Raw genomic sequence first — 144,179 nt, 5'->3', positions numbered from 1 at the left:
CAGAAATCACCATGGAGCTCACTCGTCCAACGAGGCTTCCTGTTTGCACCCGTCTCCTGCTTCCAGATGTCCACCAACCAAGACACTTGTTACACACCATCTCAGAAACGCATCCTCACTTTTGAACCCTTGTCTGAAAAACGGCATTTCTTGTCCGAGAAGAAAACTCGGCGGCCAACGATTCTCATCCGGAAATTAACTCACCCCGTTAACAGTTCAGCGTTCAGCCGTCCTGCACGAGAAGATCTCTGCACGGCGCTTTATCTCTCCATCGAAATTCACTTTGGTGGTCAGTCAGCGCAGTGATTGAACCGCCGGGCTCAGTGTGGCTGACAGCAGCAAAACACCTCGCACTGAGGATACAGAGGCGCTGGAATGAACCACACAGTGGTCTGAAGGGGGAGCTGAGTCCAATCAAATAATAAACGCTGCGTTTTCTGGCCATGTGGGAGACTGGTGTGTCTGATTTTTTTTTTTTTTTTTTTGAACCCGCGCTTCACGTGAGGAAGAGCTTTATTTTCAAAGGCACGCGGTGTGGGAGGGGGAGGAAGACTATGCTGTTCTTGTCAGAGTTTTCGTGCAGCTCGGAAAACATTCCCTCTTTGTAACTAGTCGTACTCTGCAGCGATCAGAGGTTGCTCGAGGAGACGCGGATCCTCCTGCTTTGTGATGGATGATTCTTCCAATGCCACTACCTCTAAAACTCCCGCGATACCGCCCCGTCTCCTGCCAAAGTGATTAATCCCTATTTAGCCCAAAGTGATTCAAATCCCATTTGTACTCGGGACCGCGGATCTGTCCAACTTGTAATCGAGTTTTTCTCCATTGGGCTCTCTGGAATATCTAGTGGGACAATCCATTTGTCCAGGGAAACCGTCCCTAAAAATGGCATGAGCAAATCTCCCTCACCTTGAGACTCTTTACAGGCTATCTGTCCATTCAGAATCTGTTTTGGAAACAAAAGTAGTTTTCTTCTTCTTTCTTTCTGTTTTGTTCATTTCATGTTGATTAATATTTTCTTCCCGGTCCAGAATAATAACTGATTATAAATCCATAATAATAGCCTACATATATTAACCTCTTATCATCAGCTTCAGTTCTTGTTAAAATTCAACGTTTTATTTGCTCTGCTCTCACTGATTTGAGCTCAATTACATCAACTTTGAGTAACTGATATTCTGAGTAAAACAGATGCAACATATTGTGCTATTAATCACAGACTACTTTATGTCATCACATTCATGTGTTTTGAAACCATTTAAATGTTTTAAATAACAAATGATACAAAGACATAATAAGTAGCAAAGGGACAGTAAAGAAGGGGACATAGGCCCAAACTACACATGAAAACTTTACAATATTACAAAAATCACGTCTGACACATTAAAGGAACAATATCAACGGCAACAGCATTTCTAACAACAAGTGTCTGTGTGTCTGTCTGGGAGTGTATGCTTGTGACTAAACTCAGTTTTATACACTAATCGACATCTCATCCTTTCATTACTAATGAACACACCCCAAATTTAATGAAAATTTACAAACAATATTGTGTGTGCTCAGCTGCCCTGTGTGGACGACATCATGGAACCTTTGGAACAAATCAATTTCTTTCAGGGAGAAAACCAGTAAATCAGTCTAATTTGACCGGGACACAATGGGAGGGTTTACAGACCTGGAGCCACATAAAAACCTGGATGGATGGAAGAGGCAGCAGCAAAAAGATCTGATTGCTTTTAGACTTTATAATGTCAGGCTGTGAAGGTAACCGACATCCTGTTGTCCTTTTAAAAATAATACAACAACACCGCAGAGCAGCGCCCCGACTATAAACACTCTGTTCTGTATCATAGAGACAGCATGACCCCCCATTGTAACTGATATTCATTTTCCCCTATCAAAGTTGTGGTTTCAGCACCATGGTCAGCGCCAAAGGATGCGTTGTTCATTACCAGCATGAAGAAAGCCCATTTGTTTCAGCACAACCTGCATTAAGTCGCATGTTCAAATCCCGCACCCTGTTGTTGGCTTTTCCTCTGCAACTGCAGTGTTAACGTAAACACACACCATCCGCCTCCTTGGATTCGGCAGCCTGGGAAGGTGCAAAGGGTGTTTATCTAATTGCTGCTTGCGCTAACGCTTACTTCCTCTTAATCCGTGGAATTTGTTTGAAACATCTGCTCAGAGCGGTTGCGCGGTCTGGTAACTAACCATGAAATATGCGACTGCACACATGCAGAGGCACACTTGCTGTTTATGACAACATCCTCGTTGCTCAAGGAAAACATTTGAGTAGCTTTGGTGCCCCCTGCCTTACTAGTCCTTCACCCCACCTTTAACTCACTCATACAGGTGTTGCACAAAATCAAAGCAGCTTAGCTGTTGCCACAGCAGTCACCGGTGAATAACCTGATTTGCAAAAATCGTCTCTTGCTTACTACAGAGCTATGAAGGCAATAATGCAACCCACCTAAAGTGACACTGCAAAGTGCTCATTATTAAAACAGATGACTTGCGCTTCCAGCTGTTTAGTCCCGAGCTGATGAGAATACTCTGCCGTAGGCTCGGTTAAAAACACTGGAAGAGCTTCTGTCGTGCTGCGTAGTGTCTGTTTTTGCAGAAAAGTACATGCGCTAATCAAGCTCGGCATTTAACTACGTCGGTATGACGGGGAAAATCACACCGTGTCCTGTCTTGAGCAGCTGTGACTCACCTTGCTCGCACAACATTTAAAACATCCCACTTCCTCCGCTCCGTTGTCCAAGCAAAGGGGCCCTTTCTATTTTTCCCCCCTCGTTCTCCGGGCACTTTGCTTTAAATTACATCTCTGACCTTGCCAGCCTGGTCTCATCCCCATTCACAGCCAGTCATCAATTATTCCTATTACTACCAGAATTTAACGCTGTCAGCAACTATAAATTTACATCGCGGGGCCTGGGAAATGGCTCGAGAGAAAATATGATGCCGTCTTGGATCAGTGGCTTCGCTGGTAAACCTGCCACATAAATCACAAACACTCTTCCTCTATCTTCAGTTAGCTGTAATTGTGCAAAGACTGATTGAATGTTAAGCACAGATAAGTGTGGAATTTCATTTTAGTGCACGTTCTCTTCGCTCTCACATCCCACAAGGTCACACGCGAGACATATGTGTAAAACGTGTCGTACATGCAAAAACCCGCGCTGCTCTGATGGGGCAGCGCAATAATTTATTGAGTCTTTCAGAGATGTTACCGGGTTTTCCATGTAGAAAAATAGGACAGAAGAGCAGGTCCCCGCCATCTCGGTAACTGCAGCATTGAGCTGTTTATTGGCTTCTCAGTATTCCTTTACACACTTTCACATAATCTAGCGCGCAGATTTTACTTGGCTTCCATCCAAACAACGCAGTTCCCAAAGTGGCAGTAAATGATGTGACGGACTAAATGCCCTGTAGAATAGAAATGGCTAAACTTTTTGAGCAGAGATTCTTCCTTTATTCTGCACACAAAGCTGATACTGTCGAGCTCCACTGTCGGCTGTCCCCGAAAGATAATGATATCTGTCCGCGCTGCACCACCCACACCTAATTACAGCATCAGCGTGTGTCAGTAGCTGGCAAAGCAGGAGTAGGTTCAGACAGGCAAGGTATGAGGCTAAGATGTGCTGAGGCAAGCAGCACTGGCCCACGAGGTGAAGGGGAAAGCAAGAAGTGGTTCAATAAATTGAGAAGATGGAGGAGTGGAGGTCCTTTTTAACAGGCTGTTGGCAGAGTAAACATGCCGGGAGCAGAAATCCCTGCTCATGAATGATCAGTCCAATTTGTGCTGTATACTCAAAAAATACTTCTTAAGATTGACTAAGTGTGAAAATGACCTCAGGTACAGGACGCATACCGAAGAGTGGAGCACACTATCTTTCACCAAAAGTATGTTCTTTTACCTGCACACGCAACATTTTACAGACAGTTTAATGCTGTAGGCTTAGACATAAAACATATTTCCTTTATACGGAAGGATTATTTATGTAAATCTGTGGCAGTTAGTGGGGGTGTGTAACAGATTATAACATCTTTCTGTTATTTTTGTTCCTCCTTTGCGCACCTTCTGTTAACCTGGTAGCACCAGAACTGAGATTTACTTTGTGAATTGATGGGGTCCAGCAACGTTTCATGGGGGATTGTTTCGTAGATTTCGGGTCAGCGTTGACCACCGTATGACGTATGCTGTGCGCCTGGAACTTACCGAGCTGTAGACAGTGTGAACAGAGAGCCACGCCATGTCGGTAAATCACCATCGCAGGCTTCGTAAAGTCAATTTAAGGACACGGGGAGCATCGCTCTTGTTCCGGCTTTAGTCCCTTCATGTTTGCCCAGTGTTGCTACAAGAGTTTGTATCACATCGTTCAGCTCTACAACAGTTGTCATTTGTTGGAATTACGTTTCAAGATAATTGCTTGACTTCAACGCCATCACATTTAGCCACCACCCACCGGTGACTGATTGATTTCCCCTTCAGAGTAGATGAGCAAACCTTCATTCAAACAGGGTTTAAAATTACAATCAGATCGAGAACTGACACTGTGATCCGTAGGTGGGCGGAACCACGTTAATAGTCCCCTGTTTCAAATTTATATTTATACTTCATTTTTTCCTTTTCTTTTAAATCAGCAAAAATGTTGACACTATAAATACAAAATTTGTACAGTTAACTGCACGTTTAACAGGTAACATTATTTACACACTTGTTTTAACCTATTGTTTGCAATTTTTGACACAACATACACTGACACAAATAATTTAAAACATTATTAAGAAAGCAGCTGAAAAACGACTTCAGATGAATTGAACCAATTTTGCCTTCCAGTTTTTGTCATTATGATCGTGCTGATGACTATAGAGCTACTTAAGTTAGTTTGTTTGTATCTTCTTGTGCAGTGTGTAACGTTGCGTGTACTATTACGTTGTGTACAAGTCACGTGGATTATATGACATTCTAATTTGTGAAGATGACACGCGAGTGTAGCTGTACTTTCTCTGTCTTTATGTAATTATGAGGTCGTGTGAAAGGTGTTGATATGCAGGATCACGATGTATATTATTATATGGGCCCCGAGAGGATTAGTTGTAATATCACATCTGATGGAGCGCCAAACAAACACATTTCAAAGATCATTGTTTTAATTGCTTGTTTGTGATTTTGTTTTTACCTTTAGCATCTCATATTTAGTTGTTATGGACACACAGTCTGTCATTCCATCTTTGTGATCTTCCCTGAAATATTTGGCTGCTCGTTTGGAGTCACGCATAACATGGAGGACAAAGCTGTCCCTATTGTACAGCAATCATCTTGATAAATGACTCCGTCCCCGTGTGGTGCTGTAAACTAGCCAAGAATGGAAATGCTGTAGCAGCCTGTGTTACTACAATGTCAAGCTGCTGTAAATGGCAGGATAAGGATCTTGTTGTCTTTTCCTCAAATGTAATGTTCGGAGTAATATGAGGGGAATGGTCAGGTTGTTAGTACAAGGCTACATGATGTGTTGCCGTCAACAATCACAGTCAGTATACAACACCTTTTTCGTGCAGCACTTATTTATTTATGACCTCTCACACAAGCTAACTGTGTGAATGGGACAGAGATGTTTTTACTGTGCGTTGTCAGGGGAATAAAATGGATCTTTAAATTGCTGTTTTCCCTAAAGGGTGCTCCTGATTTCTCTGGCTTTATTTTTTGATTTTTTTTTTTTAAAGATAACAAAAAGATCTCCTCTATGTCAGTGAAGGAAGGAGTTTTCTACCCTATTTATTGTTGTATTTATGCTGGTCACAATGCAGATGATACATTCAGTCTTATTCACACGTTGCCAAAGATGACACACTGAGTGCAATTCATTTCAAAACACAGTGAGTCAGCACGAGAATTCTGAAGCCTTGGTCATTTAACTCTGTGTCTCTGTCGAACTCTGTCAACACATGAATCCACGTGTCTTTTCTCGACACTCTGCGCTGAGAATCTGATTGTTCCAGAGGAGTTTATCATCTTTATGAATACGGCCTCTAATTCAAATGGTTAAATGCCAGTTAGTGTAAAGCGTTTTCACAGCATCTCGAGTTCACGACGGGATTATTCTGCACAATAATCTTTTCTGCATTTATCTTTTTAAAGTGCTGTCTTTGGTACTTAGAATTGAATTTGAGGACAAAACCAGCAGAGCTGACTGGTGCAGCCGCTTCTATTTTTCAAACTATCCTGACGGGATCGGATGTTAACCAAATATCTTAAATAATTTATAATAATTGAAAGGAAAGCTTTTATAACAACGAAGCTAATTTGATCATTGTAATTTAATTATTCCTCAACAAAAAAATGTATAATTGAAATAGTTAATGAACTGTTTAAGTCTTTTTAACTGGAAATTGTCTAATTTCCGATCTAATGCCTCAAGTGATCCCCTGACTCATCTTTTAAGTGAATAGCCTGAGGTATTGCCCTAAAAAAATAAGGAAATTAATAAAGCACTCAAGGTCACATGCCATGAAACTCTGTGAGGAGCCATCCATCTGCTGCTCCAAGGGACCATTCAAGGTAAAAACAGGCTAGAGCTTCATATTTCTTTAAAATGACATTAGCATTTTAAAGTAAAGCTGTGAGACGTATGCTTTAGTGTTGCAATAACTCATCTAATTTTGTTTTGCTGCAGCCAGTAAAGTTTTTACATACACACTTTGATCTTAGCATCTTTGATCTTAGCATCTTTGTATGAAGGGGCTGACACACACACATGCATGCATGCACCGTTTTTCCTGTCTGGACATAATTTCACGTGTCTGCCACCTTTATTCCAATCCTCTTCTCACTTCGCTCGGTAACAAATAAATAGTGCGAGGAAGCAATCGAGCCTGCTGCCCTCCCACAACATACAGGTACGCGCGCGCGCACACACACACACACACACACACACACACACACACACACACACACACACACACACACACACACACACCCGACCCCACCCCACCCTGCGCATCACATGTCACCTCAGACACCAGCCAGTGTGTCGGGAGCACTTGTGTAACAGTATGAAGGGCCCTTTAATCTATAATTTGCTGCAATCAGAGACACTGGACCTTTGGGGTACAATGAGTCATATACTTCAAATTGATCCCTTGTCAGACACCATACAATGAGGGGATACTGTCTGTTTTTTCTCCCTGCTTTACCCTGTCGGTAGTTAAATATGATGTCACCAGTGACACTTCTAATTTAGGAAGGTGAGTCTGGCTTTTCTTTCTCAGTCTGACTTGTGGGCTTCAGAGCAGGTTTTGATCTTGTAAGTGACGAGAAGTCCATAGTTTAATTGAATTCAATTTCTGCCACGCTGACACCGCTCGAAGCACTATTTCAAAATAACATTTTCTCACCCTATACAATGTGCTATTTACCATATTTCTTCCGGCTGTAGTAAAATTTCCCTTGACATTAAAATGCATTTTTAGCATGTAAAAATGTATTAAATGCAGAGTGGAAATCTGCATGCAAGTGAAATGGCAAATTCAGTTCAATCAGAAAATGTATTTTCATAAATAAGATCAACTTTAGAGAAATATTCCCATTCAATCAGAAATCAATCTCTCCTGGGAACAACACAAATGCTCAGAGGAGAACTGAGTGAACATGTACTGTGTCTGTTTGTTACCTTAATTGGCTTTGAAGGCAAACTTCAAGAGAAGCCCCTGTTGTGTCAGTTTGGGCCTGCTGGGATGCGCTCATTCAAATACCAAACTGCTTTTGGTGACATGCAGCATGTGAGTTGATGTTTTGCATGTAATGAGGCTAACATCAGGCTGCTGGCTGGTAAATTGCTGTTTTTTGATTTCATCTTACATCTTGTCTGCTGCTACCTGCTAATTTCTGGTCATTCTGTTCTCTACATTCACTGTTTATATAGAAAGGATGTTAGGATGTTGTTTGTCGTGTGAATTGTGATGCCTCTATGCTGCTAAAGGGGTTACATGCCCTGTAAGTACGAGTTCTTAGTATCTTGTGTTGTTGACTGAATTGGTTTGGCTGTATAGTTTCCTCGAGGTTGCTGTCATTGTTTTGAGGCCTTGCGTAGAGAGTATGAAGTAATATTGATTGAAGGGGTGTAAAGATGATTATGCTGCTCATGTAGAACATTTTGATAATTATTTCTTAGTGATAGTCTTGTGAATGAAAATAATTAAAGACCTATTCCAACTCAAAATGTTTGATTCACATGACAGCCTGCTTTACTATTCTTTCTATCATATCATTAACATCTAAGCAGGTGTTCTGTGGTTTCGGCTGCGGTATGTACTCATCGTTATCTGCTTATACTAACGTAACATTTCATGAGAAAAGAATGTCTGCTACAAGCTGCAAAAAAAAAAACTTCAAAAAGTTTAAAAATGTCATGTAATTTTAGGGCAGGTCCTTTGCTGGACTATTTTGGCACAGAAACATGAGAAGTTAGGCTACCAGACTGCTTAACTTTAATCATAGACTTCTCTTATAATAAACAGTTACAGAAGCAGTAAATAGTATTTTTCAGTTTGGCTTTTAATCATCAGCTTTCATGTTATTAGTAATTTTATATCAGTTTGTTGCCGTCTTAATAAAATCATGTCAAGGTGATGCTGAAACAGTGACACACATGAAAGTGCAAACACTTGTTTGGGTTTGCACGAAGAGTCCTTGTATTTTGAAATCATTTTTCAAAATCAAGTATGAAACAAGGCTTTTGAAACTCCCCTTTAGTTATTTTATTGTGCTGCACTATAAGTACAAGGCATCTTAAGTTTGTTTTTGCTGCAGGCATTTTTTTTTTAATGCTAGCTTGTTGAAATGCACCTTATAAACTCCTGACTGTGCGTGCTCCTTTTTTGCGCTTATATTTCAGAGTCATGACTTTATCCACCATCTGCAATGGCTGTTAAAGAAAACTTTTTTTTATATGTGTTGACACATTACAAGACAGTTATACAATATAGGAACAACAAGCTCAGTGAACATAAGTCAAAGTTAGATAAACCTGCTAGAAATATAGTCACCGATCCAATGATGCAAGTAAGTGAAGTGATAAGAAGCAGTTGATGCAGAAATCACAGATGAAGGAATCGATAACTATATATCTGTATTTAAATCTATGAACATATCCCAAGTTGTTTAAAGTCTAAAAACGTCAATCGTCACATCTTAAGCTCCTCAGACTGCTTATAAACATGTTGCAGTGAATTATATTTCTATCTTTTTAAAGTCATTTACAGACCGCCGGAGAACCACGTTCTCTATAATTATTGCTCCCTTAATTACAACTGTAAATTAAAGTCTATATCTTTTGATTAACATCAACATGCTCCTTGTTGGTTTGAGTGTGTCCTAGAAGACATCTGTCGATGTTCATCTGCGCTGACAGAAAAGTACCGCCACTAATTAGGAAGATCTGGTTTAAAAAAAAAAAAAAACATCCATTTAAAGGAATAATTATTCCTACAGATTTAACACTTTGGTGTGTGCTGTCCCCATATCTGGACTGAGTGGGTTTGTCTTAAATATGGAGCAATAGGACTCAGGGATTATCAGATAATTAGTGTATGTGTGTCATGGGATTAATTAATTCACAGCATTTACATATATTCTAATTGTCTTGCTAAAATAATTGGCATCACCGTGCCACAGTTGTAAAACTGAGGACTGTTGAAGTTTGTTTGCTTCCAGCAAAAGCAAATGTGTCAACCTTGTGCATGCTGTTGTTGCTCCATCAGCTGTTTTGAAATGCACACACTACAGTGTGAATACCAACAGAAAGTCATTTATTCAAAGCCGATTCATCACATTCAAATGCAAGATTAACTGTACATACGGTAATGAATAGTAGGTATTATAAATTGCTTTGTGTAGTGATCATTTTATATTGAGCATTTTGAGACTTCTGTAACTATAATGCTGCTCAGAAGTGAGTGAATGCATTATCTAAATTGAGCAAAATAAATCTAAAAGTCTGTTTTATCATAAATTACTAAATGGCTCATTTTAGTGAAGGAAAACAATGGAAATAGGTTTCCTGAATAAACTGGTTCATGCCAATTAAAAAAAAAGTCTTTCAAGCCAGAGATGGGTGAAGTTTCCGTCATTTATAGTGGCAGTTGAGATTTTCAAACTGTTTTGATCTTTTTAATAACTTCCTTTTTAGTCATTTTATGAACAAATCCTTCAGACTGGGCCTGAGACATTTTCATATTTTTCTCAGTACCACTTATCATCCATTCCTTGAACTCCCAACCATATTCAAAAGTATAAGAAACGCCAGCTTTCCTCAGAAAATATAATCAAAGGAAAATAAGCATTCTTTGATTGTGATCACAGATCTACTTTACGATTCCCAAATATACTGTAAATATGAGTTGCTGGTTTTTTTTTTTTTTTAGCATATTGCATTTGTGATGAACAAAGACTTTAAGTTAGTGAATTGGTTTTTTTAAAAAGCTTTTAACTGAACTTCGGTGATGAAGCATTAGTCATGGTCACAGAGGAGTGCAAGTTGCTCAGAGAGGCCACGTTCACGGCTGCGTTCATTAATACATACTGAAAATGGGGTCATGGTTCATGTTTACGGACTTAGTCACTGCATTTGAACCTCCACATGTATTGACTTTTACCACGAACTCACTGTTTGTTGATTCCAACCACTGAAGACCTCTCGTTAAAAGGTTAGAGATAATTGATGCTCATCTGTGTAGCCGTGCATGTTTCAATATTCCAAGCTAATTTAGCTGTACCCTGCAGAGGTAGGGGGCTTGAGTGGGAGGACAACTCGGCACAAGGTAAGACTTCTTTTCCAGACCAATCTCTTTTCTCTGCATAATTATATGAATTAAATTAATTGGGAATGCACATTTGCATATCTAGGTTATTTCTCTTATGGAGAAAAAGGTCTTTGGAGAGTATAGAAACAATTACAACGCTGCCAGACAGTAAAATAACTCCATTTCTTGCTTCACGTCTGCAATTTCCACCCTGTGTTTTACTCCAGGGAGGATTTGGCCTCAGTACTCTGGAGGAAAGATGTGATAACGCCACAGTGCAATATGTGCAGGAGTCACATCCATGAAGCAATTTAATGGACTTCACCTGACATCTTTAAATGACTTGTAGGTATTTATATTAATAAAAAAAGGAGCAATTTGTTTTGCTTTGAAGGGAGTAGTTGAAGTTAAGTTTAGAAGAAAATTTGATTGGACCTTTTTGATCTGATACTGGCTGGTAAATGGTAGAGGACAATCTCATTTTCTGCTCTTGCCTGGGATATTTGTTTTACTTCTGTAAGAATAATGGGCCTGAAACCAGTTCTATTTTTAATCTACACAAAGGTGAAACGACTACTAGAACATCCTGCTAAACAGGAAGGTGCTGAATATTTGTACGATAAAGCTTTTTTTGTGTGTTTAAAACTCTTGTAGAAATTTAGAAACAATATTTGGAGTATCAGTTATTATACCTCACCACCAAAAGGCATTTTGACTGTAACAATTTGACCGCACTTTCATGCACAATTAATCTATCTTCTCTCATTATTCAGTAATTCAACTAAATATATAACTAAGGACTGTTTTGATTAGCAATTAATCTACTGATTATTTTCTCAATTCATTTTTGGTCAATAAAATGTCATTAAAAGGCAAACAAAAAAATCTAATTAAATTCCAATTTACCAACTGCAGAGTAAAAAATCTTGAACTATATTGTGCCGCCAATAATACCAAATCAAATCATATTCTCTCTTATCACTGAGAAAGAAAGAAACAAACAAAAAAATTCACATTTGAATAGCTGTAACCAATATGTTTTTGTAAAATTAACTTCAGTGATTAATTGATTAGTTGCTTGATTAATTATCTGTTGTTCCACTCATCAATTAAGTGACAAATTGTTCCAGTTGTTCTTGAAAACTAAGCTTTCTCACAGATTTTGTTACGATGCTAAAGAGGTGTAAATCAAAATCCAATGGAAAATCATCCTGACTGTCCTTCAGCATCATCACTGCAGGCAACCATCTAATTCCTGCATCTATGTCTAATATTTCATCAAAATCTATATTTTTGGGAGCAGATATATACACCAAACTAAATTACAGTGCTGTGATTTGTAATTAGTGATTTTCCAATTTGTTCCAACTCAGCCTCTACTGGCAGAAACACTGAAAGCAAATCAGTTGTGCGTTATGAAGCTGGAGATGATAATGTGCCACCGAATTTTCTCTCAAATCAGGCAGTCAAATAAATTGCCAATGTGAGTTTGTGATAAGGTTCGGCGACACTCGTCCACTACAGACGGCATTTTTGCAATCTAATTTCTGTAAACACCAAAACAACACTTCACCAACCGTATGGGAAAAACAAAATTATAGTTTCTATGCAGTTTGTTGGAAAATGAATCAATGATTCATGGTCCAGATAATCAACAAAATGTCTGAAGGACAAACTGTTTCTGCTTCTTACTCAGAGCCCATGTGAATATGTGGAAATAACCAAACAATAGCCACATTGTATGAAATTTCCTTTTTCGTCCCGCTGAATGAAACCATGGAGACAGATTTGCTCAGCTGTGTGGTTAGCATGTCTACACATGGACACATAAATTTGATCCCTATAGTCTCCTCCTATTATCTGATGTTCAGTTCTTTTCTGATCAGCATCCTCATCAAAGGTCGTGCTGCTCTTCCCCACCATAAATGTGCATGCTTGATATTCCATTCTTTAAGCTGCATCAAGAAAGAGGGTACTTAAAAACTTGAGCATGTGTGATTATCTCCGTGGTATCACATCAGACACACAGTGAGAGACACAGACAGGGAGTGGGAGACAGTGGAGACTTATTTAATTGTTCACCAGCTGAAGAGATTTTTTTTCATTTTTATTAGTAGCAATATTTTTAAACACAGCTAAAATATTGTTATCCTGATCCAACGCACGTTAAGAGTGCATTAGGATTTCATGTTATTTTGAAAGACAAAGCTCAAATTTGGCCCCATAACAGCGTGACACACTGAACAATATTATCTGTATTTGTTTTGGATGCTTTGGACTGTTTTTATTCATAAAAATCAGTTTGGCATTATATCATCTGTGAGGACAAAACTGGAACCACTGTGCCACCTCCTGGTACAGCTCAGGTCTCTTTGTCGTTTCACATTCCAGGTGTTAGGTCGGTATATGCTGCCTCCTTATGGCGAATATTGTAAAGTGCACGCTTGAAAATATACCCATTTGGGTGAGACCACAGTGATATACACTTTCATTATTTTATCCACAAAATTATAGATATTATAGCGGTTTTTTTTTCTTGACCAGATTTATTTGTTATTGATGCCAGTTTTGAAGTTTGTTTTTGATGTTTCCTTCCGGCTGAAACACTGTCTCAAGGCCTTCAAGTTTCATGCACGGTTCCATGACAAGAGGTTTGCTTGAGTTGTCCTTGTACAAACATGCAAGTAGCAAATGGCCCAAGCTCATGATGGTCATCAGGAGCATAAGGAACCCTGAAAGTAATATAAGTCAGGGTGAACTTCCACAATAATAATTCAAACCAAATAGATTGTTAAATATAAGGTGACATCTTACCGCAGTAGATCGTGTTTGTGCTGAAGTCCTGGAGACGATAGATTCTGGTGAACATTGCGCCCACGCCCAGAACGAGAATGGCATAAATGCTGAATGTGTAGCACAGGTACTTGGTAAACAGCATGATCTGTAGAATGAACCTGAGGGGAGCAACACGTTTTTTTTATTTTTTATTAAATGTTTACATAATTTTGCTTCATAAACAAAAGGACAAAATTAAACTTGAATTAAATCTTCAGCACTTTTGTCCTTACCAGATGATAATGGACAGAGTGACAATGACGAGGACGATCATGCTGACTTGTGGGTCTGAAACATCAGCATTGTACTTGAGCACGATGCCGAGGCCCACTACAGCATTCAAGAAAGACCACGAGGCGAACACAGCCAACCCGTTCTGGGTCTGCCACAAATCATAAAGCATGAATTCACTTTAGTGATACAACAACTGAAATGTTCGATTTGACCGTGTACTCCAGTAGAACTGACAGGGAGGGAACATGGCTTTCATTTTGTCTGAATTTTACACAATAAAAATGAGATTTTACTACAATTCTGATCTCTTTGTAAACAGCTTGCCTCACCAGATAACGTGTCCATGAGATCACACTGGGGTTGTTGATTTTGAGCCAGACTTTGTGCTTGTTGAGGTTGGAGTAGGACACGTAGAGCATGTAGAAGCTGAGGACTGGTAGAATCCATCTCAGTAAGACAGCAGCGAGTAGACAGCTGTAGAAGGCAGCGGGCGCTTTAAATTCTTGTGTGTACGTTTCACTGTGGCTGTACATGTTGCCGTGGTTGTGTGTGCTACATTATAAGAGCATTGTAGACAACTTACTGCCTGTGCCACAGAGGCATGCTGCACATCCTAGCAATGTTGATCATGGTCCACATGAGATAGAATACTGGAGGGTGGATTTCTGGATTGCAAGACTCGGGACCAAGCACATTTCTACAGATGGTAAAACAACAACAATGTAGGCTGTGATCACACTCGAGCTCTGGTAAACCACACGTCATTCTGTCACTGAAGATTTACAGACACCGTCCTTTGTACCTTCTATAAAGGCGGACCACTGCATCCACAAGCCAAGCCTTAGACCACAAGTCAATCAGAGTCCAGTAATTTTCTGACCACCAATCCATAGTCACGTCCAGGGGGAAGGTCTCTGACACATTTCTGATTGAGTTCTGAAACAGAGCTGAGGGTGCAGAACAAAATGACTGACCTGTAGTTCAGGTTTCAGAAACTGACGCTAATAGCTGGAATATTAATGCATCTGTAATCAGTGCTTTATTAATCCAAGTAAAAAATAAACTCTGAAAATCACTGTATAAAAGCTGCATCATCAGTCTAAAGTCGTGAGGTGTGTCTTTATATGCCGTAGTGCCTTCCTTTGGCCTCCATCCAAAATAACAGCTTGTAAAAATGCCATTTGTTCATGACTGGCGAGGCAAAGGTCTTTCAGTAAGAAGTGCACAGGATTACACTCATGTTTGTATTGCTACGACTTCAAGATTTCAATATAATGATTTCCTTATTCAAACCACTGAATTCTGTCCACAGTGGCTTTTAATACAGCTGTCCGGTCAAATTACATGACTGAAATCTTCAGTCGATGTCGAGTCACTCACCATTTGGCACGTAGCTGTCCTTTGCCAGAATGAAGACGATGTCTGAGATCACCTGAGCAATGGCTGCCAGGACGATGCTTCCAGCATGTATCAGGAAATGGTTACTGGTAGTTGCTGAAAGGAAAGACATCCTGGATCTCTCCATGTTGTTCTGACTGCAGCTCAGAAGGCTGTGACCTTCTGTGATTTGATACCGCAAGCTAATATGTTGCACTTTGGATCATTGTACAGAGCAAATTTATGGTCTCACCTTGGTTACACCCATAATGCTCTGTAATCATTTAAATTATCATATCATATGTAATGTATGTGTGTGTGTGTGTGTGCCCGTGTGCTTTTTCTTCCCCTCTGCCTTCCCTTCTGTTAGGTGTTAACATCAGGACAACTCTCTGATATATTTGTCACAAAGGCTAGTGGTGAAACAATTAGTCTAATAATGTTGATATCGGATACTTGTTGTTATTCCTTATAAATGAGTTTAAAACTTTATTCATTCACTTTCTTTTCCTTTTATTTAACATTCAAAAAAAACTTTTAAAGTGACACACATGACAATACTGAAAAATACAGCAGAAAAAAAAATCCTGATTAGTAAAACCTAACCTATGCACAAATGTAAACACATCACATCATGTGATCGTCTAACAACAAAAGTCTGACTTATTATTCATAAGAAGAGTTGTCTTTGCGTCAAGGCTATTTCTATTGGTGACATACTCGGTCCATAGTCTTTGTATAGCGGCCTTTTGTAATGCCTCCAAGTGACCAGGGCGATGTGTATCACAAGCATGATACAGGAAATAGCCAGGATCAAGACTGTGGAGCAAAGAAGAGATTAAATAGTTGAATCTGAATTAAAGAACATTATACAGAGAATCAGTCGCTTGCAGTTAGATTTGCAATTTCCTTCAAGGCCTGTGTGAAACGGTACCTTCAAAGATGTACAGATAACTGTCAGGAGATTGGAAGTTGCTCAGGGTCCCTGTCAACCACAGGATCAGAACGGGGTAGATGGTCACGATATAACGCACATGCTCATCAAGGTAGAAGTTCTCGAACAGAAACCTGGAAGACAAAGACAAAAGATTTGGTTTCTTCTACTTGTGTCATCATCTTTTGTCTTTGTCTTACAAAGCGTTCTTACGCGTTCTGTCATTTCACTGTTGGTGTTTCAACACCAACAGTGAAATGACAGAACGCGACAGGGAGTCAAACTCACCAGACTAACAGCTCCATCAGAAGCAGCAGCAGTGTCAGCATCATGCAGTTACATCTCGATATTTCTGTCTGATTCTCTAAGAGTATCGTCAGGTTCAGCAGGGTGGAGAGGGTTCCCCATGTTGTATATACTGCCACTCCATTTTGAACCTGATTCAACACAATGCAAAAGGACTTCAAACACTTGCCTGCAATGCAGATGTCTGTTTAAGCGAGACAGAATTACCTCTAATCTCTAGCTCTAATTATCCGTAGTATGTGGGAGCCTAAAATGTATGTATACTACAAACTGATTACAAGATACAATTTTAGTGCAAGTAGCTAAGCCTGAAATTTACAATTATTTTTTTAACATGAATTTATATTTTTTTTATTGTTTAGCTAGTTTATAAAATAAATGAAAAATGGCCTTGTTTTTTTGTTCAACCATCAGCCTTAAAAGCTTTTACTTTACAGTGATCTAAATCAGAGAAAATCTGAAATTTCAAACCTGGCGTTTGGTATTTTGGTTTGATAAATGCTTTTTCTGTTATCAAATTTGCTGTCAGTTATTTTGCTGCTGTTGAACTAATTGTTTCAGCACTGCAAGCAGCTAATTTGAAATCTGTTAGCAGCTCCTCTGGCAGCTGGCAATATCCTAATCCTGAAGCATTTGCCAGATTCTCTATAAGCTTTAATTTACTGTACAGGATGCTGGTGCGTCACATCTATCGCCTCTTCTCTAATGTCAAGTGCAAGTCAAGATAGGGACTGGAAACCTAACTCGACTGCTTCTAATCACTTAATCTGATCCCACAGTCGCCTGTTGCACAGACTCTGACTGGGCATTTTGGTGCAGGTTCATTCTTTGGAATCGAGTGATGGAGCAGCGAACAGCTTTTGGATCAGTTGCTGGCATATTTGTGTGTGCCATTACTGTGAAGTGGGACAGGGATGCTCGTGGTTAATATATGAAATGTGTCTTTAAAAAAACTGTTTGACCTTTTTGGAACAATGTCTATTTTAGTATATGTTCCTAAGAGGAAAGGATGAAAATGAAAGATAAGTTAAGGTTCAAATATATATGCTGATTGAAGCCAGGAATAAAACATGTGCCGTTACAGTCCTATATAAAATGTTATTTCGATAACTACTGTATTGACACTGAAAGAACATTGGATTCTCCCCCACCCTTCACTCCAAAGAATTTTTTTTAAATTTTTTTTTATTTTTTTTACAAGCGTTCTACTTCCTTCCTTGTTTATGAGTTCCATAAAACACATGATGTATTCCTTTTGTTCATAAACAGAACGGAGCTATGATATAGTTTTACCAATACTCTGAAGAGCCAGAGGTCGGTGTTGTGATATTTGTTCAACCAGGCTCCATAGATCTTCACTCCCTGACAGGTGAAAAACAGGATTATGTAATCGGTGAGCGTCATTAATGCTGAGATTATCATCCCTGGCAGCAACAACCTACACACACCCACATGGAAGAGCAGACATATAGACAGTCAGCAACGACAGCAGAAAACACAGCTGATAGTCTTGTTTTTCAAATATATAGGAACATGCTCGGATGCTCTACCTGAACTTGTGCACTTACTCTCTGTCAAACAGAAACAACCACGTAATGTTCAAGCTCGCGTGTATGATAACGGAGACATGAAATCCATAGGGAAGCACTGCAGGCGTGGTGTACATCCAGTCACGAGCACTGCTGCGGGGAGGAAGGATAATGTTATTAGATTCGGGAGGAAAAACACACTACCGGTAAACAAATTGTACCTGTGGGGAAAAATAATCACACTCTTTCATGCAATGTCGGATCAATTTGCAACATGTAAAGAGAAAATGACTGCACAGAGGAAGGGTAAATTGCCTCTGGACAAGGCGGAGCGATTTTCCTCATGCAATAATACAAGAGGGTTAGATAAAAGTATTAAGAAATAGACACATTTCCGCTGCCTGATGCAGCTATTAAACATCGCCATCTCTGGTGAATTATGCATGAAAGTATGACAAATGGCGCTTACCTTCGGCAAAGTCCAACTAAAAAGTATATAAACATGGCAAAAACCCAAGTATATATGAAATCCCACACAAAAAAAGTCCACTGAGCGGGAGTGAAAGGTGTCATATACTTAAGCATAACATCCTCTATGCTTTGCTGGAAGACACCTGTAGCAATATAAGCACAGTTTTATTCTTTACTCCATAATTCAAAAAAACGAAAAAGCTTCAGATGATTTGATTTGTTTAAAAAAAAAAATATAAATACTCACCTGATTCAGCACCAAATTCTGAAAGATAGTTTAATGTGATTGCAGCTAAAAAGATAAACAATCCAATAAACATAAGTACAATGCGGGATGGGCTACGATTTGCCATGAAAAAGGTCTGAGAGTAAAAGTAAAAAAAATTAAAATTAAAAAAAATCAGTCATGACAATAAAAAAATATCTTCTTAACACAAAAAACGTCGAGTCTACGGCTGCTTGTTTGCTCTTCGTCTGTTTGTTTTTTCTACAACAAATGTATGTATGTATGTATGAGCATCTGCAGGTCTGAAATAGGGAATGACAATGCTTATCCTAACTTGTGTTGGTGTGATGCATTGTGTCATAGTGTGCCCTTTTTTTATGATTCAGCTCAGAGCATCTGTTATCTTCCCTTGCCATAAACAGTCTGCTGTTAAATTGTTAAAAGCAGGGTAAAGACTAAAGACCAGCTTGTGAAAAGAAAATCAAGACATATTTGGAGGCTTGTGAGATTCTACAACTAAACAAAAAGCAGGTCAACCTGGTAAAGAAACAGCCTTTAGATTCAAAAATAGAATCATCTCAGCCTAAAGTGTGGATGAGGTGTAACCAGGCTTCAAATTCAGAAAGCTGAAAGCTCCCTTGCTGTTATTTCAGTGTTTGGCTCTTGGATGGTGAGAGTTCAGACCAACCAGGCCACGATTCTGTAATCTATTTTATTGATCTAGTTTGATATGATCCCTGTTTAAATATTGGGAAAGAATGATGAGTTTATGTCTCGGCATCATTTCACCTGGAAATCATCACTCAAATTTATAGTGTTTATGCAGGTATTTGTTATACAGTTAGTCATGAGTAGAATTTGTAATGTCTCAGTGACGGCGACAGCCATGGGCGGCTGCTGATTATGAAAACATTCCTCACAAATGTCTAATTGGATAAAGTATGATGACATCTTATATCCAAAAGGTCAAGTGTCAACTTCTCTTTCGTGACATAATGTTCTGCAAAAACCCTTTTCTGGCCATTATTCAACACCATAACTCATAAACAGAGGGGGAGACTGTGACCTTATTTCATATTTAGTCAGATATTGAATTAGTGACACTAATCTTGGACATCCACACATTGTCAACTCTCAAGTCTGTAACTTTGTGTTCTATTAGAATCCGCTTTATTGGCTTACATTATATAATTGTGACGTAAACTGCAACTTCACTGGTTGGTGAAGGCGTTCAATGGCAGAGCAGTAATTGTAATTTTTTTTTTTTTTAAATCAAATTCAGCTACATTTCCGCTGATGTTTATTATCACTGTCGTTTTTTCCACTTCATAAGCTAATTTACATACTTATGTAATGTTATAGTATCAATAGTATGTTTGACGTCTAAATGGTTTATTATATACCATCTGCATTTGCATAATAGGGCTGAAGAAAACGACTTTAATTTTGTGCTGATTTATAATGTACATGTATGTAAGGCGCTTTTAAAGTTAAATCCCTGCACGTTTTGTGTGTGCAACTTTCTTCCACACAGTGGCACCATTGCATGATACTGTGGCAGTGTGGCATTGTGTGGCAGTATCAGTGTGGAGTATGACATCAGCTTACTGTGCATGTAATCCATATGCAAATATAGCATCAATTCAAAGAAAAGTACAACTACTGAATCCCAACTCTGTTTTTTCAGACCTATTAGTGTAACTTGAAGATGCACGGTCCCGTGACTTTAAACTAAGGTAAAGCCTTAGTTGTGCGAGTGTTTCAACCTGCACTGTGACAGCTTCTTCACTGACCAGCTACATGAACAGTCTACTAAACCGTCAATAAAATTTGATTTAATTGTCCTGTACAGTTTAATGCCAATTTTTTTTTTTTTTTTTTTTTTTTATACATTCTGATATCCGGCAGTGCCGGCCAATAATATGTGGGCTAGACTACATGCAGCACTGCCTTTGGATCCTTCGTATATATATGAAGGCAATTACAATAGAATATGGTCGATCTGCCACAAATAAAAATTACTATAAAGAGAGAAACTTACAGAATGTGAAAACACAGAAGCAAAAATGGGGATCATAAATGATCAAAAATGGGGTTAAATTTGATCTTATCTTATCTTATCTTATCTTATCTTATCTTATCTTATCTTATCATGAGACTATTTAGTCAAAAAAATACTTTTACATATTTCAGAAGCTTTTTTTAGGGATGAGTTTTATGTAATAGTACAAAAGCAAATAGTATAAAGTACATTCAAACTCTCACCTCTGCGTGAGTTTTAACTACCACTGGGAAAAACAGTAACACTCCAGCCGTTAAAGCCACATAAAAACAAGCACTTTGTGTCCATGTGTGTTATTATCCATATGATTCAATTATTCTGCTTCTGAGGACTGAGTTTATGGATGGGCCGTGACACGGCAGCACAGCTGAGGTTAAAGGGAGCACTCGACCCAGGAAACCTCCCCTGCCAGTTTCCTCACCCTGTACCAGATGTTGCATTGTGATGCATTCCATTTAACGCTGTGCCATAATTAATGCACAGCTCCTCCAGCAGAGCTCGGATTAAAGGCTTTATGGGCTTTGGCACACAGATATACAAATGCAGTCATATACCCAGGTATGCTATACTAGAGGTGAGTCACAACACCTCATACATGTGGGAGAAATATAAGAGCTCACTATTGATGCTTATGAACACTTACAGTTCTTCATGACCATTAAGTGAAAAAGCTCTTCCCAGTGTTTGAAGCTAAATATAACAGAAAAAAAAATACTTTTACAGCAATATACAAAGCAATATTTGACTGCCTTTCTGATGTTGTACTCCCACATTGTGTCTGGATGACTCTTTCAAGTTGACTGACTGATTGCTGTGACCCAAACCGCTGGCAGAGGACAAGGCCCAATTTGTCGGCTGTTCATCATCTAATGAATAAAATCATATCCAATTACACGCCAGCCTTCATTGATCTCCGACATTATGAGAGATCTGTGCATGGTGGGTATTATTAAAGATCTTTGTCACTTTGGTAGTACATTATGACTCACTTTATGACTCATGTAGATCTTGGCAACAACAAATCCTCAAAGGCTTTCAACATCACGCAGTGATTACTTCCAAACACCGTTAAACATGAACATATTGTCAACATTTGTTTTGGACACCAGCACGAAAAGCAATTACCTTGAAGACAGAGATTCAGATTAACAGGAAAAATGTTTGTGGCTGGAAATCTCGATCAATTAGAGAAATACTATATTTGAAAATATCTTAAATTTCAATAGTTTTGCATTCCAATCGCTTCTCTGGCATCATTTCTGTGCAGACTAGATTGGACAATTGGGACATTCCAACATGAACCATTTGGTAATTAGAGACCATGACTAACAAGCTCTGTGTATTTGGACTGTTTATCTCCTCACAGCCCAGGCTATGTGACTTTCACGCTGCATTTGTAGACGACATTTGTGGATCCCTCTGGAACCAAGTTGCCTCTTAATGTCACAATTACACTGCCATGACCAATAGAGGTGGCTGTGCCAACTAGATTACAAATGAGGATGGCAAAGGACAACAAAGGTGAGAGTGGAAGGTATTAGCCTGCAAGTGTAATCAAGACTTACTCTGAGTCCCAGAGCTATAATTCAGACTTCATTAGAAGAGTATTAAAACAACACATCTGGTTGACTCTCCAGAAAAAAGAAGATATTTAAATCTCCAAAGCATATGCTTGCACAAAATAATGAGTAACACCACAGTGGGGTTTGTTAGGAAACTAAAAATGATTCGCCTCTTTTGACCGGCAGTAGACACCTTAATTCTAGGTTTGATGTACATTTCACAGGGATCACATCCAATCTTTCTCCCTCCTATCACCACCTCCTTGACTCAGACAAACCATCACAAGAGATAAATCTCCACATATGAAACCACTTTGGTCTGTTAGAGGCTGTCAAAATGATACTTTCAGTCCTCCCAAGGACCCTGTTAACCACTGCAATGCTGCGTTATCACTGAACAAGTTTAGATGCAACGCATAGGATTCTTTTTTTTTTTTTTTTTTAGAACTCAGGGTGTGCACAGTATAGAGTTACAACCTTTCTCAATGCAGCTGTTTTTTTTGTCACTCCAATCCTGGGAGCTGCAAATGAAGTATGGAGGTTTGAGGTGGAGGGATTGAAGGACCAAGCCAGGTGATGGTGGGCTAAACCTGATATTGTGGATGTGCAGCTCCTGAGTCACCTCTCGTCAGCTAGACTTCGAATCGCAATAAGCGCTCAGTCTCAAACTCACTGCTGTGACAAATGTGTTAATAGGAAATATGAAAAGCCTTTATTGTTATGTTGACAGTTCAGTGCCTTGCCTGGCACAGTGGAATATTTCATATATATAGTATATTTATATACTCCTGCAGTCAATGAAGTCATGAATTAAATGAAGACTGGTTGTTATTTAGTGACATTAAATTTTGAATTGCGACTCAATTTGTGAATAGTAAAGAAAAAGTTAGCTTCCATACTCTATAGCCTCCACAGTCAAACAACCCATTTGAAAATCTATGAGGAATTTTGGACAGATTTGTCAGACCCGTGGTTTCCGACCTGTCGGGCAGCACAGGACAATCTGAGGGCCAGGGACATAATCAACTGGAGATTAAAGCTGGAGTATGCAGTTTTATGGAAAAGGGGGAACATTTTTTTTTTTTTTTAAATGAAAATGCAGCCCACCTCCTGCAGCTTTCGCTCCCGCCCTTCTCTTTGCTAAGCCTCCCCCACCAGACGAGCACTGGTACATGCATTGCTTCATAACAACACAACGCTTGCCGGCCTGCCTGCCCGCATCTGCGCAAGCAGCTGTGTCCTCCTTTGTGGGTCTCTTGCACGGTCTGCACTAAGCGGTGCATGCCGGTGGTGTTGGTTGGTCGTCCGCCCCTCTAGCTTTCGTGCAGGTCTCCCAAGATATGCTTCAGTGTACTGTCCGGTGACACCCGGTCCTGGCCTACCACTCTGAACCCCTGTGCACCTTGAGAAAGGAGAGTTGAACGGGGGGGTTTCAATGTCTCCTAGTTGTTCCCAATGCTAGAATAGCGCATTTTTCTCCATCATTTTCTGCCACTGAATCAGGCTTAATGTCTGAAGGACTGTGCACGTGCATCTGCATTTGTAGAACATCTAGTAGGAGTGCTCTTTTTCTGACATAATTGGCTTAAAGTCTCCATCACGAGCTAAATTTTCTAACACCTAAGTGCAGACCCGGAGGAGTTGCAGAAGCTTAGTGTTCTCTCAGACATTTGAATTACAACCTGCCTAAAGATTATTATAGAATTTCTTCCCAATGACACCAAAAAAAAAAAGCCCACCCAGTTTTAAGGTAGAAATATGATGGAAATGTTGATTGGTCAGTTTGTAAGTCGAGATTGAAATATCTCAACAACTGTTGTCTGTATTGCCATGAAATTTGATACACATATATACGTTCTTGTTTGGATGCATTTAATCACCCGACTTTTTGTCATCAGGTCATATCTGAAATGTTTCCAATACTTCGGTTTATGACTAAATACTCATTTGTATTTAGCATGTTTTCTTGTAAATTACTGATGGATTTCACATCTTTGGGGCTGTAAAATCTATTCAAACAAAACAAGAGAAAAACGCTCCTCAGTTGAGGTGGTCAGAGATAGCATGTTGGCAAGTCATAAAAAAAAAAAAAAAAAAACAGAAAACCACTGTGTTAGAAAGAACGCTCTACCACCATCAACAAATTACCTGAGTAGTGAATATCTTTTCCTCCCTCGGGTAGATTTTCAGAAACTTGTAGGATATCTGCCAAAGAGCATTGTAGCTGTTTCCCGAAGCCTGTCATCCTGCGAAGACACAACGCAGGTTATTGTCAAACTTCTGAATGTGTGCAGTCATTCACACTTTTCCTCACATACTCAGCGATTTCCAGGTTGATTCCAATTGCCTTCTTGTCATGCAAATCTGCTACTTGTTCTTACTTTAAACGGCCTCATCCATCATGTTCAACTTGGTATGGAAAGCACAAATTCTTTGTCCTCAAATTACCCAGCTCGCACTACAGGTGATGCAAAATTTAACCAAACGAAAAGCTAAATGAATATAAATGAAATGTTTAATATGCAGGAGACAAAATGGCAGCTTCACAAACATGTCAAGTCTATAACAAGCAGTAAATACTGACAGATGTATAAGACGAGGTGAGCTTCGCAGTTGCTTGGCCCCTCTGGTCTTTGTAATGATTAATTATACTATATTAGAGGACACACAGTATCTCATTAGGGTACACATAGTGAAACTGTAATTACTGTTGATGGTGGATGTAGAGTAATGATCCTTTCCTGATGGCCTGGCGTCAAAGCTTTCCCTTTACAAACTCACATTTACCAACACATGTCCGCCCGCAGCAGCATGTCTCTCATTTGCCAGCTTTCTTTCTTTCCATCCTCCATGATTTACTTTCTTATCCCCCCGCCCCCGCTCTTTCATCTCCGAATCCAATACTGTCAGAGCTATAAACTCCCAGCAGCAGAATACACGGTGGTTTAGTGGCTTTGTTAGAGTGTCTCAAATGTGGAACTGCTTGATTCCAGGGAAGGTTTGCATGGGCTTGTTTCTCACAAAGACTTTTTTTTTTTACTCGTGAAACTACCTTTAGGAAACTTCCATTCTTGGGAAGCTCAGGCGCTCTTAAATTTGATCATCAATTTGTATTATTTTGTAATGAAATGTTATAATAACCATGCCATGTCTAATTCTGCTACAGTTAGTTATTCACCACATTTCCCAGCATTCACTGTGACGACCACCAGAAATATGGCTACTCTGGCTACCTTTGGTTCATGTGGAGGGTGATAATGATAAGAATTTAAAGAATAAGAAAAAAAAAATTCCTGTAAAAGAAATAAGAAAGTTAGAGCTATTTAAAACACATCTCCTGCAGCTGCAGTGCATTATGGTCTATTGAAGGTGCTGTCAGCAAAGAAATTCACATTTTTCCCTCTTGTACAATGGCTTTCAGTAGATATGTATCTTTAATTCATGCAGCTTTCTTGAAATTAATTGACAGGCTGGCAGCTAGAACAGTGTGACAGCCTTTTGTAGCCAAATTATTTCATTACCTTCTTAAAAACCCAAGAATGTGGCTAATGTATACTGCATTTGAATTTCAATTTGAAACCTACACAGTTTAACAGCTTCACTTGAACTTCGATTATGCTGACTTACATGAGCAGAATGCACATTGCTGCTTTCGTGACCAGTTTGGAGAGTAGAAAGACGTCCTGATGAATGTGACACAAGCTGACTCTCTTCCAAGGTCGCAGTTTTTAGTCAATATGAGAGAAGCCCTTCTGACATCTGTCACTTCACTCGGGTTAGAGTCAGAGAAAAAGAGAAAAAAAGAGATGGAGAGGGCAGAGAGCGAGAAAAATGGAAGAGAAAGCAGTGCAGTGAAGCAAAGATAATGTAGTCACTGTTTGGTTCTCTCCGCACCTTCTACCTGTCAGTGAACAGTTCAAGCAGGAATTGCTCTGCCTGTCTCAACCAAAAGGACATGGCAGATACACTGTGACAGAAAGTAACAACACAATGCTACGGTGCCAATATTAAGAGTTTATTCCCAGGAGCGGGAGCTTCTCTCATATCAATTCATAGCTCTGGTGTAATGAAAGCCCACTGGAATGTATGAAGCATACAGTGTCAAGGTTGCACAGTGGTTATTAAGTAGACCATCCCATGCCTTCTCCATAACTGGAGGGTCAGCACTTCAATTTGTGCTCCAGCTCCGTATTAATCTGCAGTTGTCTCCTTTTCTGTCAAAATGTTTCTGAGCAAGACATAAAACCTGTGCTAGCTTATGTTAACACACTCAGTATTTTATTTTGCCCGGCCACAGTTCCTCACGTTTTTACTGCTTTAGTTTGTACGGATTAAACTGCTTGGCGCCAGATTTTGTTTTTAGCCGCTTCTGTGATTCACAGTTTTCAGTTTTTACACTAAGCCAAGCTAAGATAACCACATCTTGGCTACAGCTCAAACTGTTCCTTCAATCAACAGAAAATGTATGGACCACAAATATTATCACTGATTATGGTTTAAGTCCTTATCAAGAAAAAATTGTTTGGTTCCAACATCTCAGATGTAAATCTATCTATATCTATAACCACTGTGGGTGTTTTCTGGTTTTCCATCCATCCCCTTCTTGTGAATGTGATATCTCGGATACACCTTAATTCAATTTCTTTAAATTTGTCACAAACATTCACTTGGACCTGATTATGAACTGATGAAAATATGGTGTCCAAAGGTCACTGTGACCTCACAAACAACGTTAACATCTATATTTGAATCTTTTTCTACTTACATAGCCACAACTTTGTGTTCTATCAGTATCAGCTTTATTGAAAACATACAAAGACTTTTTTCCTTCTCAATGAATTTAAACACGAATACAGTGAACAGCAGAACATGAACAACAAAGATCAACCTAGTCGAATCAGCTTTATCTTCTATATCCATACAAATACACTTAATGGCTTTTATTTTATTAGTTCAAGATCATGCTGCACTGATTGTCTCCCTAAAACAAGGCAATAATGATGACGTAGCTTTTTACATTTTAGCTGGTTCAGCAGTCTGACTTTACCTTCATCCACAAATCTTGTTCTGTCTTGCTCGTCCACTGTACCGACAGATGAGCACTGTAACGCTCTCGCTTGTGCTCTTCAATATTTAATACTTCCCCATGAATTTCTTTTGTAAAGTTTAGGGAAGTGTGAAAAGCACTAGTCCCATGGAGGGAAGTGGAGGGGCTAAGGATGGATGGAGGAGGGCAGTTGCATGAATCCAGGAAATAGAAAAGAGTTAGTGCTGCCTGCTCTGTTCAGGACACTGAAGCGTTAGATTTGGGTGAACAGAAATGTCTCCACCCATTTCAGTATGCATGGGACACATGGATACACTCAACTGAATGTAAAACAAACAGAAAGAGGAGCCAAATGAAGTTGAAAAGGCTTCTATAAATTGTGGGCTGGAGTTATTTAACAGTAATTCTTGGCACATCGTCACTCATGAGTTATTCATACAGAAATTAACTAAATGCTAATGAATTAACTTGAGCCATAGAGGGTGTTGATATTATTAGTTCATCCTCTTGGCCTTTTTACAGTACAACCAGGCAACTCAATAAATATATATGTCTACATAAAAGCAAATATACAACCCACAAACAGATTCCTCACTGAGTGCGGTATGCTGTTGTGATGTCAGCATTTTGAAGACTTATTTTTTATTTTTTTTTATTTTTTTTAAACTCATTGTGTATTCCACCTCCTGCATCTGAATTATTCAGCTTCAATGCCATTTCTATTCTTAGTACTTTTACTAGTGTTTGGATGACTGCAGAGGAAACATCAGCACTCAGTAAACAACAAAAGCAGAATATGTTCAAGGGTCTGTACAGATTATAAACTAATTGTACAGCTCTGTTCATTTTTAATTTGAATAGTAAGATGGTTTTGTTATGTGCATGAGCCCTTGTAATGAGTGGTAATGTCCTCAGGCTTAAAGATGAGCAGCATTACCTATGCAGTTTGAAAATGCAACATGTTTACTGTTGTTTAGTGCCCACACTATGGCCTTATATATATATATATATATATATATATATATATACATACTGTGTATATATGTGTATATATTGTTTTCATATAAACGTGGCTATATATATATATATATATAGCCACGTTTATATGAAAACAATACACAGGGAGGCTGAAATTATATGTATACACATCACTTTTCAGGCTAGAATTAATTTGCTTCAAGACAAAGGGGGCTGAATTAAATCAAGTTGAAAAGCAATAGAGTCTTCAAGGAAACATCAAAGCTTTGCACATGTCCCTCTGGGCTGTTTCATGAGCATCGATCGAAAATGCTGGGTGGGAACGTACTTACAGTCTCCTATCCAGCGAAACTGATTTCACCCAGCCACGCCTTGTGGCTGAGATCTGCTAATCTCTTGAGTCTGAAATTGTACCGAGAGAAGCAACAGAAGAAGGGTGAGTGGCAGTGGAGCAAGGGATTGAAAGGTAGAACTGAAAGTGGGTGACATCTGCTGCCTTACTACAGCTGCAATCAATACCCTGCCACAAATAGAAATATGATTTGGTGTTTATTTTAGATGTTATGAAATTCAGATTGCTTTAATTATTCAGCCAACATTCGCCATGCCATATTCAAAGGAGTCTTTCTTGTGTAATTTTATGTTTTGGTCTAATTTTCCAACACACTTATTAAGATTTTCACTGTTACAAGGCTGTCATTGCTGTGGCAGCATCAGCAGAATTTTTAATGATAGAATGATTAATAATTTACATGAATATGGTCTGTGCTTCATCTGGCAGCATCAGAAATTTAATTAATCAAATAAACTGAAATGTAATTATAAACCACAAAATTATTCTGTTGACAGAGTCAAAACATGAAAACCACATTACAAAGTGTTTGTACGACATTGAAATATAGAAATCTTTATATATCTAAGAAATAGGCCCACACTAAAATGGCTCCTTAGGAGTTTTTTGTATGAGAGCTGAAGATGTTGTGTTTCTAAAAAAACTCTCATTGTATGATTTGATGGTAAATGTAACAACAGAGTAATCCAGGAGTTATTTTGCACTTTGTCATTTGTCATATGTTTGCAAACCTCCTTTTGCATGAATTATTGATTAATGGCTGGCTGTTGCATGCTGAGCCTGAGAGAGAAGCAAAACCAGTACTGGATTCTGTAATATACAGGATCAACAAAATGCTATAAGCAATAAACTATGTATTAATAAATGCTTCGATGACGTATTTAAAAAACATTTTTTTACAACAAAATCACAGAAAAATATGTTCAGAGAAAGTTAGTTTATTATTTTTTTTTAATTTTTTTTTTTTAATTTTTATTACAGTTTTTAAATATATATGAATATAACTTCAGTCGTGGTAAATTGCTTTGTTGACAAGCCTCAGGGTTCTTGGGATTTTGTTCATTTTCAATCTGCGCATTTTCCTGTCTCTCGGTCTCAAGGAGTTTTGAGAGGCAACACACTTTGATATGGAGGCTATGTGCATCATCGGTGCTGTGAAGCAAATAAGATCACGCACACCACACACAGAAAACAATCCTGAAATAATAAACATACACTCCCTCCTTGTTTAATCCTATGGATAGCTGTGCTTTTTTTTTTTCTTTTTCTTAAAGGACAGCTCACAAAGATTTACTGCGAGCAGCTTCGGGGGAGATTTTAGTTTCCCCTCGAGACAAAATCAGTCATGATGTTGGATCAGGCAGGATTAAATCATTACGCTGACAATGAGCGTCAAGGCAGTGAAATGGTAGAAAACTTGCCGGTGCATTTGAAATGAGCACAGTTTGATATGAGCAGAGATTTGTACAAATCTATTTCACCTCAGTTCATTGAAAATGCTCCAATAGCGACACAGTTAATCAATCTTATTTGCATAGAGAGCAAGTGTGACCACTCATTATAGCTCTATTTATTTTTCTCTGTCTCCCTCTCTCTCTTGCTGTCCCTGGGTTGTGTGTTGGGGGAAATATTGATTTCACCGACACTTTCAGGGAACGCCATTATTGACTGACTGCCACCAATAAATTGTTGATTGGTAGTTGATGAAAAGCCTTTAGGCTACAGTAAATCCCCCTATAATGTCTCAATGGAGATATTTTATTATGCATGTGTCACATCCATACCAGAGGCATGTATCATATTGCACATGGATAACCGATTTGGTTAAACCCTGCTCCACACTAACAGCCAAGGGCGAGTTCAGTCTTTGGTGCTGCCTCTGCTGTTAGCAGGGTTATGCCATCAAAGTATGCAACGTTGTTATTAGAATGAGGCTGCCTGGCGGGCAGAGCTGTGGCCGGGCTGCTTTGTTGGTTCTTGCTCTTTCTCAGCAGACTAGCCTCCGGTCATTCAAGAGCATCACTGCTAGAGAGAGACAGAGAGTGATGAGAGAAGGCTGTGTGATGTGTCTGCGTGCACTGTGTGGCACGTCTATATCTTTTAGTGTGTGTGTGTGTGTGTGTGTGTGTGTGTGTGTGTGTGTGTGTGTGTGTGTGTGTCTGAGGGACTGATTTTCACAATCAGGACCAAAATCAGGTTTAGTGGCCCAGTGTGTTTATTACAAACAAGGAATTTGCTTCGGTATGCAGCTGCTCTCAGTACACATTCAACAACAGACATCAAAATAAATGAAAAACATGCTGGAGTAAGAAACATGATAGGACAAAGACTGACAACAAGACAGCAACACAATTACATTTGAATAAGTAACCTGCTATGTACAGGACATGTGTAGTAGCAGGTTGTTATTATGCCTCATGAACACATATGCAAATGTTTTTAAATCAAATATTTAAATATTTTTTGGCCAAGTATGTCTGCACATGCAACACTTCAGGTCTAGTGTCTCAATGTCAGTCATACTGTTCATATAGATTTTATACAACTAGTACAAAGAATGAAGTGTGCTTGGAATGCTGAAATAAATAAATATTGGTGTACTGTATAGTGATCTGTAGGCCCCACCCGAGGGGAGAAAGAGGAGCAGTTTATGTCCAGCATCTGCGGTGTATGTATTAAATTGAATCTAATTTCCAAATATTGATAAATAAAAGAAGAAAAAAAAAATCTTTCAATTGAAATGGTTACAATCATTTAGTAACGCCTTCATAAAGTTTTATGTACAGAGTAAAGAGTTGAAGCTGGATGAGTGATGAATCCAGGCCGCAGCAGACTCCATGTCGGACTTTTGCTTTCTCCGTTCATGTGAAGCGCTGTTTCATACGTTCAGTGATGCCTCTGCAGCCCACAGACTGAGCGATACAGGAAGATACTACAGTCTATGGGACTTTACCATCCAAGTGACGTCCTGTATGATCAATCCCGACTTGCAATCATCTCAAAGCAAAGAACCAATTTCAGCGGAATTCCCAGGATTACTCTCGAGGCGACTGTCGGACGGCCACTGTTGACAAGGTAAGGGTGCAAATGCGCAAACTGTTACCTCGTTTCATTCATTCTGCAGGGACAATTTGTTTGCACTTGTCATCAGTTAAAAGCGATTTCCTCTTTTTATCAAAACAATGTTTTGAGAGCCACTTTATTGATACGCAGTCCTTAGCGAAAAGCTTCTTTTGTCATGTTGTCACATTTTGCATCGACTGCAATAATTATTTAGATTTTAGTAACTTTCTTTTAAACCTAGGAAGCCTGAATAAATCGGGTAATTTGTTAATTTGTTTAGACAGAGTTTATTTTATTTTTTTTGTCTTTGGCACGTTGTCAGGTGTCCATACACTCAGTGATAATGAGGCAGGAGTAAAATATCCAATCACCCTCCATGCGCTTTTGACGGAACAACCGCGTCTGCAATTGCGTCTTTGGCATTTTCATATGAGGGCAAGCTGCTGAATTTCGCCTTTTTCTTTGCGCCATAAACATCTTATTCTGTTGTTTTTTTTACCTGCTTAAAAACAATCCGAACAAGCTGCTGCCACTTGTGGGACTGTGTCAAGGATGGCCAACAGAACATGTGCCATCACTCTCTACGTCCAGAGCTGTGAAGGTGTGTTAATCCGGGCCACATCTTCATTTCTATCAAACACTACAAACTGGATAACAGGGGCCACACATGCCTTCTTCCTCTTGCTCTATGGCTTCATTCAGGCTCCTTTTGTCACCCAGTCTCCTTGGAAATTGACTTGGTGCATGTGTTCTGCACCAATAAGCACCACTCCAGACTTCAATGTGTGATTCTGGTCATTAAAACACTGCCTCAAGTAGTAGTCTGTGCAGTTCAGCCAGCATAAACGAACAACATTACATCTGTAAATTACTCTCTAGACTACCTCCAGCTGTGAAATGAATGGATCACTTGTCTGATGGAAGTGCACAACTAGTTTTGTCTGCGTGAACAAAAAGATGTGTTAATGGCTCCTGGTGTAGATGAAAATTATAGGCTATTAGAATACACTCAGTAATTATCATGCGTGTGTGTGTGTGTGTGTGTGTGTGTGTGTGTGTGTGTGTGTGTGTGTGTGTGTGTGTGTGTGTGTGTGTGTAAATCGGGGAGGGAAAAATGGGCAGTTGTTGTGCTGACTCTAGCAGAGGTAGAGCAAGACTCAAGGATGACTGGAAGGGATCGAGGCGAAGAGGTCAACAGAGAAGCGATTAGTAGCCTACCAAAATGAGTTAAGCACTTAAAATAACACGGGAATGGGAATATTTACTCACACGGATCTTCCAGGTTTGAGGCAATGTGCTTTAGAACAAGAAGCATATTTAATGATTTTTTTTTTTTCCCCCCTCCTCATCTTATCTTCCCCTTTCCTCCCCCCATTCCAACTAAAAGTGAAAGGCATTGCAGGGCAGGCATTTTTTCCCAGCACATTTTCTTATCTCAGAGACGCAGCGAACAATCCCTCAATCTGTTGATCTTCCCTCGGTGCCCGTGTCACTTCCTAAAACCACAAACGTGCCTGCTTTTCTCAACACGGGGCCCCAGCATCTGCTCCCCATCCCCCCCCCAATCAGAGACCCTCTGCATCTTGCTCATATTTGACTGACTGCAGTGACTTCATACTACTGTGGAGGTTGACTGTTGGAGTGATCATTAGCTGGCTTTCATCATTGCCTGTCAGATAATGATGGACTCTCTGCTGAGCTCTCAACCTTGTGTTTGTGTTTCATTAGCTTCCTTTTTGTCTTAACACTCTTATCAGCTGTGGTAGCCTCCCCCTGTATCATTTCCATTTACTGAGCCACCTCACAGATGATACAAATATGAGAATCCACTGACTTGAGGTTCAGTTGAGGCTGCCACTTCTTAATTCCATGTCAATTAGAGGAGGGCTTATCCCTCTCTTGTTGGTGTCGTGCTCTTCTTGAGCTAAGCAGTGCCAATTTAGTTAAAACACGATGAGATCTGCTCTGCTACAAAATACCTGTAAACACTGCTTCAGCCGCTGCTCTCCAAGTGCTGTCTGTGGAATATTAAGAATGCTTCTGAGGGAGAGATAAGGGCTGTTGAATATTTTAAAATCTCTGTATGTTTTTCACACTTCTTCCAGAGCCAGCGAGTCTCACTTAATTATGCCGATAATGCCGTCCAGATGCGGACGTTGTCATCGCAGACAGTCCAAATGGCCTCGCTGGCTGTTCTGTGTTATATTGTCTTTTGTAGCCATGGAAGCCTGAAATTAAAACAAAATTATAAAGCGGCCATCGGAGTTGAGAAGCCCAGAAGGCAGAAAGTAGGCTAAGACTAGCAGTGGCACAAATATTGCTTTCTAACACCCCGAGGCTTTACAATAAAAATAAGGGATAATGACGGCAAAGAAGGGTTTGCAATGCACAGTGATGACATAGCTGTTACTCATAACTTGTCCCCCCTCAGGTTTTATTAGGGAAGGCCAGAAGTCACAGTCGTGTCGTAATGATGGTCGTGGATGACAGCAATGATGAGTCAGTTATTGCTGTGTTCTCTGATGTGCTATAAATCCAGGCTGTGTTCTTTTCTTTGCTGAATTTTAATTACGCTGCACTGTTCAGCAGAGCTGAGCCCTGTCAGATCCCGCTTCGTCTTCTTCCTCTTCTGCGGTTCACTTATGAGAGCAGGACATCTTCTGTTTCCGACGCTGCGCTTTCTCAATAAGAAGAATTTACCAGTTTGGCTTGAGGGGACTCTCCAAGCACTCCTGCACCGGTCTCGTAATCTCAGCCTGCACACTGTTTGGCGCACTTAGCTGGTCAGATTGGTGGTTTGGGAGCTGTCAGCAGGCCAATTTAATTTCTTCACTTTTTCTCGTGAGAATCTAGTTTCCAAGAGGAACAAGCTGTGTCTTACCTCAGGGAAGCCACTGGAGAACCCTCTGTTTCTGTGATCCAAACTGTGAGGTTTCAACAGATCTGAACTTCTTTATAAAGCCTTTTCTTCACTGAAAACTGTGAACAGGCCCTTATGGAGAGTGTGTGTGCCAGTCCTTATTAAACAGGCCTCAGTGTATCCCGGCAGATTGCTGTTGAACATCAACTCAGTGCTCCAATAACTGCATTAATGCCGCTCTTCTAAGATTATCTGCCTTTTAGGAAGTTTTAGGCTGAGAAAAAAAGCAAAAAAACATTTTCTGATCCCTAGGATTTATTCTTGAAAACATGCCTGATATAACATTTTTTTATTTTTTTTTTAATCTGTACTCTTGGATGTCAACAACTGCCTTAATGTGTTCATTTATCTGAGATACTCACTCAGCTGAAAAATATAATTAATTTGTGGGTCAAAGTCACTACCCTGATATCAGGCGGCAACTGAAGCATGAAGCCAAGTACATTACACGTACGGATGATGTCACTTTGCTGGATATACTGTACTCTGCTGAGCGATTTCTGTGTGCGCAGCAGCTTTTATGTCACAGCTATTGAATGTCTGATGAAGAGCATTGTTTACCATCTTCCCTTCATGCCCTCTCATGCCTGCAGGTCATACTGTGGTCTCTGCCTCGGGCTGTCTCTCTCTCCGTCTTTCCGTGCTGATAGTGTGTATCTCTGTACACAATATAAACACAAAGTGGTGTGCAGTATGTCTTATCACATCATTATCAGCCAACAATCCTGACAAGGCGTCTGTGTGGACACGACTGTCTTGGTATGTGTTTTTGTTATTGGGGAGATGCTAACCACTGAAGTTTCACCCTTTTTTGTCATCTCACACATGCAGTTCATGTGTGATACCATGATGCACACTCTTTAGTGTGATAGCCTGCTTTTCTATTTTCCTTGCACCAGAAACTAGGACACTCTTTTGTTGATATAAAGACATACTGTAGACAATGTTGATTCTGGTGGGATAACGAAGGGAAAGGGGAAGAGACATGTTTGTATGCCTTTGAGCTATTGCAGCATGCTCCAACTGTGAAAGGCCACTGCCATTGTTGGGTAACATAATCCACCAGGGAGGCCGTCGGCTAGACACTGGGGAGGACTGCCTATACAAACTCTCCCTGGCTCTCTCAGTACAGATGCACATCCCTTTTAGTGCTGGAATCAGCTGCTGAATGCCAAGCAATTTTCAAGTATTACTGAACTTGTCTGTTTGTGCGTGCGTGCGTGCGTGCGTGCGTGCGTGTGTGTGTGTGTGTGTGTGTGTGTGTGTGTGTGTGTGTGTGTGTGTGTGTGTGTGTGGAGGGGAGGTGGGGGGGGGGGGGGGGTGATGGCGCACACATCCCATTAACGTTCCTATTCTGAGCAAAAAGTCTCCGTTTGCAGCCCAGCTGCAATTTAAACAGTCTTACTGATAGTGGTGGATTTTGATAGTCTCCATTGATGGCGAGGGGCTGCGTGGAGAAATGTACACACAAATTCCTTCTCTGGGAAAAAGTCATCCCAGAGATAACTCTATCTGCGGGATTTTAATGAAGTATTGTGGAGTGTATGGTCACTTGCAGAACTGATGCCAGTAACAATGTGGCTGTGAGAAGCTCATTTGTGGCTTGCTTCGGTATCAAATTCCTTGCAATCTAATAAGTAGAAACGTCTCTCCACCACAGAGGCTCAGGCTCCACATGCAAAAAAGCACATATGCGCATGCAATAGAAGGCACTTGAGGGTCATTTACATGGTTGATCAGCCTGTTATCTGATTGTTGTGTAAAAATATGTACGCTTGCTTTCGTGCTGCGACAATTAGCCGATTAGCCGTCTGCTGATCAATAGAAAATTAGGCCACGACTATTCTGAGAAGTCATTTTTTTAAAGAAAAAAATCCTCAAATTCAGTGGTTTCAATTTTCAGCTCGCTGGTTTCCTTTTTCTTCATTAAATTTGCATAAGATTGTGACTGATTGTTATTCATCTCTATCTCTCTGGTACTTAATTTCAAAATGTAGAATCAATGGCAAACGGGTAGGAAACTACTGAGGCTGTGAGTGGCCATAGAGAGACGCATTTTTTAATTGTGCACACAAAATACTAAATCAAGACCACGAATTACAAAATCGATTGCATGAAATAGCATTTTGTTCGCACGTTTTTAATCAATTAATCTGCACGTTTTAATCAATCCGTGCGGATGAGATAAGTTTATGTAGAGAGACAGCACAGCACAACAGGCTTTCTCCTATTAGTATAAAGTGTGCTGCACCTGCTTCAAGTGTCAATTAATCCACCACAAACTCTCAATATCATCGTTATTGCCTTTTGCTAACAATAATCCTTCGCATCCCTTGCATTACAGCTGTCCGTAGTTAACACAGCTGTTATTAGCCTTGTTTTTAGCCTTGCCTAGACTTAGTATCTCACGGCCAAGATTTAGCATCTCGTGGCCTTGATTTAGTAATTTGTGTGCACGATTTACATGTTTTTTTCTCTCTACTGACACTCCTGGGCTCCGTAGGAAACAAAAGAAACAGCTGGCCAAAAGAATTGATAATTATTGTTATGCTGTCTATCAGTATGTAAGGTGTCGGTCTGATTGGTCCAATTTTAAAATCCAAGCAAAATAAGGAACCGATGGATATATCCCATGTTCCACATTTCCATGTCATAACGTATACAAATTGTGTTTTTACCATTACATTTACCTAGACCTGCTATTTTCCTATATTCAAATACCAATGGAAGCTGAAATCAATGCTCAACTTAACAACTGAACATGTACACTTTGAAATATTTGTTCAATTACATTTCTTCCACAGTAAATATAAATCAGGAGTCAAATGAATTGATGAACCAAACAATCCACCCGGAACATCCAAAACGTCGCCCCAGGATAATCGGACTTCATTTCCATACAAAATGTTGTAAAGTTCCCCCATTTCTATTTCTAACCATAGCAAGATTATCACATTTCATTCACAGTCAAATAGCAGTCATAAAAGGTGCAAACATGTTCACTTTTCTCACTTAATATTTCATATTCTTTGGCTGTTAAAATCCCTTTGCAGCTGAGTGAAACCCCTCATTGTGTCTGCTTGGGATTGGGTTATGTTTGTTGTTGAAATAGCTCTTTATGAAACAACATTTTACTGGCATATATGAAAGGCACATATGTATTATAGAGCAATAATGCTACAGAAATGGCAATATGCTCGTGTTTGTACAAACATCATGGGTATTTCTAAATGGGGTTTCCCTCTATAACAAACAACATAAAATCTGGAACTCTAGCAGCAGCGTTGCTGCACACAACAAAACCAGGGTCTCTTACATGCATGCTGTGGCTTTAGGAAGGTCTCGATAGTGTGTCTTCTAAACTGACTGTGATAAGAGGAGGGTATTGATTGATTCATCTTTTGAGAAGATTCTGACCAGATCCTTTTGTTTGACATGAAGCACTAAAGTTTGCGATTTCAGTGAAACAGTGGAAGGTTATCCTGAGTAGTTCTTTCATTTTCACATATAATAGTCACAAGCACACAGCCTGCTTGAAGCTGAATTCATATTTTGCCAGTTTTCCAACAAATAATAGGCCATTTTTGTGTCCAAACAATACCAGAAGAAAACAGGTCATAGCATGGATTGTCTGGTAATGAACAAATAGACACTCATGACTTTTGCCATCAGAAAATTGTCTAGACAGCCTAATAGCTCCTGTTATCATCTCCACATTTTAAAAAGGTGTTTTTAACGTGTGTCCCATTCCTGCGGCGTCGGGTTGAATTTATTTCATTTGGAATGATATTTTCATGGCAGTCATCCTCATCAAACCGTATTCGCCTCGATGGGATGATCAGTGTGGCCACAATCAGTGTCATGTCAACCTATTTAACCTCCAGGTGTCACATCCTGCAGGAACAAATTAATGTGACATTTGCACCGTTCGCTGACAGTGATGAGGGATTTTGCAATCCAAACCAGATGCTTTTATTATTTCAGTTTGAGACATTTTGACATAACAGAAAAATGATTTTAAATAACAAGACAGGCAAATATTTTGTCAACAGCAGGGCATGATTTTTGACCTGCTTTTGAAAAAAACTGAATGCTTGTGTCACACATTTGAGTCACTTGAACCCACTATTGTAAGATTATGCTGTGATTTTGACAATTCACCAGTCAGCTTCATGGAAGTGCAGCACTCCATCACTAAAGTACCCCATCACTCCAGTACTTCATCACTAAAGTACTCCTTTAACTGTTGCTGCACGGAGAATTTATATGAGATAAGCCACTGAGGAGCTGCAGAGATGCATGTAGTTGGACTGACAGATGTTAGAGAAGTTATTATGGGGAGCAAAACATCATGGTTATATAAATCAAAAAATAATAATACTACTTGCTGAATACTGTTTCTTCAATGGAAAATATTGCTTTTTAATTCTAAGTGGATTTTTCTTCATAGATTACCAGCATTTTTGTCTTTTCTTTCTTTTGTAAGTTTTTCCAGGAAAGAAAATAATTTTTTTTTAAATTAAATTGTTAAATTTGTTGCTGTCACAGTTGCTCATTCAGCTTGTTCATTTACTGTCTCAAATGGACATCAGTCAGAAAAATACTGAAAATCATTATGTCTCGTTTATTAGATGCATTTTTTGCTGAACTGTCATGGACAGCATTGACCTCTGTGACTAATAAATTGTGTTTGCTGATATTGCTTCACAATAAAAGCCACCACATGTTTTGCTAGTTGATTGCTTTTAATATGCAGCAGCAGCAGCAATAAAATACAATCAGTTTGCTTTCACTTAATAAAGGTCCAATATGGCTATAAGAGTCATCAATAAAGAGTGGGGTTATTAAAACTGGATTACACTTTATGCACACTTTATGCATACTCCATATGAAGAATCCTGAGCATAAATATCATCAGTAATTTGAGTTTGATCAGAAGAAAATCTTCAAGATTCAAACTTTTAAAGAAAAGTCCACTTTATTTAATTTACTCCAGTTTCCATCAAGGATTTCCTCCTTCCCCCCCTCCCCACACTCACTGTTGTTCCTCCCAGTGTCAGTGTTGTGAGGATTGGCTTGGGGGAGCAGTCAGGGGGCTTCTCTTGACCTGCCAGCCTCCCTCCATGCTGCAGCTTTCTGCAGTGCCCTGTAGCAGCTGGCCTGGCCACCTCTCACTAGCTGTGACAGGAGAAGGAGGATGACGATGAATCAGGGGCATGACGAAGATCTCACCAGCACTGACTGCTTTCTGTGTTGCTGCGCACTGTCACGCAGCGAGAGAGTGTGATCGTAGTTAGATTCTTTCATTTGAAAGCGTGTAGGCAAGTCTGGCTCCGCAAACCTGACACGCATTACTGTTCCACAGGGCTCAGTTTTATGTTCCGTCAGCTTTTATGATGATGAAGAACTTTACTGTCTGTTAATAATATTGTTTTACTGAAATCATTTAACCCCTTATGTATTGAAGTCTTGAATATAATAGATTTAAACAACCTCACCTCCCTGAATAGAATACACAGCGGTTGGCATTAGGGTGTCATGTGACATGCCTGTCGGTCCCCGTGGGAGGTCCAGACTGTCATGTGACCCAACATTGAGAAAAGCCTTCATGAGCAAAGCTCTTGTGTATTTAAAGCAAGGAGATTTATTTAAGAGCCCGTTACACAAGATAAGCTGTAAAAGGTACAGCTCTAAATGGAATAGAGGAGCCTATTTGTAAATGTCCGCAAGTGCCTGACTTTAAGTGCCTGGCGGAAAGATGAATAGAGGTGATAAGCAGTGGAGGCTAATTTCAACAATGGGTATTTTAAAGGGTAGATATTTTGTGATGACAGCCTTTAATTGATATCATCACTTTTCAATAGAGCCGAATATGTTTTTTTTTTATTGCGCTCATCTAAACGCTGACAGCTCCAGCTAGAAGAATCGCCTGTGTGTCCTGAATGTCACACAGGATTTCTGATGTACGAGCCGCTGAATGTTTCTTTTCCCTTTATTTCCGAGCCTTACATGCACAGTACATGGGCTTACTTTGATCCCATCTTTGACTATAAAAGCCTGCGAGAGATGATGTGAGGCAGTGCTGACTGTGTAGGGAGGTTTGACACAGTTGTTTTGGATCCAAAATGGCGTCAGTGCAGGCTGAAAGCCCCTTAGTGTTCTTGATTTTAATTGAGAGAGAGACCCTCAAGCATACTGCCAGTCTTCCCAGTGGAGGAAACCCTACAGGGAACTTCTCCTGCAGTGAAATGTTGAACTACTCATCGTCCTTCTGAGCCATTTTACAGGGCTTGCAGCTCTTCTACCTCCTCCTATTGGGAGCGATTTTCAGCCAGTATACTTTTAAAAGCATATGACTGATATTTGAGAGGTTCGATATGACGCTTACATACAGTATGTCCCTCACTGCTAAGATATGAAGTGTATTTGTCTCGTTACGTGTGTACATTACAGTGATACAACACTCACTAATCTTGATATGGTTGCATGATCCATAGGATTAGTTTGGATTAGCAAAGATAACTTTCACATGACAACAATAATAATCTGTTTTTGATCCAATAACTGCAATCATGTTGGGAAAATATGTATTCCCACTTCCCACTGCAACACGTCTCTGAGTTGAGCAATTGATAAAGTAAAGAGGCGGGGGGTCTAGATGTAATCATAACATGCGTTGGAGTTTTATATAGGACCCATGTACTGTGGAATGCCCATGTGAGGAAAGGCAGGGCCCTAAAACTCTGCCAGATTTCATTTCTCGCTCCGCAGAGCACAGCCTCTGAGACGGTGACATTTACATGGCCCTCTATACCACCGCCAGTTGCTGCAGGCCCAAGGCGCTGGCTAAATCAGGCACAAGGGCCAATGAATGAGGAGGCAACGCGAGCGCGAGAACAAGCAGGAGATGGCTAAAGTGTTGTACGGAGGAGGCACACAAAAGCCCATGACTTCATGTTAAAAGGACCGTAATGCATCACCATTATCCTTAATTTCAAAGACCTTCCTTTGGAGGTACATGTATTATTTGAAATGTGTAAATTATGCAGTGTTAATTCATCATCCTTGGCCCCTTTCTAATTACTAAAATGTTACATTATGTAGTATCTGCACCGTGACCAAGACCTTTGTTAATGATTATGGCTCCTGTGTGCAGCACACATGCAAATCCATGAATTCCCTCAAACATAATAAAGAAATTAATTTAGGAAAAAACAATTATCCAAACAAATAGTACTGTATGTGCAGTGCCAGTGTTGCCTGCTTGTGTGTGTGTGTGTGTGTGAGAGTGAGAGAGAGAGAGAAAGAGTGTGAGAGAGAGTGAGAGAGTGTGAGTGGGGTGAAACCATTGTTCAGTCTGTAAAACCATCTTTTCCAGGGATTATCTGCTCCAAAGATCAACTGGTCATCTGTCAACCTAAAGGTCATCAGGCTGGTGAACCCCTTCTGCTCCACTTCAATAGACTGACTCTGTCCCTCTCTAATCTAATTGGGTCTCCATCTCTACGAGCTTAATGTTGTGCCCCAGTCCTTACTGAGCTCTTTTTTTTTTGGATGATGCTCCCGCTTAGAGGTTTCCCAGTGGGTTGAAATAAACATGCAGAGCAGCTGCAGATACTGAAATGTTTCTGGCTGCATTCAAAGGAAACCCTTTGGCAATAGGAAAATCTATCCTCTTCTGAAATGATGGTAGAGTGTGTTCACAGGTCTGCCGGTAAGCTCCTTAAACTGTATAAAGACAATGCAATTTTTTTTTTTATGTAATAAGAGCGCAGGGCGACTCATGCTGTATCATCTGCGAGTGTTCTGCTGTGAAGCCAGTTTGGCGCAAATTCTCTCCTCCCTTTGGTATCCTGGCTTTTGCTTTTGTTTTTGTTCCCTGGCAAGTCACTTTGCTATGATATTTTTTTTTCCCAGGCGGTATGAAACTATAAAGGTGTTTGTGTATGTGTAAACACATCAGTCAGCCAGTACTGATTGGAGCCTGTTCAACTCAGAAAGCTGCTGTACACGACAACCTTCCATTTTATGCAGAAATGTTTTATTTAAACATATTTCAGTTCAATGTTGAGTCATAACTATTACTGCAATATTATCAGACGTAGAAGGGCGACGAGGCAGATGGACATAATGACGGCAGTAGCTCGAGAGCAGGTGGAGGTCAGCATTGCTACCACGCAGTCTCACTGGTATGTTCGTCATGGTGCGGTGAATCAATGCGACTGTCAAGCTGATGAGTCCGCGCTGCCGGTCCATTAGAAAGTGGTAAATCTAGCTCGGGCACTTACTAACTGCCATAATGAGGTGGTAACAAAGTTATGGAATCATTAGTGAGCATGTGTCCCAGCAGGGCGGCGAGGGAAAGGGAGCTTGGGGAGGTTACAGCGTGACAGATGGTGACTGTATGTGTGAGTGTGTGAATGAGTGAATGCTTGGTGCAAGTGCTCAGGGTTGTTTTTTTGCACAGAAAACAAGTGAAAGAGGAACCAAATGTTGTTTTCAGTTTGGTGATGTTGATGATCGCAGGGCCTTGAAATTAATGGCAGTATTGGTTTCGTTCCTGTGTGATTTATGAGGAAGGTTTGACAGCAACATGATTCCAACGTTGTTTATAGTTGGGAAAATAATTCGTTAGTAGCTGTTTTCTGTCTAGGTACGGTATTGTCAGGGTTTATGTGGCATAGACAAAATTTTGTGTTGTGTTTTAAAAATATAATCCATAACAAATCTTTCTTTTATTATTTTCTACAATCTGTGGTGGTTTGTATCGTCTACCTTTTATTCCGTTTATCCAGATTGAAGGCTCCCTAAACAATAACTGAAATTGAATTAAACCAAATGTCATGTTTGCATTAATTCCTGGATTATCTCATGGTTTATACAGACAATCATTTGTCAAATTAAATCCATTATAGAAGCCAACAAAAATTGACTGTTACCAACATTTGTTTTCAGGATTTCACACGAGACCCAAAGTGTGTAAAACATGTCACAGAAGAGGTGTGGAATAAACATAACTCTTTGTGTGGTGTTTTTAAGTTCAGCCATAAATCGTCATGTTGCGTGTTGGCTGTAAGGGAGAAAAAAGGGGGAGAGTGGTGGCGGAGAAGGAGGAGGAGGGGCTGAAATGGTGGTACCATGCCAAAACACGACCAATGCCAAAGTGGCAGGCATGGAAGGAAGTGTGAGATGGATAGAAGATGAGAGGGAAAGACCTTCTAAATTCAATCTAATAAGCAGCAGAGATGGATGCTGAAGGACAGAACACCGTTTATGGCCAATCATCTAGATTGCTCCCAGATTACATTTTTTTTTTTCATACGGTCAGAGGTATAAGGACTTATTTTTCTGTACTCAAAAGAGGCCCCTTCCTTTCATTTATTTTTATGAAACACATTTCGAAATGGCTCGAAGTACATAACAGTCCACAGTAAGTAAGTTCTGAACAACTTTGGGGCTGATGCATCACGCACACTTGCTCACTGTTAGTCATTTCACACCCACAGAAGGAAAGGCAAAATTGGTCACGTCCAGTTTTTTGTTTTCTTTGCCGGGGCACCCGGGTCAAAATCAACAAATCGGTGAATGTTGAAAAGTAGATATATACTAAATGCAGACAGAAAAAATGGAATACGGTTTGATGAATTAGGAAAATGTAAGTCAATACTGTACATTGTTCTTGCTGACCTTCTTTGGCACCGTCTTCTTACTCCAAAGTTGACTTTTCTTTAAGTATTAATTCTAACTTCAAAATGTAAAACCTGCACTTTTGCTGCTGTAGCTTTTTTTTTTTTTTATCTTTCTTTTTTAATTCCTATGTGACTCTTTACAAGCTTAAATTGTCCTGGCAACTGATTGATAATGAATTTTGCAAGAGCCAGGAGAGATACAGAGGACCCTTCCACTGATGTCACCTTGATCCTCGCGTGTCTCTTCTCTTGATGCCCACATCCACTCTGTTGTGACAGAGAAATTTAGGGTCTAGATTTATTAGTAATTTGATTAGTGGGGAAGATAAAGGTCACAGGCGCTGAGATCGTTGCGCATTTGCGACAGGGAGGGTTCTTTGCTAATTGAGCACAAAATGGACAGACAGCTGGAGGTCGGGCATCAGTCTGGCCCTGTGGGCTGGGTGATGGGGCTGCTGTGGAATTAGCTGGCTTCTCGTCCTGTTATTGGTTGTCACTTTTTCAGGTCACCAGCTACGCCTCTATTCTCGCTGAGCCTTTTCAGGGACATGCCATTTTTAGTATAGATAATCTAGATATACATAATAAAAGTGGTTTTGGATGAAATTCAGGACAGCAGATTTGTAGGGGAGATCAAAATATGTTTTTTGGCTAAAACTAAGTGATGGTGAGTGTGTGTGTGTGTGTGTGTGTGTGTGTGTGTGTGTGTGTGTGTGTGTGTGTGTGAGTGTGTGTGTGTGTGTGTGTGTGTGTGTGTGTGTGTGTGTGTGTGTGTGTGTGTGTGACAGAGAGATAAAGAGAGAGATGAATGAATGTGCCTGATTGAGAGCAAGCTAGTGCAGCTTGAAGGGACAACTTCAGCACCACGGACAGCGACTCATGCTCCTGCATATCACAATGCTCCTTTATCTTTATTGCTACACTCCATCTGTTTCCCCCCCACACACACACACTTTCGCAAACATTCAAAAGTGAATATGCGTTTATAGATTAATGAACCTTGGAGTGCAGCAAAGATCTAAGGACCAAGTTTCTGTGACCAAGCTCAGCAAACACAAGTTCACAGCCTGTAAAAGGAACTAAGCTTAATTTAGCATTACCTGTCATCTGCTTATTTTCATAGCTGACTTGAACACCCTACACAATTTAAAGAAGAGGTAGTTTACTTTATTTGTGTAAAACAACAGATTATTTTCTCATTCTAAAATCAGTGTTTTCAGTAGTTTTGCTTGCAGCATCAGCTTGGAATATTCATCCCCAACAATTATAGTTTCATAACCCTCAACATGAAAGGATGTTTGTCTTATTCAAACCTCTTGTGTATCTTTGTTGGCAGTGTTTCCGCAACACATTTGTCTCGTAAGGCTGCCTGGTTGTGTTCTTTGTGATGTTCAGCTCCTGTGTACGGTAGGTACCTTCTGATATTGCATAGAAGAGACAGATCAAACCGTTCACCCACCTGACAGTGTCGAGAGGATCTGGGAACACATCTTCAAGTTGTTTCATCCCCACCGTACTTGAATATTCATTTCCATCTCACTTACTTCCCTGACTCCATTCAGACAGGCATTTCATTGAACTTTATAGTTGGGATAAGATGGCTCTGGCTTGTATAATACTTTCAAAAGTTCTGGTCTCCTTCTCAGAAATTCTTGTCTTGGGGTTCGTCTTTGCCGCATCAAAAAGAAGAAGGGGTGGAAAATACAGACAGACACCTATTTACTCACTAATCTGAGATCAGAAAGCAAATCAATTAATGGCATTGTACTTTTTTGGAATGAGATGTATCCAATGCATTATGAACGGCAAGGAAGCCTTTGTACCATAATTAGCAAGTTGTCGAGAAGAGGATGCTGTTTTTTTTTTTTTTTTTCCTCCTTAAATTCTTTCTCTGCTGCCAGGCAGACAGACAGTGAAAGCCTGCGTGTCGAAAGCATGAAATACTGGCATTTGTGAAGACACCCAAATCTCCTTGGCGGTTCTGGCAGAGAGAGAGAGAGAGAGAGAGAGAGAGAGAGAGAGAGAGAGAGGAGAGGGAGAGAGACTAGTGCACAGGCAGCAGAAAATGGCTTAGTCAGGGTCATCACTAGCCAATAGCTTTGGATAGCTGTGACAAGCTCGGGCATTTTCTCAGGCTCCAATAAACCAACGGAGAAAAGATCTTCTCGACGCCACTTTGCCAACAAACACTTTTCTCACGGTCTTTACGGGCCATAATTATCATTCATTTTATGGAGTGTTTTCAGTGGTGGATCATCGTGTTTATATGACAGATTAGATCAAATGTTTTGAAATAAAAACAAATGCAATCTATAGAATTTTTCAAGCCATATGGAAGGTTTTTATAGTTTTTGTTTTGAAAACAGCTCCCCCCTGTCTACAGTTCACACAGGTCAGTCACAACATCAAATTCATCTTGTGTAGGTCCCCCTCGTGCCGCCAAAACAGCTCTGAACTATCGAGGCAAGGGTTTTATCATTTTAGCAGCAGATCCTTTAAATATATATGGATCAGACTCGTTTTTTCCAGCACATCCCACCGATGCTCGATCGGATTAAGATTCTGGAGGCCAAGTCTTTGTCACGATCATCAAAACATTCCTGAATAGTTTTTGCAATGTGCTTAAAGGGGCCACTGCCATCAGGGAATACCGTTTGCAACAATGTTTAAGTTGGTTGTAACACCAAGTCACGTTAGGACATTGCCCAGAACATCACACTGCCTTTCCCAGCTTGGCTTCTTTCCATAGTGCATCGTGCTGCCATCTCTTCCCCGGGGAAATGATGCACACACACCCGGCCGTTCACATGACATGAAAGAAAATCCTCAGTTCAGGCTACCTTCTTCCATTTCTCTTTGGTCCAGTTCTGATGCACACGTGCTCACGTCTTTTTTTAGTTTTGAAGCTAAATGATGTGATCTCTATTCTCCATAGTAGACTCAACCCAAGTTGAGCTGTCAATCAAACACGCATGTATATATATATAAACTGCTCTCTCAGAGCCCTGGGGACAAAGTAGCTTTTCGGATACAAAATCCCTTTTTTATTCATTTAAAAAAAAAAAAATACAAAGACTTTAAGAATATATTAATCAAATTATGTTGACACAGTTGTGGACGTCAAATATGTCTGATTTCACATAGACTTTATGAACTTTTCTCCTTTTCCTGTTTTCCTGTTTCCTGACTCTACTGTATCCTATACAAGCTTTCCGTGTGTATATGGCTGCGACCATAAATCCTGATCAAATATTGTTTGCCATCATACGTGAATGGCCACAGTGGGGGGGGGGGGGGGGGGGGGGTACCACAGTATTGCTGAAGCCAAACGCAGTCACGATACCTCTGTGTGCTGCTGCACAGTGGGATTATTCTTTGCGTGTCAAAGTGCCAACTCCCCTCTGCATCAGTCTTTCCACTGGGGATCAATATAAGGCGGTTGAAGTTCAGCGGCCTGCAGAACAACAGATGTTCTTCCTGCCACGCAAGCCGTGTCTCTAAAGCCACTGTGCATTTTTTTTTTTTGGTGTGATGAAACTCTGGAAATCACCCCTGCTGAACCATCATAAACACTTTTTTTCTTTTCTTTTTATCTTGCTTTTATAATATTATAACTTTTTGAGAGCTTTAAAATGCACATACACACAAATGCACATGCACAAAGCAATACATATTGTGCTGACAAAATACGGCAATGCATGCACAAAAACAGACAAACACACTTGATGATGTCATTTGTATAATCTGATGGAATCTGGGCCATCTTTGACGAGAAGGCAGCCGGAGGGATGAGCAGTCACTGTCATAATAATTTGATGTGTAGGAGGGGAGGTATGGGGAAAAGAGCAGTGTGTGTGTGTGTGTGTGTGTGTGTGTGTGTGTGTGTGTGCGCGCGCGCCCCCGTTGTTGTATTGAAGGGGTGTCACCTAATAGATGCAATTCTCTAGCTCATTAGGTGCTATTTGTTTTTTGTCTTTATATGTAGTTTGCAACAAACAAAATGTCCTGACATGCGAGTCCTTATTCCTCGTGTCCTTGTAATTTATGCAGTCTTCTAAATTAAAACAAAGTGGTTGTGTTCCATGTGCACCATTTAGTCATTTGTCATTCATGTTGAGCAGGTAAATTGAGCAAAATGTATGTATTAAAAGATAATAAAAATGGAAAATGATTATTTTTCAGCACTTTATGAAGCACTGTTAGCATACAGTTGAGTTTGGTAAATGCTGCAATTAACTTATCACGCTCACACTCAACTGTGATAAATGGAGGGTTTCCTCCAGGCCGAAACTTAGTCATTCAATACATTTTGATTGTGCCCGCCCTTTAAATGTTAGCACTACTTTTGGAATCTCCCATGTTTCCAAATGCCAGACAATTTCAGACATCATCATTTCCCAGTCTGATGAAAAAAACGTTGAATTTGGTCTCAAGCCACACAATAAATTCTTAGAAGAAATCCTGTTAAAATCACACAAGGCATTTATATCTCTAATTAAGCTTTTGCTCTCTGCCAAACGTGAATTGTGATTTTCATCAATTTATACCCATGATAGGCAAAAGTAGTCCAATATTTACCCACCAAATAAAGACACTATCTGTAAATGATTAATAAAGTAAACATGCACAGTCACCGTACTCTCATGTAAAAAATTTACCACATCTAATATTTTTTAAATAACCTGTGAAAAGTCTGCCTGCAGCAATACAGCTAGAGTAATAGGATATCTAAGGATCAATGTGTGTCTATTGATTTATACACAGGCCCAAAACAAACTCGACCACACCGTAGCGATGCGTCAACATCCTCTGATTGCCCCACAGCAAATGTCAATAACAATGATTAACTGACTGCTGTGTGTGAGTACAGAAAAGAGTGGGAGACGTTTTACACTTCAGGCAAAAAAAATCTTTATATAATTTTTTATTTTTTTATTTTTTTACAATTAGTTACCTCTTTGTACTCTTCTTTTACATCCTTAAATCACTGTTATTATAGTAGAATTATATCTGTTTGATGTAGTGTTAGCCATTTCTCTCACGGGTAGATCAGTTCTAAGGCTTTTAGGATTTGGGACTTAATATATGGCTCGATTATCTCAAACGTTACAGCTGACGGTGTCTGTGTTTGATCTGGATAAAAGGTGATCTTCCATCTTATATTCCGCCTTACACAGCAGTTTTCTCATTCTGTGTGTCCCTAATTCACAGAATGGCATTGGTGTGGGCTACAGCCAGTCAGTGAACAGTTCAGTTTAATGTTCATCTGCTTTCTTGTTTCTATTTGAAAGAATGAATTGTTGAAAGTCACAGTCTGTATATTTCATTTTGTTATTTTTGCCTAATTTGATTCACATTCATGTGCATGTTTAATTTGTTTACGTAAGTGTCTGTGTGGATCTGTGTTCTGGCAGGAATGTGCACTGAGCCAGTGTTTATAGTAATCCTGTCCACATGCTCCTGTCACTGTATGTCCATGTTTATTTATGATGCTGGATGCAGGCGATTTGGCATATACAACCACTTAACATGCCAACAAGGCTCGGATGTTGTGAGAAGGTCATTCGAGTCCTCGTGGCCTCGTGCCCCACAGCGCCGGAGTCTCCTCGGGTGATGACACTTACTGTGGGTCATTTTGTTACAATCCAATGTCCAATGATATAACTGCTGCACCTGCTTCCAACTATAACCTGCACTCGACCCATCTTGACTCTCCAAGGTACTCTGGCACAGGTGGGCATGTGCAAAGAGCATAGTATAGAAGAATTGGATATTGAGCCATACAAATTTAACTGCAATCAATCACATCATGTTTACAATATATAAAAACTCACCTAAGGCCCATATAGTACAGTCTATACTACTATTGCTCCAATTTACAATTATTTTCAGTACTGATTAATTAGAGCCTAGCTGTCATCATGTCTTGTTTTGTCAAATTAACAGTCCAAAACCCCAAACATTCAGTTTACTTATTACCTTATTGACTTATTTACAAAAATTTCAAAACAAAGAAAAGCAATAATTCTTGACATTTGTTTGAGCAGGAGTGAAAGTCAACATTCGGTATTGCACCTGACAGAGAGACAGAGACACGAACCTCGCCCTCCACGGACACCATTACAGTTACATGTAGGTATTGTGTGTGTTCGCCGTACGCGTGCACGCACCAGGTTGTGTAGTATACAGTCTAAGCCTCATTTTGTTCAGCATGTGTAATCCCTTTAAATTCCCCACTGATAGCCTGACTACCTTCACTTCAGATTAGCTGAGGTAGAGATCAAGGAGCGCTTCTCTCACCAGTATGTAGGACAACACAGAGGGGACACACGGTTACCGTGAGCAGAACCAGCCGCTGCATGTGGGATGCTGCACTGGATTTGGATAGTTCATCAGATCAGCACAAAATCTGTGCAAAAAAATAAAAATACGTATGGTGTGTGTGATGTAATGTTCATAATCCTTCTTTGCAGTCACATCCTATGCACATCTGTATTCACCAACGCACACATAGTGTAGGCATCTGTTTTGCATTCATGGATGCAAGCACTCGCATACTGTGTGATATTCTTATAAAATAATGTGATTTATTTTCTCATAGAAATATAATTCTCATATCACATAAATATGTGAGTGTCATAGAGGCCTCATACACAGGAATCCCGAGCCTGATGAGCTCTTGAGTTTTCAATAGACCCTCTTCTTATGCAAGTGTGATGCCACGCTGCGTTAATTGTGTAACTGACAGGCTGCTGTGAACTATTAGAAACGAGGTAAGAAGTGAACGGGAGATAGCATGTAGTGTGTACACACTGGTTTACACTTATGGGATTGCCTTTGAGAGCTAGCTCGTGTCTGCGAGATAGATGGATGAGTGTTGAGCACACCAATGTGGCTGTTTATGTGCTTTCTTGGCTCATGTTTGTGTGAACGATGACTTTTATTTATCTGGTTTGATTGCTGTATGCAAGAAAGATTCAGGAGTTTTCAAAAATGATTGGTCTTATTTATCAAGGTCTGCAATGATGAAACACAAGAATCAGATATTTTGGTCCTGTTCATGGTCAGTTAACTTTTGGTCTCTTTTATTGTTCTTATTTTTTAGGTTTAATGTTTTACAGTCAGTAACGCCATCCTTATCCATCCACTGTTATAATCAAAATTCTGATGTTCTGATGTATCTGAATCTTGAAGAAAAGCGGCGGCATTTGCAAATCTCTGGGGGCGGAAAGTGCTGTAATAGGAACTTGAAATTGGACAAACCTCTTTCTCTTAGAATATTATTTCAAGAACTGCTGTCTCGTCTGCACGTTTAGAAACTAGGATGTGCTCTTCAAGGGTACCTCGACATTGGCGACATTTATTGCTCATGTGAAGCATCTGAAGGCGCCTGAAATGCTCGACAAAAATACTTACGGAGACACCAAACAATGATGTAAAGTTAAAGTTTGTTGCTGATCGCATATCTTCTCGTGATCAGATTGTACACGTAAAATAAATGTGTGGATAAGCATGTGTGCATCACTATAGATAATAGTACATTTGTGTATTTTTTTTGTCAGGGGGTTGTGCTGAAAAAATAAATCACTAAAAGAGAGTTACAGAATTGCACATGTACTTCCCATGTCTTCTTCAGTCTGTTGGAATTATCACAACCCTGGACTGTATGAATTAAATACAGAAGTAGGTGGATTTGATACAGAGACACACCATAAAACCAACCCTTGAGGGCTGTAAATTGACCCCCAAAGTGAAAAACAACAAAGAAACCATTACAGGCTGTTTTTTTTTTTTTCTTTAAATCTTTAATAATACATACGGCATATAAACTGAAGTGGCTGTGGGGACTTCAACTGTTTCAGCAGCTGTTTTCAAACATTGAAAGTTATTTTTATTTTGGGAAAATGATCTTATATAATATAATTCTGTGACTATCATTAATAACCAGTACCGGTCGAGCTAGACCTCCTTTTTGTCCAATCTTTTAACCTAAGCTAACTGCCCCCTACCTCTATAAATTAACTCTGATACACGAGTGTTATTAATGCTCTCACCAAACTCAGTAACTCCCTAAGGGAATAAGAGTATTTGCCAAAATGTGGAATTATTCCTTTTAAACATTAAACCGATTGTCGTCATCATTCATCATCCAGTACAAGGATTAGTAGAAAACATTTTTTCCAGTTTATATTGACTCAGTATGTGTGTTCAAGCAAGTACTGCACAGTAGATAGTGCAGCTGCAGCTGGGATGGCGACAGTCCAGTGGTGCATTGGGGCAGAATAACATTAAGGTTCAAGTGAGTTGAATGAAATGTAAGAGTTATCTGAGTAATGTGGAGCAGGAGCATGAACACGGTGCCTGAAGCCAAATGAGCTACTGTACAAGGATGTGTGCAGAATAGTGCAAAATTATGCAAACAATGTTGCGTAACTATGGCAGTTTATCGCAGTGAGAGAGCAAATCTTAATGTTTTATTAATCTGCTTAATTGACGGTGGTGCACTGTGCACTTTGAAACCTTTTTTTCGGTCAGGCACAATCATTGGTTATGTTCAGATATCCCATTATTCAATAATTGTTCATTTTAGTGTGAAGCTTTGTTATTATTGGTCACTTAGGAGAACGCTGAATCAGCTGTTGTTGACCAAATTTGCTTCACCTGTGTTTTTTTCTACCACAACAACGCCTGCTGTGAAAAGGAGCAAATGCAACTTAATCTAATTACACAGATACATTGTTTCCCAGTTTTAACCATCATAACCGTACAACTGAAAACATTAAAAACATGTGGTTTTTGTACATCTTGAGGTACTGCAAATATTACATCACATCTAGTATTCAACAGACGTTAAGTTGAATTGTTATTGAGGTCAAATGTTAGACAGGTTATCTATAGTCTGTCATTGTAAGATTGATGTCGTAAATATAGTAAATTGATAATCATAGATTGCCTGTCGGTTTGTTATTTTAGTGAGTTATTAAGACAATTGTTGCAGAAGGCCATCAGTAACTAAAACCAATGCTCTGAAATAATAAATAGCATAAATATTGCCTCACCGTATTGTTCGAGAAAGAATGAATTGTCATATATATATATGCCAGAAAAAAGTTAGTTGCAGTCATCTTTTTTGGGCCTGTGTGTTTTATAGTGGTTATGTATTTATGATAGTGTCATAAACACAAGATGCTTGTGTCGGTTTTATAGCTACTGTTATTCTTTTAGCAGATGATTTGATTATGTTTGATTTGTAAAGGTTACTTCTGTGTGTTGAAGGGAAACACGCACTTCAAAACCAAAGGATCCTTGAGAAACAGTGAGTGTGCACCAGAAGGGCATGTTCTGCTTTATTATTACACTGTTTTCAGCCAGCCAGTCAGGGAAGCTGTCTCAGAAATGTGATTACATGCCACCGAGTATTTGAGCCAAAGAAATTGCAGCTATTTTCTAAGAATTTCAGTAGCTCTCTTTCTGTGACAGACTAGACAATGCAGTGCTTGCTTGCATGTTGTATTCCCCCGGCTTTGAAAATCACCCATTATTATTCTCTCTCATTTGTCATGTTTTCTTTCCGTTTTGTAAAAGATTACAGAAGTCTGGCTTTCTCAGAATCTGGACTACATCTCTCCTCTAAATTCCTACACAGACCTTGTGTTTAGTCTGTTTCACCTAAGCTGTTTATTCCTTTGTTGGTTCTCCGAGCTGTACGATGCATCTGTCTCTCAGCTGTAACTCCTCCAAGCGACAGTGTAGATGCTTATTCAGTCCCACTTTACGCGTCGCGGGATGACACGAGGGTTATCCCCCCCCCCATCCCCTCTCCACTCCATATGGGGGTTTAACAGTGTGTGTTATGCTGCCCTACACTGTAGCTAGAGCTTAGCACGCTTACTGGCTCAGTAATGGGATATCTGCTTCCTGCAGGTTTGTGTGAAACATGTCTGTTTGCCGCTCTGTTTCTCCTCCTATCAGCCACATGGGTTTCATCCTATACCCACAAATCTCCTGTTAATTTATTCAAAACAGCTAAAACGTTGCGTTACATAAGTTTCAAAATTTCTTGTCAAGAAAATATCTGTGAAATATGCTTCTCGAGAGGATGTTGCGGTTATGCAAGCAGTTTTGTGAATTCAAAGGATTTAGTGTTTTGCAAATAACCCCTCTCTCTCAATTTAAGTTTGGGGGGGGTAAAGAAAAAAAAAACATAGCGCAGCATAGAACACTTTGACACAATTAAATAAACAGCTTTTGGCAATGAAGCATCATTTGTTGTTTGATATGTTATTCCAGGCATCCCAGAATTCATTTTCACTTTGCTCTTCGTGGTCTGGCAAGCCAGCAAATGCATGAGCTTGAGATACAGATCGTTTCAAAAAGGCTGTACGATTGATTGACGACTCTTCCTCACTGGGAAACTTCCCCAATTTGAATATTGTCAGAGTAAACTGACATTTTCCTTTTACAATGAACTGTTTAAACATTCAGGAGTTGCTCCTAGATCCAGCACTGTGACGCCTACATTGTGATATCCAACCTCTCATCTAACAGTGCCAGCAGCTACGTTTATCCACCCCAAATAGTTAGAGATTTTCTCAATATTCTGGAAAGTTATGCTATCACACTCACCATCTCTGTCTCCCCTCCTCCTCCCCCTATGTCGCTTGCTCTCAGCAAAACATCCACCCTGAGCTTTGTGCTCGTGCTCCACATCGCGAATATTGTGTTTTTTCAGTTTTTTCATTGGTAGTGGTGTGCACGTGACAGAAAAGCCGAAAAACACATTTATATACACTTCTAAAGGCTTAAATTAAGAAAAGGGAGAGGCTATCACAGGAAGATCTGTGAAAGGAAAATTGACAATAGGAGCATAATCAGGGTGAGGACGTATCATCACACTGCCACCCTTCACCCTTCACCCTTCCAATTTCCCCGCTGGATCCCACTTATCGTCTCTTCAAAACCTGTAGAGAATTGAACTATGGGTCAGATATAACACTTAAAGTCTGACACACAATCCTGAATACCGAGAGCTGTGTTCAACGGAAAAAAAAAACCTCATAACTGTGTGATTTCACTCATCTGGCTTGTGTCCACGACTTTCAATCAATTCGTTCACAGCAAGAACTCAGAAAGAAATTGAATTAGGTCCTGAGCGTTGAACCACAGCTTCTTAATTGGCACAGGATTAGTTCAAATTGATTTGGCCTGATTGGAGTCCCGAGCTTGTGTTTCCACTTAATCACTGAGCACACCCCTCTCTTGAACCCCTATTTGCATGCACCCTTCCCCTCAGCTCATGTCAATCATTTACAGCCCATGGCAAACCCTTCTGAATTTGCATGAAATCACTGGCCCAGGCTTTTGCTGCTTTACTATTGCTGCCTCTGCTGCTGCAGCGCACACATTCTTCTGTGTTAATCAGATTTCTTGGTGTTATTATTACACCAGTGTCTTGTTACAATATCACAAAAAAGACTGAATCTCTTGCCAGGTCCAGAAAATTGCCCTCTGGTTACAGAAAATTTTCTGATAGATCACTGCTGTTATTCTGACTGAGCAGTGGAGAGCGATGGAGTGAGAGAAGGAGCCAGGGAAAAATGGAGAGAGATTGTCTCCAGGGGAAATAAAGTGAGGACAGGAAAGAACACCGATTATGCATGAGAGAGAACAAAAGAGTGGAAGAGAGTGAAACAAAAACAAAAAAAAAGATCACAAATAAGGTTGGGGGAACAATATGGTTGGAAGGGGAGAAGATAAGGGAGACGGTTATGAATGGAGAGGCGGACAGGAGTGGAAATGGACCGCAGCTGCAACAAGAGTTCTTTAACAACAGCCTGTCTGCTTCTGCCCATCAAACCTCAGACCTTGACGGCGAGCGTCCCCATAGAGTTAAATTCATTAGAGTATATTCTATCTTCTGTGGAATTGATATGTGTGAATATTCAATATTTTGGTGCCAGGATGTTCAGGTTAGTGTGGTTGAGCTTTCATAATATGATTAAACCAAGGATGTGTCATCTACTCACGGACATGACTGGATTTGATTATGGGGTCTCTGATACGCCACAGATGTGCATTTCTTGGTGGGAAATCTCACACTGCCAGACCTGTCTCACAGAGACGGAAGGCCTAACTGAACACACAGCTTTTGACAAGTTAGATTAAAAAAAAAGTGTCTTGTTTAAATTTTTTTAATTCAATCAAAACTGACAAAGGGAAATGCTGAAAGATCACAAAGCTGACAGAAGGGAATTGGTATACGATATGATTCATCATTTATATATTTGATACCCTGTGAGCTAGTTTAAATGGTAAATACTCTGTACTTATGTAACACCTTTTTACCTTAGCGGTCTACAAAGCAACAATGTCTGCCTCTTCTTCACCCGTTCACACTCACACTCACACCAGTGCTCGCCTCCCATTGGCCTTTCTGCGTGGCATTTTTGGTTAAGAGTGAAAATGCCAACACACATGTGAAGGGAGAGTGACAGCACACAGAAAGCAAAAGAAGGTCTTATCTCATCCATCAGCATCCCCTGAGTCAGACTGTATGGTGGAGGACTATACATTCTTGTGATTCTTAATATGATTCTGTAGATAGCACATTGGTATTCATTTCACTTTCAGGCTGCGTAACGTTCACAGTCAAGACCTAATGCACCATATGTCTCCTTTATTCTTCCACTACATTCACACTACAGGCTCTTACTCTCGGTGCCAAGTTTGCTGCTCACGTCTGATTACTTTGGCTGCGGTTCATATGTATTTTAGGATAACACATATTCTGCTCTAATGTAAAGTGACAATGAAGACAGGAAGACGCATGTGCGTAGAGGGACCATGACAGAAGGTATCACATCTCATCCTGTACCTTCAGTGTGCTTCTCCTGCTCTCTGCAAAGGTTAGCTATATCATGCAAACACTGAAGGGACTCGATTATGAGGCTTAGTTCTGTCAATATCAGCAAAACTCCTGAAAGCTGTTTCGCTTACTTTTAAGTCTTGCGACCTGTGTTTCTCTCGGGATGAGAAATTATTGGTGATCAATTGAAAGATGAGAGGGGTGGGAAAGGTTTTAATGTGTCGGTGGAAATTTCAGACATTTGCTTCTTGAGATCCTCTTAAATCTAGTAGTCTTTACAGTATATTCATATTCCTATATTTTTAAGTCAAGTAACCTTTCTTTGTTTCTTTCTGTCTTTTTTCTTTCTCTCTCTTTCTCTCTATCTCTCTCTCTGTCTTTCTAAGTTTGTCTCAGAGGGTTTTACAGTCACACATTCAACATGATCTCTCTTTAGAATAAAAAACTGGAAAGGGAAGAGTTCTGCAAACCTACTTTTTCAAATGTGCTTATTTTAATGGGGAGTCTTCAAAGTGAAAAATACCAAATCCAAAAGCTCTTGTATAAATACTGTACTGCATCGAAGTTTGGTAAAATATTGGTGTGTTTCGATGTGAATGTAAAACATCTGATGATTTAAGGCCATTTTCTGCTGTTTATTCATTAGAGAAAAAAAAGAGATGTACTATGTCACATACAGTGTGACAATAAATAGCCTTCAGTTGCATCATGAAATTAATGTCACCTCCCTTTTTCCTGTGAGGAGAGATTGTCAGAAATAATACTTTCATAATTAATAAGCTTGTATCTCAGAAGGCACACAACTAAAGCATCAGTTGTGTTTAGCTTGATTTAATAGTCAGGAATCATTGAAAACTTCTTATTGTGTTTCTCCATCGTAAGACTACTTGTACTCATACCGCGCGTCTACGTCGAAACACACATCCAGACACACAAACACCTGCGTCTTAATAAATGAGTACCTGTCATCAGTGTGTGGTTCTTGCATTAAAGCGCTGTGAATTCATTAAGTGTGCCCTTTGGAAGTCTAACCAGCCAGGTGGGGTGCCGTCAACCCCCTCCTTTGCTTCTGAATCTCGCCCAGCATTTCAATTGCAAATACTGTACACAGCCTCAGTGCCCTTTTAAAATCCCGCAGAAAACCCATATCACCGCACACTCACAGACAAACAAACGCGTCTGCAAACACAGCCACGATTCTCATTTTACTTTTCCTTAGCGGTGCAGAAGGTTTAACCTACATATGTCTCACTGGATTACAATGTTAAAACACACATTTCTGTCTGACCCACAGGTCTTAAAACATTTCCAATGTTTTCTGAGGAGCAGGAAAAAAAAAAACATAAGACGGAGACGGTGGCCTCACATGGGTATCGTGGTTAGTTTAATCACCCGTGATTTATTCAAAATCTGGAATTATTTTAATCACACAGAGATTTGGGTGCGTTTTGAATCGGATTAGTGTATGTTTTTCTGCTGATAGATGAGATTCTACAACTTCACATCTGACTCGATATCCATGCATTCTTTCTTCCATTATGTGCCAGCATGGCCCTGGAGGATTTTGAGGGACACCGCTGCATGCATACAGCTGACTGGGTTGGAAGTGATGGGATAAGCCCTAATAGAAAAAAAAGGTTGGGTCAAAGCGGACCGCGGCTTGGACTTATAGTTTTCCTGAGCAATGTCAGTTCAAAGTGACCTGAGACGGTATTACTAAGTCATCACTAGTTTACGTGTACGTATGTGTACGTAGGTAGGGGGGAGGGGCTAGAGGCTGTGGCAAAGCTAAATCCAAATCCTCCTCTTCTGTCAATAATTCACAGCCTTTTCACAGCACCTCTAATCCTCTTTCTGACGTGACTCACTTCTATTTATCACCACAGTGCCTGCATGCCTCAAACAATTGGGCAAAAGTGCACTAACAACCAGCTTGTGTGTGTGTGTGTGTGTGTGTGTGTGTGTGCGTGCGTGCGTGTGTGCGTGTGTGCGTGCGTGTGCATGCATGTGTGAGAGTGACCTTTCTGATCTTGATCTTCAACTAGATAAAGATTCTTGTCTGTGTCTTTATGCTCTCTGCTGGCAGATAAGGAGTCATACAATAACTTCTGAGTTGATGTTATGAGCTCCACAAAATCCATCCAAAACAAGCATCAACATCAGATCTGCTGCCGACTGGTGTGAAGTCATGCTGCTGTGAAAATGCAATAAAGCACAGAGATAATCACTGCTGAAGTTTGAATAATGGCTGCGTATAATGGATCTGTGCTACACCAGCGTAGAGATTATGTATCACGCTGGCCGGGCAGGCAGCCCGCTGGTACTGCTGCTGACTCAGTGCAACCATAGCTGGGGCTTGGGGGGTTAATGCAGCAGGGCCACAGGCTGATCCACGGTCCTTCCTCATCTGCCAAAACTTCAAAGGATGCCCCGGCAGAGTCTAAATCGCCGTCTCCTCCGGCCCAGACTCTGCTGAGCACCACCCCCCTTCCTTTCCTCCCCCCCCTCGGTGCACAGGTCAAACTCAGTCTCATCTTTTATGTATCTCTTACCCCATTGATTGTGCTCTAAGAGATTCATGAATACAGAGGGGCCTATTTCCGTATCACACTCCAGCATACGAACTTTTTTTTTTTTTCTTCTTGCAAGAGAGGAACTTTTTTTCCTCATTTGTACAGTTCTCATTTTACTTCCTCTCGTTTTTTTTCCCGGTTTCTGTTTCTGCTCCCTTGTCGTTTCTCTTTCCTGCCTTATACCTTGCATCTCTTTGTATGCATCGCTTTTCCGACTTCCACTTATTTCACACAGAAGGTCACAGTGGTTTCCAGTTTTTAACAGACCCATTTTCCCCTCTTTTGCTTTTTATTGTGCACGGATGAATTATTCAGATTGCAGATAGCAAATAAAATGAAATGAATGAGAGCTGCAGTTTACAGAAGCCAAATATTTAATCTAAAATCATTTAAATTAAGGAAATAATAATGATTATCGACATCATAAGTTTTGTGTCGATGTAAGTTTGGAAATGGTTGTTGGGTCTGCTTTTCCTATACTGCTTTCTTTAACTGAGATCAGTGACAATGTTGCTCTAAAAGCTGCGTTAGCCTGCCAACAGTGTGTCACATGTATTTAATTGTGTTTATTACTTGGTTGTTTACTCATTCATGAATACATATGCTGATCCATTTTTAACAAACACCAACCCCCCCTCCCATCCCCTCATCTAACTTTGTCTCTACCTGTGTTTAAGTGATGTGTGTGTTATGCACCCCAGCAGAGTGTGAAATTGAAATTCTCCCCTGAAGAGGTGACTTGGTTGACGAAAAGAGAGGACGCGGGAGATGTGAAATTGCATCTTTTTACTTAAGTTGTTGTCATATTTCATTTTCAACTCAAAAGGGGTTCATTTGGATATGGTTTTTATCACGATTGATTATGTTGATGCCGTCATGATATTCACACAGAAGCTACTGTGTGGGATAAAATGATGATTTCCTTCTTAAATACTCACCCAAGACGATGCGCGACTTTCCATCTGCAAGCCGAGCGGTTTGACAAAATCATGTCTGATAGAAAATCTGACATGCTGAGAAGTTTTATATTGTTCTTCAACATATTGAGCTCCTTAGATGGATTTTGTTAAAATATCAAAACAAATTTGATTGAACAGATGTGAATAGAACCCTCTAATGATGGGAACACATTTAGCATCGCCGCTAACAATCAGCATAAGATCAGCGCTAAAATGTTCAACAAGTATAGCAGCTAGAAACAGGAGCATCACAAAGCATGAGCCGATCAATTTACATTTTTAGCCCAAACTGTCTAGAATGACACTTAATGGTAAAAATCCTTAATAATCTACTAATAATCTTCCTTAATAATCAATTTACTTGGCATTTGTAACAGTTTGCAGTTCTCCCTAAGAAACTTCATCTTGTGCTCCATTTGGTCATCAGCTCCTTTAACACCTAGTGAGGCATCACGATAAAGAGGCAAGACCTGATTAGTCCTCTTTTTATATTCCAAACACAAATATTTTTTACACTTGGCATGAACCTCATGAAACTAGTTTTTTTTTTTTTGTATTTATATCATAGAGTTACCAGTGCATAAAACTAAAAATACACCTTAACATCAGACGTCAAATGGCACAAGATAGATCAAATCTTCTATTTCCAAGACCATGACGTAAAGTTTCCGTGATGAGGTTAGTTTTGTGATTTATTATGATTCGGCTCTAACTTTGCGTGCCATTCACATGGCCACACTTTTTGTTTTTTGGCATCCCTGCATCGTTGTCACACAAAGAGGACCCCCTGGAGTATTAGTGCCTTCCCTCTGACCTGTGTGTGGGCAACCTGTCCCAACCAAATCCCACCTGGCGAGAGTCGGACAGACCACCATCTGTTCGGTGCCCCCACAGTGAACTACCTGCCACCTCCTCTTCATCACCTTTGTGGGGCATCAGGAAATAGATGCTTTCTAGAAACCTAATTTGCAAGGATTTTATTCTCAAAAGCATAGTAATGAATCTGGTTTGGTTATTACAAGAAATAAATATACAAGATGCATCTTCGCATCTTATATCTTTTCCGTCTAAAAAATTCTGCGGGCCACTCTAATGTGCTTTAAGAAATGAGAGAAGTGAAGAAGGTTATCTGCTCACACTGCCTTTCAACAGTAAAGTCATTGCCCTGAGACAAAGCCTGGTTTCATCCTTTCTCAAAACACCTCAAGGACTAAACATGCTAGATTTGAATAAGCACAAATAGGCTTAAAATGAATCTTGCACATCCCCTTCCTCATTCTGTGCTGTTTCCCTGAAACGCGGCTTCCCAAAAGACAGGGTTTAGGATCAAAACCAGCATGCTGGTGCAGTGATTTAACAGCCTAACAAAATGGGGTTTAGCTGATTATACACAGGCATTTTAATGTATTTTAATCCAACCACTCTGGTCAATGAAAACCAAAGTTTTCTTCTTCGATCTACTTAAAAGCAGGAAGGGCTTGCACATTTATTTTTGGTGTGTGTGCTCTGTACCATCCCCCAGCATTTCAGCAGTAATGAAATACAGTGCAGTCTGGTGAGTGTCTCAAAAAAGAGCAGGGAGCAACAGCACAGCGGGAGCACATGGCACACGGACCAGCACATTAGCCACCAGGGCACCATAGGAGTGTTTTGATATGTTGTGTTGAACTCCCCACCACTGATTCTCCTCTTTATTCAATTCAAGGTGGAGAAATGTGCACACGCAGACGACAAGGAGTGTGGAATTAAGCACAGGAGAGAAAAGATGCCGAAGATGAAACAATAAAGGAGGTGAGTTACACGCTGCATGCTTGTTCTCCACTGGCTCAATATATTGCCTACAGTGCTGCTATAAGCAGCCTTGGATGCATCTTTATTGATGCCCAGGTCAGCGACCATTCACAAAATGGGTTGCGTAGAGATAAAGCAGCGTAACGATAAACCTTGACCTACGTTGTCAACTTCGTTAAAGCTGCCTTTGACTGCTGCCCATAATTCACCTTTGACCTTTTGACTGCAGCCTCCTCTGCACCAGATATAGCCTTTTAGTGCACCCTCAATGGAAGCACATCTGTCAGGGTTGACAGCCCTCCATCAGTGGCAGCGTAAATGAGACAGAAGGAGACCCAAACGCGACAGAGAAAGTGACAGCGCGGCGAATGGCAGGTAAACGGGGGATGATGGAAAGATGCAGAGATGAGATGAGCGAACTAAAGATAAGAAGAGAAAATGTTTCACTGAGACTGTTTGGGTGAAAGTGTTTTTACTTGTTTGTATAATTATAACTGGCGACAAAACAGATGGCGGTGGTGAGATAAACAGTTTTTTTTTTAAGTCAGTAAAAACGTTTAATAGCGAGTAAAAGTGCTGAACATCTTTACTCTGCCAGGCATAAATAAGCCTTAGCACTCTAGCAATGTTGTTCAGATGGCAAACTGAGGGGAGGGCAAAGGATTTCGATAGACAAAAATAAAAAATAAAAAACATGAATTCTGACCTCATAACCTGACATCACCTCTTTTACTCGCTAATGGATGCTCTGTAATACACTCGAGATCCATCCTGTTTATGAATGTTACATTTTGGTGTCTAAAGCCACACAAATCTATCGAGTGAAATACAGCCAGGGTGATGACATAAGGAACGTGAAGGGGCTGAAGAACGCCCCAGCTGGTGTGTCTTACTGTTTTCCCATTTTATCCTAGTCACAGTGCCATGGATCTTATTTTCCGAAAAATATATATACTGGACGATCTGGCAAAGCTGTGGCAAAAACATGTTGACCTTTGTGTGGAAGACAGAAATTGAAATTGAGACGTCTCACAACGTTCAATGTAAACCCATGGCTGAAACATAGTATGCTTAAGGTCTAAGTCTATGGTCTCTTACGAGGTTTAAATTTTTTTTTATTTTAGCTTAATTCATCAATGGATTTTTTTTTTGTGGACTAATTTATCATTGACTGTAAAGCAACAGAGTTTACAGTCACAACCAATCAGACCCCTTCACATTTTGCACACTTTATAATGTTGTAAATTTAATTTGAACACTATGCTATTATGGTTTATTGAGTGTAGATTGTTGGGGGGGGGGGAATGATAAATTTAATAATTCAATTACATTTACAACAACTCTGAAGTCTGCAAAAGTGAAGCGGTCTGAATATTTGAAGTATACACTGACAGGAAATGACAAAAAAAAACAAAAAACCTGGGTTTATTTTTAGAAGTTAATCATTTTTCCAGAATAAAACTGTGTTTAAAATATCGCTGCAGCTGAATTAAACAGGAAATAATGCATCGTCATTGAGCGGTTAATATATAATCACGCATGGGATCCCATCTCGAGCTCAGCTCTTGTACACGAGCCAATCCTGAACCCTGAGGCCTGGGGCCTCTGCCAAAATGCTGGATTTATAGCAAGCACAGCTTACCATTTGAAAACATATCATTGCATTGGCTTGGGACATCATCGAAGGCTATTTGAAAACAAGTAATGTTCTTCACCAGCAGATTCCAAGTCAGTGTGTTGTGTATCCCAGGAAGCTCGGAGAGGGAGGGAGGGAAGGAAAAAGTCAGCAGCCAGTGGGATCATAACTGAGGATGTGTCACAGACTTCCCGCTGTGCAAACACACCGTTCAATTGAAAAAAAAAAAATATTCGGACACTAAAATCTCAATGTTACCCTGTGAAAAGCACATTTTTGGTTTCCAACGTCAAGCGGCTTTTTATAGAGTGTGTTTATGGAGATTAGGTCGTATGTAATTAGGTACTATCAGATGAGGTAAATCTTGGCCAGTGGGAGGCGAGCCATGGACACTAGCAATCACAGCAGAACAGAGCGGTCATGCGAGGTTGGGAAAAGGGAAAAGATAGAAGACGAAAGATCACATAATGGCGGAGGGTTGTCGGTAAAGTAGAGAGGGAAGTGAGGAGAAGGCAGGGAGAGTGTCATGGGGGTAAGTATCTGGACGTCCAGGTGGATATTACATTCGCTGCTGAGAGTGAGGGAAACATGTGAGATCTTCTCCCCGTGCTGCATACACTCAAAGGTGCTTGTCACAGATACACACAGATTAACAATAAACAGCCCGGACTGAGATTATCTACTCAAGTCACCTTGCGAGGAACAAATTTGTTCAGCTAGGGAGCTGCGACGCGAAGGTGTTGTGATTCATTTCTTACACTGCGGGCGAAGAGGAGTTTGTTGAGAATACATACTGGCATAAGTAGGTTGCAGTAGATGATACTAGTTCTCAGACTGACAGTGTTGTGGAGCTGTTTGATGTCAATTGTTGGTGATACAAAACACATTTTTGAATGGATCAATATTAGTTTAATACACAAGTTTAGGGGACTAATTGTTAGCATAATGAATACATTTATTTTGTATTGCAAACATTTGTTAAGCTTTTAGCAGCTCTTTGTTTTATGGGTTTTATGATTAAGGTATTAATGAGGCCTTAATATATTTTCAGAGTGCTAGGAAACACTCAGCTACGACTGGCTTATCTTCCACTTCATTAATTCATAATAACACGTTTCCAAATTTTGATTAAATCTTTTTTTTTTTTTCTATCTTTCAAAGACTATTTTAAGATTCTATCTCTTTTTCTCCAGAAATGAGACTCCATGACGGAGGTTCACATCTCGAGCGCTGCCCACGACAGCATCTAATATGCAAAGAGTAAATGTTATTTAATGTAATGTCTGTCACCTCATTGTACCACTAAGTTGGAGGCTGTTATCAGTGTGTACCTAAGCAAATTATGAAATGGGAAGCTAATTTAACTCGCTCGATGAGCGGCACATTTCACAGTTCATTTGGCTGCTCATAAAACACTCAACAGAAAATCACCTTTAACACTCTTAGTGCTTTGTTTCTAATTTAAACACCTAACTGCACAAGGACAACTCAAGAAATACATTAATATAATGTGCTTTTTAGCACATGGTAAAAAAACAAAAAAACTGACTTCATCATATCAAGTATAATAAGTTAAAAGGTATGAAACAATATTACAGTTTAAGTATCTTTCTAAATTTGCAGGTCACTTAATAGTAAGTATTTGAAACATTTTGAAAGTATGACATTGGCTTTTTATTTGACCCACGTACTATTTAATCTACTCTAAAAAATATATATATACTTGTCTCTAATAGGCTGTAAAGTGTGACCCCTCTCACACTGTTTGACTGTAAGAGAAAGGAACAGAACATCCTGAATGCTGTTGGACGAATCTTGTCGAGGAATGACCCTGAAAATTTACCGATTTACTTGTTTCCAGCTCGAGGAGAGAGGTTTTTATACACAGAAGTATTGATTTAAGTGGCCTTGGATGCAGAAGTAACATGTAAAGTGTTAAACTGGGGGAGACATTTTGCTTTTAGGATATTATAATTCTGTCCAGCCAGCTAGACTGAATCATAAACAAAGGAGAATTAATTGGGGGCAGAGATGAACATTAACTGTGCTGCAGTATTGTTTGCGGTGCATTACTCAATTTCTCTTGTTATGTCTCTCCATTTATTGATGTCTTTCTCTCTTTTTTTTTCTCCTCGTCTATTTTAATGCGTTGTCATTTATTATAGATGTTGCTGAACCTCCACCCTGAGTGACATAACGTGCTGACCACAGCTACCAGCTCACGGAGCAGCCAGCCGCTGAATTCTGCTGAGGGAAACTAACAGCACCTCAGTTCTTGAGGCTTTGATAGACTCTGGCTTAGCTTGGGTTAACAGGAGACACTACCGAGTCCATTTTGATGACATAAGCTTCTTAGATTCAATTTAGTCGGGGAATGTGTCGACTCTGTGTCGCCAGGTTTTTGATGCGGGGTCAGCTGGGAGCTAGCTGCTAACTGTCAGCGCACAGCATCGCACCTGGTCTGACACCTGCTCTCTGTGCAGGCAGCATGTTTGGTTGAGGTTCGGATCTCCACGGTGTGCAGGGAGAGCTGGAATGATGCCTCCTAGCCTCCGTGTGACCGTGTGTGACCGTGTGTGACTGTGTGTGACCGTGTGTGACTGTGTGTGACCGTGTGTGACTGTGTGTGTGTGTGTGTGTGTGTGTGTGTGTGTGTGTGTGTGTGTGTGTGTGACCGACCAGCATGTGTATCCATGGGGTGGTATCTGTATTTGTGATTGCTTGCTTCGTGCTACATGTGTGTCGCATTTCATATGCGTCCACGGGCGCTCATGCGAGAGGACAGCGCGTTAGACACGCACACACGCGCACACGCGCACACACACACACACACACACACACACACACACACACACACACACACACACACACACACACCCCATTCTTCCCTCTTGCTCAGTTGGATCTCACTCCCAGATCTGTCAAGCATCTGTTGATGTGTCTTCGATGTGACACACCACCCACAGCAAAGGAGCGGCACACATCATCAAGCTTTTTTCTTGCTGTTTTTTTATTTTTTTTACCCAAGTTGCTCCTGTAACCAGACTGTGACCTTTGCCCTTCATAAATTGAGCAGATGAACTTGCACGAGTCTTAGAGGCGGAGTCAAGGTAATCTCATCAAAAAGCTTCAGTTGGATGTTTCCCCAAAAGAAACCGACCGTTAAAGATGATTTATTACAGAATCATATGCCAATCTTAGTTAATACAATATTTCATCTTTATTCAGCACATATTGTCCAATAAAAGTTTCATAAAATGTATAGCGAAATACATTTAGCAGGTATTTGGACTTTGTTCGCTAAAAGAATATTAACACATTAGCTGTGTGAACTTAAGGTCAGCTGTTTCCTGACATGTAATTAACTGTAGAGTCAGTTGCTTAAAATCACCTGACACTGTGAACGCCTCTGGCAGTAGCTTGATGCTGGTGTTGCCTGACAGTTGCAAGTGACTATACTATGCATACTGTACAATCAAAGTGCATGTGCACAACCTGATTCTTACTGCAGCGAATGTGGGTCTGTGTTTTTTCATATATGAATGCTCTGCAAGTCACGTACCACCATGAGTCACATTTTAAGCTCGTAGAAGTATAATTAATTTTTTTTTTTTTTAAAACACAATGTGGGACAAAGAGTGAGGTAGCTGAATATATACACAGCTAGTTTTGTAAAGTTGAATTGTCCATGTTCAGTTTTATATGTGCTGCTCACAAGCATCTGTATTGCTGGAAATAGATGTTATAATGAAGCAGCAGACTTATCATCTGCTACAAGTGTGTGAACAATGCAGAAATGCCACGAGGAAGAAATAGTTGCGAGCTTAACACTGACATTAGCAGCATTAGCATTTGTTTTTTCACATGTGGGTCATGGCTGTGGTTGATGGATGAAGGTGCACTGTGTTATGTAGCCCATGCAAAAAGACGCACACGCGGAACAAAAGCCCTGAATCTCCAGGGTCCGATTTAGTTATCACCGTCACAACACTACTCCGCTTCCACATGGTCCAGAATTAGGTGTCCCAGATTTTATAGCTCTTAAGAGAGAAAATAAACACAAACGTTATTATTCTGTGTGAGCACAAAATGTGCGTATCCAAACATAGGCAGATGCTTTTTACCTGATGCTTTATACGTCTGTGTGCTGGCAGGCTCAGGATAGCTTTTTAATGTTACAGTGTCCCACTTTGAGAAGAGATGTGATAAAAAAAAGAAAAAGGATTGGAGCACTTTATTTTCTTGCCATTTATAGATACATAATTGAAATATATTTTTGCCAATGAAAGCTACTACTACTCAAAGAATAAAGGGAGGATTTGGGGATTTTGAAGTCTATCCCCTGTTTTATACTAAGCACTCTTTTATACAGTACATGCATAGCATATTAAAAATAGAAACACAAAGTGTGTTAGTAAACTAATGGGCCACAAGTAGTGATCAAAACAGCTTCCGTCTCTGGGACTCAATTGGAAGAACACCAATTTTCCAAAATGATTCCCTCACGGTGTTTTGATGATGTTGGTGGAAAGTGCAGGCTAAATGAAATAACTTCACAAATTTCATAGTATTTCTCTGTATCTTTTACGTTACATTTTTCACAAATTATAAATGTCTTGGTCACCAATCAAAATCTCTGTGCTCTAAAAAACAGATGATAAAACTGGAGTTTGACCATTTTTCACAATTTTCACGCCCTATGGGTACATGAAGATATAAAGCGTAACAAATGGCGACTTCTGTTGCTGTCTACACATATGATCCCAAAGCGGTTGGTACATATGAGTTCTCATTAGCTGGGGTGAAAACACATTGTTTTCCACAAGAAAATCCATTTGTTTCCATGGTGATGCTGTCCTCCCTTGTCCAATTTCCTTGGCTGCTTTTTATGGATAGCTTTATTGAACTTTATTAAAAAAAAAAAAAAGAAAGAAAGAGAGAGAGAGAGGAAAAAGAAAATAATACTTTATCACACCCTGTAATATCACAGTTTGTGGAAGTAGATTATTTGAAAAGGCTTAGTGACCTTTTATTCATATAGCAGCCCCTTAAAGGGTTTTTTGATGACAAACTAACATCCATGATTAGTCATCCCTTGTGTGTGTTTCTCTCTTGGTTCTTTTTATCCTGTTTTCTTTCACCTGTAATTGAAAACAGTAAAATTTATTTATTGAAAAATGTTGCCTTAAACTCAGAAAAAGAAAATCCTTATCCACTAGTTTTAATGTTGAAGTAAACCAGTTTAAAAATACAACTTCGTCATGTTGTAGAAAATGTATCTGGGATGTTTCCATATTTGCAGATGGTTGTGTGTCATGTTGAGCACAGCATGCCAGTTTTCGAGATTAGGCGTTGGCTAATTTTTTGAGAAAACATGGCACCTGAAGAAGGCATGTAGGACAGGTTACCATAAAGTATGAAAATCAGATTGTTAAAGTTACAAAAAAATCTATCTAAAGTGAAACATTAATTTTGTTTTATGGGGTTTTGGTAAGATTACACTGTGGATTGAGCTAACTGTTCTGAGAGATCACATGACTGCCTTATAATTTTTTTTTTTTTACATCCAACTATAAATATAGCCTTTAAAATGAAAAGAACTGATAGCAGCTGCTATCTTTGTCCTATATTCCCACAGTATACCCGTGATGGATTCAAACTTAAGCCATACAATAGCAATCTTACTGGAGTCATGTCCTTTTGTTATGGAGTCAAAGCCAAGTGTCAGAGCCACTCAGTTCAATCTTTTTCCTTTAAAGATCAAGGGATTCCTGAAAGAGGACTTTGATTTTGATGACAAAAGGCGAAGAATGCTTTTCTGCATAGCAATCTGAGAAAACTTTTTGGTTTTTATATTTTATATATTCCTCTACAATTGTTTTATATATGAAATATCTACATTCATCCACCATGTCACAATAGAATTGAGTGATTTTTTTTTTTTTTTTTTTTTTTGGTAAACAAACTTATGTAAAACTCCAGTTGAATATTTTCGTCCATGGTCTTTCATGGAAAAAGAAATTCAGAAAGGTGGAAATAAGCATATCAGAAATGACGTGTAAAAGAATTACACAGAAATGCACTCTCACAAGCCACAGTCACTGACGTAAAATTAAAATGACCTTTGAATCCCATGCTTGGTAGCCTCCATTACTGCATTTTTTTATTTATTTTTTTATTGCACACCAGTCTGTGTTGTTGAAGTTCTTTGAACAAGAGCCCCAGTGACAGTTCTGCCTGAGACGAACAACACCAGGCTTTCGCTAGACTTAATGTCTCTGTTAATTTGTTTACCTTGATCGAATAGTCCTCATCACTTGAGGAATTTGTCTCTGGAATATGTTTGGCGGGTCCTGAGCTATAACTCACCCACAGTCACTCCATTTGTTAGACAGAGACCTGACAGTCGGCCTAATTAGTTTGGTTAAGACAAAGGAGCTGTTTTGCAGAAACCAGGATCATCAATCCATCCATGAAGGCACATAGTTTCATGATGTAGCCAATACAGTGAGCAGAAACATTGACATGGTATAACGATCCATCTAGTACATTTTTTTTTTTTTTTTTTTTTTTTTAATGCTTCAAAGCTGTTACGTAAACTGTTATTTATTGATACTGTAAAGATATACGGCCCTCTTATCTTCCTTGGAGTAAATTCTGAAACATGTACATACAAACCTGTCTGTGATGGAAAAGAAATACACCCTCCCCCATTAAATAAGACGGCATGCTAAAAGCATTTTTTTTCTATCAGTTTCCCATTTCTATACGACTTTCATCATATCTGATATTGCTTTTGTAGACATAAACCAAAAGCAATCATCTTCAGTTTTTCTTCAAAATATTGCCCTTCTGCAGCCCATGAGGACAGTCAGGGGAGACCGTCATCTATCATTTAAGAGTCATTTTAACAGCAAGACATTAAAGTTAGTGGTTCTCAGCCCCTCCTGACGTCCCTAAAAGCTACTTCGATATAATCCGGAAACACAAAAAAAATTACCATTTTCCTCAACGGCTCTTTGGCCCCTGGCTGTCTTTAAAATGTTCTACGACATCATTCTCTGGGGGATCGTTTTTAAAGGCACCATTCACACATTCACAAAGAGAATCTCCTCTCTGTCGATGTTACCGCTTCACTGCCGGCTGCATCGTTCCTTTTTGAGTGAGTGAGTGTGAGTGTGAGTGTGTGTGTGTGTGTGTGTGTGTGTGTGTGTGTGTGTGTGTGTGTGTGTGTGTGAGACTTTTGGTGAAGTTGTTGTGAGTGTTCTTCCAAAGTGTTTCTACAGAATATCTGAATATACCTTGTGTGTATGTGTGTCTGCAGTAAGACAGAGATCTTTTTTATAGTGTTCAGTATTTTACAGACCAATTTATTTTCCACTTCAATGATTTTTCTGCTCAGAAAAGCATAATACTAATTATCTTGTTTATTCTACAGCATGCTGCTCAATTACCTTTTTGAACTTTGCTTTTAAAGGGTCAGTTACCACAAATTACAATTTGTTTTCTTTTTTTTTTTTTTAAGAAGGTTTATTACCATGCATTTGACACTGTTTTGAAATAATCCCTCTGCTAAAATCACATTAGAGAGGAGATAAATGGACTTTACTTTTGCTCAATTAGTTACTGTTCAAAAATTCACTCCAGTAAGATCTGTGGAGTGTTCAGATTTACTGGAAAATTGTTTCCAGAGAGACATGAATGTCAAGCTTTTCAAATGTCATCTTGAAATGCACCGCAGTCTGTTCACTGCAATTGTGCTGTGGTGACAGCAGAAGTCTCCGAGGCAGATCTTTAAACCAGAGGAGATTAAACCACAGCTATCTGCATGGTTTGATACCTTGGCATCCCAGCTTATGTGTGCACAAATACTGACCCAGAAACAAAGAAGCACAGAGACTCCTAAAAGCAGAACAAAGAGTTTTCAGCATATATCCTTCATATTTTTAAATGTCTCAAGAAAAATGATAAGAACACAGTGTACAGTATATGTTTTATTATCCAACATGTCTAGCTGACATCAGACAAGTATGCAAAAACACTAACTTGTCAAGTTTGAAAGCGCAGGCCATTTTCACATTTTGCCATAAAAACATTAAGTCCTGAAGGATTTTTCGGCATGCAGGAGTAAATTGTTTTGCTTTGCCCTTATGTGAGTACAGGTGCAATACAGTAAATAGTCACAAGGCTACAGGCCTACTTCCACCTTCTTTTTGTCTCACACATGGAAACCGTGAGAAATATAGCTTTGGGTGTGCAGTATCTCCACCCTTATAATCATTTCTGTGATGTACTAATATCATGCAGTAGCCCGAGACTGCAAACGCTCGCAGGGTCAAAGGCAAAGCTTTGATTAACCTGAAAACTGGGGGTAAAGTGCCATACTCTTTCTTTTGATTATGCCACACAAACACAGGAACACACAATCACACACAAGAGGATCCACATCCACAGAAGTGATTTGACCTCCCGTGGAGAGGAGAATGATCATGTTTTCAGCATTTGGAGAAAACATTGCCAGGTTCAAGAGAGAAGTCGGAGACATTCTATTGTAGCCCCTAAAGGCTCCAAAGAAGCTCTGTAAGCCCTGAGCTCCATCTTGCAACCAGCGTTTAATGTCGATTGAGGAAGACAGACTAACTGCAATCCATACAGCTGCCTTTTATTTTGTAAGCAGGAGAAGCCGCTGCTGTCGTCTCACACTGAGGCTTATTGATTTCACCACTTTCTGCAAAGATGGTATGCAGTAATGTTACTTTGCATTCTCACACCACCTTTGTTTATTTAATTTAGTAAGTCTCAAAGCTCTGGCTGATGTAAAGAAAATTAAGAGTAGATCAGACCACTGTGTCCAAGTTTGCTTTTCCTGTTAGATGACAGAGGAAAAATCAATTTTCTATTTATCTTGTCTGAGCCCAAGAAAACACGTGGAATTCAAATGGAGTTTCTCCTGCTGTGCTGATGCAGCGCAGGTGTTAATGGGCATTAACATTCATTGCCTGACTTGTCTTATCTACTCCTTTGTTTTGTTTGCACACTTTACTGTTCAGTATACGATCACTTTAAAATGTAATGAAGTCTCAGTGGTTTTCGAGCCTGCTCACACAAAATAGAGGGAGCAAGTTGTTTGGGTTTTCTTGTAGAGTTTTATTTGTTTGCTTGTCTCTTTTGGCACATAAGTTTGATGTAGTCACTTAAGGAAAAAAAATCTACCTTTAATTCTGAAAAAAGATTTATGTCTCAAAATTCTGATAAATAAAATAATTCAGCTGATTTTTTTTTAAGAATTAATTATATATCTCAGCTCTCATTCCTACTCGAGAGTTGGTTTCCATGGTTGCAAACATGTCCTGGCTGTTTACTTTCATTTTATCCGAGTAGCAGCCCAGCGTTTCGTCACCTAAAAGAGTGACACCATAATGACTTGTGGAAAAATGTTATGACTTTGTATTTCATAAGAGAAGTTGATGCTTTTTGAACAGGAGTCTATTGGAGGTTTATTGAGAGTTTTTTGGATACAGCTTTAATACTCTGTGGTATTACACCTTATATATAAAGTGGTTTAATGCAGTTTTATTTTGGTTTGAAACATTAGGTGGGTTAATTTGTCCTCAGGACTTTGCATTTGTCCACTCAGCCAATCAACTAAGCACAAGGTGTGTCAAGCTTCGGATTTGTCCACATATTGAAAATGTATGATATTATAGAGCAAATGCTCAGGGGCTAACAAGCTAACTCGCCTAATAATCTGCAGTGGTACCTAAGTACAATGAGCACGTACTAATCACCCTACATTAGTTTGTTTATGACTAACACATCCACGGTGTAGTATTTCCTCACTGAGATTTTGCAGAGTTAAACATTAGTCTAACGTTAGCCTTTTCTTTTGTAATGTTAAAAGAGAACATTGTGTATGAAAATAGGAACAGAATAAGCTGAGAAACCAGGTGTGTATGTTTGAACAACATTTTTCTTTATATTAGGACTAACATGTTCCATACAGTAATACAAGAACAAAGATGATACTATTTCTCTTCTGCACGGGTCATCAACTGTTGAGAATGTTCACATGTTACCTGGGACATGTAGCTTGTGGTATGATATCATGTAGTCATCAAGACTCCTTTCAAGGGGTTCTTGTTTGAAAACAAGTCAAATAAAACTTTAAAAAGTCAGTTGATGGCAAATACTTTCATAAATCACGGAACCATGATTTCAAAAACTGAACAAAGATAAATCTGCTCTGTTTTACTGCATTATGTGCTGTGCAGGAACGGACCATTGCAACCTAGAAATGATTACGTCAGTATCTTGACTGAAATATTTTATGAGTGGCCTGTCCAGTTATTGATGTGCTAAATCGCGGTTGGCTTGACGAGACAGGTAGAGACACAACAGGGTCAGTCTATGATGGACATACAGCATAATACATAACCGCAGCAGCCTACGAGTGCGCGTCACTGCAGACCACACCTGACAGACACGGTGCAACCAGCAGAGCCTCTTCTTGTTGTTCATAAACTGCACTTTACAGGCTAGCAGCATCAAAATTCAGCACGGATATGCAGCCTGTCAGGTACACTATGTATTTGTATGTCAGCGTGTGTGTGTGTGTGTGTGTGTGTGTGTGTGTGTGTGTGTGTGTGTGCGTGCGTGTATGTGTTGCTAGCAGGCAGATAGCCAGCATGACCCAACTTCAGCTTTTCAGCTTTAGTGCAGCGCTGCAGACAGCTGTGCCACAAACACGCTGCTGTGGATCACCGCGAGGGCCTTTTATTTAGGTCACATTCTGTGCTTCAGCGGCCAACAGAAGGGATCTCTGTCAACTGCAATGAATACCTTTAGTTGGACACAGCCCACTTTTTAAGTGCTCTGCAAGAAGCGGACACTGTGCATGTCTTTGTGGTGCGTTGTGCGTGCTTTATGTCAGCTCACTCTCGTGAGTGAATTGCAGATTGGGGGCGGGGACTGACCGATGTATATTTTCTATTTTTACTGGCACAATGGAGAAGTAATATATTAGCTTAATTCTCTCCCAGAGTGAGTTAATCTTCTGGTTTAGTACGGACAAGGATGTTGCATGAATAATTTCCCCAGTTTTTCAATTAATCCGTCCCCTAGTTTACACTCAAAGAAAATAATAAATCTGGCTCACTCGAATATTCATGCAAATAAATACATCTCGCATGTGCCCTACACCGTGTCCTCTAGTTATGTAAAGACTCGACATGATATTTCATTCTGCTGCTCTGTCTCCCTCATTTTCTCTTATGTTTATTTCCTCTCCCCTCTCTTCTCTTCCCCCCTTTTTCTCTTTTTTTTTTATTTTATTTTTTTTATTTACCTCAGTGGCCTTTGCTACTGCATTATAAATCGCCATAATGTAATGAATTGCCCGCTGAGGCTCGGCTACACCACTGTCATGGTGCTACATGGGGGTGCGTGGGCTCTTATTATTGTCTCGTTAGCTTCACCTCCAGTCCACTGGAAACGGAGTGGGCTCTGCGACTAGCCAGCCGCAGCCCCAGAAGGGTAAGGGAGGCAGTTTAAGGGCGCTGATGGATGCCATTGTTTTGATGTCACCATGTAAGGGAAAGGTCGTTTATTGCAGTTGCCTCGACCAGCCTAGAAGCTGTCAGCTGGGTTTTACTGGCCAATTAGTTTGCCCCCAGAAGAGCTAGAGGTATAGAGGGAAAGTGCAGGATCAGGCTGCGTTGTGTTTGTGGGTGAGGGGGATGTGCATGCATGCACACTGAGCGGTTTATTGTAAAACAAAAATGAATGTGCTTTTTGAGCACTACCCAATCGGTTCATCGACAGTTCTGCGAAAACACTAGATTGAATTTCAGAGACATCGGACAGTTTTGGTGAAATCATCTGAGGGATTAAGTCTCTGCTTTTGAGCTGGATATAGGCTTGAACTCTTTCTTGATACCTCTTGTCCTTTTGTTTCTCTCCGTTTCCTCGATCCGCTGTCACTTTTTCACTAAAATCTACCACAGTAAACAGAGAAATGGAGGAGGAAGCTCGAGGACAGATCTGGGTGTCAGGGACAACATGCTAAGTGGCTTCTATATTTAGACCTCTTCCTTTTGAAGTTTTGAAGGACAAATAAAACGAGAAGAATAGGTCCAAGTCCTGTCAACATCAGCAAGTTTTCTCATCTGTGAAGGAGTGCCAAAAAGTATCTTCTTCAAATTAAATCAGATGAAGACATTAAATTGTGCTTTGAGTGTATGCAAATACAAGATATTTATAATTCTCTCTTCTGTCTTTCTCTTCTTGTTTGTCTGTTCTTCCTCATGGCTGTTTGTTTCTTTGAAGAGCTAGTTTTCGGGCCTGCGCAGACTTCCTGCGGTGGCAGTTGGATGTGCACGTTGACCCGCCACGATGACAATGAAAGGCTTGTCCAGCAGCCGCAGTCACCACCACACAATGACCTGCGACCCCTCTTACGAGTCCATGACCCTGGGACACTCGGATCGTCGGTCCTACTTCCTCAACCCTGGGGAGGCTCACTCTGCTGACCACCCATGCTACACCCAGCGCAACTCCTTCCAGTCTGAGTGCAATGCCTATCCCGATTTGGCCAGCTGTACCTTCCCACGCAGACATTACAGCTCCCACCATGAGCTGAAGGAGGAGTGTGGCGCTTTGGTGCCTTACACCGGGCCTGCAGGGAGCAGTAAGGGAAGTGGAGGGAACAACAACCGCATTCCCCCGAACCTGCTAGAGCAGTTCGAGAGCCAGGCACCGCTGCGGCGTGAAGGCTACCACACGCTACAGTACAAGCGCACTGCGGTAGAGCACCAACGCAGTGACAGTCCCGGTCGAATCCGCCACCTCGTTCACTCTGTCCAGAAGCTTTTCACCAAGTCCCACTCACTGGAGGGGCCCTCGGGGTCTGGTGGTGGAGGAGGGAGCGGGAGGATGAACGGCAGCAAATCAAGTCCCGACGATCCTCCCTCATCCTCTGGCACTCTCAAGCACAGCAAGCGTAGTAAGAGCAAAGACCGCTCCAAGTCGGAGCCTAAGATGCGCACTGCCATCTCGGGCTACTGGAGCTCAGACGACACGTTAGACCGGGAGGTGTGCCTCTACCATCACACCCACGGGGGTACCAGTGGGGGCATGCCTTCAGGGGTCATGACCATGGGGCGCCACCCGAACAAATCCCAGTCACAGTACTTTATGGAGTCCTACAATACCATCAGCGCCCAGTCCCTCAAGACGTCGCGCAGCAACAACGACGTGAAGTGCTCAACGTGCTCCGGGGGTAACAGTGGAGCGCTGCCTCTCATGAGCGCGCTCGACGGCCAGGTTCAGCTGAAGAAGAGCTCGTGGTCTTCTACTCTGACGGTGAGCAGAGCAAGAGAGGTCTACCAGAAGGCCTCAGTCAACCTAGATAAAGCGCTGGTGAAAGCCGAGCAGGAACGCACTTGCCACTTCCTACAGGTAGGACTGTTACAACGGCCCCACCCCTCGCATGTCATGCTTCATATACCATCCAGTGCCAGCCGCTCTTCCGTGCTTCTGTTTTTGTGCCTGTATCTGCATTTGTTTTTGTGCACCTGTCTGGGCGAGTTAGAGAGATTGATCAGGCACGCAGTGGCCCAGACCCCATCCTGTCATTCCCCGGATCGTTGGTCTCATGTCGACTTCATCCTTTGTCTGATCATAAAACACTCTGCTGTATCATCACATGTCATCTGCTCCTCTGTGTTTGTGCTCACGGCCATCGAAATTTTCACGCTTGAGCCCATCGATGTTTATGCTATTATGTCTGCACTGTATATGTCACCAGATAGAGTACTTGCCATTTAAATTACTGGAGAAATAAGCTCATATGGCATCACACTAAACCGGTGATTATTTACAGTACGCAAGCACAGGTAAGAAGACCCAAAATGCAAACTGATCTGTTCTCAGAACATGAATGGCAAATTGATTCATGGACCTACATTTATACAGCTGTCAAGATGTGAGTCATGGTGGTCAAAGCAGCGGTGGTGTATCTTATTCACGCAGAGAGAGTATGGTGCCAGTATGAGATCAGAGACTGCCGGAGGTGAGCAGACAAAGAGCGGAAAGAAAACTGCTCCAGTCCCTGAAGCTCAGTGGTTACACACTCACACAGACAAACAGACACACATGCACACATACACACTTACTCACCCGATCACGCTTCTCTTTTTCTGTTTAGGAAAAGATAAAAATGTTTCAGATTACATGCGTTTCATTGGGGTGAGCTGCAAATATAAGGGCCCGAGGAGAGAAATGGAGAGACAAGGCAGAGAGAATAGAGGCGTGTGTGTGTGTGTGTGTGTGTGTGTGTGTGTGTGTGTGTGTGTGTGTGTGTGTGTGTGTGTGTGTGTGTGTGTGTGTGGACTGCAGGAAAAGAAGGACCAAAGGAGAGCAAATAAGGGCAACAGAAGAGAGCATGAAAGTAAAAGGCAGAACGCGAGAGTAGGGGAACATAAAAGACAGAGGGAAAGTTGTGTATGGCCGTGCATTTTAACATCCTGGAAAATGGAGGGAGTAGATCAAGGAAGGATGTTGTCACTGCAGTATAGCAACAATTCTTCCAGCCTAAAAGAGCCATTGCTTTCTCTCTGGAAAGCGAGACGGAAGCGGAAAAACAGGCTTTCAAGGAGAGCAGCCTGGCGAGTTAGCCTTCAGACTTTTTTTTTCTTTTTTTTTCAATCCTTAAAACAAGAAGACATGCTATTTGCATCACCTACTGGGATTGGATTCTGTAATCCAGTGTTTGATGTTCACGCACACGTAATCACTTCATTTAATGCTTTCCCCTTTCATGCATCATTCACAAGTTACAACATCTTTGATATTACGTACTCTGCTCTACTGTGAGGCTGATTTTAAAAAAAAAATAAATAAATAAAAAAAAAAAGCCATTTAAAGCATGACATTTTTTTATGGCTTCTTCTCAATAATAACACTTCGCTTCTTTTGACGCCATTGCAGACCCACCGTTTCCCAAGATGGTAACACAGTCTATAGTTGCCCCTGACATCAAGGTCAGCTTGGTTTCCTAGCTACACACCACTCTGTTGAATGATTCTCGTGCACTCTTTTCTCGCTCTGTATCTCATTTCTTTCACTTCAGAGCTGGTTCCCTAACAGCCACTCACGTTGGGACTGCAGTGGTTCTGCTGAACAAAAAACCCCTTTGTTTCACCCTCTCTCTCTCCATGTCTGCTGTCTTTGACTCCCTCTCTTGTAGATTAGGGCTAGGAGATAGCTTTGCCTCCTTTTTATTTTTTACCTTCATTAGTGTGTGTGAAAAGTCAGGAGAGCAGACAGAGGCCAGGCTACTGCAACGTTTTTTCAAAATAATATAAATTCCCTGCATTTGATATGCAGCATGCATCACAGGACAGACAAAAGAAAGCCACCGGCACTGACAGGCTTATGGTGTGATCAAGGCAGACCCTGCAATGATACTGTTACTACTGAAACTTTTAAGGTATGAAGAGTGCTGTAGACACGGGTATTTCTGGTCGTGTCTACTTCACGTGTGAGTGCATCTGTAGGGGCTCTCAAGTGTTTAGGGTGACGCTCGTTCATTTCCGCTGCACCTAATCTCACTTCACCTCCACAGGTGCCTCAGGACGACTGGAGCGGTTTCTCTCCCCTGGGGAAGGATGACGAGATTCCGTGCCGGCGGATGCGCAGCGGCAGCTACATAAAGGCCATGGCAGAAGAAGACAGCGGTGACTCGGACTGCAGCCCAAAACCCTCGCCCAAGGTCCAGGCGCGGCGAGCCAGCTACCTGAAGGCCACGCAGCCGTCGCTCACGGAGATGACCACGCTCAAGTGAGTGTGTGTGCTCGCGATAAAACCATTATTTTTAAATCAGTCATTCAGTTATTAATTTATTTTTTTATTAATAAATCAGAAAGGTCAAAGAACCCAAAGTTATTAAATATACAGTTATATAAAGAAGCAATTCTTCATATTTGATACATTTTAACCAATGATGTTTTAGCATTTTGGCTTTTTGCCGTTAATCTATTTAACAAAATGTTATTGATTGAATTTCTTCCCTCCACCTAATCATTTAATTAACTAATCATTTCAGTATTTCTATGTGGTCTGTTGTAACTGCAGGCCTGCCTGTATCTTATGTTTGAGCACATGCCTGTGAACATCATGTTCAAGTGTGCTGAAAGGCAGCAGTCAAACTGCACACTGTCAGTGAAGCAGACAGGAGAGATAAAGGCAATGAAAATCAAAGAGAAAAGTCAACTAGCAGATTGAGGTGGAAGCAGCCAGTGTTACTCTTGTATTCCCGGCAGCCGTCTGGCTTATGTGGAAGTTCCCCTCAGTGGTCACGGCTTAATTACCTGTTATGTGTTTACAACTGAGACACACACACTTCTATCTCGCTGGCCTCTGCAATCACACAAACACACTGACCAGACTTGAGCCTTGATGTGAAATACACAATGCCTGTTCACGCACTGAAAAAACAAAAAGCCATTCTTCAGAAATACATTGTGGGTTGAGAACGTCGTCAAATATTTTCTCTCTCCCTAAACAATTCTTTTTGAAACAAGTGGGGTTTAAAAGCTGAGTTTAGCCGTTTGAAGATTGTCATGAGGTTGGTCCTTGTTACATAATGCCTTCTCTGCTCAGCAGTGTATTTTTTTCACAGCACGAGTTCATGAAATATTCAGCAGTAATCGTCCATCAAGAAAATTTCTGACACTTGTTTAAACTTGGTGAACAGAAGAAACTCAGTGGTTTTGACTTCATCTCTCTAAAAGGAAGGACAAATCTAAATTCTGAATTATTAAATATTAGACGGACGAGTGTCATCAACAGTAAATTTGATTGGAAAAGTTGGTTTCATGCCACTTGGGTCTTATTTTTGTACTTTTGGCCATCATTCCTATCAGCAATAATAACAGTACACTGAACAAATACATTGCTGAGAGAATGTGGCAACACTGTCCAATAAAGGTCCAATGGTGCAAGGTACAGGACCAGGAAGTTTTTGGTTTAACTTTGGCATACCTTAATTCTATAATAGCACACACACACACACACACACACACACACACACACACACACACACAAACACACACACACATTTTTGCTCGGCATTGAGGCAGTAGTAACTGCAGTTTTGGTGCAGTCACTGTCTCTTCTTCCTCCAAATAAAGGGGTGTCTGTTGGATTTTTTTTTTTTTACAACTTGTCTGATTGACTGACAGCTCATGCTCCACCAACTGTAGCAATGTCATCCTGTTCCCTTTTACTTTGCTGAGTACCAAAGCAATCATAAACCAAAGAATTGACAGCCAAAATATCAAAAAGCAATTTGTAATAAACCAGAAATCTCCTTTTTAATTCATCACTATCTCACCTGTCATTCCAACATTTGTAAAACTGTACATAACAACACATGACCTGCTGCCTCAACCCTACATTGACTTGTACTCATGGGAGATCATTTGCGTCACACTGCACTGGAACAGTGAAAGAATTGAGGACACGAGTCTCATGTTGCAGGAGGGGCTGTGACTGATTAGCTGTGTAATATACAGAGATGAGAAGAACACCAGTGGGTGCTCAGTTATTGTTACTGGTTTCACAAACACACAAGCACACACACATACACACCCTTACATAAGTGCAAGTGGCACAGCTTGGGGCCCATTAATGACTTGAATTTGGCCCGGGGAACACCATCATCATCTGATGGAACCCAGTGGAACAAACCAAACTACAGTGCTGCACATTGGAGATAGAGAATGAGGCGGGAGCAGCTGAAATCTTGTTTTCACACGCTGCTTTAGGGAGCTGGCACAAGTCTGTTAGACTCCGCGATGATTAAATAATCAGCTTTGTTGTTTCATATGTTTCCGAGCCCATTCTGTGACCATTGTGTCCTTGACGAGTTGAGAATTGTTCCTGAGAAGTTGTGAAATTTGTTTATTCTCGCCCAATCTAAACCCTCCTCTTTATTAAAACACTTGGCACGCTGATAAAAACTTGTATTATAAATGTCTTGGATCATTCCTGGCCGACAACGACAGGCTCAAGAGAAAATTACATCCTTTGTTTCCCTCACTCACTAACAGCCCATCTTTCCAATTGCTGCTAAATTCATTTATTCCTGGCTTAGATTGTATCAGGTTTATTTTGAACGTCTCACATAGAATGAGGCTTTTATTCAGACAGTGACTGAGCAGAGGAGAAAGCAAGAAAAGGTTAAAAGAGGACAAAGTAAAAGAAGATAGGGAAGTTGGACAGAGAAAACTTCTCAAGTTTGAAAGCAAGCTGGCAGGAGAGTTGATGGGAAGCAAACAAATGTGATGATGGAGAAGATGTGGAAAGAGACTGATGAGAAAAAAAAACGATCTACAGTTAATAGAACAATTCAAGCTTTAGACGGCACTGATTCCTGACTGGCAGAGGAACATGAGTTCATTAATGTCACTTGTTCCATGGAGGGACACCCTGGGAAACACTGACTCTGATTACAGGCCGAGTCTACCACTCAAGTAGCCACAATAGACATCATTGGTTCTATAATCTGCCCCACAGGGAAATCAAGAAGAGATGTGGATTGAATTTTGATGTAGATTCTTCCTTACCATATTTCTCTGTACATCAACCAGGTGGCTGATAGATGGACGGGTTTGGAATATACAGTGTGACCTTTAATGTTTGTATTTAAAGATGTACCTTTTCAATTCTATAATCAGTTGACCAATCAGAGTACAGTGGGATATAGTACATGGAGAAAAATAAAGGTAGAAGACAGGAAGACGACAGAGAGGAGAACAAAAAGTTGAATTTCTTATTTTTTTCCTTTATAGTTTACATTTACTGTATCTTTTCCACACAACAATTTATTAATGTGTTTAGTTAGACTGTTAAATAGTGCTGTAACGTGCAATTACATTGATTTTAAATGACTTTCTTAATTAATTCATGATTGTTTGGTTTATAAAATGTTAGACTTTAACAAAGGATACTGCTGCTTAGTTCCTGCATTCTTCTGACTAGTCAATTTTTTTTTTTAACCACGACTAAAGTTGTTTCCTACCCATAGTCAAATAGTTGTTATTGCAACCATGATGATGAGGTACCGTAGCCTTATAGAAGTGGTCATTTTAATACAAACACAATTTGTTTCCTAAACTTAACCATTTTCATGCCTACATTTTCAACTAACCTCCACCACTACAATATGTGATCCGAAAATGACGTTTTACAATAATAAGATCAGAAGACATTCATCACATGTGTAGTTCATACTCAATTCATCATCATAGAAGACTGACATTTTTTTTTAATATATATTCACATTTGGGAAGTGACTGTTTGGACATTTTTCAAATTAATAATGATTGATTTTTAGTCATTTAGGGCTTCCGTATCAGAGCACAGTATATTAGGTAATCGATTTATCATTGTCTTTAAAGTCATGACAAAGGATGTTTGAAATAAAGCTGGGGAATCTGTGACAACACACCGGATTCCTCTGTTGCCTTACAACTGACAGAAAAAATTGTTTAAATATGCATTCATAGCATTGTATTCCTATTGGAACGCCTTAACGGAAAACCACCTATCTAAAAAAAGAATGAACCATGTTGATAAAACAAACTGGCAGCATGACTCACTATTGAAAGCATTCATGCTGTAGCTTTGAATAGATTCTTTTCAATATGAAAAAGCCAGGAGGAAAGTTGTGTTAAATGGAGAAATGTTTTCGAATTAATAACTGTCAATTCAACATACTCATTCATATCCCAACAGTTTATGTGCCCCTCTACATCACTTCTCCCTTCCAATCTTCCATTCAAGAATGAGTAATGTAGCTTGCTTTGCTGTAGTAACTACACTCTATTTTGAGGAGGAAATGCATAATTAAAGCAAACCATAACCTAGAGACAAGAATTGTACATGTACAGTGTGTGTGCGTGTGTGTGTGTGTGTGTGTGTGTGTGTGTGTGTGTGTGTGTGTGTGTGTGTGTGTGTGTGTGTGTGTGTGTGTAAGTAAGTAAGTAAGTGTAAATGTTCTTGTATAGTCATATGTGAGTGTGAGAAACATTGGATATTGGACTTTTACTTCTTACAGGTGATTTAAGAACATAATCTGTGTAATTTGTTCTGTATTCATTTCTCCCACTTTGTTCTTTCCAAGTTGGTTTAGTAGGTCACGCTGTTCATCAGGAGGAAAGCGAGTCAGCTTTTTAGTTCTTCTGATTAATGAATTGTTTAGTTGCTGCGTTACCCAAACACGTACACACACACACACACACACACACACACACACACACACACACACACACACACACACACACACACACACACACACACACACACACTTTTTCACACATACGGTACACCAACGCACACATGCACATAGGTGTGAAGCATGCTGAGCAACTGGATTGGAGGCAGGTGATAACTAATGAGACACCTATTCATCTTCCATGGAGACGTGATGTCTGTGTATTTTTATTTCAGTCTTTAGGTCTTTTTTGGTGTGTTTGTGTTATAAGTATACCTCACAGGCACACACACACTTCCCTCTCCTGACATATATATGCAGGCGTTCTCATTGTTAAGTGTCTTTGAAAGTACTTACAAGGTGCTTCAAGGACAGACTACCTAAGTTCCTGAGTGTTTTTCAATAGTACTGCGCTTGTTAATTATATAAGGGTGTCTCCTGTAGCAATTGTGGATTGATCCGTATCTTTGGGTTCATACACGCTGCCAAGTACTTTGCAAATACCTTCTTTCGCTTTCTTTTCATTGCATTATCTCTCCTTCTCTTTCCCCTGCTCTTTTTCTGACTCTATCTTGCTTTGTTTTTCACCATTTAACTGAGCTTCTGTTTTTCTGCTTTGACTTATTCTCCCTTTTTTTAAATCTCTCTTTCCATGTCTTGCGGCAGGATTTCCACGGAACACTCACCCAAGCTGCAGATCCGGAGTCACAGCTATCTGCGGGCGGTGAGTGAGGTTTCCATCAATAGGAGTCTGGACAGCTTGGACCCGGCAGGGCTGCTGGCCTCACCTAAATTCCGCTCCCGAAACGAGAGCTACATGAGAGCTATGAGCACCATCAGCCAGGTTAGTGGCACCCTGGGGCCCTTGCCTCTCTGCCGTCGGCCCCTTACACCCCCTGTACCTCCACCGCTATGTCCAATAAGGTCGTGCAGTGGGAAGAAATCGTATCCATAGCTGTTCTACGGCCTGAATTAACAATCAGGTCACCATCCGCCGAAGTATGAACAGAATGAAACCCCCCAATCTCCTAATTAGTGTATACGTCTGCATGCTGTTTTCTGGAGCTCAGAATATTCAGTTCTATTCAGATTGGCTAATTAAACAGGCGGGCATGCAGAACCCCCTCCCAGTCCCCTGCTTTATCACAAATGCTCCTTCTGCCTCAGCAAATTTTGTGAACCAAAATGACACCCTGAAAGCGTTCTCTTCACTTTGGCATCTGCCATATAAGAGATGAAAAAGAAGAATTCATTTGCAGCCAAATTATTTTTATGAATAATTGAAATTGGGATTGGCGCCAAGTGATGATAGGCATTTGCCTTGATGTGATCGTTATTGAACATAATATAAGAATTGGCCAAGACACAGTCATGTGCAGAGGAGGTCTGTTATTGTCATAGCTGCTGCAAAATAGGATGTTATTTTGGATTGCACTATTTGGAGCGCCATTGGAGCTTAGTCTACCTTTTTGCCTGGGGTAATGGAGATGTGTACTACCCTCCAAAGCCCAGGGGCAACACGTTGCCTCACCATCTGAATGATGGACCCCTGAGATATCCCTTCAAGTCCTGGCATGGAGCAGGCCCAGAGGAGGATGTCACACTGGACCTGGCATCTACAAAAAGAATTCTTAAAAAAGGTGCTGCTTAGGTTCTCCATCTCACTCACTCACATATTTGAACTGCGTTTTCATTGAGAGTGAACTGACACAGAAAAGGCTTAACATCAGAGGATTGAATCGAGGTCCACAAACCTTCCTGACTCCAAGCTCTACAGTATAAACTCACACTTGTCTGACTGTACACTCTCCCTACTGGCAAACACCCAAATCCAAAGCTTTAGTCCCATTCCACTCCTGAAAACTCTTCAAGGAATGGGATGAAGCTTTATTTTATCTAACCCTCACATACCCCAATCTGTTACACACACCCAAGTCACTAGTCTGTGGCAACTTTTCTAAGTTTTGTTTGACCCTGTTTTGAAACCAAAACTGCACATACTAACGATGTAGGTGCAGTTAGATGTCCTCAAGTCACGTCTTAAATCCCAGTAGTCCCAGCTCTCACACGTCCTCTTCTCACCTTTAATAACAACACTTGTAGTATTCCACTCTGTCGTATGGCCTTTTGAAGTTTTATCCTGCAGTAATTCGTCCCCCCGCCGCACTCCTTGGATGCTCTTTTATTATTCTCTGATGTATTTCTTTTTTTAAGTGTATGTAAATTCCTATGAATGGCTTAAAGCTTCACAAGATGGTGTGGAGGAGTAGGTGGGTAAAGTCTGACCAGTTTGAACTCACATATTCTGAAGCGAACATGGAAACACAAAATTGCACCGTTAATCTCAGAGCATAATCCACTGCAAATTCTTATTTTGATTGCTTTTTTCTGAATGGATTTGAGTGAAAAAAAATATAAGAAGAAGTTTCTTACAGTTTTTATTTGTTATTTCTCCTCGGGCTGAGACGTGTCCATGGTAAAACAGCAGAATTTGTGGGGTAAAAATGGTGAGTCTGCCCACCAAAAATTATGGGAACACGAAAACACTTGCTTTGTTGCAAAGGACATGGTTCCCTTAGTACTCTAATAAATAGTGCTCTTAAATGTTAGCACTCTTACTTGCGAAAGCTGTTTCAAATCGCACACTGCCGTTCTGCGCTTACCGGGATTGACCTCAGCATGGCGATACTTCACCCGCCAAAATATCTGCAAGTTAAATTTTATTCACCCAGAAATTAATGTGATTTTTGTGCCCTCTGTTTAACACACCCAATAAACAATCTGAGGGCTTCAGTCTTCTGCAGAAGTGCAAAAGAAGCACTTTTGTGTGGTGTTCAGGACCAACTGCAGCTTCCTCAGACACCTTAATTTGAAGATTCTTTACTTCAGTGATTCCGCCACCTTCCTCTATGTAGCCAAGATGGCAACCGTTTAGGGTGAAAAGTGTCCAACGTTTCACACTTCTTTTTTGGACCGTTTTGAGTACATCATTCTGGTACTTGTAGTGCACTACATGTTTCTTTACCTGACTGTGAATGCACTTATGCACTGAAAGTGGTGAGTGTTAGTACACAGGTACGCCATTTGGAACACAGCAACTGTCTCCTATTGCAGCAACCAATTTGTGATTTTAAGTTTGTACATAAACTCCTGCCGAGTGTAGCTTTAATCAGTTGCGTGGGTCAGTAACACTGAATCCTGCAACACTAAGAGGTGTTTCCCTGTTTGTTTGTTTTTGCATCCATTCGCTTTTGTCTTGCCTATGCGTTTTTATCCGTTCATTTTTTATTAATTTTTTCCTGTGCTTGGTTTTGTTTTTTGTTTTTTCGTCTGGGCGTCGGTGTGCACATGCCGTATGTCTTTGTGTCTCCTCTTCCTCCACAGGTGAGCGAGGTGGAGGTGAACGGGCAGATCGAGGCGGTGTGCGAGTCAGTGTTCAGCGAGATGGAGTCACAGGCAGTGGATGCCCTGGACCTGCCCATTCCTGGCTGCTTCCGCATGCGGAGCCACAGCTACGTGCGTGCCATAGAGAAGGGCTGCTCCCAGGAAGAGGAAGAGAGAGGCATGACAGTGGTCAAGAGGAGGACCAACTCTCCCCCGCACACCTCCACCACTGTGAGAACCATCCAGAGCAGCACAGGTCGGTGGGAACATGCACTTAACACATGCAGACTCGTGTGCTCATGGCCGTGCATGAACATACATAATCCATAGCCCATTAGAAATTGATAAGTGTGCATAGAAAGTGTGTTTTATGCATGTGCTGTGTGCTCTAAACTATGCAGCGTGTGCGTAGTATCAACACAGAACAATAAAAAAGATAGCACTGCAAAGGGAGATTTATCTTTGCACAAAGATTGGACATTTGATTGACGGCCATCAAATCAAATTCTCTCCTTTTTAATCCTCTTCTGTTGAAAACGAGTCTTGCGTTGGTATTTTGCATGAACAAAAAAAAGAGTTGACCTCTGACTAGTTTCGCTTTGCAAACACAGACCCAAACCCTCAACATTATTATCCATCTGACCCAGTTTTCTCCGCAGATACAATAAGATGAATCCAGAACTGTTTTTCCCCACATAAAAGCTTATTTGAGCTGTAAAGCTCAGTGACTGCTGGATCTTATTTTAGCCCTCTTGTGTGCCTCATGGTCTGGAGCGCTTGGCTTTCCAGCATTACTGCATGCAGTATTGATGCTGAGTGGTGCTGGCATCCAGCACTGGGTTGCTTCTGTTTCCCACCGCAAATCCAAACGTCACTCCCTTACACTCGGCAAGTTGAGTCACCGTCGCCTGACGCATACTGGCTTTCACTTCCATTCTTATTTAATTATGCCAATTAAAAGACAGCATTTCCCCAAGCCTGACAAGGGTTACAGCCAGCTATTTAAACACATTTACTACAAATTGAAAGAATGGCAAATCTAGTTCAATGAATTTAAAGGCTTACCACTGACTTAGCAAACATTTATTTAATGCTTGTTCAAATTTGCCTCATGTTGCTTCTTTTTCATATTTCCTTATTCAGCTCTTGAAATTGAAAAAAAAAAAAAAAAAAAAAAAAAAAAATGAAGTTGCACCACAGTATTTTTACCAGTCAATGGACAGTCCGCAGTAACAGTGCGACCCTGTTAATTGTGCTCGGCCAGGATGCACTTGGTAAAAAGATTTTTAATCTTAACGAGACTTTTCCTGGTTTAATGAAGGTTAAAAAAAAGGAAGCAATGGAGGATTCAGTTGATTGTTCTACTGTGTGGTGGGAAGTTATTGATCTATAAAAGGATACCAGTAAGATGAGGACGGGGAATTCAGAAATCTCTCTGCAGAGGAAGGAAGAGATAATGAAGACCATCTATCGGGCAACGTGTTGTTGGTACTAAAATCTGGGTTTCAAGCTAGGACAGCTGCTGTACATGATGCAAGGTGCAGGATGTCTCTTTTGCTCTTTCACCATGTCTACCGTCTCTCTCGCACCTTGCTGATATTTCTCTTGGTCTGTCACACCTTTACAGAAATGGTGTCAGGTAAAAAAGTGTCTAATCAAAGGTGTCTGTCTCTGCATGTCTGTGCATGTATTTTGTTGGATAGCACATAACTGAATAAGCATAGATTATGGGCACCTGATTTTGTGAGATCAGGATGGACACATCCTGTAAAAGTTCAGAAAAGAGATATTAATCTGCTTTGTGGTCGCTGATGATCCAAAATCATGTTACTGCTTCCAGTTGAAGTTAATCCCCTGATTGTCTTTCTTAGTTGTATGTGTTGGCTTCCTGTGACCCCTTGACCTCAGTTTGCTGCCGCCTTTATTGTATCTTGAAATCAGCTGCAAATGAGGCTCGAACAAACGAGGCGGGGACATTAAGTTCGAGTGATATATTACGAGACGGTGTGGAGAACTGTTCACTGTGGTTGGTACTGAATGTAGGGAATTGCCTCAGATTACTGTCATAGTTGTGCGACTGCACAATTCATCACCTCCTTAGATCTTCACCGCTGAGTCGTCAGTCACTGTAATTAATTAGGTACCTCTCCTTTTCTCCTCCTTGGGGAAGGCTGTGATTGAAGAGGAAAGGAGGAGAGGTAGAACAGGAAAAGGTCTCAGTGTTTTTCCTGTCTCACTCTCCACATTTTTAACACTTGTTTGTCTGCAATGATAACATGTAGAATTCACCATAATTGCCATTTTTAGCTCAAGCAGTGTGAAAAATTGAGAGGTTGCAGGTTGTCTTCAACCGATTAATTGACACTCACAAATCTTAATCACCCCTTTAAAACTTGAAATCAGACTTCTGAGGGTTTGGATGGGATCGGGGAGGGTGATAGTAAGGTTTTCAAAATTAGGCAAATTTTTATGTATATTTATGTGTACTGTTTGCATGATGATAATAATAGTAATAATAAGAAGAAGAACTTTATTTCTATAGCACTTTTCAAAAACAGGTGACAAAGCGCTTTACATACATTTAAAACACAATATGCAACAGTATAAAATATAATGATAAAATACAACAAAAATAAAACGGACAATAAAACAGCCAGTGAATCAATAAAAATGCAGTCAACAAAAGGCAAGTCTAAAATAGTGCGTTTTTAAGAGTGACTTAAAAGAAGACTGTGTGTTAGCGTGCCTGATCTCTGGCAGGTCGTTCCATAACTGAGGGGCCCGAACAGAAAACGTCCGGTCACCTTTAGTTTTTTTAGTTAAAGTCATAAATGTAGGAGTAACTTGCATCCTTTCCGCCCATTCAACGTGACGTAGATGTAGTGTAACATTTACACTTCAGGGAGATGTGGTGTAATATCATTGTACACGGGTTTTACTTTAAGTGCAGATGCACAATACCCACAGGAAACAAGTAGCTCTTGTGGACAGTCATAAAAAGTATGAATTTTACAGTATAATCTTATATTTATTAAGGACATCTGAAATGTTCTCTCTGTATGTTCTCTTATATAGTAGAAACAACGTGTAACTGACGTCACAGTGATGTTCTGCCAAGTGAACATTCACAGCTATTACTGATTAGTTTATTTCTGTCGGTCCCCACTGGAGAAACATACATGTAGACGTACACGCACGCACGCGCATGCACACGCACACACACGCACACACACACACACACGTTCATAAATTTCACCGGAAAATTGTCTGGGAGCCCAAAGTGAGAAGTGAAGACGTTGTTGTTGTTGTTAATATTCCATGACGTTTCTGAAGCCTGGTTCAAGCACTAGTTCCAGAAAAAACAGCCCACACTTATGGTTTCTGCTTCCACTTTTCCCTGGTGCAAACCGCCAAAATATCACACACACTTACACACATATATAGACACACACACACACACATACACACACACACACACACACACACACACACACACACACACACACACACACACACAAATGCAACACACGGGCAGGGGAGACCTATCAGCTTCCGTTCATGCTCCTCTCCAGTTTGCCCACTGTGCTGCTCCAGCCCATTATTATTGATGATCTTTTTAATCCTGAGGAAGGAGACCGAAGTAAGAGGGCTGTCCTTTGATCTCTTCTCTTTGAACGTCAAGTGGCTGTGGCTGCTATTGCCTGCCTTTCTGCCCACTCAAACTGGCACATGCAGACACACATACAGACACACACACACACACACACGCACTAACCCTCACAGTCGCTCACACAGTCAAGCTACTATTGCCTCTGACAGACATGTTGGCCTTGACATCAGCTCCTTTGGATTGGTTTAACAAAATCTGGAGCAGATCCTCTCTCTAAAGCTTGGGAAAATCCATAGCAATCGGTTAATGTGAGGATTTTACTGCCTCTAAGCCCTGGCTCCTCCAACCCCACGTCGTCTCCAGTTAACATATTCATCACCTCCTTACTCTGCTTTGTCTTCTTTCATTGGCCTCTGCAAGATCTCCTGGCTTTTCACAGCAGCAGTTAGGGGTGCAAGTAAATCAACCTGTTGTTTCACCAAGAAGAAGAAGAATTGACCTTCACTTAGAAACAGTATACACACAGATCTCAAGTCTGGTAAATTTGCCATAGTTTTTCTTTCTCTCACACTTGTTTTCCCTGGCTCGCTGACCTGCTGTCAATTATCCAGCCTTATTTCCCCAGCATCTATTTTTCAGAGGTGCTGAGGAATTGGCTGAAAAGTGACTTTCCTCCTCGAGCTCTTTATAATAAGTTACAGGACCATGTTTAATTCAATGGCTGTGAATTTTCTTCAGCCATGAACAGAAGGATTGTGCTGAATAGAGAATTCCTTAAGTAAGTGAGGCACACTTTTGATTCATATTGCTGATGGTCTTGTCAAACACTCACACTGCAATACAACCTCTTTAGTTTTCTGGGGCAGCTTAGGCCACATGTTTTGCTTGTGCTGTAGTGCAGTTTTGGACCATCAAAACAAAATAATGTCACATTGCTGTTGTTTAGATTTCCCATTTTCTTAAAGATAGAGCTTCAGTAGAAATGTGATACAAAAGAACAACAGTTGAACATGTAAATTAGCATGTAAGCGATCAGAGGATCAAAGGAAAGTCATTGTTTTGGTAGATCTGTTCCAAATGGGATATTATCCTGTTTATTAAGACCACTACTTGCCAAATAAAGACTTGTTAGGAGTAAGTGAAGGCTCAAAAAGACCCAAAAGCCCATAGTTAACTTCTTGTAATGAATTTAGACATCTAACATATTCTTTTCGGGAATCGCTCTTCAGTCAGTCTTTGTAGTCAGAACAGGGTTAGAAATAACTCATGAAAAAGACATTAATCCGTGGAGAATAGACCTAAACACCTGTGTAATTATTGAGAGATCCTACTTCTTAAAGGAAAAGTCTAACATATGAGGAAATATGTTCACTGGCTTTCATCTCTTTGCAAGAAGTATATTTCCAAAAATGACAAACTAAGTATTTGCAATTAAACTTTCAATGAACAGGACTGCTAATAAGAAAATCTAATCTGAGGAAATGAAAGAAAAGTTTACAAATGTAACACCTATGCTCCACTCAGGCTCCCACGATCCCTGTTAGTAGTGAGTTTATGATATTAGAAGAAACATTTTTGCTTTTAATTCTTCCTGCCGAATTACCAAATCAATACAATACATCGTGTTAAAAAACAAGAGTATGATCATTTCAGTTTGCAACAGTAACCGTACGGGAGAGATGTTACTGAAAATATTGTCATGCTTTACTGTCCTGAAATCACATGGTGCTCCTGTGTGTTCATAACGCTATCTAACAATAGAGCACTAACTGAGATAAAGCCTGTGCAACACTGCCCCCAGGGGCTCAGTGTGACACAGCACTGCACCTCTGCCCTTTCTTCCTGCGTAGCTGTGTGAGTGGGTGGATGAAAAACTAGCAGACAGCTTGACCCAATTAACAACAATCACTGCCATCACTGGCACTTTTCCAGGAGTTGTGTTCTGAGAGAGCCTGGGAGAATAAATATCTTTGGATTTCCCAGCGTGCTAAATATAAAAGTGGCGGGGATACAAACCGCCAAAGTCTGGCCAAATCAAGATCAAGCCCGACCAGTTCTCCCCTCACACCTCCACCAGCCCACGCAAATATCCAAAAGCAAGGCTGAAATTTGTTTGTCATATGTCAGGGTGACTCATGTGTTATAAAAGCCAAGGAAAATGCTGCTCCGGGGCGCTCTGTGTGTGCTTCTTATAGGTTTCGTGAAGGTCCCCTCTCAAGGTGGGTTGAAGCCAGGTGAAAGGTTCTTGTGGTAGCATTAGGTTTGACAGAGGGATCAGCCCTGAGAGCAGTGACCACTGAGGACTGTTTCTTTGCTCCACGCTGCTGCAGTCAGTTGCTGTGGATTTGGCCATCTGCTTGCCTATTATGTCCGTTAACAAAGTGTGATGAGTTCAGAGCAGGGTCGGGACTAAAGGTAAAGCCTAAAATCCCAGACCTGTTTGAAAGAAGTTCATTCGAGTTATTACTGAATAGTTACCATGTATTCTGACAGGTGGTGGGTTCTGCAAGTTCCTTTCAATATAAAAAAGGATTAGATACAGACAGGAGTTATGAAAAGTGTTTCATGTAATCTGAGTCCTCAGTGACCTTTAACCCCATGAATCCCACTGCAATAAACGAGTAAAAAATATTATTAGATACACATATTGCATGACATAAAAGGGGTATCCCTGCACTAGACTGCTGCTGAACATGCTGTGTAAAATTAACTGCACCACTCTTTACTAAACCACAGGGTGGCAGTCATTAGACTATCTAAGTGAATCATATCCTCTGTTTGGCTGAATATTTCTCTACCTGTGAGTTTTGGTAAAATGAACAGTCACTCAAACTGTATATGCAAGTATATCAGCATATCATTGGGCTTTTTAATTTGGTGACATTTTTGATTTGTGATTTTCAACATTTGACTATATCAGGCAAAGAAATGCAACTGCAACATAGAATTTATAAAAACAAATCTGATATCAGGTGGAAGAGGAAGTATTCTGATTCTTCGCTGAAGTAAAAGTACAAGAAATGTAAAAATACCCATTTTTAAATAAAAGTCCTGCATGCAAATTAAAAGGATATAAGTATTAGCAACAAATAAGTATTACAGTCAGAGGAGTGTTTTGGTCCCACTGACTGATATTTTATGACGTATGAGATCATTAGATTATTAATAGTGAAGCATCAGTGTGTAAGCAGTATGTTACTAGCTGCTGCAGGTGGAAGTTTGAACCACTGTATATCCAGTTTTATATCCAGAGAATGCAGATAAATATTTTAGGTCATCAGATGATTATTGGGAGAGGAAAGAAGAAAAAACAAAAAAGTTCTTAATTTACAAATCAGTTTTCAGTTTTTGGACTTTGCATTTTATCTTTAATTTTAGTGAGCTATAAGAACATTTAGTGAAATCAAAGCATGTAAAGAGTTTAGAGGGAAAAATCACAGTTAACAACAGTAAGATCGAGAAGTCAAAAAGGTTTGAAAGTGGTTTAATCTTTAACAATGTGTTGTATTTTAAAAGCTTGTTATATTTTCCACTGTGTCAAATCCTCATCTGAAAAGGAACTAAAGCTGTCAATTAAATGTTTTGGTGTAAAGCCTATTTCCCTCTAACATGTAGTGGAGTGGAAGTCTGGCATCAAGTGTAAATACTCAAGTAAAGTACAAGTAGTCTACCAGAAAAGTGTACTTAAGTACAGTACTTGAGTAAATGTCAGGTACTTTCCACCACTGTTTAGTCTACAGTGTAATCACTCAGCTGGTAGTACGGAAAATGTTGTTAAACATAACTTTTAGACATAAAATTAATTGAAATGCAAATACATTTTAAAACAAAAAGTAGTGGCCTCAACAACAAAACAAAACAAAACAAAACAAAAAACTTTAACTATAGTATAATCTACCATTTACGCTGCATAGGAGCAACTTTAATACGAAGCCCCTTATTGTCTCTATTCAATAAACTGTATCACTATACAAAGTGGCACAGACATTTAAGAAGTCAGACGGGGGAGTTATAGAGGCGTTAAGGTATAGTTTTCACGATGACTGCAAACGGGACTGTCCCATCCTGACTGAGTTATTAAGCGTGTCTGGGGCGGGTAGGGAGGGGGTCAAGGCGCGTCCACATCCTGACATAGGATCCAATATCGTCAGAGTGAAAGAGGAAAAGAGGCAGAGAAGGGCTCCTCATCTCAGCTGTGTGTCGCGGATTCTCGGTTTTCATGACGTTCCTTCAGTGTCTGTACGGCGCGCTGCTCGGCATGTGTGACTACTGGATGCGCCTCTGTGAGTAAAAAGAAGCTGTTGTGTTTGGCTGTTGTTTGTGAGTGAGCCGTGGTGACCGGCGGCGAGCTTGCGTCAAGTGAGGCAGAGGCAGGAAGTTTGGCGACCTTCAAAATAAAAGCACGTTTTTACTCGGGGGAGGCCGGTAAGCTCTGAAACTGGAGCACTCTCTCTTTATGTCGAATAAAGGTATTAAAAGCTCACAATGGTTCCTACAGCGCGAGTTACATTCGCAAAGTCTCGTCGCCAAGAACATTAGGAAATACCCTTGGAGTCTACAGTGCGTCAGGGACGTTTACTGTGAAGGTACGGAGCGGAAGTTTTGTTTTTCTTCTGACTCTTGACACCGATGCTATCAGCGCCCATCCCATGCTTTCTGCTTATTCATGCTGCACATGAAAATAGTCTATTCTCTTGTTGGCATTAAATACGCTGATAACATGACCTCATTAAAATGAAATTTTAAAAAAAAACATTATAGCCTTTTAACTGAGGCCATGTGGATTACAATTTTTTTTTTTACATTTTTATCTAATAAAAACCCCAAACTGGAATTTGTATATAGTTTTTCGTGTCATATATGGCCTGTGACAAGCTCTTGATATGCACTTTCTGCAATATCAGGACCTCAGTAACAACTTTTTGCTCCAAAGTGGACATTATGTGAGCATCCCACTCTGTGACATTAGCTGCATGTTATTTGCTTTTGGCCTCCACTCATGGAGGCTGGGAAATAGTGGTCGTCTTCCAGCTTCTGGTTTATTTTGGTATATCTTTGAAGGAGGGGTGTGACAGGTGTGGCCTGCATTGCACAGAGGAACGCCTGGCAAAGCATCACAACACGCGCCTCTGCTGGGTCTAGTTATTTAAGTCCCACCCAGGGCCCTTCTAGAGTTCATGAGGGTTCATCTCAGACTTCATTGCTTGTTAAAGTGGGCATCCAAAGGGCTGACGTGAAAGACACTGAGGCCCACAGGCCTCATGGGAAAGACCACTGGTGGCACTTACTAGTCCTGGCCTGCTCGGGTAGATGAAGGGCCGCTAACACGACAGACGAGCGGTCTGTGGGCCCATGTTTCCATCCAGCCATCTGTGGTTGTGTGAGTCATGGTCACACTCACCGGCTACGCTGCCTGCCTGCTCACCTACCATCTCTCTGCTTTCTATTTTTAGATGTGGCTCAGAGACCCCTCTGAGCACTACATGCCCTGGACACACACATGTATAGTAAACACATGGCCCCGGTGATCCAACTAGGCCATAGTCATGTGGGATTATTGTTACTATAATGTAGGTTAAATGACAGAGGCCACCTTGAATGTGAGCTAATGTAGACTCAGCTGTTGACGCATTCATATAGTGTGGCCTTATTCGCAGTGGCACTTAATTATCAAGTCATAAGTAAAAACACTGATGGGTAAAGATTGAGCGAGTTTATATCATTGTTTGTTAATTCTACCTCCACCAAGGAGGCTTTTTCTGTTGTGTTATTTATTTATTTTTTTGTCCTTTTTGTCTGTTTGTCAGCCATATTGTCAAAAAACATCGGCCAAGGCAGAACCCACAAATTTTGGAGCAGATTTGTGGATCCACAAATCACTTTTTGCTTTCATTAACATTGTAAGGTAGTCCACATTCACATGTATCAGTATTCATCTGGGATACAAATGTACTTGCTCAAACTTGATAGATTCAGGCCTGGGTTTCTCAGCTGGGAGGTGAAGAGGCAGACAGGCTGGGTTAAAACTTTTGGGACTTTTCTGACGTGGCCGCCCACCAGTATTTGTCCTGGTATGCCCTTTGGCCCGTACACAACTGTGCACAACTCGGGGACTGTGGTTTCATGGGAGAGAACTGGAGCTGGTGCAACTGTAATATCACTCTGATTGTAAATATATCCACAGTGGTTGCAGTTGCAGTTTTGCATATCATAGAAGAGTGGACTAATGCAGGAGTTCCCCTCCTGATAATGGCTTGTATTTGGTAGTGAATCTGTAACTATGCACAGTTTAAATCAACAACGTCTTTACAATGTGGTAAAACTGCTATTTTGTCAACTTCTCTGCTTTACTGTTTTTGTATTTTATGGTTTTACTTCATATTTTGTTTTCATGCTCATACTCTACGGTTATTTGTTTCCACTGGAATCCCATCATTTTCCTTTGCTGAGCCTATTTCACCCTGCGGGATCATTACTTTCCCTCAGTTTCTTTCTCAAATTGTTCCAACTCATCAGCAGTAGCTCAAAATCCATCTGTAAAAACCTTTTCTTGAGGGAATAGTTACATAACCATATTTTTTGAAATGCCAGCTGTTGGCATGTAATGGCATTTAAACGGATTGTGCAGTAAGTGGTTTTCAGTGATGACTGTCCCCACTAGGTGAGGTCATTTCAAAGAGCACAGCCATTGTTTGACAGTTAGAGAATAGTGATTCAGTACAAAAAGGAAGATGTATTTATCCTCCTTCCAGCTCCTCTAAAGCTCGCTAAGTAAGACATTACGTACAAAAAACAAAGTGTAAAAACAACAAGTTGTGGCACCCGGATGTTATATGCTGAAATATTTCTTCGGGGTATAGTATTTTCTGAGGTCTCTGCTGGTTGCCTAGCAACGGCACAGTGGTGACAGGGCTCCTGGAAGTAATTTTATTCCTTTGAGCCCAAAATAAGGTATTTTAATCTATTATTATTAGCAATGAATGCATTAATCTGAAGTATCTTAAATGTACATGTTGAATACGTTATTATAACTATATCACATATTACTTTATACAGTATATGACAATGTGAGTGCAGAAAGAAAATACTGCAAGACTGTTTGTTGCTATTTCCATCAAAATATAGTGACTCACCCATTTGTGATACAGTATAACACTGTTCAGGGTCACAGAGAGATGAATTTTAAACTGAACAAACAACACAGCCTCTTGAACATTTTCTCGCCTCCAAGCAGCTAATTGAATTGTTCTGTTGCTGAGACTCTTTCAATGTATACTCTGTTGAATACAGTACAGGCTATGAATATAACACTACTCAGATGGATGCTTTAAGCTGTATGTTAGTGCAGTGGATAGTCGCCCCAGGTTTGTTGTACCACTGTGTGACTAACAGGGTCAGTCATATCTTTCAATCCTTTTTCTCTATCTGTAACTTGTCTGTTTTTTCTCAGCTCACTTCAGTGAGTTTTTACTGGAGCGCCACAGTTACTGCCAGTGCACATTCCCAAGCCCCCCCCCCCCCTCCTCCCTCTCTCTCTCTCAGTCATGTGCTTTACTGTCAATTATCCAGTCATATTTTCCCAGCAACAGTCACTTTTAAAAGGTGCGAAGGCCTCAGCTGCCCCTCTCGGTCTTTCGCTGTTTTTTTTTTTTTTTTATGCAGCAACCATCATGTTAAAGCCGTAGCCGCGGGCAACGCAGACACTTATGCTCCAGTGATTTAGTGAAGCTGTGAGGAGTCCATATTTAACTTTGGTTTGAGATGCGATGACAGGCAACTCATAAACACAGTCTCTGTGGATTAGAGTACTGCAAACAAAACAGTGTAAAAATGATGAGGAAGAGGAAGAGCAGGAGGACCTTCTGTCTGCTCGTTTTCTGAATATTAACTAAAGGAAAACTAAAAATAGAAATGTAATCAGTCCGACTCAAAATATACTGAGTCCCACTTCTTCGGCATTTTGTTCTGTTTGTCTAGTTAAAATCTAAACAAACCAAACTGTCTTTGGATGTGAAATCCCTGAATTTGCCGGCATATTTAGTTGTTCTCTACTGAGTTCTTCTTAACTCACTTTCAACTTTCCTCTTTCATCAGCCTCCTAATCCTCTGTGCTGCGGCCAAAGTTAATTCCAGAGTTCTAGTAATCCATGTGAAAAGCCAAACAGAGACTCAAGAACAAAGATAAAGAGGTCAGGTGAAGGAATATGGTCATTAATTAAAATGGCTAAGCATTAAGCTATGAAGCTCCATGGAGCACCACAGAGGACTCTGTGCTTATACTTACCAACTTCTCAGCAACACATTGTTTCTTGTGTCTGAATGTGCATTGTCTGTTTTTACCTTGAACATTTTGAAGCAAAAAAAAATATTATTTAATTATTAACCTTCTGATTTTCTTCCGCCATTCTATTTCAACATTTACAGTTGTGATACATTAGTTAAACATAAATTAAAAATACCTTTTTCTTCTTGAACTTATTTTACGCACACATGAAAATAATTTAATTTAGTGAGATTTTACGTAACTATTGAATTGCTTGTGGACATGACTAAATATGACCACATTCGTAAACCAAATAGAAATGTAGATTGTCCAAGAATTAGACTGACCAGCTGATCTTATGAAGACTTTTACTTCATATTTGCAATCTAAATATGAAGAGAACAAGTAAAGCGTACATTAGAACATTTCTAGCAGGTTTTTAAGATGTAACATTATTAATCCACATCTCATAGTAAAAACGGATGCTGTTGTGTTGCTATTGAATACTATAGTTGTGTTCTATTGAATAATTTCCTTTTTTAGTCCAAGTTTGTCACCACTAGAGGGAGCTGCATTCCTATTTATAGAATAAACCCTGATTATCTTCTGGTGTTTCACCACAGCAGTAGGTTCCTTGTTTATGAGGCAACTCATAAGTTCTATCCCGTGATGTAGGTCAGATATTATTTTAAACCCAGTCTCTGTCTTATCACTGCCAGTGTGTTTGTGTGTGTAACAGACACAGATAGAGGAAATGAGTGATCAGTGTGTGAGCTACTGTACCCCTGAGTCATGACTGACATTCAGGCTTTACCTGGTGTATATGTGCCTCTGAGACATGCAGATCAAACCATGCTCGGTGAGGAGGTTGTGCAGGAATGCACCTTTGAGCTCCGTCAATCCCGTCTGCCATGTCTGTTCCTCGGTTACACAAACACTCATACACACACGCATGCAGAAACACACTTGTAGTAGTATCTATTTCCTGCTCCGACGTTAATTACAGGGACAGATAAAGCCCCGTCTTAGCAGCGTATGCCTCTGCATGTGAACTACACCTGTGTGTCAGTGGATCAAAGCTGCCATCCTCTAAGGTGGAATTATTATTCAAAGAGGGATGTAAATTAAACACCACTCCGGTGTCAACTGTCTCTCCGATTCCCTCTCCTTCTCTCACACACACACACACACACACACACACACACCTGCATAATGCTGTCATTCCACAGGCTTTGATGGTGCGAGTAGGTGTGTTTCACAGGAAACAAGGGCTGGGTTAAGGCATGTGGTGACACACTCGCTCATGCATAGCATACTGTACGTGTGGAATAAAAAAAAAGGAGCAAGACATTCGTGGCTGGCAGCTGTACGTCGGAGGGGCTTTTGAGCATGAGGGCGTGCATGTGACGATGTCAAAGTGTTTGTGTGTGGCTTCTCCGTTTGCAGCTGCGGGATCAAGCCCGAACTGGGAGCTCGATGTGGGTAAACTGTGATTTGGCTATCTCTCTTCCTGGAGGAGATAAATCCTAGCCATGCTGGTGTGTCAGCCACTCAGTAATTACTTCATCCTGTCACGACTGTCTGAGAATGCAAGCCAGTGGGAACTTGCGCTGTCGCTCTTTTCATTGACACAAGGGGAAAACACTCAGCATCACTTTTATGCAGCTCAGCGTCAGTTTAAGAGCGTTAGTCACCAGATAAACAGATCCAGAGGAATTCAATTTAGTTCAAAAGTTTGACATCTGTGCATCATCTCAAGCTTTTACAGTTGCGGTTTGACTTGTCAATGATGAGCTCCTATTCTCCTGAATGCACATCTAATCTGTCTGATGTTGAAATTAAAATTCAAGTCAATCATTTTCTTGTAATCCTGCTGTAAAAAAAAAAAAAAAGGACAAAATTGTGACTTGCAATATGAAATCCCTCACTAGATGTCATCGTAGCCTCGCCTGCTTTGAAGCGTGTTGCCAGTTAAATTGGTGAAACCTGGTCCAACTTGTAGCCTGTTTGGCCCAAATAATGCATAATATGATGCTTTGATGCAATGTGATCTAAAGTTACCAATGCAAATGAGCTACACTCGTAGGCACTTGCTGAATACTTGTGCAGAAGTCGCTGCGACGTGGTATCAATCATGTGTAATTATTGTGTTGCCATGACCTGAATCACCAGTGATATCCTGCCTGTACACGCTCTCAAGCAGAATATAAGTCAATAGGATAAATATGCAGGACTTAAGGCTTTTTCTTCTCTTTTTTTGTGGCTGCTAGGTGTTTATGTTTACTTACGACTTAATTGGTCCCAGCTTGTTAGGCCCTGGAATGCTTTGATTACAGCCTTTTAGGGAGGAAGAGTGGTGTTTGGATATCTTTTGACACAGGAAACACAAGCAGGAGAATGTCATTCATTCTTCTCCTTCTGTTCTCAGTTTGAGGGGTGGGGGGAGGAGGGTGAGAGAGGGGCTCAGGGAGGAGCTGACAGAGGCTACAGCAAACACAAAGAATGGCTGCGGCAGTGCACCCCTGCTGTCTCCCTTCTGCAGAAAGAAACACAGGCGGCAGTTTCCTGTTAAAATACATCAATCTGTAGGTGTTTTTTTTAGGATTACATCCCCAAATATCAAAAAGTAAACGTTTGGCCATTTGCTCTGTCGGATCAGGTGGACAGGGGCTACTCTGTCAGGTAGGGCTTGTCCCACTCCTCCCAGTTTTGCTCTTCTTGTCCATGTTTTGGCATCAGACAGAGCAAAGGAAAAGCAAAGCCCTGAAAGGATTTCCTCAGTGTTGACTGTGGATGATCCTCATGGCTCCCGCATGCTAAAGATGGGCAGGGCAATGCCTGTGAATGTAAAGCCCCGGGGGTTGAAAAACATAACAGAGAGTGGGATATACAGTTAAATCTCCTCCAAAGGAGATGGAGTTGTTTTTTTTGAAGGTGACAAAACATATATATATTTTGCTCTGTTGTCTTGACAGAATATTGAAAGTTTTGAGACTCTACTTGACAGCTAGATTTTGTGGTTGAGAGTTCATGTTGCTCTGACTCCTCTAGAGAGAAGAGAGACTATGTTGGAGTAACTCTGAGGAATGGTGCATGGCTGTAAGTGGGTGGTTTGGGCTGTGCAGTGTGGGAGGCCAGGCCCCAGTGCAAATTAAAGACTTCTCTGTGAAAGTCCCAGACTCAGCTACAGCAATATATGTGTGTGTGTGTGTGTGTGTGTGTGTGTGTGTGTGTGTGTGTGTGTGTGTGTGTGTGTGTGTGTGTGTGTGTGTGTGACTGAGCCTGTGTGCAAGCGGGCCGGCGGGGAAGAGACCCAGCCCTCCCTTTTTTTTTTTTTAACCAGTCATTAAAAATAAGCCACAACTCACCCCTGGTACATACTGAGAGACAGCGAGAGGGGGAGAAAGAATGCATCTCCTCTTTCTCCTCCCTTTCTCAAAGCTTTGCTGCTTCACTAACCAAGTAAAACAGAGAGGAAAGAGGAGGAGGGGAGAGGTTGTGTTCAAGGGGGACTGATTCCACTCAGAGAATTTTAAGACTCACCCTCAGACCCTTCCCCCGTGTAAAGAGTAGCTGGAGGTTTTTTTTTTTTTTTTTTTTCTATCCAGGAGGAGAGAAAGAAAGAAAGACATGAATGGGGAAAGGAATGCAAGAGACAAATGAGGGCTCTCGGCAGGAGAGTGGGAATGTTTGAGAGACCATTGTTCCTCCCCCCACCACACAAGATTCTGCAGGTAGTGGATGTAAACACACAGGAAGGGAAGAGAGGTGTGAAAGGTCACACCTGAGAGACAGTCACAGCATCTGCTGCATCCTCACACATTTATATTGCTTTTTGCTTTTTGCATTGCATGTCCCTTTGGAAACATGCATACCAGGCCAGTGCCTATAGCTGCCATCTCATCTTTCCCTCCGCCCCCCTCCACCCTTTCAACAGGATGTATAGGGTCAGAGGGTCAGGACTGGAAACCACAAAAGACAGTATAGCCAGTGTAGCCTGGTTCTTGTTCCAAATCCCCCCCTTTAGCCTCTCTTGTACCTCCTGCCTTTCTTGTCTCCCCCTCTTTTCTCTCTCATGTTCCTATTCCTCTCTCTTAACTTTCCGTCTCCCTCTCGCCTTTCTTCCTCCTCCCCCGCCTGCCTCTTTCCTCCTCTCCTATAGGAGACACACAGAAGGCCTGACGCTGGGTTTTGGGCCCAGATGGCTTTAGTGTGCCTCTGGCTGTGGATTAAGCCTCCAGTGTCTCCTTTCCCCTTCCATGTGCAAGTGGTCAGGACAAAGAAAGTCAAACAGGGGGAAAAGGGGAAAGGAATGCGAGGAAAAAAAAAAAATGGCCAGGACTGTGAAACAACACCCAACTCTGATGTTTCACGGCATTCCTGGAAGAGTAAACTCAAAAGCTTGTAGAAATAGTGCCGGGCCAGCTTTCCTGTTACATTTTGTGCCCAGTCATTTTATGAATCAAGTTATGACATTTTTTTTTTTTTGCCTTTTGGGAGTTAAACCCTAGAGAGCTTGTAGCTTGCAAACTTTTTTGTGAGCGGAAAGGAGAAGTGAACTTTTGACCACATTCTGCTGCATTTATATGTAAATAGCAGCTGCAGCCAGCAGTGATCCTTCATGTAATGACATGACATCGGCATTGTGTTTCAGCCTTCAAGGCTGATTCCTGTGTGTGTGTGTGTGTGTGTGTGTGTGTGTGTGTGTGTGTGTGTGTGTCTCTCTCTCTCTCTCTCTCTCTCTCTCTCTCTCTCTCTCGTTTTGCCCCAGTGTCCAGTCTTCCCCAGGTTGTTGGGTATGTTTTCCTGTACTTTTGCTGTTCCAGTGGACAGTCGTGTTTTATCAGAGAGCTTGTGTTTAGCACTTGGAGACAGTGTGGTGGCAACATTGCTCTGTTGTTGTGGGTATTTTTAGTTTCTCGGACACTGGGCTAAGTGGCCTGTGTTATCCACTTAGCAACACAAAATGCCAGCATTAAGACGCTGACCTCTTTACTTGAATCTTAACACGCTACATGTTCTGAGACTTATGTAGTCTCCGCTCAACCACAAACCAAGTTTCATCCAATGACTGACTGATTTCCCCCCCGCCCCCACTACATGATTTTGTTTTTAGGTATGCCAGACTTCTTCCAGTTGTTCATGCTGTCATTGCCGGCACATCTGATGTGTCACTCCGCACAGTGAGCCACTGGGCTCTTAAAAGTTTCAGTTAGTCAGTCAGTGAGCTGACTGTGTGAAATGAGTGCAGTGAAAGCATGAAAGCATGCGTGAGATGTGTGGGCGTGTTAGCTTTAGTGTTAGGGCTAATGCTCAGGTTTATGCCCCACAAAGCAGCTGGAATGTACAAGAACTGAAGGAAAACGGCATGGACAACTTACTCTCAGTCCTGTCCTCTTTTCCCCCTCCTGCTTTTCCTTCAGTTTGTCCTCCTTTTATCTCTCCTCCACTCCTCCACTTCTCCCCTTACAACATAAGGGGAGAAGTCTGTGACTGTGCTCTCTCTTTCACCCCCCTGCAGGCGGGTCTTTTGGACAGAGACAAAAGACTGATATGTCTCCTCCTGGTTGTGGACTAGTCAGGGAAAGGCCCTTGCCAAGGAGGAGTGCAGAACAATGGAAGCAGCCTGGAGCTGTCACAGAGCACTTCTAATGAGAAACTGTCTCCATGTAAGAGAGGTCTTCAGGAGATTAGCCCACATGCTTCAGTACTGTACAGGGAGCAACTTTGAGATTGCATATTTATAGCAAATCTGGGATGATTGTACCTGACAGTGCAACAAATGTCATCTAGGTGGTATTTAGTGCTGACTCTGACAATTACACTGTTGTTAGAGTAAAATGTTAGTTATTTTGAGATAATGTATGAATATAAAACAATCAGCTGCATATTTTAAGACTGATGTAACTTCTCCCCGCAGGCAGGTCCAAATGTGATCACGAACAGACTGTTTTGAAAATGAACTCTCAATTTTTATTTCCCCACCCCATTGATTTGTAACTCTCAGCATGTCTGTCCCTGCCTGTGACTGATTGACAGGGCGAGGAGAGCATCAAGCCATAAAGCAGGAATGCAGGTAACCAGGCTCTCTATTTGAACTTGGAGCACAGGAAGGTGGGTTAAGTGAAGTGAATCTATTGCCTAACAGAGAGCAGCTGCCTGCCAGATTCAGCAGTGGCTGACAGTTGTAAACACGCTCTTATCTAGTGATTCAGGAGACACAAGCCTGCCAGAGCAGTTACCTACTGTTGACAGTCAGGAAGGGCACATGGAGCAAACGAAACGGCTCTGTTAAAAGCACTGTTGGTCTGAGGATACTAAAAGTATATTTAACAAATGCTTCCTGCTGGTTTGCATACTTGTGTCAAACAAAATGTAAAAACAGGAGGTATTACAGGATGTTTCCAGCACTCACACATGCTAAATATACTCCTTTAAAAGGCCCTCACAGACCACCACCTTCCACTCCTACTCCTACTCACACACACACACACACACACACACACACACACACACACACACACACACACACACACACACACACACACACACACAGGCACACAGTGAGCTATTGTGTCTGAGAGTTCAGGCATCTGGAGAGCAGAAACCCTCTCTGGTGACCTCTGACCTCTGGTGACTGAGAGTGGGAGACTGACATGAAGGTCTCAGAGTGACTTTCAAGTGACTCAGAGGGCTGTCAGAGGGTTTTCAAAGGCCATTAAACATTGTATGTTGTGTGCAGGGTTTGTTGTGTCTGCAGTGTTAGCTGATTAACAGTGATGCATTTTTTTTCATTGTTTTTTAGTTTTCACAGTAACTTAGAGTAGCCTACCAGAGACATGTTGAGTTGAGTAAATTAGAATTTATCGTGCCGCATTGTTGTTCACAGCAGCCGTGTAGCTGCACACAGGTATGAACCTTTCAGGTCATTGTCATCCAATGACACTGTCCCAGAAACAGTGACAAGCCCTTCTGACAAGGATCCAAGAGAAACTGGTTAGGAGAGTTCAGCATTCAGCTGCACAAAGCCATCGCTTCAGGGCCTGAAACAGGATTGGATATTCATTTAGAGCGGAGTGGCCCTCTCTATGCTGATATTATATTTGAGTGTTTATTTGATTTTTAAGCTATTCTCGCTGTGACCCATTATTCCTGCTGTGTTTTCTTGTTGGCTGCTCTTTAGGTGAATGTGAGTGCAGCTGCAGTGTAGTGTGCCCTGTCAAGGTAAACAAATGGCCAACAGAAGCTCCCCTCTACTGGCTGCTGGTAAAACGCCAGGCCTCCCGGCAAACTTCATGTTGCTGTGTATCACCATGGCGACGCTATCACAAAGGACTCCAGCTGGTTCTCTGTGCATGTGTGTGTGTGTGTGTGTGTGTGTGTGTGTGTGTGTGGTGTGTGTGTGTACGTGCATGATGGGGAGAGAGCAGGAGAAGGAGAGAGGCAGACAAATGGACAGAGGGAGCAGACGGGAGCCAGCCAGTAACTCTCTGATTCACCCCCCCTGTCCCTCCTCCTCCTCCTCTTCCTCAGTCTTGTTCAGCTCTTCCTCTCTGTTAGCTATTCTCTGCCCTCTCCCCTCTGGCAGACCCTCATCCCCAACACAGTGCAGCTGGGCCCAGCTGTCAATGTTCCCCCATACCGACCGCCCCCCTGTCCTGGCCTTTGTATTTCTTTGCATGGTGGTGGATTTGCCCAGGCCCCCCGCACGGGGGAGCCCGTTAGTGTTAGCCGGCCTCCTAAACCAAACCGTCTTCCCTTTGAAGTGGCCTATCAGACAGATATACAGATTGGAGATTACAAGGCAGCTGCCTGCCTTCAATCTGTCCCATAATATGAACACAGTGATTAACTAAAGGAAACGGCATACACCTATGCAGACACAGTAATGGGACAGCAGAGTCAAAAAGAAAAAAGAGGTGGCGAGCAAGTCTGTTTTTGTTCTGAAGGCTGGAGAAATGAATGGAGACTCTGCTTTGTCTCAGGGGAGGGAAGAAGGCTTTCTTTGATATTGTCGAGCCCAGGGGTGGCGAGAGTGCCCTGCCAAGAAGAACTGCTATTCACACCAACTTGTCGGCATGGGACTTTTGAAGCATTTGTCAAAAGGGGGATTTGGCCGAGAGCCACTGGAGTTTTGTCATTCACAAACTCCTCTCTTCTTTAGGATGACAATGCTCGCAGCAGGCTGCACCTATGTAAGGGAAAAGAGATGAAATTCCACAGCCCCATTTTCATTAAGTGAGGAAGTTGTTTCTCTTTTTTTTTTTTTTTTTGTGCACACAAGAGAGTATGAACCATGTCTTTCTCTGTCTGTGATCAAAGCTGCATTAACCTGATATTATTCAGTGACAAAAAAAAAATGTTTCTGTGTGCTTCTCAGTGTTTATGTGTGGTTGGTGAGGAGTGTTTTCCACATTTCTTCTTAAGGGTTTGATGGACTTCCCTCTGTCCTTGACTGTCTCTGTGTGTGGGAGGTCTAGGGCATTGTAGCTGTCTAATGCTTTCATGGCTGCTAAAGGATCAAGCTATTTTCTTATCATTACTGTGGAAACTGGAAACTTGGCCTCTGTCTTATCAGGACAGTTGTTTCTTTCAGATGTTTTCTCCTCACTATTGTCAGACAGGCAAGAATGAGAGGATTCACTTATTTCATTTTACTAGAAGTTTTTGTGACTTTAAACTCACATCCAGGTCATTTTACTAAAGGTTTGATGACACATCTTCTCACACTCTTGCAAAAAAAAAAAAAAAACCTCACTGGCACGGGCTGGTTCATTGTTGACAACAGCTCCTGATGGATAGAGAGCATATCGCTGGCAGGAAGTCTGTGGTCTCCCTTGATGTGGAGAGCTTGAAACATTAAGCTGGGCTGTGTCAATGTTATTTGTGTGCAGGCCTGTGTGCGCATGCATGTGTGCGTGGGCATGTCCCGACTCCCGAGCGTGTTTACTTAACTTGTCTTGGCATTCGAAACCCCTGTCATTCTCCTGTGTGCCCGGCTCTCAGTGACAGCTAGGTGGGACACTGCGTGTCGTCTCCTGTTTCATACGGTGCTTTATCGAGCGGATGAAAACCCTCTTTAACCCTTCTGTGGGCCTGAGAGACACACACACACACACACACACACACACACACACACACACACACACACACACACACATATACAGCCATCCCACATGCACAAACACACACGTGTGACTTTTAGATGACTTCAGGGGATAGAAGCTCTGAAAGGGGCTGACATTCTATCCTTTGAACCTCCACAGTTGATAGGGGCAGGACCTCGCCCTCTCCCTCTGTGTGAGTGCATGTGTGTGTTCACTGTGTGGTTTTTTTTTTGTTCTCTTGTGGGTTTGTACTCTGTGACCTTTCTAAAGATTAGCCCTGGATGTCCATCACGTTCCCCAGACATCTGTGAGAAGTCGAGACACTGGTGCATATCGTGGCATGCTATGATGATTTTTTTGCCTGTAATGGCTTTGGCGGTAATTCCTGCACATACATTACCTCTCAAAAGAAACACAGATGACATTTAGCTGTAAAAGGAAAAGCAGTAAGTCATCTCTTGTCTTTCTTGTGGTTTGTTACTCCATCATCAAAGAGACACTCACAAGCAGCCGTGATCTCATCTCAATGCAGCGCTCATCCCATCTGAATACTTTCCAGCTTGTCAAAACCTGACTGAAATCTCATCTGGGATCATCCAATCACTGCTCTTGAGGCTGGAGAGGAGGTGGGAGGCAGGCAGCGGATGATTCTGACAAACCCAGAAGGATGAAGTCAGCCCCCTTGTTCACCTCCAATATGTTAAGACCTCCTGTAGCTGTCATTGAGATGGCAGGACACAAAGCAAACACGACCCCACTCTTGATAGTTTTAGACATGGCTGTGTGTGCTGGGTGTGGTTGGCAACAGTTGTCTGCTGCACACAGAGCCCCGAACTCGTAGGATGTTTGTCTTTTGTAGGGATTAAAGAGATCCAGGAAACCCGCTGTCCTAGTTTTTGCTGTAGAGCAAAAAGCAGGGAGAGCGACCTAGTTTTGTTTATAGCACCAGACCAGGAAGGAGATTCCAAGCCATAATGTAGTTAGGAGCTGGCTGTTTTTGTCTTTCTGTAGACAAGCTGTGCTTTTTTTGTTTTGTCTGCTGGCATGTTTCTGTAGACAGGCTTCTGACTCAGTTTGTGTGAGAGGTTCCATTGTCTGTGAACAACCTGTAGCTGTAACATGAGGGGGAGAGAGTGCTGACACAAGAAGGGAGAGTGTTACTTAGCAGAGCTGTGATGATTTTTTTAAAATGTATTTGCTAAGATTTAATACAAAGCCTTCAGAGTGCATTGAGCTTTCCAGCTGATTTCTACAACATCATTTAACATCTGTGCACGATTATACGTGCAAACAACAGCAAGGCGCATAAGCAGTGCACGGCTTTATTCAGCACCATCAAATTGGTCTAGATGTGTACAGTCAATGTGTGGAGGGCTTAACCATCTAGATCAGTGGGTCAAGTGGCTGACATACTAATCCTATTACTAGACGTGGCACTGATTTGCCAAAGTTCGCCCTAATCTACTGTCCATTTTGACTCCAACCCAAGGATCTAAGACCTCTGGGTAAACTGTCATTTCCTCTCAGGCAGTGATGTAGTTTATTTATTGTATATATACATCAAAAATGTTAAAATATGTAAAAAAAAAATATATATATATATATATATATATATATATATACAGTGCATTGTTTTTATCTACTGTGGTTACTAATATCCTTCATATATGCAGCATTTACTTCATTAAATGTCCATTCCAACAATTTGTTATTGATAGATTCAGAGGAGACAGACTGATATAATGACATATTCTTTCATTGTCATTCTGTCTTTCTCTGGCTCCTTTCTGCAGTGTCATCATGCATTACCACCTACAAAAAGACACCTCCCCCAGTCCCTCCACGAACCACCCCATCCAAACCCTTCATATCCATCACGGCCCAGAGCAGCACCGAGTCCGCCCAGGATGCCTACATGGACGGGGGCTCCGGCCCGCGAACAGGCATCAGCTCCCAGCAAGGCCTGTCCAACTCCACGGAGAGCATTGACAGCATGAAGGCCCTGACGGCGGCCATAGAAGCAGCTAACGCTCAGGTGCATGGCCCGGCCAGCCAGCACGTCACCAACAGCACGATCACCATCACCGCCACCGCCACCACCTCCGCCGTCGCACACGTCTCCGCTGACAGCAAGGCGCAGAGAGAAGCCCTCCGCAAGTGCCTCTCCATCGGGATCCAGGTTTGTTTTGGAGCCCAGGATTCATTCAAAAGTTCTGAGCTAAACCTCTGGCATGCAGCTTGACAGTTTCTCCCCTTCTCTTAGGTGGACCCAGAGGATGGAGAGCCGACAGAAGAACAGTCGAAATTCCAGTCGATAGGAATTCAGGTGGAGGATGAGCGATGGTGAGTAGAGACACACAAAGAGGGGAAGAGCTTGAGGTTGTAAAAGCAAAGCTGGATAAGTCTGAGGGGAGGGAGGAGGCAGAGTTAGCAGGAACAGGATTTAGGGAGACAGAGAGAGGTTTGTAATGTGGACTACAAGCTTTCGCCCCCCCCCCCCCCCTGCACTGCCTTGCCCGCAGCAGCTGTCCCCAGTTCAGGGGAGGTTGGCGTCAGAGCCCCCTCAGCCAGGGGGCCCCAAGTGACAGCTGGGCCAGAGGATGTGGTGCAGGGAGCTGGGAAGGTGGAGGGGGTGAGTTGACAGCCATCTGTTGCTCCAGTCATTGTGATTCAGGCTACTTTGAGGCTGTGTGTTTGTGGACGTGTGGGAGGGAGTGAGCGAGAGAGGGAGAGAGAAGAGGAGGAGGGAGTTTTATTGGGTTTGTTTAGTTCCAAGGGAGACTGCTGCGCTGTCAATGTCAGCTGCTCATTCTGCAACATGTTCCCAGTATGAGAAGAAGCAGCACAGTGTGCACATGGCTCATATTAGCTCATATTGCACCAGGCTTATCAAGGCCTCTGGTGGGACATTCAGGCATTTATGGCTTCTTTGTCGGCTTTCATTCACCCTGTAGATACAGTGACCTCCTGTTTGTGAAGGGAAGCTGACCGATTTAGTCACAGTGCTGTTTTTTGCACTGTCGTCAAGGTATGCCTCTGAAATTCAAACAGACATCAACTTTAATCAAAGGTCACAAACAGGGCTGAGTGGAGCATTTTAAAACACACACACACACACACACACACACACACACACACACACACACACACACACACACACACACACACACACTTGTGTGCAGTGTCAGGGAATATGAGGGGATTTCTGAAAAGAGGAGGTTTCAGCTGATTGACCAAACTTTGAGTTCAATGAGTCGCCAAGCCAAATATTAACTCATGCAGACACCTTAGAGGCTTGGATGTTTTGCAGCACTGTAGCCTTTGCATTTCTTTGGTTAATGTTTAGAGTGGGTTGGACAATATTTTTGTTGGTGCATGCTTGATTGTTTACCTATTGGCATGCATCTGTATTGGTGTGTGTGTGTGTGTGTGTGTGTGTGTGTGTGTGTGTGTGTGTGTGTGTGTGTGTGTGTGTGTGTGTGCACCTGGGAGGTGTGTGTGCACCTGGGAGGTCTGGGCATACTGCTCCCTACATTAGATTCCCAGACAGTGAGAGTGCCAAACTCCTACAGCCTTGCTCCAGTGCCTGTGTGTGAGTGTCTGTGTGTTTATATGCAGCAGTCGTAGGTCATAACCTCTCCTCGCTGTTTGAGCTAGGATTAACTGAGAGGGAGTGGAAAAGAGCTGTAAAAGAGACAAACATAAGGAAACACGTGTTGTGTTTGTCTTTACATAAACTTCTTCCTGTCCTGAAATGTTTCACAATAAAACTGATTTTTATTTATTGTGTCTTATTTATCTTTTATCTGTTGTCTCTATGAAAGCAAATGTGTAATTAAGACAATCGAAAGTATCTAATCAAACATCCAGCCAAATGCAAAACGGAAACTGTGATATACAAATGGAAAAGAATTTGGTGGGTTTTCTTTTTTTTTTTTAAGTATTCCGATTTTCATGGCTTTACAAGTTAAGGTTCGGGCTTGCTGGTCACCAGATGGCTTTGCAGTCACAGGAGAAATGGAACATAGCTCGTGGTCCTATAGTGACTAAACCATATGCACAAGCATCTTGAAAAGTCAACTTAAGTGACAACTAGACCTCCTGGCTTTTTAGTTTTTGACCTAACTGACTGAAGGTCAGAAAACAAGAAGCTTTGTCTGTAGATTCAACTTCTAAATGTCAGTTTGTGATGGCATGAAGAGCTGTGTGACTACTGTTTTCTGTCCTTCAGCATAACTGTTTCATGTTTTTTTTTTGCATTTCTTTATAGATCCAAATAAGGCATGAGGTTATTTTCTTTTATTCATTACCACTTTAACATTTCCTAATATGATAGGAAATATTTGTAAAACTGAAAACCTGCAGGTAAAGAGGCGTTCTGAAAGCGTCAGCATGTGGAATGCAGGACTCACCTCTGTGGTGATTTACAACTTTCTGTCACATTCATGCAATAAGAACATGGCCTTTCAGTATTTTTACTTGCTCCTGCATACCTTCATCATATTTTAAAGTCTCTCTTCTCTCCCTCACATTGACTTTCTTCTTTAAATGCTCTTTTTTTTTTCTTCTTGTACTTTTGCGTCCTGTCTATTGATATGTCTGCCTATCTGTCTGGGCTGTGTTTGGCCTTGCCTGTCTCTGCCCCTGCAGGAAGTTGTTAGCAGCCTGATAGAAAGAAGGCTGAGGTCATTAGAACTGAACACCTGCTCTGAGGGGTTACACTTTAACTGCTCTTCACACACACTCACACACTCACACCCACCAGGCTGCTGGTATGTACACATAAAGCACATACCCACTCTGTTTGATCTACCCGATTGCCACTCCCCTTGTTCTTCCTCTTTTTTTTTTTTTCACTGAGGAGGAGAAATGAATGAGAAAAAGGGGACGTATAGATGAATGGGTAGCGTTCAGGAGGAGTGTGCGTCCGGAGATGGGGCTGAGGCAGAAGTGATGGAGCTGTGATCATTTGTGTATGTCATGCTGCAGGCAGGTCAAGCTGAGGTTGATGTGTAAGAGGACCTTGGGCATGTTTGGATCGGAGTACAGCTAACAGGCTAGCAATTCAGTCTCTTTTTTTCTTGGCTAAGTTGTAACTTCTTCCCAAACAGCAGTATACTGACAGCTGAACCAGTCAAACATGTAAACCATTACATGTCTAACAGTAAGATGAGGCATGTCTGGTATATCTGAATTCGAAAGTTTGCATGACAACATTTGTTAAGCTCACCTGGGCACTAAAGCGCTTTTATTTGCTCTTTGTTTAAAACTTTGAAGCCTTTGTTCATGTGGGCTATTAATCAATCAGTCAAACTTTATTCGTGTAAAATACAGTGCAACACAAAGTCCTTTGAATTAAAAAAAAACCCATCTATTTATCAAGTGTATTGCTTGTTATTTGAAGTGCCATCCCGCTCGATCTTTGTAAGAGTTAATAAATAATGTTCTTTGAGTCTTGTACCACCTAAAGCTCTAATCTGGCAATGATTAGACCGCTGGCTCGTCCAATCACTGTGCGGTTAGCTGGCCAGTCTGTTCCCCCCCTCGCCACCAGACACCCGCGTCCCTCCCATTCATTACTGGGGTGGTGAGCTGCTCTATAGAACGTAGCCAACTGTGTGTGTGTGTGTGTGTGTGTGTGTGTGTGTGTGTGTGTTAATTTAATCTTTGCACGTGTGTGTGAGTGTGCCGATGTCTGCTGTTGCACATAGCGTGGAGGGACTTGGCAAAGGCTGCCCAGCAGCACACAAAGTCTCTGAGCCAAATACGCCATGGTACACCCAGCTGTAGAGAGGGGTCCCAGGTGTGTGTGTGTGTGTGTGTGTGTGTGTGTGTGTGTGTGTGTGTGTGCTTCTACTATTTGTGTATGTGCATCCGCGCCAAAGCAGAGCTTGTGGTGTGACAGACGATTGCACACCCTGTTGCTTCTGAATGAACCAGATGACAAAACACACACACACACACACAAAAGACGTTCCACACTACAAAAGCTTTTCATCTCTATCAGAGATGAGATCGCTGTGATCATAATTTCTTTGGTGGCAGCACCTCCATGAACTGTATGTAAATAATATCACAATTACTGCTGGAAGGAAAACGCTAACAGAACTTAACTAACCTAACAGTACCTATATATTCTCCACCTAACCTTGCACCTTCACCTTCTCCTAGTTACCGCAGGATGACCCGCTCCAACAGTGTAACCACAGCTGTACAGGCGGACCTTGACAACCCTACAGATGTCCCAGAACTGCCGCCACGTCACTGTGCCACCATGCCGCGCCAGCATTCCCGCGACGCCGCCTCTTCCACTGTCAGCATCCAGGGCTCTGGGAACCACTACCACGCCTGTGCTGCAGAAGACTACGGGGAGGTGGGGTTTGACCCGTCCATCCTGCCCCCTCCGGACCCCTGGATGGACAGCGTACCCGAGCCAGAGGTGGAATCTCTGGAGGCCATTGGACGATTGGTGTGCCCCCGTGACGGCCACTGGTTCCTCAAGTTGCTGCAGGCCGAGACAGACCGTATGGAGGGCTGGTGTAGACAGATGGAGCAGGACGAGACGGAAAACGAGCTGCCTGATGAGAGTGAGTTGAATCATCAGGTTTGAATGCCATGATATGAAGACAAGAAAGTCTGTTGTACAGTGTTATTAGTTATATTTTTCATCCTCCTCTCTTCTCCTAATTCGGAGGGAGCTGGTATTCATGGTATTGGACCACAATAGCTTCTTGTTCCTGTCTCAGGCCCTCTGGCCTCCACAGACATACCGTGCATACTTATCAATAGGCCACTGCTGGCCCCAGCCGTACATGTGTCCTCTACAGACAGTGTATAATGATCTCTCACACAAACAGTGAGTTCTCTCAGTGCTCCTTCGAGGCAACTATTTCATCTTGATGTAACACACACACACACACACACACACACACACACACACACACACACACACACACACACACACACAGAGCAGTGCTTGTGTGTGCACACGTCAAAAAATGTTTTTTACACATACACTCACATGGACATACCAGGCTGAGCAAACAAGCCCGAGGCGGTAGGCACCGTATTTATACCTGTCCTTACTGCGCAGCTGATTTCATGTCTTACTGAGTATGTCATTGTGTATGCAGCTAGCGTTGTGCTGTTATGGTTCCAGGCAAGAGATTCTCTCACAGAACAAGAGGAACAGGGAGGCTGTCTCAAGGTTATGTTTTCCCAGATCCCACGCTGCCATGCACACGCACACACACACACACGCACGCACGCACACACGCACACACGCACACGCACGCACGCAGACACGCATCCTGAAGGGGTTGAAGACTTTGTGTCTGTTGTGCAGATTTATTACTCTCCCTCTCAGTTTCTGATTCCTCTAACTGCATGTAGAGTACTGTATGCAATGACAGTTGCTTTCCATTGGGATATATGAGTCAATAACACTGGCCAGTGGAATCAGGTTATGCAGTGCAGTCTTAATTATCTCATATATCACCCCTCTAAAAAGATATTGTGAAAAAAATTGAATATGCAATTTTTGATTATAAGGTTTTAGGACCTGATTTGGCAACAGCTATAAAACATTTTGCATGTATGATAACACTGGTATTAGATTGTGTGTTTATTGAATTTCTATTTTTGGAAAGAAATTTAGAATTTCATTACACGTTAGTAATTCTCCCACTCCCCTAAATGATTTCTGTTCCCTAAGAGGCGCTCACAAAGGAGGTTCCTAGCGCATCCTTTTATGTTGCATTACTAATGCATCCCCTCTGTTAGTGGTGCAACATGCCTGCAGTATGCGGCTCTGTGAGTAATTGCATTTGTGAATTGTGTGCGTGTGTGCATGCATGTACGTCTGTGTCTTTCTGCAGTCCTGGGGAAGATCCGCAGTGCAGTGGGGAGTGCCCAGCTGCTGATGTCCCAGAAGTTCCAGCAGTTCCGGGAGCTGTGTGAGGAGAATCTGGTATGTGTCACCTCATCCTCTGCATGCTCCCCCCACCCCCCTCACCCCCCCTCCGCCCCGCCCCAACGCTGACATCATCCTGCACAAATCATTCTGACAGGCCAGGCGAGCAGTCATTTACCATGCGTCTCGTATAGACATCACATCTTTACCGCCTTCCACATGTAGGAAACAGAATAAAAGCGTCTCAATTGTTATTTGTTTTTGCTTTTTTGTGCAGATGTTCGTTCAGCCATTTGCATGTCGAAGTTTTCTACTCTTTGTTTTATTATTTGCACATTATATAACAATAAGACCATGCTTCCAAAAACATCGAAATTCAGCCCGTAAATTAAAAAGCATCCGAAACTAATTGTAAAACCCATTTAAAAAAAAATACAAGTTATGAACTGAGATGTGTCTCTGTTTATGTTTACGCTTATGTTTATGGAGCAGTGGATCACATAACCCTTTGAATGATGGATGAGTGATAGACTGACAAACAGATTTTTTTTTTTTTTTTTTTTTTTTTACCACAATGGATGTATGATCCGAAACAAAGGGGGCTGTGGATACAAGCCCAGTTTTCCTGTTTATCATATCATGCCACTGTGGTGCCTGATTTATACAAAAAAATCTTCCAAATATGCACTTTGGCACTTGACTCAAAGCCAATTTTGTGATTTGTGCAGCTTCTCTCAATCAGCAGATAGCAACGGCATCTTTCCAACAATGTGTGATCGGGATATTAACATTTGTTCGTACTGTATGTAATCTTTGTGTATCAGAACCCAAACGCACACCCACGGCCCATCTCACAGGACCTGGCAGGTTTCTGGGACATGCTCCAGCTGTCCATCGAGAACATTAGCCTGAAGTTTGATGAACTCCACCAACTCAAAGCCAACAGCTGGAAACCTCTGACTCCCCCAGAAATTCAGGTGCTGACACACGTGGCAGACACGAGACTCACTGAACCCCGTTTTAAATGATCAGCGTAACTAACCTCAGTTTTGTTTTGGAATGCTTCACTAACCCGCATGTTATCTGCTCTCATTACTGTGTACTTTGAATTGCAAGTCCAAATGCCTCGCAGTTAAGCCTTGTTGTAGCATGCAGATTTGTGTTGCTTACTGTCATCTTGCCTGCCTGACGCCACCACTTGTATTTGTGTGTTTTGTTCTGTCTTGTTGTCGACAGTGAGCTGCTTTTGAGAAGCTACTCTTCCTGCCATGCACCGTTGGGGAGTGTGCATCTCCAATGGTCTTTTACCTCACGCAATGGCCACCATCGTGCTCTCTTACCCCACACAAGTGGCTGCCGCTGTGAACGATAACCTCATTCAAAATTGCATGCTCTGACATTATGCCGGCAACAGCTCCACCGCTCTCTCTAATCCTTATGCAAACTGGCTGCAGTTGTGTTGCTCGTCCTTGTGTTTAGCTGCAGCTTGCCATGAGGACTCAGTGGTCTGTCTTTAAGACTATTTGTTATTCCTGTCCAGGAGAGAAGGATGCCCCCTCCTGTGCCAAAGAAGCCCCAGAAGGGCCACCCTCACCTGGCTAGGGACCGCTCGCTGGAGAGCTCTGAGCGCCAGCGTCTGGAGGCTCGCAAACGCCTGCTAGCTGCCAAACGTGCTGCATCGGTTCGGCAGAGCTCTGCTACCGAGAGCGCAGACAGTATCGAGATCTATATTCCCGAGGCCCAGACCAGACTATGAGACAAATACACGTACTTACTCACGTCAAATACATTGTCTCATACACACAATAGCACTGAATGGTAAGGCTAGGGTGCTAACATAACATAATCACATCTTCTGCAGACTTCCCAGATCACTGTGGGGTCAGTCAAGATGGAGGCCGTTTGATCAAGAAATGTACATTTACAGTATTTATTTATTTATCTGTTTCCCCTTTCCCTCATTTCCCCCTCCCAGCCTTGATGTAGCACTCCCTCTTTTCCTCGTACCTCCACCTGCCCCTCACTCCTAAAGACTTATCTTACAAAAACCCCTTTTTAAGTGACCTGATATTACAAAGTAAGGCTGGTGTAGCACAGCAGTGATGCTTCACGTTCATGTGTTTCAGGAACTGACAATACAGGAACACAGGGAGGGAGCGTGCATGTGTGTGTGCATTTGTGTGTACAGTGTATATATACATGCAGACACACATGGTGTTTTTGGTCTAATCTGCTCAGGTCAACTACATCAAATCAAATGGAAAGATCAGACCATATTTACAAAGCTGATTTTTACTTCTTTTTCTTTTCTTTTTTTTTAAAATCTATATTAGAAATAAACATCTGATTCTGAAAGTATCATAAATACACAACCTTATGTTTTGTATTTTGAAGTTACAGCGTGATGGTAAGAAGCTCAGACAAGGTAATTAGAGCGTCATCTGGTGACACAACCGCCTTCTGTCTGAAAATGGGTTTTTCCCTGGCAGGAGGCCGACCCTGTCGGAAAGGTCAAGAGGTTAGATTTTGCTCCTGCAGGTGAGGCAGAGTGGCTGTTGAGCTGGGAGCAGATTTTGGTCCCCTGCAAAGAGTGCCATTCACTGAAAGGATCACTGTTCTAAAATGCCACAAACCTAATATATGTGTGTGTGTGTGTGTGTGTGTGTGTGTGTGTGTGTGTGTGTGTGTGTGTGTGTGTGTGTGTGTGTGTGTGTGTGTGTGTGTGTGTTTTGATTGAAGTGTTTGTTTCAAAAGTGCTTCCTATTTTTCTAGGTCTAAAGGGTCCTAGTTGTAACTGATGATTACGGTAGCAGTATCAACAAACTGTAAACAAACCACCCATCTTGTCTGATTTTAAACTGAGCAAAACCTGTTTGTATAAAGGACATTTAATGACATGATGTGCATGCTGACACAAGGTACCTGATATTTTTGTCTTTTTTTAACAGGTTTAGTCCTAACTCATGTTGTGTTCACGATCTTCGGTGTAACAGACTCAGCTACGAAACTGATATTTGGTACAATACTGGTAGTTGTACTCTATTTTATTATGTCATTTTAGACAAGAAGGGTTTATTGACAGTATTGAGACTACAGGATGGAAAAGGGACTATTTCTCCTCACTGTGTGTGCACTATCTCTGCCTCCAAATGAAGCAATTATTTGAAGGTCATACAGAAAAATCCTATTTCTAATATTTTGTATTTATGTTTAATTTATTGATTAGGAGAACAATGACTGTTTCTTGCCATTGTGATTATTATTATGCACTGACAACAAAGCCCTTATACTGTGTTTGTATTTTATTTATGTTGCTTCTTTTAGCATGACAGGCACCTTTTTTTTGTCTTTTCCGTTTCAGTGATCAGCCTTAATTTCTGATACGATAGTCGAGCACAACAGCAGTCTCAGGGGAAGAAGTGTGTTGAGTGCATGTGTGTGTGCGAGTGTGTGTGTGTTGTGTGCATGTGTGTGCGAGTGTGTGTGTGAGGCTGAGAGAGGGAGAGAGTGTGACTGGCTTCATGTGACTGTATGTGACCCATGGCTTTGTCTCTGTATTGTAAATAATCCCTGCCATCAGGATAGGCCATGATCTTAAATAAAGGAAATAGTGTCCATGCCATCTTCTAAAAGATGTTCCTGATGAACATCTTAGCCCTACTTCAGCGTAACAAGGTATTTTAGTCAGCTGCTCAAATGTGGAGACAATCCTGAGCCGGTTTACGGTCGCATAATTGTTTTGATAACCAGACTTTGGTGTGTAGTTCATCCATTATCTATGCCTGCTTTATCCTGAACAGGGTCACGGGGGTCCCATCCCAGTTTACCTTGGGCAAAGGCAGGGTACACCCTGGACAGGCCGCCAGTCCATCTATCACAGGGCCAACACTTAGACAAAAACAAAGACCGTTCACACCTAAGGGCATGTAGAATCACCAGTTAACCCGACATGCATGCCTTTGGATGGTGGGAGCAAGCCGGAGCACCTGGAGAGAACCCACACAGACACGGGGAGAACCTGCAAACTCCACAGAGAAAGGATCGAACCCCAAACCTCTTCGCTGTGAGGCGACAGTGCTAACCACTGCACCACTGTGCCGGCCGTGTGTAGTTCAATTCCCTGTATTGATCTGGAAAAAGTTATGTGCCATTGGATAACTAGAGGCAAGGATACAGTATATTCCTGCTATTCGTCCCTAATGAATTGCTACCTGACGTTTTCAAAGCGAGCCATTTGTTTGTGAAGGAACTCAAGTGATGATGTAACCGTACAGTATGATTTGTATTTCCTTTAGTTGGTCAATATACATTTTTAGAAAGGATACATATAACAATAGTTCAAACTTAATGCCATTTTATGTAGATGAAACTCATTTTAGTATTTTTATTTTGGAACTTGTATTTGAATTGAATTGTCTGTTAAATAACTGATTCTTCATTTATGTTTACTATATTAACATATCAATATAACACTCCTGGTATAGCAGGGAGTTAGAAACCAGAATGTTGGATTGTGGTTTTTAATTGCTAAACTCAAAAGACACTCCAGCAATCCTGGCAATTCTGAAGCTTGTGATGTAGTTATACTAAGAGAAAAAACATTCAAATAAACATTTGTACATACATGAATGTTTCCCTATGTAAATGTAAACTAAAAAACCCGATCAAATAACATATTAAGCAGATATACATTTTGTAATTCATGTTATTACACTGTTGATGTTATGGCACGTGTATGGGCTCTTATCAGCATTAAAAAATATATATCATTGACATCATTTTATCTTCAATTCTTTCCCGTCTCAACATGTGTTTTGAATTGGAATACAATTAAACAGATTACAAGGCCAGCATGGTGCATTTTTAGGGCATTTCCCTTCCCAGGGGCGGGTCCCCATAATTAGACAGCACTTTTGGCCTCGGCGTAGCCTTGACGCTCATGTACATGCAGCTTATGGTGATTTGTCATTCACATATCAGTCATGCTGAGGCGAGCTATGCTGGCCTCAGTGGCCAGAGTTCAGGTTGGGGTGTGTGTGTGGGGGGAGGGCAGGGCAGGGGTGTTGTCTTTGTATACAGCCTGGCTCTGGGTCAATCTACCCCTAACATGGTCTTCCATGGTGGGCTACAACTGCCCACTGTGTGCCTGGAGGTCTGTTTAAACTCTTATCGGTGATTACATCATTAAGATTTGACCCTGCCTCCACCACAAAGGGCTGTCACTTCTGACAGGAAACATGTGACAAAAGCTGGGAAACTCAGAATGCATTCTGGAACATTTGTTGATGACTAGTAGGGGCTGGCCTTTGGGCACAATGATTCAGACACAGACAAGGCAATAAAAAACAACATGTTTCATTTGATTACTTTGCCAAATGACTTGGCCAGTGGTGGAAGAAGTACTCAAACCTGTTACTGAAGTAAAAGGTAGCAGTACCACAATGGAAATTATTTTAGATTTGAATCTATAATATTGTACACGTATATATCAGTTGCTCAGTAATGTATGATGTAGTGCTGCTGTAAAAGTGGAGTGGAGGGAAAAAAACACAATATTCCCACTTGAAATGTCACAAAATAGAAGTATGAAGTGGATATAATCAACTTACTCTAGTACCTCATATTTATCAAGTACAATACTTGAGTATTTTTATATACTTCATTTACATTGCAGCACTGGTCTCAACAGTAACAAATTATAGGTAATTGATTAGTGCAAATCAGCTAACTAGCACCGTTAGGGATACTCTTAATGAAAAGATAACCGTTTATTCCTTTCGAATGAGAAATATGTATTATTGTTGCGTTTCAGAGGAGAATATAATAAATATGCCTCAGCAAATATAGTCAACAAATCCTGTTGAGGCCAATAGAGAAGCTTTAAGATTGTACCCGGGCCAGAGGGGAACAGCTGTCAGTCGAGCCTTGAATGAGCCAGCGCGCTCTGTTGTAAGCTGCCTTACATTGACTCTATTGAGACGTAGACAAACATAAAACCCCGCTAGCAAGAAACTGTTGACGTCTGCTGTTTGCCCGTGTTAATTTATGCAGGATTATGCTAATTGAAAGGAGCTGTTGTAAACCTCTCACACACAGGAATGCCACTGAATGCCTGTGGAAAGACATGAACGCCATACTATTTCTGTCCTCCTGTATTCCCTTCTTTGATTTAATCAACATCGAAGCTCAATACGTTCTCCTTATCCTTAAGGGGTAAATCAGTAATCTTAACAAAGTTCAGCAGGAGTGATAAGAATACAGCCTGTGTGAATGTGTATTAAAGTGATCTGAATCATCGAGATGTTTTAATAAAAATACGATCAATTCAGAGATGTAGAAAAACAAAACTTTATTTGAATCCCATGTGACCCCTATTTGCCACAAACATTGCACAGTATGAAAAGAAATCACATCATTGGGCATCGTGTCACATTAACTATACACATGGTCCTATTATACAAATGCTTTTTTGGTGATTTCAAAAAAATGGCGTCTTTGTCAGGTCGTAAAACAGCAAATGCAGAAAAGACATCTGTAGTGTTTTATTTTCCAGTCCACTGGCCGTTGTTTTCGCTGAGTGATGGGATGAAGGCTCAGACTAAGAACCTGCTACATTGGTCATCTGAAATATCCCGTGGTGGGAAAATAAGAGTAAAAAAAAAAATAATAATAAAAAAAATAAAAGGTTTTTTTTTCCTTTTAAAATAACTAAAAGTAAATTACAAAATCAAAACTATACTTATGAAAACACATTAACATTTACTACAGTAGTGAATAAGTTTGTCATAGATGCCAAGAGCAAAGTATGTTTAAGACACTGAGATGACCTTCCTCTGCCTTTAGTGTGCAAACAAACGAGGCAGACCAATCATGAACTGATCTCTGAAATGTTAGTAAAGTAAACGTGTGTGGATGCGACCGATTCGTCTGATTGGTCTTTGAAGGGTAGACTGATTCTAGCTCTTGCTCCGGTCTCTACAATAATATACAGGATAATGGAAAGACATAAAGACAGGCAGCATTTCTGATAACATTTTTGGTCCCTGTGTGCAAATAAAATACACATGTAGATACATACGCATGTATATGAAATGAATAAACAACTTACAGCCAAGGCACCTCGATACAGTTTTTTTTTTTCAATAAAAAAACATCCTCATCAATTTGATTGGTATACCAAAAATAGAAATGATCAGGCTTTCATGTGGATTTGTTCTCTGTTGCGTGCAGACAAGTCCTTGAACCGAGGAGATCCATAGTCGAGACACAAAGTCAGTCTCTATTCCCTCCTCTTCTGTCCGCGTTCCCCTTTAGGAGACCAGCTGTTTGGCTTGCAGCTCCATCTCCGCAGCCCGTTTGAGGGCCACATCCACCAGGAGCTGGAAGCCACTGAAGTCCTGTGTGAGGTCTGGAGGGGTGGGGGGAGGGGTGTTGAACAGCCCGCTGCGGGGGCTCAGGTTGCCCTCCATGCTGGTGCCGCCGAGGATGGTGGTAGTGGTGGGGAGTGGCTGGCCGCCTGGCCCCTCATCCCGGCACCTGAGCAGCGCCTGAGCCTGCACAGCCTGCAGCAGCTCGGCTGCCCTGTCGCAGTTCATTCCTGGCACGGAGGGGTGGGAGGCTGTCGGGCTGGCTTGCATTGCTGTGCTGACAGTGGTGTGACAGATGACCGAGGGCCGGGTGGGCACGAGACCCGGGGAGGGGGATGTGGAGGTCGGAGAGTGTATGGAGGGGGACGCGGCCTTCCTCAGCACACCAGGCACGGCGGGTTCGAAGCTGGAGGGGTGGAGGACGCGCTTGTCGTAGCTCTCCTCTGTACCTGCGGCGGGACTGCTGTGCTTCGGGGACTGGGAGCTGTCAGAGAAGCTGTCGCCGGCCTTGCTCCCTTTCCGGGATATGGTGAACTGGTTGGGGTCTTTGCCGTCTTTCCTCAGCATCTCCGGCAGAAGTCGTCGCCTTGCGTTAATGAACCAGTTGCACACCTGGAAAAGAGAGCGACAAAAATCTGTGCTGTGAGAACGCCGCGTCACACGGCTCACTTATGATCTGCCTTGCCATCTGAAAGTAAATCTGCTGGTACACTTATCCCCAGGTGCAGGGTGAGCATGTGTTTTCACTAGAGAAATCAACATGAAGGGGTAAACCCCACTAATCACACGCTGATATTTCACGCCATTAGCATTTCCTGTTTTCCATCATTTCGGCAATGCCGAAATGAAAAACCAGACTTTTGAGATTTCGGCCAAAGATTGTGATCACAGCTCAAACTATCAGCTAAACATTTAACTTTCTTTAAAAAGTCTAGTTAGGACTTTTTTTTTTTATCCTTTACTCAAAATAGTTTTCAATAAAACCTAATCTCCTTCGTCATAGCAGTAATTACGGTCATCTCTTCTTCTTTTTTTTCCTCAGCCCTCCAGGCTAGTCGTAACTGGCTCAGGGAGGCTTGTAGCTCCAGCTATGTAAATGACTCTGCATTGTTCCCAGACAGCTGGGATGGAAAGGGGCTTGAGGGAGGGAAATTCCTGTCCAAGTGCCTCAGCCAAGCCCACAGCACACAGGGAGTGAGTTTACTCACGCTGTCTCGTGGACTTTTATGTTGCAACATTAAGCTGGTTTGGATGACCTTCAATTCACTGTTTATGTGTCATGTTTTGTTTGCCATCCAGTCAGGAAATGATTCAGTCAAGTTGACACGTGTTCCCTTTGAACTTTTACAGTGGTCTGTTTACACTCTTGAGGGTTTACAGGCAGTGAAAGCTTGGGCAGTTGTAACTTTTTTCTGTCGTATCCGTGTCCGTACCTGCAGTGTGGAGAGCTGAGTGTGTTTGGACAGGAGGGCTTTCTCCTGTTCGGAGGGGTAAGCATTGTAACGGTGCTCGTACAACCAGTCCCTGAGGATCTGGACCGACTCCTTGGGCAGGTTCCCTCGCCGTTTCCTCTTGCCGCTGCTGCTCCCCGCACTGGACGACAGATCCAGAGGGGCGTCCACGCTATCCTCGTCATCCGTCTCACTCCCTGACAGCATCATTAAACCTGCACAGGCGGGCACAAGAGAGAGAGAGAGAGAGAGAAGAAAGAGAGTGTGTGAGAAGAGGACAAAGAAGAAACATGGATCCCCTAACGTCACCTAACCCTGTTGTCAGTCCTCCAGCCAGATCTGCCGCAGCCGTTTACCAAAAAAACGCAAGCTGCTGGGAGGCAGCTGATGTGTCAGAAGCAAGCTGTCAAGTTCAGCCATGTGATTCATATAAAAGGAGGGAGGGAGGGTGTGAGGAGGAGGAGGAGGAGGCAGAGGGAGGGAGGGAGGAAGAGAGGGAGAGAGAGAGAGGGGGGACGTCACAAAGGCTAGTCTGATGCTGTGTCAGTTATAAAAACCTGCCTCAACAAATACAATCCAGGTTTATTCCACAGACTGAGAGCACAGGAATAATCGTGATGAAAGGGATTTTGTTTTGAAGAACAGCATCAGTATATTGGCAAAAAAAACAAACAACCGATTGAGTTGTTGTTTTGTTTGGGTTTAATCAGTAAATCGCGATCAAACAGGGCTTACCCTTTGAATGACTCGCTGCAAAGGGGAAATGATTTTTAAAACTACTTGTAAAAGATACTTCAATCCCATCTCTCATCCGCAATCGGTCTGGTCTCCTGCATATTGTTAAATATTTAGATTGCGGGGTCCAATTTACATAACAACCTGAATACCTGGCCCTCTTCTGCGAAATAAAGAAGCACGTATTTTGGGTATTTAGAGACAGACAGTAGCTCTCGATGCAGGTCAATATTTACACCTTAAGGACGTCACGGCGTCATTCCAAAACTACACGAAAGAAGATTTAACCTACAGGTTTATGTGCGGTCAGCTCTTTTGGGCAAACGAGTGGGAAAGGAGTAAGAAAGTTCCCAAGTCTTTCGAGCGGCCAACAGGATGAGGTAATTACGTAGGTTGGAGAGAGAGAGAGAGAGAGAGGGAGAGGGAGAGGGGGAGGGGGAGGGGGGAGGGGAGACCTGTTGCAAATCAGCGTCTCCAGACTAAACAAAAGAATCCGGGGCTGCGTGGTTCTTTGTATGCAATTCAAAAGTTTCTACTGGCAAACGGCGAGTTTGTCAAAAACCGAAACCCCTTCCAAAATGTCACGGGGGGGGAAACAGAATTAGCGGAAAAACAAAAAACAAACCTGTTTTAACCCAACAAAGACACGGGTTTTGTGAGTTTAAACAACTTGTGTAAAAAAAAAAAAAAAAAAAAAGGGGCTTTCTATTGTGTGCGTGCTCGCTGCACCACGAGGTCCATGAAGGCAAACAGCAACTTCCCACAATGAGGTCAGGATGAACATTAGTCTACCTTTGGATTTCAAGCAGATTTTTTTTTTTTTTTTTTTTTTTTTTTTTTAAAAAGGTGTCGAGTGCGTTTCCGTCCGCGGGGAAATGGTTAAAGCATACAAGATAACGATTTTTTTTTTTATTTTTTTTTTGAAAGGTTGCACGTTGAGAAAACGGAACGCCTCAAAACTCCCGAACTCGCAATACGCGCCCGACTTTGTATAAACACTAAGTTAAAACTTCCGTCACGAATGTAGCGTTGAATTACTTTCTCTTTCAACTAAAAGGAAGCGTATTTGAATTCAGTTTGCTTTTTTTTTTTTTTTGTCTCTCTCTTTTTTTTTTTTTTTTTTAAACCAGCAACAAAGTTACCCCTAATTACACCGTGACCAGAAAAAAACCAAAACACACGGCGACACGGTCGAAGTGTTCTCGTGTCTAAAACTTTATTAAACGTATCGAGATAGCGATAAATGATTGATAAAACCAGGCTATAATGGACTTTTGACATCGCGCCAGCACATGGCAGAAAAAGCCCCCTGTCATGTCTGGAAAGGAAACAATAGACTGCATGGTTTGCATATGAGGGAAATCGCTCTGTTACTCGGTTCCCTCCGTTGGTTCTCTCTATCTAAACTCAATAAAAAAAAAAAAAAATAAATAAATAAAAATATTTTTTTAAAACTTAATTCTTCTCCACAGCCATCGCGCCACTTACCCTTTTTCGTCTTCATCTCCGTCCCGAAAATGCCCCCTTATTCCTCGTCAAAGCGCAGAAGAAAAATGTTGTCTTGGTTTAGTGCGGTGTTTTTCTTCTTTTCTCCAGCGTGTATCCGAATATTCGAAAATCCTTCTTCATCAAAACTCTCGTTTCTTTCCCGTTTTGGATTTTCTTTCTTTCTTTCTGTCGTTCTCTTCCAGCCGTCCTTGTTAGGAGGACTTGAGGGGAGAGGGGAGGGGGGGGGGTTACCTGAGATCTCTGCGTCCCTTCGGCTCAAAGCCCTTTTCTCATTGACTGTGTGTGTGTTTGATCCTGAAACTGGGTGACAGCTATCTTTGACAGCTGCGTGACTCAACGCACGGAGATCCTCCCACCGAGGAGAGCAGAGGAAAAATCTCTGACATCAGCATGGCTTGTTCCACTGACATGGATACGGTCTCGCTGAGCTCGAACTGCTGCAGACTCCCTGAATACAAAATTAACACCTCGTAGCTGGAGTGAATTCGGTACAAAGTGCAGAAAAGCGTATATTTAGGCGGGCGGGCGGGCGGGCGGTCAGAGTGACAACAACAACAACAACAACAACGGGCTGGTGGAGGGCACTGCGGACCTCGTGCTCACATCTTCACAACTACAATGAAAAAAAATTATCGCCACAAGCTTTTTTTTTTTTGCTTCCGATGGGTACATTGCTCTGTCTGTGTGGTATCCTATTTGGGGAATAAGTTGAGTCACCCTGTGGCTCTGCGGTTTTTATCTCCTTTGAGATCACTTCAGGATTACATCATGCAGCAACGTATCTGTGGCATACTTTCTATAATACTCCCCCGACTGTATGTGTTTGTTTGCTTTTAAATCGTGTGGTTTTATAAATCCGTATCGTGCCACCATATAGTATTATATAAGTGACCCAAATTCTGTTTATGGAAGCAGGTCCTGCGTAAACACACTACTGTACATTTCCCCTCCCATGTTGTCAGTAGAGAGGCTCGTCCTGCTCGCCGTATCCTTGCAGGAACTGAATGCTGCTTTCCCTGCGGTATATACGTGTGTCATTTCATTTGCAATACTGCTTGACATTATTTCAAGTCGTGCTCTGATTTCGCGGAGGAATTTTTCAAATACGGTATTAAACGTGGGTGTAGCGGCGGGAAATGGATCCATCCAGCTGTAGGTGAGTGCACCAGTCCAGGCTACTATAAAAGACAACAGCACGGCGAGGGGAAGCGATCAATGCCTTCATTTGTATGCGGTGCACAACCTTGCGACAGCTGCTGCTGTAACGTCGCCTCTTTGCATGTATTTGTTCCAGACAGGCGTACTATTGGCCCCGCGTCTGAAGCCAAATGTCGCCTCCGCGTGTGTACATGCAGTACCGCATGTACGTGAACGCATCGAAGCACGTCGAACGGGAGGTCCTCGTGTTCCCTCTGCTGGTCACTGTAGCGCACCGCTTCGTAATCCGCGCTCAACATGGTGACACATGGTTTGTTAAAAAACAACAACAACAACAACTGGGAACCTCTAGTTCCATGTCTGTCCAGACTGATAATGTATGTAGTGAAAACTTCCGAGGGATCTTTATACGTGTTCACGTTCTTTGCCAATATTTACAGTAAACAACGATTCAAACAGATGTTGCCGCAATGACGTTACAGATTCTCAAACCTGGATATTTCACTAAAAATCGTTAACCTGACAGCACAGAGAATCCAATAATCGCCACAGTTTCTACACGCCCACCCCAAATTGGCGTCATCAGTTTAGTCCCTGACCAAATGTAAAACATGTTTGCAATCTCCCCATCTGGTCCTGAGTTAAGCTGTTCGATAATGTCCGGAAAAGTGTTTTTCAGAACATTGTGATGTTACCATGAAATTGACCTTGGACCTTTTGGACATACAATGTCATGCCTCATAATTTGATCCTATTAGAAAAATGTGTTAAATGCTGTCATCGTCAGCGTAAGAAATCGTTATGGCAGCGAATGTGTTTTGTCAGGACGCAGTGACCTTTGACCACAAAATCTAATCCTTTCATCCTTGAGTCCAAGTGAAATGTTTGTGCCAAGTTTGACGAAATTCCCTCCGGCAGTTCCTGAAATGTCATGTTCATGTTGATGTGAGCTTTTTTGCAATCTTTTAAAAAAAAAAAAATGTTTTAGCCTCACTGAATATTATACTTGCTCTATTTTCATAATGTTGTATCACACAGGAAGTGATAAATGCGTAGAAATTAAATTGGTCACCCACCACGGCCAGCCTATTTTATTAATGTATATTATTTTTTTTGAGTTTTTAATTCTAAGTTTACTTTATAGCTGCAGTTGTAACTGACTCCACTGAGGCAATATCTATATTAGGCACCCACATGTTTTGCTCAGAGACAGACAATGTGTTAAAAATAGAGATATGATCAAGCTGGGCCCGCAGAAGCCTGCCAGTCAGTCACTATCTTTTAGAGCAATTATGACACTAATATTGAAATGGTATCAAATAATTTTGATACTATTTGTTGTTGTTAATTGGAATTGTAGTTGCAGTTAATTTTGTATAAAGGTGTACTGATATACCAATTGTAATAATTCTCTTTGACCATTTTTTTTTCACAAAATTGAAAACTATGTCTGCCTGTTCACCTGTTGTGATTTAACCTTTTTTTCAAATGTAAATAGTATTTTTTTAAACTTTGCTTTGCGTTTTTATTTTATAGAGTAATATAGATTCTAAAGAAGAGCTATTGTGTGATTTAATTTATGTTTAATGTTCGTTTTATAACCTATTTTCCATAACAAGATATGTCTACATTGACTTGTTCAAGAACTGTTTGTTTAAATTGGACATAACTTGAGTCATACAACTCAAATTAGAAAATAAAATAGTTTTGCCGAAATAAAAGAGCAGATATTTTGATATTTTTGCGATATGGTGCGCGTAACTTCTTTTTTTTACGCCTTATCGCTCAACTGACGAGGAAAAAGGAAGTTGTGCTTTCAAAATAAAATATTTTTTATTACCAGCGCATACCAATCTTGTTGTTTTTGTTTTTACTTTAACATCCCGTTAACAGCCAGATCAGTGTAAGAAAATAGAATTTAAATCAGTCCTAAAAGTCACTTTAGGCCATTCCTTACAGCTAAGCATGAACATTCCCAATCGGGATGCATATATTTATACGGCCAGGGATCTTATTTTGAAAGAATCCCCCCCAAAAAAATCCGGAAAAAAACATTGCTTTAATTGTGTGACTTGATTCTGTCGAAGTCAACAGGGTCCTGTTACAGTTTGAAGTCTAAATTTAGGGAGGCACCCCAACTGCAAATGACGCAAGATGGCTAAAGTGGACAGTCTGGTCGTCTTCGTGTGTCAATGGTAACGGGAGTCAGGACCATGGAAACGTTCCCTACAACTTTGCTGTTGTTGATGACATGGAGGTTATTTTTAGCTGTCGTTGTCATCTTTCCGTAACAGTCCGGCTGAGGCGTTCAGTATAAAGGACTCTTTCAAAATGCAGTTGTACAACAGTGTGCTGACACACTACCCAAAGTCGTCTCGCAAAGTTACCATAACTTTGTCGACCGCGTCGGAGCGCTTGAACAGGACAGCACCAAGTTCGTCTGAGGTTGAAGGACCGGGATTTACACAACCAAACACAGCTTCGTCGCCCAACGGGGATCCCGTGAGAGAGACTGCGTCTTCCGCAAACATGCCTGACTTTTCGTGTTACGAGGCTTCGTCTCTGAGGCCAGTTTACTTCACGTCGACTGCTGAAATATTAATCCGCAGACCCGATGGAGTGGAGAGGTCGGTCCCGGTGCATATCACGAGGGAGTCCAAAACCAACCCGCCGTCTACTCACTCACATAATGGTGAAAATAATCCCTGTAATGACTGTGACTCTGACGTGATAGTGAGTTTGATCGATCATCTGAGGAATGGGACTGATGAGCTTTTCTCTGACTGCCCGGAACTTGGAAATCACATTTTCAAGAGAAAGAACATCAGTGGACCCAGATTAGAGGGATACAAGAGGATGGTGGAAATTTCAGGTGAGGGTGATGCAGCTTCACGGTCTAATGCCTCCGTCGGAAGAAATGGATGGGCCTCATTACGTGAAGAGGAGCCCGTTCCCCTCAGGGCAGCTCAGCCTGAAGACCTCTTGAGGGAAGATAACAAGGGTGCGAGCGGCGTCAAAGCCAGTCAGAAATCGGATGAGAGGCTGGCTTTTGAGCTCAGTGTTCTGCAGAAGTCTCTTCCACAGAGATCCCAAGAGAGAGGCAACGTTAACGACAAAGTCACCCGGTACCTGGCTGAAGTGGAGAAGCAAAACAAGTACCTCAAGGAGAGGCTCAAATACAGGTACCACATCATTCCAGATGGCAACTGTCTGTACAGAGCCGTGTGCAAAGCCACGTACGGGGACCAGGCGCGACACGGGGAGCTGAGGGAGCAGACGGTGCACCACATCGCTGACCACTTGGATGAGTTCAACCCCATCATCGAAGGGGACGCGGGGGAGTTTCTGATCAACGCGGCGCAGGACGGCGCCTGGGCCGGCTACCCTGAGCTTCTGGCCATGAGTCAGATGCTGAACGTCAACATCCACCTCACGACAGGGGGGAGCTCGGAGAGTCCCACCGTCTCCACCATGGTGCACTACCTCGGGGAGGAGGAGGCTTCCAAATCGGCTATCTGGCTGAGTTGGCTCAGCAACGGTCACTACGACGTCCTCTTGGACAGGTGTCTCCTCAACCCCGAGTACGAGGACTGGTGCCGGCACTCACAGATGCAAAGGAAACGCGATGAGGAACTGGCAAAGTCGATGGCAGCCTCCTTATCGAAAATGTACATTGAACAAAATGGTTCCGTGTGAAAAGAAAATGCAGTAAATGGTTGTACACTGTTACAGAAGAACGCAAAACGATTGTTTCTGCTTGGATTCTATACGCTTTAACTTATTTTTTTTATAAGATTTCTATTGTGAGTGAAAAGAAGTGCAGTGCACATGATTTGGTTTTTGTATATGCCAGCATTTCCAAATTGGCTGTCTCTTGAAGTGTTTGAAAGTGTGTGCGAGTCAGTTCTTCTTGATGGTTTGGGTTATGGTGACGAGTGAAAAACAAAGTGCTTTTGGAGGATCCAGTATTTATTTGCCTTTTCTTGGCAGACCAGTTATTTTTCTATTGTGCCTATGCTTTGGTAGCAGTATTTCAAATATTTTCAAATACAAAGAAATCTGGTTTGCATTTTCCACATAGCTCCATTGTTTAATATCTATTTAGTTACTCTCTTTTGCACAAAAGTCCTATCAGGCTAGTTCAGAGAGTTTGATTTGTGTCTGTGAGAACAATCCAACGGTTCATTTTCAGTTATTCCAGATCTTTTTAAGGATTTCAAAATAAAGTTTTGAAGAAACCCAAAGCTGCAGTGGCTTCATATTTAATTTATATGCTCATTTCCTTGATTAATTGTCGCCTGTCCAAATTTTGGCAAAATTGTAATCCAGTATCCGTGACAAAGTCCGCTGTCATCCTGGGTGCAAGGCTGTCCATAACTGTAATTTAATCATGGGAGGCCGGATGAAGCGATGTGCGGTGGACTCGTCCTCCTCTCGCTGGAGTCCCAAAGTGAAAAGTGATGTTTGGAATTTATTACATGCGGTGACCCTGCAGCCACTCAGTCTGGTCAGACTGCAGAACCCCGTGTATAATGTGACTGCGATCTCAGTACGCTGAGAGCAAAGGACTTGTGCCGAGTCAAAGTCACTCACTTTACGAGTTTAAAGCTGAAGGGTGGACTGTCACAGAATATATGAGATCGGCAATAGCATCTGTAGATTGTGGATTTATTCTGCTTGATTTCCTAAAGGAAAGTTTTTCTCACACAAGCTTGCTCTTAACAAAACGTAGTCCCCGGGGCAATACAGAGACGACCGCAGTTTTACTTTGTTTTCTTCATGTTCAATACTTACAATAATTTTCCTTTTTTTTTTTTTTTTTTTTTGCCTTTAACTTCAATGTTCTCTGGCCTCAGAAAAAACATTTTAATGTGAAATTTCAGAAAAACAATTTGAAAGTATTTAAATTGAGACATTTACTTGGGCCAAGACCTCATATGCACTTTCCCAAAATATGCTCCATTCACTCCTAAAGTACTTAATATTAAGAAATTGTTTATCCAGGATTCAGCTGCAACTCAGCCCAGGTAACGGTGAACTTTTTTTTGTTTTACTTTCTTAAGACAAACAAGAAGCAAAGAGAATTATATAAGTAAAACATAAAGAGCTGCCAGTTGTAGTACTCCAATTTTCTCGCTCCTTTTTTGAGAAGCCTCTGAAACTTTACGTGTCTTATGCAGGATGAAACAGTAGTTTGTACTGCAGCATAGTATTTGTAGGATCTATTTTTTATTTGTTTTGTAAAAAAAAAAAGAGTGAGTAAATGGCACAATCATCATTTCTCTATTATCATGACAAAATGGGACAGACACAGGCGTGTGACATGAGGACGGCGAGATGAAATTATGGTCGATTTCACCCGCTTTCAATCCAGTTATACGAGTTTTTTTGTTTTTTTTCTTGTTGTTGTTGTTTTTTTTAAAAGGTTATTTTAAGTACTTTGATCCACGAACCATGGTTTTTGATGAATGCATCCAACTTTGTTTTTGATGTAATGCACCTAAATTGGCATGCGGCATCACAGATTCGCTCCGTCTGCCCTGCCGCAGCTCAACCCAGCGTAGACCTTCAACGTGTCTGCTTCAAATTAGCCGTTAGTCATGACAACGGTGTTCATGGTATTTTGTCCACCCCCCCCCCTCCTATAGATATCTCGGGTGTTTGCCCGCTGGTAAATGTTGCGTTTTCCTTCCATTAGGGGGCGCTGTAGGCTCCCGTATGCCCGTACAAAGTTACTGTAGCCCATTATTAAGGGATTTCATTTTTTTTTTTTTTTTTTTTTTTTTTTTTTCCAAACTGAGCTCAACAACGTGGGATTATCAGTAGGCCTACTACTGCTCTGAGTTAAACGGACTACACAGTGCTTATAAAAACGTGAAATGTTTCAGATTATGGGATGGGATGTTGGAGGACACGGTGGGATAGTGTTTTAAAAAAAAAAAAAAAAGTTTTAACTAATTCTAAAAATATTACACTACCAAAGGGAGATTTTTTTTTTTTGACACTGATTAAACACTTTCCTCTTTAAAAAAAAAAAAAAAAAAAAAAAAAGCATCTACCACGTGATCCCACAATGCTCACGTAACATTTGCAGGCTACAGCATCCTACTTAAACTGTATTTGTATCTTTTACCCCTCAAAGCTTTACAGTGATGACGTAACGCTGCAGTCACGGACATTAGGGGGTGAAAGTTTTTTTTTTTTTTTTTTAACGCGGGAGCACAAAAAAAAACAACAACTTTAGGGACATGCTCGTGCCTCCCCCCTTGCTTTCACTGCGTCCGACCGTAAAGTCCTGGACTACAGAGCAGAGGGCAGGTGAGCGTGGACCGTGAGGGGGGGGGGGGGGGGGGGCGCTTCACCGCAGTCCTGGCACACAGTCAGCGCGGAGGCACCGAGAGGGAGGGAAAGTGTTGGGATGGTGGGAGGGGGGGGGGGGAGTCGTTGACAGACACGCCCCTCCGGTGTGTGTGTGTGTGTGTGTGTGTGTGTGTGTGTGTGTAGCAGCGTGTCTGTGAAGGATTCCCACGCGCCAAACGGACGCGGTCGCCTCGACGCAGTTCAGCCCCCCCCCCCCCCCTCCCGCGCGCGCTCTCTCTCTCGGAAGTTACCGGAGAGTTTGGCAACAAGCCGCAGGAGAGCAGAGCAGAGCAGCGCAGCGCAGCCGGCGGGGTGGTGTGGCTCTGACCCGAGAGGCGCTATGTCGGGACACCGGGTGCAGTTCGCAGACCTTCCTCCGAGTGATCACAAGGGAAGCCCCAAATTTCACAGTAAGTCCAAACTACTGAGCCGCTTCAATGTCTGCTGACCTTGGTTTCTCCATAACTCCACCAGACTGCGCGCGTTCTGCTGAAAACTACTTCAAAACTGACTCCGCTTCTGGTTTTTGAAGTTCTGGTCGCCTGTCAAGTATTTCAGGGTGGGCAAACGCACTGCTGTACTTTCACGTAGGGAAGCATAGCGGGAAACATGTTACAGTTTTTTCTTTCTCTTCAAAATATCATAGGCAATCAGCTGTCACTAGATTACACTCCTCGTGCGATGCCGAATATAGTGAACATGCAAAAGATGGGAAGTAAAATGTAGTTTTTCCTCTAAATGAAACTTGTTATTTGCTGCTTTAAATGCAATAATTGTTGGTGACATATTTATTTATTTATTTATTTTTTGCTTACACGTAGGCCTGCTGGTTATGCTACACACGTTATGTTCCTTATGTGACTGCTTTGTGGCTGTTGTGCGGAGCCCTCACCGGTGGTCCGCGCTGCGCACGCGGGGCGTCTGCGCGGTGATCCCGTTTAGTCCCCACTTTAATACACTCATCTGAAGTGGCAGTTGCCCTTTACGTGCTGCAGCTAACTTTTTTCCTCCTCAGGTCTCCGCCGTGAGTGGAAACCCCTCTCACGCTGGGTCTTAAAAAGTAAGGTGGCGCTCACCTTGCGGTGCGCGCACTGGCCACTTTACTGCATCGCCTCAACTTAAGGTACCGCACGCGCACACTAACCGCTGCAGAATCGGATCACGTTCAAGGACTCTTTGGTTTTTCAAGTAGATGCTTTAAAAGATGCACTTCTGACGGCGTGCGAGCCAACCCACGGCGTCAGCTGCGCTTGCCTCTGCCGCTGCTGCTGCTGCGTGCTGCAGTGTATGCGCTACGGCATGAGACGAGAGAAACTGAGCTCATCTCCATGGTGACAGATTGAGTGACGGAGCACGTGAACAAGGACGCGATGGGAAAATTTGCCAGTTTGCTGCAAAGCCCTCCAGAAGGGTGCATCTACTGTATAGCAGGCTGGTTCTGTGACGGCGCATGTGCACGGTCGGGATTTGTGTCCGAGAGGGGCAGCTGTACTGGCAGTTTGGTGTGCTTTTTGTGTTCTCTGTGTGTGTGTGTGTGTGTGTGTGTGTGTGTGTGTGTGTGTGCATGTGGACGGCAGGGTGAGAAGTGCTGATGTTGGACGCAGGTTAGACTCGGCTTGTGCGCGGTGGCGTGCAGGGTTGACGTGTGGAGGGACACAACAGCAGCTTCAGCAGCAAACCACTCACTCTGACTCAGCCCATCCTCCTTTTTTTTCTCCCCCCCTGCAGCTCAGAAAGCAGGTGACAGCGAGGTCAAGTTTCAACCTCGTCTCTCTCTCTCTGTCTTTGGGATGCACGCACACACGCACAACATACACAACAAGCACCCCCTAGTTCAACGCCCAGCTGGTGAACGCCTCGTCCTGGCCTACACCTTCTGGACTGAACTTTAATACTCATTCGCTCGAAGTATCGGCAATATAGAATATAAATATCAGCTGTGGAGCAGAACAGGAGCTCATCCATCACTTCATTTATTTTCAAATTGCTATAACAGCTAATGATCTTGTCGTCACAGAGTGAACGCTACAGCAGATGCGAGTTTGTCGACTCGCATCAGCGGAACTAAAGGGATGCTGTTTTTTTTTCTCGTCACACAGTTTACGCGAGTTCTGAAAATACACCGTCGTCGCCGCCTCGACGCGTCCGACGACTGACTTCTCGTTTGAGTCATTTTTTATCTGGATTAAGTTAGCAGTTTTATCTAAGGCGCTATTTACTGTCTGTTTAGGCATGGCGGCTGCCCAAGCCAGCTGCCAAATGCAGCAAAAGGAGGAGAGTTGGAGATTTCTTACTTTAATCTTCAGAATAACGGAGAAGAGCGACGGCTTATGCGATAGAATCAGTTTTTAGTCACTTGGTTATTGCTGCAGAGAAGTACTAATGTACCTACGAAATGCTTTATGTCTGTTGTTTCAAAAAGCCAAACTCGTCGTCTCCGGAGATCACTTTGGAAAATGTGGGTTTGCTGGATCCGCGTGTTTCAAGGGCGACAGAAATGTTTTTCACTGTGTGGTTTTGAGGACAAAGTCAAGTAGTTTTAATGGTTGTTTCGGGGACAACACCAAGATGTGGGTCCGTATCGCACAAAAAAAAATTTCCCCTCGGGGATTAATAAAGTAACTACCCAACCTAACATGCGGAATAGTTCTTTCTTCTTTGTTCCTCGTCTGTTTGACCACGTTTCTATTTTGATCTCGGGTGTTACTTTACTGTTCGCCATTGTAACTTTACGAGTTTCAGGGTTACGTTTTCATAGCAAAGAGCTACGACAGCTCTCTCCTGGTTCTCAACATCGATATCTTAGAATTACTTGTAGATGTCTTCAACTTTGCTTGCGCTATGTGGCTGACCTTCTTAGCATCGCAGGCACTCCCACTTTTATTTGTACATTTACTACATTATTTGTAGAGTCTTTTCGATTTTAGATCTTTTGTGTGTGTGTGTGTGTGTGTGTGTGTGTGTGTGTGCGTGCGTGCGTTCGGTCTGCTTCTTTAGATTCGGGGACTTATCTCTGTTTAGTGGAGGACTGACTGTAGAGCTGCTCATTCAGTGAGTAAAACGGTGATATGTCTTTCAAGCCGGCTGCTTCACATCCTGAACAGCTGCACTCTCGGCAATGGTGTCCATCATCTCAGGTTTCCAGCAATATGTGCAGATTAAGTCAACAGTTTCTGGCGACAGACGTGCAGTCTTGATTGGATGGCTGAATGAAAATATAGCTTTCTCTGTTCCCACCAGTCTGGGAATGATTCACAAGAAGGAAGGGTGGAGCAGTTTAGCGTCCAACTCAATCGCGAGGGACATCTTCACGTGGTTTGCGCTCTGCCATGACGCTGTTAAACAATGTTGTTGCTCCATATGCCTTTTCTTCCTTGACTCAAGCCTCCTGTGCCTCGTTGGCCACAGCATCACCACAGTCAATAAGATCATCGCATCCACGTTGGTGATAACCGCAACGTCACTTCATACCAACAAGGTAAAAGAGCTTCTCGTGTGCAGCACTGAATACTCTGTTGTGTGAAAAGTTACAAATTGCAGCCGTAAATCATCACAGCAAGAAGTTAACTTCCAACGAATGATGAATATCTGCATATTCAAATGCGATACCTCGTCTGATCTTGCCGCAATTACTTCACTGTAAAGTACTCAAACAATTGTCAGTGCAATTTTCAGCAAACGTTTTTTTTTTTTTATGAATTCTTATCTAATAGTGTGTTTACAACATTTAAACAGAAGTGGGGCAAAACAAGTTAACTAACAAACACTCAGTCATCCTAAAAGGGAGACCGTGCACTGCTGCTGACTCCATTATCCCATTAACACTCCCTCTGGCTCATCTGCAGCTTCTTGTTGAAATACTTTGTTGTTGCCACTTATCAGTGTTTCTGTGTCAGGATGTCCGGGACAAACAATAAACATGGCTGCCGTGTTATCTTCCTTCCGGTCCCCTGTGTGATTGTCTGGGGAATATTGTAAATGCTGTGTTGGAATGGTAATCACAGAATACAGAATATGCTTCGTTACCAGCTCAGGAATGCAGACGGTGTCTGTGTCAGCGTTAAGCTTTAGGAACCGGGGAGGGGGAGGGTGGAGGTGGGGGGTTGGGTGGTGGGGTTGATGTCTCTGCAGCTTATAATTGTCTCTGAAAACAAATTAGATATACGTGAAGGTGAGGTTGAAGGATAGCTTTAATTTCCTAAGACGTCTTTTCTGTAGATGGATCCTATGTCGTTTCTGGCGAGTCGCTGTTGACTCGGCAAAAGCGTGAAATGCTACATCTGGTAGGCTGATCACATTTGATAGCCACTTGAGATGATCCTGCTGGAAAGAGCCAAGCCCCTGAGATGCTAAACAGCTGTTTTCACAGTGGATTAAAAGCATGTCCCTTAAGGGCTCTTAAGTTTCCTGAGAGTGTAAAACACAAAAGATTTAAGGGTAGGCTGTTGCCTTATCTGTAATATGCTGTTGTTTTTCCTGCTTTAAACGAGGAGTGTTTATGATAAAAGGCAGTAAGCTCGAGTTGATATATTTTTGAAGCACAGCTTATGTGCTGGTTTGTGAGGTTTAGTTGGCAAAAAAATATTTTAACTGTAAGTGACCTTGTTTTTTTTTTTTTTTAAAAAGCTTTTATGGATATTCATTGAAACAAATGTTGATTCATTATTATATATACTTGGCCCATTCATGGGGCTAAAAAAGCCATTAAAGTAAAAAATATAGCCCAAGGCCTACAGACATTTCAGAAGAGTCTACAACCCTCTTTTTAAAGTACGTTTGTGTATATTTCATTTCCAGCTCTTTCACATTTCACACATTTTCTGCTGCTCCTTCCCGCTGTGTTTTTCACTATATAAAGCTCTAATGTTCTATACGCCACAAAGTGAAAGCACTCTGCTCTACTTTGGCCTATTCTTGGGAAAAAAAAAAAAAAAAACACAACATTGTATACTATTTCTTGGCTTAAGACATTTTGTTCCATCAGCGAGTGTTTGAGAGGAACCGGAGCTAACAGAAAGGTCATTCTTGAGAAATTAAGTCAGAGGGAGACAATATTTTGAAAAGATGAAAAAAAAAAAAAGAACGACGAAAGATCGGTGCAATAAGAGTGCAACTTATTGTACAGTTAATGGTGTCCTGTGGCTAGAATTACTCCTGGGTGAGTCATCATCGCTGTCTCACGGTATGGCTTTGCATCATGAAACTTTGCGTGCCTAATGAATTATCCATCCTCTCCTGACTCCGCCGTCTCCCCAGCAGCGGGATGCCGCTGCTATATGAAGAGGAACCAGATGTTTTTCCTCTTTTTTTTTTTATTTTTATTAATAATAATAATAATAAAAAAATGCCCCCCCCCCACTTTATGATTTCCTTCCCGAAGAGGACATGATGGAGTATCTATAATTTTCTGAAAAAAAGAAAAAAAAAAAGCACATATGCAGTGGACGATGTCAGCCCAAACTTTCCGCACCTGAGAAGTGAAGAACGGGGAGATAAAGAATTTCACCTATTCCGCAGCAACAAGTAGCACGGACCTCTCAGCACGGAGCACTCGGAGCGCCTTATATTGGCTGCTGCAGCCGAGCGCCTGTCTGTGGGCTCCCCGGTGTTGTCGTTCCCGCCCGCTTCTCCTTTGTCGCCTGTGGAATCAGCCGAGGAGTAAACAAACACGTCTATCTTGTTTATAGTCATCTTGAGTCTGGAAGGATCTGAGGCCTGATAAGATGCAGCTGGGAATATACGCTGTTAAAAATGATGACTCCCAAAGGGTGCCGCAGTTCTCCGCGCACATGCCGTTCATTCACCCACCCTGAACAGTAGTCTTGAAATATCTGCTCCTCTTTATTGGTGATTAGAGGCCGTCTGGTCGTGCTTGTGTGCTGCTGAGACGCAGGGTGTAATAACATTCTCTGCGTGCTTTCCCCGAGCACTAATGATGCATGATACTAGACCCGATGACATCGGGTTTTTTTTTCTTTTTTTAAGGGAGCAAAGGGAACAAAAAATTGATTTGGACACAGTTGAGTGAGAAGTCAAATAGCCTCTCCTTTGATGTTGCAGCAAGGTCATGTTCAAAGAAAAATATTTAAAAAAAAAGCTACGTGGGGGGAGAAAATGAGGCTGCGTTTGTGTGAGTTTGCGCTCTGATGCTTCATATTAAATATGTCTATCTGTGTGTGTGTGTGTGTGTGTGGTGGGGGGGACGCTGATTATTAGGCTTATCTTAGGCTTATCTTTAAACGCCACGCTGACGACATTGAGTCTTTTATTCACCAACTGTGATTTTAATGACTTTACAAATCAATCAAAAGATCTGGGTCACTGCCACAGAGGCCAGACTAAACACACACGCTTTAACAAAGGAACCCGTGTCTGCAGTCGCCATTGTTATTATTGTAAGAGACGGAGCATTTTCTATCCATTTTTCATGTTTGAAAAATGACGTAAATATGAATATTTTCTAAAAGTTTTGACTAATTCTTTAAGTTAAGTGCATAGTGTGTAAAAGCACTGCAACAGCTGCCCGTGTGTGTGTGTGTGTGTGTCTTGTCTATATGTTGTTTTCCCACGCAAAAATATTTTGTGGGAACTATGTGTGTGGCTTAGACACATGATCTGTGCTAATTAGGAAACCGAAGACAAACATTTCAGCATAATTGACAGAGGTATAAGAGAAACCAGAACACATAGTGCAACACAGTGTGTTTGAGAAGCCCTTCCCGAGTACAGGTAATTTACTCTCACTTAGCTAAAAACAAGCCATCTGACACCACTCATTTGACATTCCAAATGTTTTGCTTCACTATCGAATTTGATAACCGAGCTTGTGGAAGGGAAGAGAATCCACTCCCAGTCAATGACCGCAAGCCGCTGCTGTCAGTGTGATAGATGGGAGGTTTAGTGCGAGGATGCAAGTGGGTGTTTATAAGTGGATGGGACGCCACCGATTGGGTGCGGTCGGAGCGAGGGGCTGTGGGAGGAACACATACACATTTCTGTATGACCTTACAGCACATTTTAGCAGCCACTTCCCCCCCCCCGCCCCCCTCCCCGAACTGATGAAAAACACCTTCGGCAATTATCCTCTCCCGCTGGTCGCAACTTCTATTTTCGATGATAAGAGAGAATAATGAGTGGCAGAATAAGCGGAGACCTATTGCTTTATCAGCAAATTTCTTTCAAAGAAAACTTTTATCAGCAACGTTCCCAGTGTGAGAATAGGGAAATGAATATAGGCAATGCTGTGTGCAGTATGCTAGTATGTTCTTTGGCTTCCTTTCACTTCCTGTGAATTTTCAGGTCAGGTTGGGCTAATCCACTTTACTCCCTGGAAAGTCTGTGAAATACCAGCATGCCAATAAGTGTGGTGCTGGCATCAGCAAACGGCTGCTGATCCTTTGATCCAAACTCTTAATCTGAAGACAAAGGACTTTTTTTTTATTTATTTATTTATTTATTTTTAATTAAGAGCCTTTTCTATTCAATTGAACCACCTACCACATTTAAATCCAGACCTTTTCTCTGTGATGGTCAAGCTTCTCGACTTGAAGAATTTATAAGGCACCTTGAACAATTTGTTTCTTACTCGTTTGCTTTTCAGAAATGTGACTAGAGCTCTTGCAGACGCTTAAGCCGGCAAATGAGTCAGATATTTAACAAACAAATATGATGTGCAGCCTCTGTGTTATCTACCTCATGTGAAGCTGAGCGCCACGATGATGCAGACTTGGCTGTCAGGAGCCACTGCAAAGGCCAGCAGTTGTGTAAGAGATTTAATGGCCGTGGCTGTGAGTCTAAAGAGGGGACAGCGATCATCAGACCTTTTGGCAAGGTTAGCAAGGTCCTTTCCTCTCTGCTTCCCTCATTCAATCACTCTGTTAGTCGGACCAAATAATACATGGATGCTCCCGACCTCCAGATGCGATACTGTATCATCTGTCACAAAAATTATTTTAGTAATCTTCTTTCTTTTTTTTTCTTTTTTTTTTTTTTGATACATAGTACCTATAATTTTTGAGCACAAAGAACAAAACAACAGCTTGATATTTTGATGTTTCAATTTGTTTGGTAGGCTGTATTAAAGCGTGTGCTTTGTCTGCTGCCCTCTGTTTGAACCGACACCATAAATATTCACAACATCGGGTAATTGTGTTTTCTTAAGATTTTGACTTCTATTACTCTTTAGCCTTTCGATTTATCAAAGCTTCTTTTTTGTTTAATGTCTCAGCACTGCCAGACAAAACAGTACTGATGTGTGCCTGATGTCTGCTGTGTCGATGAGAGGAACAGCCCTTTTTGTGCTGTTGTGATCCGAGTCAGCCCGGCTGTACGTTCCGGACCACCAGTGGAATGTAGAGTCAGCATTTATCTTCTCTTTAAAACGCAACCAGGAGCAATTTTCATAGTTTCTTACATACCTCTCTTGAGAAGAGGTTAAGACTTCATTTATGTGGAGAGTCAATATCCTCAAGCTTGTTTTTTTTTTTCTTGCGTTACATAGTGAAATCACTGGTTGATCGCCCTCTGCTGTAAAGAAACAGTTTTGTTTAGTGAAATCAACGGATGTTTTTTGTATTTTTATTCTGAAAGAGCACTGGTTATTTTTGACAAACCGGCAGAGAATTATCACCCAACTCTGCAGTTTCTCTCAGCCTTGTGGAACATTTTATTGTCTTTCAGCTTATTGTTTTGGTGTTACAGCCTGCAATGTCAATGTCTTTGGATATGTAAACAGGTAACTGCTTGCTAATGTGCTTGCCACAATAACTTGATAATGGAATATATTATGTTTTTGTTGTCTTCTCAGCTTGTTTTGTTGCTTTGAAGTGGCCAA

General features: G+C 41.6%; 5 protein-coding genes across 9 annotated transcripts in view; 3 read left to right on the top strand and 2 right to left on the bottom strand.

The window, feature by feature from the left end:
* htr5ab (5-hydroxytryptamine (serotonin) receptor 5A, genome duplicate b) overlaps positions 1-410 on the bottom strand; it is a 10,529-nt gene extending 10,119 nt beyond the window's left edge. Inside the window, exon 1 of the mRNA XM_069159514.1 lies at positions 205-410. The gene's annotated coding sequence lies outside the window, so the exon portion shown is untranslated. The remainder of the gene's footprint in view (positions 1-204) is intronic.
* A 31,221-nt stretch (positions 411-31,631) lies between these two features.
* Positions 31,632-121,539, top strand: dlgap1b (discs, large (Drosophila) homolog-associated protein 1b). 5 transcript variants are annotated; one of them, XM_069159511.1, is made up of 12 exons: positions 31,632-31,794; positions 62,494-62,579; positions 76,546-77,670; positions 79,838-80,052; positions 85,157-85,334; positions 87,875-88,130; positions 110,648-111,033; positions 111,118-111,197; positions 115,026-115,441; positions 116,732-116,823; positions 117,591-117,743; positions 118,307-121,539. In XM_069159511.1, the coding sequence occupies exons 3-12, from the start codon at positions 76,606-76,608 to the stop codon at positions 118,520-118,522; spliced, it is 3,057 nt and encodes a 1,018-aa protein (XP_069015612.1). In that variant the 5' UTR covers positions 31,632-31,794; positions 62,494-62,579; positions 76,546-76,605; the 3' UTR covers positions 118,523-121,539. The 5 variants fall into 5 exon arrangements, with proteins under 5 accessions (XP_069015612.1, XP_069015613.1, XP_069015610.1 ...); XM_069159512.1 differs by having other exon boundaries at positions 76,540-77,670; positions 85,157-85,214; XM_069159509.1 differs by having other exon boundaries at positions 76,540-77,670.
* Positions 121,540-123,098: 1,559 nt separating this feature from the next.
* tgif1 (TGFB-induced factor homeobox 1) lies at positions 123,099-128,422 on the bottom strand. Its single transcript, XM_069159508.1, has 3 exons — positions 127,808-128,422; positions 125,567-125,799; positions 123,099-124,745 (listed from the first exon to the last, which is right to left on the bottom strand). The coding sequence occupies exons 1-3, from the start codon at positions 127,821-127,823 to the stop codon at positions 124,077-124,079; spliced, it is 918 nt and encodes a 305-aa protein (XP_069015609.1). The 5' UTR covers positions 127,824-128,422; the 3' UTR covers positions 123,099-124,076.
* A 2,699-nt stretch (positions 128,423-131,121) lies between these two features.
* LOC138204330 (OTU domain-containing protein 1) lies at positions 131,122-133,230 on the top strand. Its single transcript, XM_069159507.1, has one exon. The coding sequence runs from the start codon at positions 131,318-131,320 to the stop codon at positions 132,680-132,682; it is 1,365 nt and encodes a 454-aa protein (XP_069015608.1). The 5' UTR covers positions 131,122-131,317; the 3' UTR covers positions 132,683-133,230.
* A 2,391-nt stretch (positions 133,231-135,621) lies between these two features.
* LOC138204324 (sickle tail protein homolog) overlaps positions 135,622-144,179 on the top strand; it is a 107,211-nt gene continuing 98,653 nt past the window's right edge. The window contains exon 1 of the mRNA XM_069159494.1: positions 135,622-135,756. Coding sequence (XP_069015595.1) covers positions 135,687-135,756 — 70 coding nt within the window. The 5' untranslated portion in view covers positions 135,622-135,686. The remainder of the gene's footprint in view (positions 135,757-144,179) is intronic.

The sequence above is a fragment of the Embiotoca jacksoni genome, unplaced genomic scaffold (genome assembly GCF_022577435.1).
Source record: "Embiotoca jacksoni isolate LCO1_2020_lvr unplaced genomic scaffold, fEmbJac1.0.p SCAF_25, whole genome shotgun sequence".
In the NCBI taxonomy this organism is placed as follows: Eukaryota; Metazoa; Chordata; class Actinopteri; family Embiotocidae; genus Embiotoca; species Embiotoca jacksoni.
The sequence above is the reverse complement of the archived record's forward strand: the minus strand, read 5'-3'. Positions and strand labels throughout refer to the sequence as shown.

Coding starts and splice junctions, on each gene's coding strand:
- dlgap1b (XM_069159511.1), top strand. CDS start 76,606: ATGACAATGAAAGGCTTGTCCAGCAGCCGCAGTCACCACCACACAATG. Junction 111,198..115,025: donor CAGGTGGAGGATGAGCGATG/GTGAGTAGAGAC, acceptor ACCTTCTCCTAG/TTACCGCAGGATGACCCGCT. Junction 115,442..116,731: donor AAACGAGCTGCCTGATGAGA/GTGAGTTGAATC, acceptor GTCTTTCTGCAG/TCCTGGGGAAGATCCGCAGT.
- tgif1 (XM_069159508.1), bottom strand. Junction 124,746..125,566: donor CTCAGCTCTCCACACTGCAG/GTACGGACACGG, acceptor TCTCTTTTCCAG/GTGTGCAACTGGTTCATTAA.
- LOC138204330 (XM_069159507.1), top strand. CDS start 131,318: ATGCAGTTGTACAACAGTGTGCTGACACACTACCCAAAGTCGTCTCGC.